Source organism: Sphaerodactylus townsendi, linkage group LG16 (genome assembly GCF_021028975.2).
Source record: "Sphaerodactylus townsendi isolate TG3544 linkage group LG16, MPM_Stown_v2.3, whole genome shotgun sequence".
Taxonomy (NCBI): domain Eukaryota; kingdom Metazoa; phylum Chordata; class Lepidosauria; order Squamata; family Sphaerodactylidae; genus Sphaerodactylus; species Sphaerodactylus townsendi.
The window spans coordinates 6,620,919-6,754,204 of NC_059440.1; the positions used below are offsets into that span (position 1 = coordinate 6,620,919).

Below are 133,286 nucleotides of genomic sequence, written 5' to 3' on the forward strand. Positions count from 1 at the left end.
CTGGGCACCACAATTTAAGAAAGATATTGACAAACTGGAACGGGTCCAGAGGAGGGTGACCAAAATGGTAAAAGATCTGGATTCCATACCCTGTGAGGAGAGACTTAGGGAGCTGAGTTTGTTTAGTCTGGAGAAGAGAAGGTTAAGGGGTGACATGATAGCCCTGTTTAAATATTTGAAGAGATGTCATGTCGAAGAGGGAGTCAGCTTGTTTTCTGCTGCCCTAGAGACTAGGACAAGGTGTAATGGATTCAAGGTACAGGAAAAGAGATTCCACCTAAACATTAGGAAGAACTTTCTGACAATAATCCCTTCAAATATTTAAACATAGCTATCATGTCCGTCCCCACCACCCCCCACTTAACCTTCGCTTCTCCAGACTAAACATCCCCAGCTCTCTAAGTTTGACAGTGGAATTCACTGCCTTGGAGGGTGATGGAGTCTCCTTCTTTGGAGGTTATTAAACAGAGGTTGGATAACCATCTATCAGGAGTACTTTGATTGTGAATTCCTGCATGGCAAGGGGTTGGACTTGATGGCCCTTGCGGTCTCTTCCAACTCTATGATTCTATATTTAAATACACAGCTTCAAAACTGCTCTCAACGATTAAAATCAAGCCAAAATAAGCATACAGCCCAAATAAATTACACATACATAAAAGCAAACAATCAAATGTAGGGCAGGAAGGAGAGATCATCACTGAGAAAATGTCAGGTGAAACAAAAAGTCTCAATCGGCTGACAGAAGACAGTGGCTGAAGGGGACAAGTGCATTTTCCTTGCTGTGTCATACTGACATTACAACACCACAGTTAATCTATCTTGGCAACCAGTATCCACAATCACACGCCCCATTTCTCTCAGCCTCCTTCAATGCACCTTGAGTAGAAACGCATCTTTAGTGCAATTTAATACATCGGCTGCGTCACAACCATGAGCCTTGCGGCACATTTGTAATGCAGGAAAAGCTTCTGTGAGTCAGAGCTTGCTTTATGGGAAGAGTTATGTTATAGCAGTATGACACACAGTACAATCCCAAAAAACACTTTCCCGGGAGAAAATCCCATGGGCCTGACTTGAGTCTGATTATGTGCGTAAACCTTAGATTGCTCTTGAAAACTTTCTGAATAATCTTGAGACCTGCCCAACAGGCACAAAAAACTTTTGCTTGTGGACAGTTTTAAAATAAAGGGGAAAAGTGTTCCAAGGAAATGTGCAGAATGAGCATTTAGACTTGGGAGGGAGAGTTCTTTTTTTAAAGTGCCCACAAGATTGTATATAGTAATGACCTTAACTTTTAGGGAAAACAGCAATATGCTACTTATTCTACAGCACCTCTCTAAAGAACTAAATAAAGTTAGACTAGATTAGGCAACTGAATACAATTATGATAGGTTTTCGTCCTCTTATTCTAGCACCAAAGTGGGTGAATGTCAGGTCATTGCCTACCAAATACTCAGTAATTACTGGCCTCCCAGCATCTGCTATTCAAAGTATTAAAGACTTGTTCTAGACTACGTGACCCAGAGGAAAAGAGCAGCAGTGTACATAGTGTTTTACTAAAAGGAGCAGCATGACATTAACACAGCATGAAAGACTAGCAACCTAACATGTATGCAATAATCTTCATTTTTGGGAGCCAGTATGGTGTAGTAGTTAAGGCAGTGGTGGTGAACCTATGGCACGGGTGCCAGAGGTGGCACTCAGAGCCCTCTCTGAGTGCCGCCCCCCCCCCATCTAGGCTGGCCTGGGCTGCTGGGCTTGATTATTAGCATTAAACTTAAGACCTAATTTTGCGGAAGCAGTGTGTAACCTTGCTAAGCGCTGTTAGACCCCACTGATTTTCATGCAAAGTACTAAAGCGCGATCCTTTACCTGGGAGTAAGCTCGGTTGCTGACAATGGAGCTTGCTTCTGAGTAAACCCTCCTAGGGTCGTGATTCACCCATTTGAAGTGTTGCACAGTTGCTTCACCAAGCTTACTCCCAAGTAATGCGCGCCTCGGAGCCAACCATTTTTTCGAAACGAAAACCTCAGTATTTAGGTTAAATTGCCGTGTTGGCACTTTGCGATAATTAAGTGGGTTTTGGTTTGCAATTTGGGCACTCAGTCTCAAAAAGGTTCGCCATCACTGAGTTAGGGTGTTGAACTAGGATCGGAGGAACCCAGGTTTGAATCCCCACTCTGCCATGGAAACTTGCTGGGTGACCTCGGGCCAGTCAAATACTCTCAGCCTCGACCCTGGCAAGTATTTGAATGGAAGATCTCCGAGGAATACCAGGGTCATGATGCAGAGAGGGGCAAAGGCAAACCACCTCTGAAAGTCTCTTGCCTTAAAAACCCTACAGGGATGCCATAAGTTAGCTTTGACTTGACAGCAAAAAAACCCCAACCCTTCATTTTCAGTGGGTTTCATTACAGTTCTTAGTATGACGTACAGATTTTTTTAAAAATCTATTAATTTAGAATAAATCATCACTATTATTGAGGCACACACAAGGCCAGTTAAGATAAAATAATCTAGAATAAAGCACAAATATAAACAAATATTATTGTCTTTGTATTTTTATAGATCCTGTAACAAGGATCTAAACTACAGGTGACCAACCTATGGTGCTCTAGATGTTCAAGGACTACAATTCCCATCAGCTCCTGCCAATGGGAACTGTAGTCCATGAACATTTGGAGCACCATAGGTTGGCCACCCCAATCTAAACATGGCAGTGTACAAAACTACTGCTGAACAATCATTCCTGTAGCTAGATGCAGTGATGTATTTATTTTAAACAAATCAATCAGGAAGAAGCTTTTTCTATAGAAACTAAGGCTGATTCCGCATGGGCCAAAAACAGCGATGTGAAAACGGTGTGAAAATAGTATAAACCCTTTTATACCATTTTAAACTCTTCTACACCATTTTAACACCGTTTTCATACTGCTGTTTTTGGCCCATGCGGAATCAGCCTAAGAAAATGTGCATCATTGTTTGACAAAAGGATAACTTTTCTTCCCAATAAAACTTTGATATATTTCGCCCAAATTTAAAATTATTCTGCCAGGAAAGTAGAGACCCAAGGAAATAGATTTCACTTGGGGTGACATCGCCCCCTAGCAGGCCATATGCCACAACTGCAACTGTGGGGATTTCTTCCACTCCAGGACTTCTACAGATAAATATCAGACATGAGTGGTAGATGACACACCATAGTATGAAATACATATTTCTGATGGCAGGCAATGCTTCAAACATGTTTTTAGCTCCCCACGCATCTCCCAGAGCACCGCCCCACCTTCAGAAAAAATGTAGGTGAACAGAAGACAAGGTTGAATGAGAGGAGTCAGAATTGCATCACAGCAGGCTGGTCAATTGCCATGTACCTTTTCATCTACGGCTGGCAACTGAGCATTACCTGCTCATGACCAGGCAAAGGAGTCAAGAATTGATCCCCTTTCAGGCTATCTGCCCTTCACAAACAATGATAGCCAATGTAGTACAGTGGTTAAGAACTAAAATTACAAGGAAGTCAGATTCAGGCATGACATTTGCTGGATGACCTATTTCACAGGGCTGTTGTGATTATATGAAGGTCGGGAGAACTGTGTATGCCATCTTGAGCTCTTGAAAGATGGGTGGAGTAATGAAGAAGAAGAGGAGGAGGAGGAGGAGGAGGAGGAGGAGGAAGAGGAGTTTGGATTTATATCCCCCCTTTCTCTCTTGTAGGAGACTCAAAGGGGCTGACAATCTCCTTGCCCTTCCCCACTCACAACAAACACCCTGTGAGGTGGGTGGGGCTGAGAGAGCTCCGGAAAGCTGTGACTAGCCCAAGGTCACCCAACTGGCATTTGTGGGAGTGCGCAGGCTAATCTGAATTCCCCAGATAAGCCTCCACAACTCAAGCAGCAGAGCTGGGAATAAAACCCGGTTCCTCCAGATCAGCGTGCACCTGCTCTTAGCCACTACGCCACTAAGAAGAATCTGGATTTATACCCTACCTTTCTCTCCTGTAAGGAGACTCAAGGTGGCTTACAAACTCCTTTCCCTTCCTCTCCCCACAACAGACACCTTGGAGGTTGGTGTGGCTGAGAGAGTTCTGAAGAACTGTGACTGGCCCAAGGTCCCCCAGCAGGAATGTAGGAGTGCAGAAATACATCTGGTTCACCAGATAAGCCTCCGCCACTTAAGTGGAGGAGTGGGGAATCAAATCCAGTTATCCAGATTAGAACCCACCTGCTCTTAACCACTACACCACGTATGAGATAGACGTGTGATTTTGTTCAAAAGGCTGTAGCAAAAACTTTGGCAGCTTGGCTCCCAATCCCCTTCCTCCAAAACCAACAGATGTAACATCCACAGAGAAATGGTGTGTGTGTGTGTGGGAAGGGGAATAACTTGAGGAATGATTTGGTAGAAAAGATTTTTTTAACGGTTAGAGTTCAAATTCTAGTATGTGTGTAAAAAATTAAAATAGACAGCTTAACCCAGGAAAAGTGCTTTTCCCACATACAGCTTGCAGACATCTCAGATGAAAGACTGCATCAAGGCAAGCTTAAAAAATGAAATAGAGCCAAACTTTCCAAGACTGATGACTCGTCTTCGTTCCAACGGACTCTAATCCCTCTCTGGAAGGTCAACAACTGAACAGCTGCTATAACCTTGACAGAACATATTAGCAGCAGGAATGAGTATAATTTTGTAAGAGAAATCACCACCCCACTGCTGTTCTTTCAATGACTATCCAAAGCTCCTGGGCCTCCTGAAAGCCCGGGATCGAGAAATGGCACTCTGGTTGCCGTACTCCACAGCAAAACCTGCTTTTTACAACTTCACAATTACATCATCTATTTTTAAAAGATTAGCCACCTAAATGACCTAATGGTTAAGTCTTGACCTTTGTTTCATTTCTGTCGGTACAAGCGACGGAGGTTTTGAAAATCACAACCAGCAGCATGTGTTTTCCTACACACGGCAATGAAAAATGTGGAGAAGTGGGCTTACCGATGTGAACTGTCCTCACGCCTCTCACCCTCCAATTGCCAAAAGAGAATGCTTAGTATCATGGGAACTTCCTCTGGACGGACAGAACAGAAGCTGGGAGACCCTGCAGCTTTCCAGGTGGCCCTCGGGTAGTTCCATCGCAGCGTTGGTCAAATGTCAAAACAAGGAATTGAGGTGGTTGGTCCGATACCTTCTCTTTAGGCATTCTTCTATGGAATTGAACTGTGCCAGGGAACGTACACGGCAACGAAGCAGCATCGATGATGGATGGCTACTTCATACATGGAAGAAGCAAATATTCACAAAAGACGACCATTCATCTTAAAGCTTACTCCACAGCAGTGAAAGGCAAAGGGGCACTCTCCTGCCACCACAACTGCTCTGACCTCTGTTAAAAAAGCAACGAGGAGCAGCAGTGGCACAGGAGGTTAAGAGCTCGTGTATCCAATCTGGAGGAACCGGGTTTGATTCCCAGCTCTGCCGCCTGAGCTGTGGAGGCTTATCTGGGGAATTCAGATTAGCCTGCGCACTCCCACACACGCCAGCTGGGTGACCTCGGGCTAGTGACAGCTTCTTGGAGCTCTCTCAGCCCCACCTACCTCACAGGGTGTTTGTTGTGAGGGGGGAAGGGAAAGGAGATTGTCAGCCCCTTTGAGACTCCTACAGGAGAGAAAGGGGGGTTATAAATCCAAACTCTTCTTCTTGTCGCATGTAGGACAGGATCACGGGCAGGCAGACCCCTCAGCAGAGCACTGTGACCTTACTGTGAAATGCTTTGTGGGTGGAACAGCTCGCTTATTCTAAAGCAGGCTCCACTATTGATAGCGGCCCCAAGCAATGTGACATTTTCTCTCTTGAGAGCATTTATAGGCCACCCTATTCGTGATTCTTTAATTAAAAATACAAGCATGAAAAAATCCATCCCACAACTTTGCCCATAACTCGGGTCCATATTGGCTTGTTATTATAGTATTTAACTGAGGAGTGACTAATTGCATCCAAGTTGGACATTTCCCCTTGAGAGAGAGTGTGGTCCCAATTACTTGAAGTTATGAGACTATTCTGACCGGATCCCTTATTTTTTCCAGCTTTGGTCATTTTGAGTTGTGGTGGCACAACTCCAGCATTTTTGGATGAAGCAAACCCATTTCAACTGGACTTCAGGCCTAGATTCTGCAATGAAGCCCCTGGATAGCTCCAATGGACAATATATACCAGGAGAGAGAAAAAAGGGACCGCTGCTCATCTGTTGATTCTCCTGGAATCGTCAACAGCTTTTGATACCATATTCACCATGAGTCTCTGTCAAGTTTGTCAAGAATAGAACATTCCTACTTGAAATAAGGTTTCCAGTAGTCTTTGAAGACCAGCTTTGTACCCTGAAAGTTGAGTTATGGGACTCTGCAGGGCTCTGTGTTGTGCCTATTCTGTTGAACATCTGTTATTAGCTACAGCTGTCTGACATTTGGAGTGAGGCATCACCATGATACTGTTGACACCTATAGCTGAACAGGTTCCAGGAGGAGCTGACCAGCTGGATGAGACTGAATAAACTGACGATGTCAGGAGAGCCGCAGGTTGCAGACCCCTGGAGAGCCGCAGGTTGCAGACCCCTGGGCTCTCTGGGTGCTGTCATCTTCTGAAGTGAAGCAAGCGATAACCAGGGTTAAGGGCCTTTTTAGCATCAGCTCTACAGTTAAGAATTTTCTCCCCCTTGAATTCACCTCACATTACCACTTTCCACATTCAGGCTTAACTAAGAGCGCACTAAACACTACCCTCCCATGCAGTGTATTCGTATGACGTCTTTTTGCATATAAATGCAAGAAAAGTTTTTGGTCTCTTTACAGACCCTATCTTGCATTTATATGCCACCTTGAGTTTGTAACTGGAAAGTCCCAGGTTTAAAATTTACTACTAAACCAAGTGTAAAACATGCCATAGTTCCTGAGAATTTCCTTCACCTTCAATATGTTTAGAACAGGGGTGGGCAATTATTTTTTCCATGGGGCCGCATAAGAAACAGAAAATATTGTGGAGGGCCGGGTCAAAAGGCTGAACTCAATTCTGCATAATAGGGGCTGATAAGTGACAGACAGGTGCACAGATCAACTTAGAATCAGTGGTAACAGTTCTGCATACAACACTATTTGGCACAAAGAATCACAGGCTTAACTTACCTGCATCGTTGTCCACTGTGACAATCAAGCAAGTGGGGAGACTTAAGTCCCTTGACCTAATTTTTCATCGACTGGTGCTTTTGAAAGCCCCGCAGAAGCTGGTTGCCTTGGCTGCCGGCTTCTGCGGGGCTTTCAAAAGCGCCTCGCTCCCCAGCAAGGCAGGGAGGGCGAGGCCCTTTTGAGAGGCGCTTTTGAAAGCCCCGCAGAAGCCGGCAACCAAGGCAACCGGCTTCTGCGGGGCTTTCAAAGGAGGGGAACGCCCCAGAAGCCACAGAGGCCCTTTCCGGCGCAGTGGCAAGGTGAGGGGGAAAGGGGGAGGGTTAGCAGAAGAATGAGCAGCGGAGTTCTAAACAGGTCCTCTTAGGCCAGGGCCAGGTCTGTCATACGGGCCAGTCAGGGTCATCCGGCGGGCCGGATGTGGCCCCCGGGCCGTATAATGCCCAGGTCTGGTTTAGAATAACTTTGTATCAAGGGCCCAGTTTGAAAATAAAACTGCAGAAACCAACAAGTTTAATATAAATAATTCCCAAGGCTCCGTTTCGGCAGTCATTTATTTATACACAAATGACTATCAGTTGTCCTCCTGCAAGGATGCAGAACCGATGTGGATGCTGCACTGAATAGCTGTTTTACAAATCATCTCTCTATCCCCATACATATTGTACACATTATATGGGACGGGAATGGATTAGCAGCAAAGGAACATCTCACAGTTTCTCCCCCTCCTTTTCCCTTCATTTTAATCCACAATTTTTAAAAGCCAGAACCTGCCTTTAGTATTACTATGCCGACCACACTCAGAATTCTTTTGGCACAGATACACTATTTCAGAATCGGGGCCTTCATATGCACTGGTTTCATGAAATCAAAGCAGTGATTATTTTCAAAACCCCAGCAGTGAGTAATCAAAACCCATCATACGTTTCAATGGAATGCTGGGAAGGGTGGGGAAAAGAAAAAAGAACTTCCAAAGTCAGTCCAGCCTTTGAGGTCCAACTGCTCCTATTGTACCACAGCCTTTAGTACTCCTCGAACAAGCTTGTAACTCATCAACTGCTGGTTTTCTTTTGGAGGAAAGCAGGGCCCCCGGTCTGTCACGTACGCATAAGGAAATCGCAGGACCCACAGTCCATCCGGAGGAAGAGTTATCTCCTGCTTCTCAGGGTAAAATGTAGGGCAAGGAGGTGGCCCCGGCTGGACCTGGAAGGGAGGAAGAGGAGAGAAAAGCAAGCAGAAAACGGCTTTCAGTGACTCCAGCAGGAGAATTCAACAAAGCGATTTCTTCCCCAACAACAGAAGCACAGGAGGAAAGCGGCACAGTGTAGCCTGAACTCCATCAGATCTCAAAAGCTGAGCAAGGCTGGAACTTGGGAGGAAGCCCACCAAGAAAGATTCTGCAGAGGAAAGCAATGGGAAACCACTCTACATTTCACTTGCCTTGAAAGCTCCTTGCTGAGGACACTGTAAGTTGACTGCAACTTGATGGAACTTGCGTACATTGACAGAAGCGTACAAACACAAGAAGCCACTGTACGCCAGGTCAGGCCATTTGAACCTCTAACTGAGCACCATCTGGGGTCTCAAGCCAAGAAAGCCTTTCCCTGGCATCTGTCATCTCGGATCCTTTAACTGGAGATGCTGGGATTGAACTGGGGACCTCTTGGCACAGCCCCTCCTGAAGAAAGGGCAAGGCCAAGCTTCAAAGCAGCCACTCTGTGTTGAGGCTCAGAATCATGAACGTAAACAGAACACGGCCATCTGTGAGTTCCACAGGGCCTGCAAGACCGAGCTCCTCTGCCAGGTTTTTATATTGTGCCAGCCAGCTTGACCGGAACATCACTGCCTCCCACGGGTGTCTGGTTAGGGTTTTATCGCCATCTGTCTTTTTTTTTTGTTATTGTGAATGTTTTTAAATAATACCATTGCATCGGTATTGGTTTTATACTGTATATTTGTGTGGTTTTATTGATGTTTGCCACCCTGAGCCCTATTGGGAAGGGTGGGATCAATCAATCAATCAATCAATCAATCAATCAATCAATCAATCAATCAATCACAAAGCTGCCTTATACTGAATTAATCCATCGGCCCATCAAGGTCAGGACTGCAGACTCGGGCCCCTTCCCCCCGGGCCAATGAACACGGGTATAGGACGCTAAAAAACCCGTTGGGGGGTACACTTTGCATAGATCCTACCTCCAAAACGAGTCTGCCCCGTGTTATTTCCCCCAAAACCAGTTGTTTTTTAAAATCGCTAAACAAGCAAGCCTTTTCAAAAATCCCAGGTTTCAACCACTCGCAAGTGAACGGCCAGGCAGTAGGCGCTTCATTCACCTTCATTTCCCTTTTTTTTCCAATTTCACGGCTTGCATCAGTGTAGCTATGTAACTATGCAGCTTCGTAACAGGTGCAGATGGTCATATCGTGGGACATCGGCATGGCTGCGGTGGTTCATTTGTGCATGCCTGCATAGCTACGCACGTGTAGGAAGTAATTTTTAAAAATAGATGCCTTTCTGTGGGAAGTTGCAACAGCAACCCAGATTGTTTCCGTGGGCTCCAATTGCTGCCTACACAGACGCATGCGAACGCGAAAACAGGAAAGCGGGGTACTTGATCCCAACTGCAACCCGTTACACATTTGCTGTGTAGAAAGGGCCTCAGACAGGCACCAGCTCTTCAGGGTCCCTCCCCTCCCTTGCATGCCACCCCTCCCTCCCTACCCTCCGGTAGGGTGGGTGGACCATGTCCAGATGCTGGCCCCCCTCCCTCCCCTTCCCTTGAATGCCACCCCTCCCGCCCTCCCCACCCTCCGCTAGGGTGGGTGGTCCATGTCCAGTTGCTGGGCCCCCTCTCTCCCCTCCCTTGCATGCCACCCCTCCCTCCCTCCCGCTTCCCTTGCATGCCACCCCTCCCCCTCACTCCCCTCCCCTTCCCTTGCATGCCACCTCCCCTCCCCCTCCCTCCACTAGAGGTCTTCCCCATCCCCTACTGGAGATACCAGAGATTCCACCTGGGACCTTCTGCATGCATAGCAGAGGATCTTCCACTGAGCCACATCCCCTCCCTAACAGATTCAACAGGAGATTCAAGCCCAGTCCAGACACCAATTTGCACGCTGCCAATAACATTGCTGACCCCCCACCCCCGGTCAGGTATTTTAGAGGTGTTGTCAGGTTGTGGAACATCCATCCCATGTTAGCCTTGTAAAATACTTTTTTTAAAAAAAAAACCCTCAAGCGTACACTAAATTGTTCCTCCCCACCAACAAAAATACCCACTTTTGCACCGGAAGAACAATTCTTCCCGAAAACCCTGGTCTCAGAGCAGAACACAGTATGGTGGCCAAGAAACTGAGATCAACTGTGAGCCGCTGAGTCCCCAGTACCAATCTAGAGTCAGCCACAGGCAAGTCATTTCTTAGCCTCAAGTCCGAATCTGATGAGGATAATGTCAGCCTTTTTTTCAAGGCTGTTGTATGGATTGCTGAGAGAACAGACGTGAATTGCAGAACACTACACAAAACGTGTGGCATATTTTATTATCACAAAACTGTGACCACGTCTGGGGGTTTTAGTCCAGGGCCCCTCAAGCTGCCTACCTTCAAGGATCCCTTTTCACACTGACTTGTTTGAGATATGGAAAAGCTTTCCAGATCTGCTGAAAAATCCCAGCACCTGGCAGAAGGTTCTGGGGGCAAATTCTAGGGGGCACCCATTCAAATCCTGCGCTGAATGCTTCCAATCTCATCTGATTTTGGAAGCTAAGCAGGGTCGACCCTGGTTAGCACTTGGATGGGGGACCACTAATGAATGCGCGAGTCGTTATGCAGAGACAGGCAATAACAAATCACCTCTGAAAGTCTCTTGCCTTGAAAACCCCATGGGGTCACATGTTTCTATCCCACCCTTTGTCCAGTGGTGGGATCCAAAAAATTTAGTAACAGGTTCCCATGGTGGTGGGATTCAAACTGTGGCGTAGCGCCAATGGGGCTGGGCGGGGCACGGCGGGGGCGTGACCGGGCATTCCAGGGGTGGGGCATTCCTGGGCGGGGCTGTGGCAAGGTCGCAGCCGCTGCACCGGTCCTTGGGCGGGAAACGAATGCACGCAGGCGCAGGCTGCCACGCACGCCGGTGCACCTCCTGCTAGATTGCTTCAAGTTCTGCAAGCTACTGCTGAGAGGAGGGGTGTAGCTAAGGCAAAAATCACCAATTAGTAACCCCCTCTTGGCACACACAAATAATTAGTAACCTACTCTCAGGAACTTGCTGGATCCCACCTCTGCCTTTGTCCAAGGAAATCAGGAAAGCCTGAGCATTTCTGTGGAACAGTTGCCAAACCAGTGACTTCCATGAGATCTCTTTTCTTGTGCCATGCGCCACAGTGAGGAAACCCTACTGGGAACACTCCAGCCTTTCCCCAGTAGCGCCAATCTTACCTGAGGCGTCAGTATTATCTGGAGAGGCGCATCAGGAACCACGACAAAAAGTCTCATCAGCTGAGCATAGTGCGGCTTCAGTCCTCGCCCCGGGTTGGACGACAAGATGTACAAAGGCATGTCGGAGTTGAGAGCTTTGATGGCTGATTCTTTGGGTCCCCCTCCCATCACCTTCATGACTTTCTCCGGCCCAGAACACATGAACCTTCGGCCGCGGGCGTCTTCATACTCGAACCCCACAAAGGCACGGGCCACGTCATCCCGGCGCCTTCCCCTCCCCATGACGACTGCGCTTCTCTTCCCGGGAATGGCCTTGTTCGGAGCCGGCCAGGAATTCGTATCCAGGTCTCCCTCCTCTTCAGTCCTTGTCCTGATAACAATGTCCCAAGGCATCAAATAGTTTGTCCCCAGAATGAAGCCCTGTTGGTCTAAGCCAGTGTGGAAGTTGTAAGACTTGGCAGGGCCGAGTTTCACCAGCGACCAGCTGGAAAATTTGGGCAGAAGACCCTTTGGGCAATTTGAATGGAGCATGCCGGGGAGATACTCGACCGTGGAGGCCTGACGGTCCACCAAACTGGGCCTCTTTTCACCTTTGGATTCTGTGACTTGCCCGTGGGCCTCTGTGGTGTCCCCTCCACCTTGTGGATCTGCAGGGTAGGTACCCAGACTATCTGTGGACTGACCCAAGCTGAGAGCTAAGCTCAAGCTAGTGCTTTCGCCCTGAGTTTGCGGCTCCTTCTCCTTCAGTTTCTCTGCTTCCCCTTCCGAAGGGCTGGCTGACGACTCGTTCTTGGCAGGTGCCGGGTCTGGCGTACTTGGCTGAAATATGGGGAAGTTGATATGATCCAGTTTCCCACAACATTTCTCCTCCAGGAGCTGAAAGAGGACGGGGGTGAGGGTGGAGAGAGAGGTAGTGATATGTTAAAAATTTCAATATAAAGATAGCTACCTTCCCAACAGTATGAAGTTCTCCAAGACACATCTGGATAATTTTTCCCCTTCTCTCTGTTTCCCCTTCTCTCCTCCAGATGATATTCTGCTTGCCATTAAAAAAGTTCCCAGAAGTTCCTTTCTTAGGTTTTTCATTCTCAGATAGATCTCTGCTTGGTAATCTGTCCTCTTTGCCCCTTTATCCCTACAATAGCACTGTGACCAAAGTCAGGCTGAGAGAGAGCAGTTCAGTCAAGATCGCTCAGTAGGTTCTGTGACTCAACAGGGATTTGAATCTGGTCTCAGTGCAAAACTGTCCACTAAAAAGACCCATCTCTCATGTGCATATCAAGCCAGGCATTGGACTTTTATTTTGTTTTATAGCTGCTAGCTTCTGCAAACCCTCTAGAACAAGGGTCTGCAACCCGTGGCTCCGGAGCCGCATGCGGCTCTTTCAACCTTATACTGCGGCTCCACATGGCCTGGAGGTCAGAGGGTATTATGGGCGTGTCCCTCCAGAGCAGCGCTGGAAGGAAAGGTGAATGGAGGGGCCGAACCGGAGGTGGCTCCATACAGAGTCGCCTCTCCGGCTCGGTAGATCTTTGGGGCCGTGGAAAACTGGTCCAAATGGCTCTTTGGGTGATAAAGGTTGCCGACCCCTGCTCTAGAAAATACACCACTTGGTTAAACAGAGCAGCCATAAATAAATAAATTCACATTTTTAGTTTGTTAGCCCCCCTGGTGGCCCTGATGAGGGGAAAAAAGCGGAGCACGCATTTTGTAAATAAATAAGCCACGTTTTCTTTGTCGAGGGACTGAATGCCAGTAAAGGAGCAGAGAAGCCAATGTGGAGGTTACCTGGTAGAAATCATAATTTGCTGCTTTGATGTCAAAGGGATCATCTCTGGGCGCCTGTTTCCTCCCACAATTGCACGCGCCAGTGGAGCGAGCACGGCTGTTGTGGTACAACACTGGTGGGTTCCGATCCGGTTCAGGTTTTTCCCCTTTGAAGAGAGGTCAAAGACAAAAACACAACTGTCACACCCCTTTGGAGAGGTCGGTTCACTGGCAGCTTCGCTCCAGTCTTACACTGTGTGGAATTCAACCGCCTGAGAAGCAAAACTCAAAAAGCAAGTTTCTAGTCCTTAGTGAACCCATGGCACTCTAACAAGACCAGAATATTTTTCTTCTGGACACAATGTCAAATTTTCTGGTGGGCATTTGTGGTCATAGCTTTCATTTCTGCCACTGTGTTACCCCAAATATTTTGTACTGATTGTTGAGTCATTAAGACAGGCCAGCTCAAGGTTCCAATTAAAAAAAAATTACCAGAGATAATGTGAGTTGGGAGAGCCAACAGAATGAAGAATTTTGCCATCTGCAACCTACTATGTAGTATGATGAGGTACGCACCTGGTGAAGGAGCTTGGACTTTCCAAACCTGAGGCTGGAATAAACTTTGTTCATTTTTACCTCTCTCTGACTGCTGTTTTAGTTTACTACAGATCAACATGACTATCCATCTTGATTTCTTTACGCTGCAAAACATTTAGCAGACATGGCTGTATAGGGGTCCCACACATGATACCCATGAGTACCATGGCACCAAAGACACCTTTCCTGGCGCCCAACAAGAATTTTTATAAAATGGGCGGGGCTAGGCGGGGCTTCGTTCAGCAAGGTTTCTGATTGGCAGTGCAGATATTCATAAGAACATAAGAACTAGCCTGCTGGATCAGACCAGAGTCCATCTAGTCCAGCACTCTGCTACTCGCAGTGGCCCACCAGGTGCCTTTGGGAGCTCACATGCAGGATGTGAAAACAATGGCCTTCTGCTGCTGCTGCTCCCAAGCACCTGGTCTGCTAAGACATTTGCAATCTCAGATCAAGGAGGATCAAGATTGGTAGCCATAGATCGACTTCTCCTCCATCAATCTGTCCAAGCCCTTTTTAAAGCTTTTCAAAACATTGTTTTAGCAGCAGTTTGTCAGGGAATAAACAAATATGTGGTGTGCATCTTGTGAGCAGACAGATCAATGGGATCTAGGTGACAGCACTCGTCAGACAGAAACACCTGTCAAAACCTGATGTAACTGTACAGAACCAGTTTAATCCTGATCACTGACCTTTACTGTGATTGGCTAACAGTTGTATATAGGTAGAGCATGTTCCACTGTACTGTGTCCAGGGATTTCTGAGTTGCTGCGGAGCATGCTGCCCGACTGTTTGCTGATACTGTCTACACTGTAAATAACCTGCACCTAAAGATAAAGTCTTCTTTGGAAGTGAAACTACTTTATGGCGTTGTGTTGTTTCTTCTGCCGTGCCAAGCCTGTTGCAGCCGCACTTATCCTACCTCGGTAACACAGCTTCCGCTTGTGAAAAGGTCTACTCTGTTACAGTTACCTCCACAGCAAACAGATCTTCACTATGCAACCGAAGGCAAGCCCCCCAACAGTTATTTTGTGCCTGGCTCCGATTTTGTAGCCGCCACTCGTGGCTGCACTCACCCCATGGAGTCAGAACTCCAAAGGCACCCATAGGCTTAAAAATGGTGAGGATGTAGGCCAGGGGTCCCCAAACTTTTTAAACAGGGGGCCAGTACACTGTCCCTCAGACTGTTGGAGGGCCAGACTAAAACAAACTATGAACAAATTCCTATGCACAAATGATTGTAAAATGTTTGATTTCACCTCCAAATATTGTTTGTTTATTTGGGCTCCAAATATTGTTGGGGAGGCTGTGGGATACCTTCCCCTGTAAAAAAAAAAAGCAGAACTTTCCCAATGAAACATTCCATCTAACCCAGGATCAGGTATCTTCCTGGGTTCTTTCCTCCCTAGCAGCCAGCGAGCGATTCGCCAGCCTGGCTGATGCCAATGGGAGTGAGGCGGAACAGAAAGCCTGAGAGCAACACATGGAGTAGCAGAGAGGGAAGGGTGGAGCAGGCATTGCCACCTGTAAGGTTTCCAACTCTGGGTCAGAAAATTCATGGAGATTTGGGGGTGCCATCATGTAATTGCAATCAACAGCCGTTGGGGCCGGTTCCTCCTCTCCCTCGAGCCCCCACTGCACATGAATGGAGCCATCACCGCCATGCCTGGCAGGCCGGATAAATGCCTTCAGGGGGCCACATTTGGCCCCCGGGCCGTAGTTTGGGGACCCCTGATGTAGGCCATAAATGTGTTGACAGAACCCCTTTGCAAAAATTTAACTGTCCAAAATTGGGACATTGATATAAAAAAAAGGGATAGGGGAGAGAGATGCAATTATGCCTCTAAGCTTACCCGATTTGGGGAGCAAGTGAAATTTATGCACGCAATGCTGGTCGGTCAGACTCCTCTCTTCGCAGAGCTGGTGGCCGTTGCTCCAAAACTTGTAGCAGTCTTCGTGCAGCTGTAGGGCATATTTGTGAAAAGCCGGTCCCCGGGCGTGCTGGCTGTACACCCGCAAGGCTTGAGCCAACTGGTTTTTATGCACCGTCATGGTGTAGTTGTGAGGCAGGTTGGACTGGTAAGCGCTGTGGGCCATCGGCAAGGCCTTCTGGCAGCGGTTCTCCGAGAACTTGGTGTCGATGTCCAGGTAGCCTTCCAGGACTTTGATGCTGCCCAAAATCTTGGAGGTCAGTTCCCCCGCAGCAGAAGAGGGGTCGCTGTCTTTGCCTTCAATGGCTACCTCATACAGCTTCAGGGCGGTGGCCACCCACTTCTGGTAAGTCGGGAGTTCAAAGTGGGACGGCTGGGGGTTCCTGCCCACGCTGTCGTCGAAGCCCTTCTTGCCGAGGACAAGCTCGACGTGCTGGAAGAGAAACTCCTTCAAGGTGCAGTCCACCAGCTGGCCCGAAGAGCCCGAGTTGCTACTCTCCACGTGGAACGACAGCTGCTGCCGCCCGTGCCGCATCATCTGGTACCTCCTGGGCCCAGCCAAGGCGGGCGTCAGCACGGACTCCGCCTCGCGGGTGGTGCAGTTGCCGCGGAGCTGGTCCAGCAAGACAGCGATGGGGTCGTCGCCCTCTTGCGAGCCGCCCGTCACAATGTAGACAAAGGCCTGGTTGGCCGGGACGGTGAAGAGGCAGTTGATGCTCTGGTTGGTCAGCACCCGGCTCTTGCGGAAGATGCGGTATATCTGGTCCTCCAGAGCGTGCTGGAGCCGCCGCTTGGGGGAGTGCTTCTTCGGGGGCGGCTTCTCCAGGTGCCCGCACAGATCCTGCCCCCGGCCCGGAGGGGGCTCCACCTTGAGGGCCCCGTTGAGCTGGAAGAGGAAGAGGAGGCGGGGCGGGCACGGCCGGCAGTTCAGCTTCCAGTCCTTGCCGACGGGACAGTCCTTGATGGCGGCCTTCAGCGACGGCAGCACCTTCTGCCGCAGCCCGTCCAGAGCCCGGAAGACCCGGTCGTAGGTGATGTCGAAGGAGCAGGTGGGGTGCACCATCAGCAGGATGTGGCAGACGGAGAAGAGGTAGAGCAAGCTGAGGCAGTGCAGCTTCTCCTGGTGCTTCCAGAACTCGTGGGCCTCCGCGTGGGGCAGCGGGGAGCCGCCCTGGCCTCCCAGGCCGCCGGGCACGCGGTCGTCGCCCATGGCATCCAGGTCCCGGCAGGCTTGCAGCAGCTGGCGGCTGTCACAGATGGAGGTGAGCACCAGGTACAGCACCTTGCCTTCCGGGCTGTAATAGGCCTGCAGGAGGTTGTAGTCCCCCTGCAAGGAGGAGGAGGAAGAGGAGGAGGCAGAGGAAGAGGAGGAGGAGGAAGAGGAGGAGGAGGAGGAGGAGGAGGAGGAGGAAGGCGGAGGGGAATCAGCGGCCAGCTCCACGCCTGCCCCGGCCGCGGCGCGGGGCTCGTTCTCCCGCTGGAAGAGGGGGAAGACTTGCCGGTCGCAGACCGTGTTCACCAAGGCCGCCTTCTCGGAGCACAGCTGCAAGGCGGTCTTGCCGAAGATGCCCACCACGCACACCTCCTCTTCCTCCGCCGGCGCCGCCGGCGCCGCCGCCGCCACCCCGGGCCCGTCCCCGCTGCCGGGCGTGGCGGAGGCATTGCCGCTGCTGGCGCTGCCCCCCTCGGGCCCGGCCCCCGGCCCGGCCAGCAGCAGCTCCCGCAGGTTCACGGGCCGGTGCGCGGTCGTGGCGCCCACCATCCTCGGGCGCTGCCAAGGCCGCCGCCGCCGCCGCCACGAGAAGCCGCCCCGGAAGGACCAGGTCCCAGGCTGGGCGTCGGAGGCAACGCGCACGCGCGGGAAAGAAGGCGGCAGCCAATCCGCTCCCGCGGAGTGGGAGAAAGGGCTACATTTTTTTTGCTCTGTCGCTTCCTGGGGCAGGTGTCGTGATCGCGCAGGCTCAGTTTGGCTCCATGGACTCGTCCGGGCTTTCCGTGCCCTTTCTGTTGCCAGCACTCCTTTGAATGAGCCCCATGTGCGGTTGCCAACCTTGGGTTCGGGAATTCCTGGGGATTTCGGGGTCGAGGCCGGGGAGGGTGGGGTTTGAGAAAGGGAGGGGCTTCAGTGGGGGATCACAGCACAGAGTCCATCATCCAAAGCAGCGGTTTGCTCTCGAGGAAGTGATCTCTGTATCCTGGAGACAGCCCTGGATTGACCATTAAGCATAACAGCACGTGCTCAGGGCACCAAGGGGAAAGGGGGCATCACCAGTGGTGGGATCCAAAAATTTTAGTAACAGGTTCCCATGGTGGTGGGATTCAAACTGTGGCGTAGTGCCAATGGAGCTGGGCGGGGCACGACGGGGGCGTGGCCGGGCATTCCGGGGGCGGGGCATTAATATTTCTCTGTTACTGTAAAACACTCTTACTGTAAAAAAAAAGTTCCTAATTTCCAGCTGGTATCTTTCTGTCCATAATATAACTCATTATAGCAAGTCCTATCGTCTACTGCCAACAGAAACAACTACTTCTCCTCTAATTGACTGCCTGTCATATACTTAATACTTTCAAATACTCAATTTTGTTTCTAGAAATCAAAAGAAGGATATTTTCCTTAAACAAGGAACTTTGCCATATTACTAAAACATGTTTTTAAAACAGCCCAACAGGGAGAATTATCCCGTTTTCTACCTTCGCTAACCAGCCACATAGGGAAACAACAGACTTTGGATGATTTTTGGGCCTAATGGAATTTCTAACGGAAAAGCAGACCCAATTAGTAACCCCCTCTCGGCACACACAAATAATTAGTAACCCACTCTCGGGAACTGGTGAGAACCTGCTGGATCCCACCTCTGGTTCAGACACAGCAGCAGGGACTTCTGAGGCCACCAGTTCCAAGGCAGCATCTTCAAGAGCAGAGGCAGGAGGAGATGATGAAGACGAAGAGGACTCTGCCGAGAAATCTGAAAACCCAACAACAGAAAGCGAGGAGATGGAAGCACAAGAGGAATAGGAAAAGAGTGAATTATCTCTGTTCGTGAGAAAAAAATAGAAATATTTATCATCTATCATCTATATTTTATCATCTATAGTAAAGTTTTACTGTTCTTTATACTGAATAAAATGTTATTAAAAACACTCCTGTAAAGTATTAAAAACCCTTACAGAATAGATGCTTTGCTTGGGTTTGGCCAAAAATTGCAATTCTATTTCTGTCAGTAGAGGGAGCAGTGATCAGTTGAAAAGAATGTTCCTGGCCACTGGATCTCTTCGTGAAACTAGTGAATTTATGGAATATGAGTTGTGATATTGATTAAGGCCACCTACCGGTAGATGCAATAGTTAATTGAAGTAATCACTCTTCTTTCCCGCTTTCCTTTCTTCCCTTTTGTCTCCCCCATTTTCCTCTCTCCCGATTGATTGTTTGATCGATCAATTGATTGATTGACAGCATTTATACCCCGCCAATTCCCCCAGGAAGACTCAGGGCAGCTAAAACATGGAGGAGGAGGAGGAGGAGGAGTTGGATTTATATCCCCCCTTTCTCTTCTATAGGAAACTCAAAGGGACTTACAAACTCCTTTCCCTTCCCTCCTCACAACAAACACCCAGTGAGGTGGATGGGGCCGAGAGAGCTCCAAAGAACTGTGACTAGCCCAAGGTCACCCAGCTGGCATGTGTGGGAGTGCACAGGCTAATCTAGTTCCCCAGATAAGCCTCCACAGCTCAAGCGGCAGGGCGGGGAATCAAACCCGGTTCTTCCAGATTAGAGTACACCTGTTATTGACCACTACGCCACTGCTGCTCCCTCAGCTAGATGCCAGCCCTTGCAACAGCCCCTGGTGCACGGGAAATCCTCAACTGCCGCATATCCCAACTAGCCAGCCAAGTCCAAAAGCTCCTCTCAGCCTCTGAAACCAGGGGGTGGGGGTGGGGATGAGACCATCTGATTAGTAAAATGCCATCTATTTCTGTGCATTATTTATTAATGTATTGTTTAAATAATGTTATAGGCATTTTGTAATTTTAATGGTAATGTGGCGTAGGAGGTTAAGAGCTCGTGTATCTAATCTGGAGGAAGCCGGTTTGATTCCCAGCTCTGCCGCCTGAGCTGTGGAGGCTTATCTGGGGAATTCAGATTAGCCTGTGCACTCCCACACACGCCAGCTGGGTGACCTTGGGCTAGTCACAGCTTCTCGGAGCTCTCTCAGCCCCACCCACCTCACAGGGTGTTTGTTGTGAGGGGGAAAGGGCAAGGAGATTGTACGCCCCTTTGAGTCTCCTGCAGGAGAGAAAGGGGGGATATGAATCCAAACTCCTCCTCCTCCTCCTCCTCTTCTTCTTCTAATGTTTTTAAATTTTTATGGTGTCTAATTGTTATAACCCACCCTGAGCCTTTCTGGATAGGGCGGGATAAAAATGTGAAATAATTAATTAATTAATTAATAAATAAATAAATAAATAAATAAATAATAATAATAATAATAATAATAATAATAAACAAATAATCACACGCACACGCACACACACAGAGATTCCACTGAGTGTCTCTTCCCCTGGCAGGCTATCCTTCCATGTACTCGGGCATTATTTGTAGAATCATAGACTTGGAAGAGACCCCAAGGGCCATCAAGTCCAACTCCCTGCAATTCAGGAACACATAATCAAAGCACTCCTGACAGATGGCCATCGAGCCTCTCTTTAAAAATCTCCAAAAAAGGAGACTCCACCACACTCCGAGGTATAGTGTGATTTCTTCTATTGGAACAGAAGTGTGAAAGGCCTACACTGAATCACTAGTCTCTGGAAGGTCTCCGGTAGGACAATTCAGTGATAACAGATCAGACATGGGGCAACTGGAAATGACATAATTGCCAAGAGATGTGGGTTTATCTTCCTCTGACTCATTCCAGGGTGCACAGCCACCTTGGAAAGAAAGATCTACAAAGCCCCAAAAATTATGTCAGACGTTCATCAGTTTTTGCAACTAAAAATAACTTACTGTTCTGAGTCATAGCAATTCATGTGTTTTCTTTTTCTTGTTATGAGTTGCCAGTCTGAAGGGTAGCGTTCCCAATGTTATCAGGCCTGATGCTATAGTCAGCACTTTGGCACCATGAATTGGGTCATAGTGACCTCTTCCTGTCTCGGGATGAAGCATGTTGGATTTATATCCAGGTTGGCAGGATCTCGGCCAGAGGTGGGATCCAGCAGGTTCTCACCAGTTCCCGAGAGTGGGTTACTAATTATTTGTGTGTGCTGAGAGGGGGTTACTAATTGGGTCCGCTTTCGCCCTTGCCTCCCTGAGAGGCATCCTGCCTTTGAACGTGAAGGTTCCATATAGCACTTGCGACTCATAATGTAACTCCCCTGAACTGGGTTAATCCCTTCCAGGTACTGCAATTCATGGATCTCCTCAGCCTTTCGTACCTTTTATCTCACCAGCCTCTATCAAAGAACCTGTGTGTTTCACCATTGCTGGGTTCAGATTTGTGAGTTGGGGCATTTTCTATAATGTGATGATGATTTAGAAATGACCTGGTGCAAAAAGAATTTTTGGGGTCGTGGTGGGGTGGCTGCCCATGTAAAGGACATCCAACTCAGGTTTTCCCCAGGGCTCAGGTTTGCCTAGGTACGCCTCTGCCCCCTTTGCTGAGGGGGGGCTGGCGAGGGAACCTGTTACTAAAAATTTTGGATCCCACCACTGATCTCGGCACACAATGTGTCGTAGCTACTATTGGTGGCCTGCATTTCCGAACTTTAGGCCAGAGAGGTGTCCAAGTGAGCTCTTATCTCTCAAAAGTGTTACCTTTTCTGGCTTCCGCGGTTGCAATTTCTGGTATTTTTACATGTGTATAGGTGTTACCAGAAGAGAATTTCATTTTGGGTGTCCAAATTAGTTTCCCTTTCTTTCTGAGACAGAGCAAATGTGCATCAATTCAATTCAATTCAAAGACCTTTGATAGGCATAAAAACCATCATGTGCCGAAAATTTCCAATTTACACTATTGCACATCTTGTAAAACACGCATTAAAAAATATGGCTACAGCTTCAGACCTCTCCACATTAGGACTGTTCAAAAGCTCAGACATTTTTGTTTTATCTGAAAGAATCACGAATCCTGTCGGTAGTAAAGCAGTCAGATCAGTGCTGAGGTTGTTGTATTTCAGGCCATGGAGCAAGACATGAAAAAGTGAATCAACTCTGTGAGGGCAAAACTGACGACGACGCTCAATATGTGGGCTATTAAGAAAGCGACCTTGAAGTGTGGCTGAGGGGAAAGAGTTACATCTTGCTCTAGTCAACCCCTCAGACCTGTTCTGGTCCCGCCAAAGGGCTACATCAGGTTTTCAGACCACACTCTGGGATCTATAGAGTGTTGGAGTGCTCAATGCACGTTGGGCATACATCAGAGAGGTATGGACTCCCCCGAATTTGTACAAAAGCCAACATGAAACCAAAAAGCGCATCCAAGCACGAACCTGCCCTGAACTCCTTGGAAAAAAGCCAGGATCAAAATGCAAATTTAATAATTTACCACTTTTTCATTCCCACTTAAAAACGTGGCCGCTTTACCTCTCCAATCCACATGGGTTAATGAACCAATGAGTGATAAATCTCGTTTACTGAAATAAGAAGACTCTGCTCCTAAGTATCTATTTGTTCCTCCCCAGAACCCCTAAGCCAGGGACGGCCAACCTATGGTGCTCCATTTAGTAGTAGTAGTAGTAGTAGTAGTAGTAGTAGTAGTAGTAGTAGTAGTAGTAGTAGAAGAAGAAGAAGAAGAAGAAGAAGAAGAAGAAGAAGAAGAAGAAGAGTTTGGATTTATATCCCCCCTTTCTCTCCTGCAGGAGACTCAAAGGGGCTGACAATCTCCTTGCCCTTCCCCCCTCACAACAAACACCCTGTGAGGTAGGTGCGGCTGAGAGAGCTCAGAAGAACTGTGACTAGCCCAAGGTCACCCAGCTGGCGTGTGTGGGAGTGCACAGGCTAATCGGAATTCCCCAGATAAGCCTCCACAGCTCAGGTGGCAGAGCTGGGAATCAAACCCGGTTCCTCCAGATTAGATACACAAGCTCTTAACTTCCTACGCCTCTGCTGCAAGAAGAAGAGGAGGAGGAGGAGTTTGGATTTATATCCCCCCTTTCTCTCCTGTAAGGAGAGACTCAAAGGGGCTTACAAATCCCCTCCCCCCCCCCCCCCCCCCCCACAACAAACACCCTGTGAGGTAGGTGGGGCTGAGAGAGCTCAGAAGAACTGTGACTAGAAGAAGAAGAGTTGGATTTATATCCCCCCTTTCTCTCCTGTAAGGAGACTCAAAGGGGCTTACAAACTCCTTTCCCTCCCCCCCCCAACAAACACCCTGTGAGGTAGGTGGGGCTGAGAGAGCTCAAAAGAACTGTGACTAGCCCAAGGTCACCCAGCTTGCATGTGTTGGAGTGCACAGGCTAATCCGAATTCCCCAGATAAGCCTCCACAGCTCAAGCGGCAGAGCTGGGAATCAAACCCGGTTCCTCCAGATTAGAGTGCACCTGCTCTTAACCACTACGCCACTGCTGCTAAGGCAGAGACATTGAAAGGGAAATTTACCGCAGGTTCCGACAAGGGTTCCCAATGATCCGCTCTAAATAAAATGGCTGGGGAGAGCATGAACTAACTCTGGGGGACACGTGTATTCCCCTCATTCCCCTCTGTTTATATTTCGGTTTCCTCACAAATTTCCTCATAACCCTGCCCTGAGATGTTCTCCCCTCTGACTGGCTATTATTGGTTTTAGGGCACCAGGAAACGGAAGGATTTTCAAAGTCGGGGCAAACCAGGCAGCAGATTTATTTAATTTTATGATTATAAACGGATGTTATGAGTCATCCTGAGCGTGTCTTGATGGGAAAGGGCGAGCTATAAATCTAATTACATTTTCTGCAGGGCTTGCAGGAAGGAGCTGTTCAGCCGGGCCTATGGTGGAGGCCTGCAACAGTATTCCAACTGGCTGGCCTCCGTTTCCGGGTCCCCTTCCCTGTTTATTTCCTTTCCTTTTCCGGTTTCCTTCTTGCAGTTTTCTATTTGCAGCAAATTCATCCCTCTGACTGAATTATAGTGGAAATTAAGGTGGCAGGACTTGGTAGGTAAGTGATATAAGCCCCCTTGCGCCCATTCGACAAGAAGAAGAAGAAGAAGAAGAAGAAGAAAAAGAAGAAGAAGAAGAAGAAGAAGAAGAGCAGGAGGAGGAGTTTGGATTTATATCCCCCCTTTCTGTCCTGCAGGAGACTCAAAGGGGCTGACAATCTCCTTGCCCTTCCCCCCTCACAACAGACACCCTGTGAGGTAGGTGGGGCTGAGAGAGCTCCAAGAAGCTGTGACTAGCCCAAGGTCACCCAGCTGGCGTGTGTGGGAGTGCACAGGCTAATCTGAAGTCCCCAGATAAGCCTCCACAGCTCAGGCGGCAGAGCTGGGAATCAAACCCGGTTCCTCCAGATTAGATACACGAGCTCTTAACCTCCTACGCCACTGCTGCTCCTATGGGCCCCTGAATAAATAAATAAAAAATAAAATAAATTCATAGGTTTTAAAAAGTACCCCTCTGGCGATGGGAAGCGGGGAGCTGATAGTGCTGATATGGCTGGGAACTACAAAAATTTGCTGGAAAAAAGCCTCTGGAGCAGCAGTGGCGTAGTGGTTAAGAGCAGGTGCATTCTAATCTGGAGGAACCGGGTTGGGTTCCCCGCTCTGCCACCTGAGCTGTGGAGGCTTATCTGGGGAATTCAGATTAGCCTGTACACGGATCTGTGGCCTGGTGAGTTTGGAAGGGTAGAAAAAGTGTCTGCAACCAAAACTCTGCCTCAAAGGGAATGAGCTCTTATTGTGGGGCAAACCAAAAGTGCATAATAGGCCTAAGACATTGTGGGGGTCATGTGTTGCCAAGCGGGAATGGTTCTTTTCCCTCTGCCAACCCTTGCACGATCCTGTGGGCACCTTCCAGGGAATTCCAACACCTAGTATAAAACTGCTCCACAAAACGGCTGCCGCAGCTTACTTCCTAAGCTCCCTCTGGAAACTATACCTTCCCCAAATCTCCAGGAATTTATTGGGCCAGAGTTGGCAACCCTGTACTATATGACCCCTTCTTTGTCCTTCCGGCGTAGCACCCATCATTTTCTCTCAGGGCTGCCGTACGAGAGCCATTCCCACCTCCAAGCTGAGTTCCCGCTTCTTCCTCTGTCTGAGGTTAATCACTAATCCAATGTCATCCTTGCAGCTGTGAAACCAATGGGAAGCTTTAATATTGACACCAGTCAGAGCTGGGTCTCACCATCCACGTCCCCGCACTTTGGATACCAGGTTCTTCAACATTCAGATGGGCGACGGAGCTGGTAAGGAGAAACTCTGCAGCAGGTGGGGAAGATGGACACACCCAGAGGTGGGATCCAGCAGGTTCTCACCAGTTCCCGAGAGTGGGTTACTAATTATTTGTGTGTGCCGAGAGGGGGTTACTCATTAGGTCAGCTTTTCCATTAGAAATTCAGGATTAGGTCCAAAAATCATAAAGTCCTGTTGTTTCCTATGTGGCTGGTTAGCGAAGGTAGAAAACGGGATAATTCTCCCTGTTGGGCTGTTTTAAAAACATGTTTTAGAAATATGGTCAAGTTCCTTGTGTAAGGAAAGTATCCTTCTTTTGATTTCAAGAAACAAAATTAAGTATTTGAAAGTATTAAGTATTTGACAGGCAGTCAATGAGAGGAGAAGTAGTTGTTTCTGTTGGCCGTAGACGATAGGACTTGCTATAATGAGTTTAAATTATGGACAGAAAGATACCAGCGGGAAATTAGGAACTTTTTTTTACAGTAAGAGTTTTTTAGAGTAACAGAGAAATTATTAATGCCCTGCCCCCGGAATGCCCGGCCACGCCCCCATCATGCCCTGCCCAGCCCCACTGGCACTATGCCACTGTTTTAATCCCACCACCATGGGAACCTGTTACTAAAATTTTTGGATCCCACCACTGAACACACCCAATGAAAAACAGCAGGTTTGGGGGCACTCTGGTCAAGATGCCCTCTGTGAAACCCCTCCCCTTCATCCTCCACCATTCGATTTTACTCCCTTTCTCACAAACATGCTATCCATGGGCCGTTTGGTCCAGAAGCATGGCCTGAAACACAAGGCTTCCTTTGCAGTCTCTCCAAACTTACCAAGTCCTATACATTTGCTACGCAGCAGTGGCGAAGTGGTTAATCTGGAGGAACCGGGTTTGATTCCCAGCTCTGCCGCTTGAGTTGTGGAGGCTTATCTGGGGAATTCAGATTAGCCTGTACACTCCAACAACCAACAGCTGGGTGACCTTGGGCTAGCCACAGCTTTCCGGAGCTCTCTCAGCCCCACCTACCTCCCAGGGTGTTTGTTGTGAGGGGGGAAGGGAAAGGAGATTGTCAGCCCCTTTGAGTCTCCTATAGGAGAGAAAAGGGGGGAATAAATCCAAACTCTTCTTCTTCTTCCTTTCCCTCAGACTTTTCTGTGATCCTTTCAGAGGGGAATGGGCAGCTTTCTCCCCGCCCCAAAATCTGGGCATTCCCAGATTTTATTCGCTCAACATACTTTGCAGTTGCTACAAAAACCCTACTGGGTGCACCATCAGAGAGCTTCTTCAGGCCTCCAAAATAAATCATAATTGACATATCACTACCGTAAAAATTCTGGTGATATCTGAATAGCTTGCAAATATTAATTGACATATTGCCATAGCTTAATTAATACTATAGCAATATATCAATTTTACTTTCTTATTTTTGCTGTCAAGTTGCATCTGACTTACAGCTGACAGGACCTCCCTCCCCCGGACAGTTCAGGGAAAACACTTCTCTTTTAGCAAAAGTCTTTATTCAGAAACAGCGGTTCAGGTAAATTAGGCCTTCAGACGTTTATTGATAGAACTGGAAAATCCCCGCCAAAACTTCTCTAGAAATACAGAAAGCAAATGACTAATCGCCCCACACCAAACCGCATACCCTCTTCCCACAGAAATCGAACTCGTCTCTCTCAGCTAGACAGGAACGTGGCTTGGCCTTCTTATCTTTATCCCAGATGTCGAAGAAGAAGAAGAAGAAGAAGAAGAAGAAGAAGAAGAAGAAGAACAAGAAGAAGAAGAAGAAGAACAAGAAGAAGAGTTTTGGATTTATATCCCCCCTTTCTCTCCTGTTGGAGACTCAAAGGGGCTGACAATCTCCTTGCCCTTTCCCCCTCACAACAAACACCCTGTGAGGTGGATGGGGCTGAGAGAGCTCTGAAAAGCTGTGACTACCCCAACGTCGCCCAGCTGGCGTGTGTGGGAGTGCCCAGGCTAATCTGAATTCCTCAGATAAGCCTCCACAACTCAAGCAGCAGAGCTGGGAATCAAACCCGGTTCCTCCAGATCAGAGTGCACCTGCTCTTAGCCACTGCTCTTAGCCACTACGCCACTGCTGCTCCAACAGGATGTGGATTCCCAGGATGTCTTGGGAAGGGAGGGGAGGGGGAAGAGACAAATGACCATACCCACCTCCCATCAGGAGGAGAATTATGGTCAGGCTCTGTGTAGGGCTGGCCATGACATTTGGCCTTTCCCAAGGAGACACACACACCCCTCACGCTGGTCTCCTGCGAAGAGGATAAGCTTGATGGAACTGGTAGACGAGACAGAGGGCCGGCACATGAGCAACGTCCAGCCACTCAGTCTCCCCCACAGAAAAACTTCCAGGCACTAAATATTGCATTTGACCCTGATGCCAGTGGGAGTGCAGAATTTGATCCACTTCATAATGCAGCTGCTGACCAAAAGCCAGGCTGCACGGAGCTGGCAAAGGTGGGTGGCCCAGGTGAGCCCCGCGATCAACTGTGGCTGAGCCCCGTCCGCTAAGGTGGCCTTCAGCGAGGCGGGCAGGCGGGACTTGGTGGCGTGCGGCTGGGGTGCACGTTAGGTCACAGGCAGTGGTGGGATCCAAAAATTTTAGCAACAGGTTCACTCGCCAGCCCCCCCCCCCCTCAGCAAAGGGGGCAGAGGCGTACCTAGGCAAACCTGAGCCCTGGGCAAAACCTGAGTTGGATGCCCCCCCTATGGGCAGCCACCCCACCACGACCCCCCCAATTTTTTTTGCACCAGGTCATTTCTAAATCATCATCACATTATAGAAAATGCCCCAACTCACAAATCTGAGCACAGCAATGGTGAAACACACAGGTTCTTTGATAGAGACTGGTGAGATAAAGGTACGAAAGGCTGAGAATCCATGAATTGCAGTACCTGAAAGGGATTAACCCAGTTCAGGGAGTTACATTATTAGTTGCAATTGCTATATGGAACCTTCACGTTCAAAGGCAGGATGCCTCTCGGGGAGGCGAGGGCGTGGAGACGGGAAAGCGGACCCAATTAGCAACCCCCTCTCGGCACACACAAATAATTAGTAACCCACTCTCGGGATCTGGTGAGAACCTGCTGGATCCCACCTCTGGTCACAGGCCGCCCCCCACATGACCAAAAGGCGTGCGCCCGGGGACATGGGGTGACCCCGTGTCCCTATAGTCCATACGCCTCTGGCTGGAACCACTGTTTCCACTGTTACAGCTCGAGGGCTTTTTGACTGAGTTGTATTTTTATCGTATTAGATAATGACTATTGTTGTCTGTTGCTTTATTTTAACAAAACGGTAAAACAGAAATGAGGATGAGGGCAGTAATAAAAGGAGCCGGAACTGATGGTTCACCTTGTGGGGAAATTCCATTGCTGCCGAAAATGCCTCTGCGTTCTCAGCTGCGAGGAGTCCACGACAGATTTCCCCCTGCAGGGAAGTAGCCCAGTTTAGAACCAGAACTGGAGCAAAACTCCCACGGGAGGCAGCTGAAAGGGACATGTCTTTTTGCCTGTCCAGGGCTAATCACTACATGGAGGTTGGTTAAAATTAGCAGAATTGCAGCAGTGGCAGGCAGGGGCGGAGCAAGGGGGAACTGTGCTCGGGGCATGTCCTCCATGCCCCGGCCACGCCCCTGCACAGGCGGGCGCCCAGGGCATCATGGCCCACCTTGCCACGTTGGCGGTACGCCACTGGTGGAAGGGTTACATCTGATGGTCTGGTTTCTTTTCTTTCCGTACCTGCTCTGTTTTATCCTCCTTTGACCAGCGTGGCCCAGGCTAGTCTGATGTCAGAAGCTAAGAGGGGTTGGCCCTAGTTAGTATTTGGATGGGAGACCACCAAGGAATACCAGGGTTGCTATGGAGAGGCAGGAAGTGGCAAACCACCTCTGAATATCTTGTCTTGAAAACTCTATGTGACTTGATGACACTTTACACACATAGAGGAGAAGAAGAAGAAGAAGAAGAAGAAGAGGAAGAGGAGGAGGAAGAAGAAGAAGAGGAGGAGGAGGAGGAGGAGGAGGAGGAGAGTTTGGATTTATATCCCCCCTTTCTCTCCTGTAGGAGACTCAAAGGGGCTTACAATCTCCTTGCCCTTCCCCCCTCACAACAAACACCCTGTGAGGTGGGTGGGGCTGAGAGAGCTCCGGGAAGCTGTGACTAGCCCAAGGTTACCCAGCTGGCGTGTGTGGGAGTGCACAGGCTAATCTGAATTCCCCAGATAAGCCTCCACAGCTCAGGTGGCAGAGCGGAGAATCAAACCCGGTTCCTCCAGATTAGATACACGAGCTCTTAACCTCCTACGCCACTGCTGTGGTGTAGGAGCCTGTGAGGAAAAGGAAGATGGGAGCCTGTGAGGAAGAGGAAGAAAAGATGGTTTTTATACCCACTTTTCTCTAGCTTTTAAGGCCTTCCCTTCTGCACCACAGACAACTTATGAGGTAGATGAAGCCAAGAGAGTTCTGAGAGAACTGGGGCTGGCCCAAGGTCACCCAGAAGGCTTCATGTGGAGGAATTGAATCTGGCTTTCCAGATTAGAGACTTCCTCTCCTAACCACTACATCACAATGAGTTAGGTTGGGCTGAAACCAAGAGTGGCCGGCCCAAGGTCAGCTGGATCCTCGTTCAGTATGCTACTTCTCTCATAAAACCTTTTCCCCTACTGTGGCCCTAATCCATGCAAACAGAGCCCTGTGCAACAGCTATTCACCTTTTAAAAACACTCTGAAAATCCCCTCACAGATCTCCTAGTCACGTGTCACATCTATTTCAAAGTTCCTAGCTTTGAAAGTGTTGTGGACAACACAGCCTTGACAGTGGCTTAATGTCAGGGGGATTGTATGTAATTGCTACAAGATATATGTAACCAGCCTGCTATATGTTATCACTGCCATTCTGGGACATTCTTTCCTTGATCTTTGCTTTATGGCTTCACATGCCGAGTAGATAACTAGGCTTTCCCCTGACACTTTGGTCTCATGGGATCGTTTCCAGGTGGCTCTATTTCTGTCTATCGCTGGCTGTAGCAGGCTGGTTACATTTATCTTGCAGCAATTGCATTGAGCTAGGAATGCATCTCAATCCACTAGTTACAATTCCCCTGAAACTTACACAAGTGTCACACCATCAGCAGTGTACCCCAGACGCCTCAGACTGCGTAGACTCTGACCACACCAAGAAGCAGAGCGGGCTGGTTTCCTGTTGCAGAATCTGTCAGAGGGTTGCGGTGACAGAAGGTCATCTGCCAAGCTTGCTTGCGCTTTCACAGGTGTGCAGGCGTATGAGACAGGCTTGTGGCGGGTAAGTCTGGAGACCGTTGACAAGCTGTGAGACCACAATAAAGGACAAGGAAAATGGCGGCGTTCTGTGTCATTATTGTGAGTCACCCAGGGATAAGAACACAAGGAGAGCCCTACTGGACCAGATCAGAGGTCCATCTAGTCCAGCCAGAGGCGTAGCTACAAGGGGGCCGGGGGGGGGGGCGTTGCACCGGGAGCGTGCCTGGGGGGAGCAAAATTTTCAGGGTTTTTTTTGGTATTTTTAATTTTTTTTTGGTTTTTGGCCTGCAGGGGACACAGTTTTTAGGCTAGCAGCACCAACATTTCAGGGTACCTTTAGGAGACTCTCCTGATGATAACACCAAGTTAGATGAGGTTTGGTTCATGGGGTCCAAAGTTATGGACTCCCAAAAGGGGGTTCCCCATCCCCCATTGTTTCCAATGGGAGCTAATAAGAGATGGGGGCTACACCATAACTTTGGACCCCCTGAACCAAATTTCACCAAACCAGACTGGTATTGTCAGGATAGTCTCCTAAAGATACCCTGAAATTTTGACGCTGCTAGCCTAAAAACTGCACCCCCTGCAGGCTAAAAATTGAAAAAACACTAAAAAAACAAAAAACACCAACAAACATGGGTGGGGGGGCGGGGGCAGCAAAACTCAGATTTTGCACCGGACTCAGAGGTGGGATCCAGCAGGTTCTCACAAGTTCCCGAGAGTAGGTTACTAATTGTTTGTGTGTGCCGAGAGGGGGTTACTAATTGGTGATTTCGCCACGTGATTTTTGCCTTAGTTACGCCCCTCCTCTCAGCAGTAGCACACAGAACTTGAAGCAGTCTAGCAGGAGGTTCACTGGCGTGCGTGGCAGCCTGTGCCTGCATGCATTCGTTTCCCGCCCAAGGACCGGCGCAGCGGCTGCGTCCTTGCCACAGCCCCGCCCAGGAATGCCCCGCCCCTGGAATGCCCAGCCATGCCCCCGTCGTGCCCCGCCCCGCCCCATTGGCGCTACGCCACAGTTTGAATCCCACCACCATGGGAACCTGTTACTAAAATTTTTGGATCCCACCACTGACCGGACACCATTTTCCCTAGCTATGCCTCTGAGTCCACAAGAGGGCAGTGAGGCTAAGGCCTTTCCCAAATGTTGCCTTCTGGCACTGGGGTTCAGAAGTTTCCTGCTTCTGACTGGAGAGGTTCCCTTTAGTCAGCTTGGCTAGTAGACATGGACAGACCTCTCCTCCGTGAATCCATCCAGGCAATTCCCCTTTAAAGCCACCTCTGCCTGTTCCCATCACTACACCCTCTGGCAGCAAATTCCACACTTTAATCATTTGGGTCTGGACCGTCCAGGGAAAGCACTTCCGTTTTTGCAAAAGTCTTTATTCAGAAACAGCCGTTCAGGTAAAATAGGCCGTCAGACGTTCATTGACAGAACTGGGGTGGGGGGGCACACCCCAAAATCCTTTTACAAATACAGAAAGCAATGACTAACCACCCCCTTGCCAGAGAAACCTGACTCTTCTCTCTCAGAAAGGAAATGCAACTGGGCCTCGTTGTCACGTATCCTCTAACTCAGCCAATACAGGAAACAACCCCAGGTGTTTAACAGTAACAATAGAATGTGGTTCCAAGACAGCTTTCAAAGGGGTTGGGGAGTAGTGGCGTAGCACCAATGGGGCAGGGGTGGCACGACGTCCCTGGTGCTGCTGGGGCGTTGCGTGGTGTTGCGGGGGCATTCCAGGACAGGGGCAGGTGGTACTGCAGCAGAGGAGCGGGGCGCCCACGTGCCCCGGGCGCAGCTCCCCCTTGGTCTGCCCCTGTTGGGGAGAGTCAGATGACGGTACCTACCTCCTGGCAGTAGGAGAATTATGGTCAGGCCCGGTATAAGATTGGTTATGACAATTTGTTCTGTAATTTTTTCTCCCTTTTCCTGAATCTGTGGGTGGCCACCATTGCCAATAGTATGGCGACCCGGTGAATTTCTGTCTGATCCACCAAGGTGATTCTTGGTAGGTTCATTGAGTCTTGTTTGTAAAGATCTTCCTTTTTTCCTCCTCCTTGTCTCTCTGTCTTTTCACCAAAGGATTCTAGCTACTTCCCTGGGGCCAGGTGATCCTGGCAGATTGTATAAATGCAGTTTGCAGGAGGACTTCCGCTGCGAGGAGGCCAACCTAGGAGGTATGTACTGGCCTGAAAAAATGTACTCAGGCTGTTGAAATAAGAAGCATCAAACATGCACAGTGATTTAATAATGAACAAAAAGTGCAAGGACAAATAGCCACGTAGCCACAAAAAGTGCAAGGACAAAAAGCCACGTAGCCACAAAAAGTGCAAGGACAAATAGCCACGTAGCCACAAAAAGTGCAAGGACAAATAGCCACGTAGCCACAAAAAGTGCAAGGACAAATAGCCACGTAGCCACAAAAAGTGCAAGGACAAATAGCCACGTAGCCACAAAAAGTGCAAGGACAAAAAGCCACGTAGCCACAAAAAGTGCAAGGACAAATAGCCACGTAGCCACAAAATGTGCAAGGACAAATAGCCACGTAGCCACAAAAAGTGCAAGGACCAATAGCCACGTAGCCACAAAAAGTGCAAGCACAAAGAGCCACGTAGCCACAAAAAGTGCAAGGACAAAGAGCCATGTAGCCACAAAAAGTGCAAGGACCAATAGCCGCGTAGCCACAAAAAGTGCAAGGACAAATAGCCACGTAGCCACAAAAAGTGCAAGGACAAAGAGCCACGTAGCCACAAAAAGTGCAAGGACCAATAGCCGCGTAGCCACAAAAAGTGCAAGCACAAAGAGCCACGTAGCCACAAAAAGTGCAAGGACAAAGAGCCACGTAGCCACAAAAAGTGCAAGGACCAATAGCCGCGTAGCCACAAAAAGTGCAAGGACAAAGAGCCACGTAGCCACAAAAAGTGCAAGGACAAAGAGCCGCGTAGCCACAAAAAGTGCAAGCACAAAGAGCCGCGTAGCCACAAAAAGTGCAAGGACAAATAGCCACGTAGCCACAAAAAGTGCAAGGACCAATAGCCGCGTAGCCACAAAAAGTGCAAGGACAAATAGCCACGTAGCCACAAAAAGTGCAAGGACAGATAACCACGTAATAGTAATGATGGGCCTGTTACCGACAGCCAGCTCTTCCCCACCTTTGCCTTGTTTTGGCATGAAAAGTCACTGGCATGAAAAGTGCTGTCACTTTCCCTCCAGAAAGCAAGAAGCGCGGCCAGGGTAAGAGGAAGCGCATTGGGACGAGAATGCCCCGATGCGCCTCACCTCTCAGCGCACCACAGAGAAGAGGCGCGTCAGGACAAGGTGGGCCTCAGGGCTTTAAAGGTCAATGCCAGGACTCCAAAGTGAACTGCAAAACAAAGTGCTAGCCCACGCCAGTGCTCTCAAACAGGCGTGATACGATGAAAGGTGGGGTGGCATCTTTTTCCTGCCCTGCAGGGCATTGCAGCTGAGGAAGGTGGACTACACTGGGGAAACGGTATCGTATCAAAACAGCAAGCACTGAAAACCCCTCTGCCTTTTTCTCCCCATCCTCTGCAGCTTGGCTGAGCCCAGCAATGAACAAAATTTAAAGCTGAACCCATCCAGGGTGGAGCAGAGTTCTTGGTGGGGAGGGGGCCCAGGAAGCCAGGGTGTCTTGTGGCCATGCACCCTGGCTACCCCACTCCAGATCTGCATCTGGAATACGTAGGAGGGAATAGACAAGCACAAGGCCACTTCCCGATCTTCAAAGCGGTCGGGTAGCATGAACGCCGTGCCCCGTCATAACACCCGCAGGACGCTGAGTCATGGATAGATCTGCCGGGGTTTCCCCCCATCTCTTCTCTGTCTGGGAAACTCAAGGCAGACAGAGAAGATGTGCCAGTGACTTAGTATGGAAATCCTCTGCACCTCTGGTTTGCATGTTTTCTATTTTCCAGACAGACCATATCTGCGGGGGAACCCTTTAGCATCTGCTAGGGTGACCAGCCTCCAGGTCCCTCCTTTGCATGCCACCCCTCCCTCTCTCCCCTCCCTTGCATGCCACCTGTCCTTCCCCTCCCCGTCCCTCTGCTAGGTTGGGTGGGCCAGGTTCAGATGCTGGGCCCCCTCCCCTTCCCTTGCATGCCACCCCTCACTCATTCCCCTCCCTTGCATGCCACCCCTCCCTCCCCTCGGGTGGGTGGGCCAGGTCCAGATACCGGGGGCCCTCCCACCCCTCCCTTGCATGCCACCCCTTCCCTCCCCTCCCTCCAGTAGGGTGGCTGGGCCATGTCCAGATGCCCCACCCCTCCCCTATCCTCCCTTGCATGCCACCCCTTCCTCCCCTCGGGTGGGTGGTCCAGGTCCAGATACCGGGACCCCTCCCACCCCTCCCTTGCATGCCATCCCTCCCCTCCCCTTCCCCTACCTCCAGTATGGTGGGTGGGCCATGTCCAGATGCCCCTCCCCTTCCCTCCCCTCCCTTGCATGCCACCCCTCCCTCCCCTCGGGTGGGTGGGCCTGGGCCAGGTCCAGATACCGGGGCCCCTCCCACTCCTCCCTTGCATGCCACCCCTCCCCTCTCCTTCCTCTCCCTCCAGTAGGGTGGGTGGGCCATGTCCAGATGCCCCTCCCCTCCCTTGCATGCCACCCCTCACTCCCTCCCCTCTCTTGCATGCTGATTTCACTCCCTTACAACTGATTTCCAGACTACAGAGATGAGTTTCCCTGGAGAAAATGGCAGCTCTCGGGGGTGAACTATGGTATGATATCCGGCAGAGTGCTCAACATGCCAACCGGTGCAAACCAAGGAAGAATATCCAGGGTTGCCTGTTCTGAGTGGGGAAATGCCTGGGGATTTTGGAGATGGAGCCTGGGGAGGCCAGAGTTGGGACCTCAACACGAGACAACGCTATAGAGTCCTCCAAAGCAGCCGTTTGCTCCCACTGAAATCCCCACTGGAAATTAAATGTAGATACGACCAAGTTTAAAAATGAACCGCACCTTTTTCAACCAGGTTCCAACCTCCTCAACGCAGCATGTTTCTAGCACAGACATTCCAGAAATGTCACAATCCCCACTACCATGCGATCCGCTTGGTGGGCCTATTCTGATTGGCTGTTATGCCGTGGTGGGGTGGGAACTTTTTTTTACTGTTAAAAACATGCTGACGTCAGCACAGCACGCTATGCCCACCCAAGCATCTCTCTTCTCATTGGTTATCACGCTGTCGCGAGAACTGCAATGCGGAGTCTCGCTAGCGCATTGTTTCCCAAATTTCCCGAATAATCACATATTTGCCTGTAGCTAGCAAACTTGGGGAAAGTTTGTTTGAGTGTTTCCCGCTCTCCCGTGCGCTCATTCTCTTGTTCTCTCGTTCCGTCGGGTGCACATCCAAAACAAAACGAAAACGGGGGAAAAAAGGCTGCATGCTCATCGCACACAGCCTGCCGCGCTCCTATTGGATGGAAGGCATCTGTGTCACTCTCCATGGCGGCAAATTAGAAACTAAAGCAGATCCCCGAACCTGCCCACTGATCTGGATCGAAGACGTGTTTCTAAAAAAGGTGCACTAACAAGCAGGTTCGGGAGAAACACGGGATAAGGGGTGTGGGGAGCGGCAGAACCGAGAAGAATCTGCGTTTGGCAGTTCGGCTGTGGGGAGATCTGGAGGAAACATGGATAATTCAGGAGACTGTCCCAGGATCAGCGATCAGTGGGGAATCAGCCCAGGAGAACTGATCTCTATTGTCCGGATATCAAATGTAAAAGCAGGAAATCGAGCTGTATTTGGAGGTTGGCCACCTAAGAAGATCTCTCTAGAGATGAATAAACATGTCAGTCAACCTTGATTAGGCATCAGTTATAAAGTTACATCACTCAGTTATAGGTCAGGAAACAACAACAAAACAAACAATGCCTTGTCGAAGGCTTTCACGGCCAGAATCACTGGGGTGTTGTGTGGTTTCCGGGCTGCATTTTCTCCTGACGCCTGCATCTGTGACTGGCATCTTCAGAGGATCCTCTTCAGAAACGTCAAGAGAAAATACTACTAGAACACAACCATACAGCCCGGAAACCACACAACATCCCAAGACAAACGATTGTAATAAACGTGAACGCCCCTGGAGAGCCCTGTTTTCCGAACGACCGTATTGGCTGATTGCCCCCACCTCACTGGAAGTATCAGGGTTAGAACTGCCAATGTAGGTGGGGCTTAAAGATTACCCAGAATAACAATTGCTCTCCAGACTACAGAGATCCGCTCCTCTGTGAAAAATGGCTGGTTTGAAGAGTGGACTGTATGAAATTATACCCCATTAAGGTCTCTCCTCCCCCTGCCCTGCTCCAAACCCCACAGCCTCCCAGGTTCCACTCCCTAATTCCATGAATTTTTCATCTCTGAGTTGGCAACAAGACAGGGGCATTTTTGGATTTCTTTCCAGCAGTCTTCTTTCTCAATAAAAAGGTAAAGTTTCCCCTTCAGTCGTGTCCGACCCTGGGGTACCACTGCAAGCAGTGATTTCATAAGCAAGCCTTTTTTTTTGTGGGGTAGTTTGCCATTGCTTTCCCCAGCTATTCTTTCCCTCCTAGCTATGTGCTAGGTGCTAATTTACCGACCAAGGAATGGATGGCTGGCTGAGTTGACCATGAGCCAGCTACCAGGATATCTGACCCACAGGAGGCTCGAACTCCTGACTGTGTGAGTGGCAGTGCAAGCACTTAACCACTACACCACGCAGCTCCTACCTTTTTCAATAGGTTGATTTAATTTGTTCTCCCTTTCTTCCTCCCCAGAAAACATTCAGAAGCTGAGAAAGATCCGGCCTGGTATTGCTTTAGCCCAAAATTCAGAACAGATTCTGGTGAGTCGTTGGCGTTTTCCGCCTGTTGTTCAGGTTGCCACCAGATAATGCCCTCCGTCAGTATGGCTATGAAGTGAGCAACCGAGAGCTTGTGACAGATGTCATTGACCAGTCTCAAGTTATTCTTAGCTGTGGTATTGGCATACGGATGGAAAGTACTTGTCCTGATGGAGAAATGCGGAAAGAGAAGATGACAGAATACACTACTAGTCTTGTAAACAGACACCCAAAACAGGAGTTTCATGAGAAACGGAAATTATATTTCTTGCATTGTACTGATACGTCTAAATAACGTTTTGGAAATGAAGAAAGGCAGCTAAAATAGGGTATTAATGTTCAAAAATAGATCCAGTGAGTATACTGTTATATCTCTAGATGGTTTTGAGAAGTAAGAAAGGCAACTGTTTGATTTGTAGTTACGGTAATATAATTAATGTGTAGCAGGTATTTCATCTATTCTGATCTTTAAAAGAAGTCTAATCTTAACAGAGATATATTACTGGAATAAGGATAGATAAGAACAGCTTTATGGAACTTAGAAAATGACAAAAGTCAAGACTTGCTATATATTTATGTGGGTTTTACCATTTTTATCCATCAAGATTTACCCAGTTATATATTATATTTACAATTATGTTATTTTTTTCTTTCTTAAATGTTATGTATATATAATGTATTATGTATAATGTGTTATATTATAATGTATTATATAATATTTAAACAAAGAGAGCTAGGTGAGAATGTGATAGGGTAGACTGTAGAGGTGGGGTCACATTTTCAAATGCTCCACTGTGTCAGTATTGCCTTGCACACAGAAAGCTAACAACAGGGGATACTAGAACATCTATCTATTGAAGAGATAGAAAAAGTGCAGAGAAGGGCAACGAGGATGATTGAGGGACTGGAGCACCTACCTTATGAGGAGAGGCTGCAGCGTTTGGGACTCTTTAATTTGGAGAGGAGACGTCTCAGGGGGGATATGATTGAAGTCTATAAAATTATGCATGGGGTAGAAAATGTTGACAGAGAGACATTTTCCTCTCTTTCTCACAATACTAGAACCAGGGGGCATTCATTGAAAATGCTGGGGGGAAGAAATAGGACTAATAAAAGGAAACACTTCTTCACGCAACGTGTGATTGGTATTTGGAATATGCTGCCACAGGAGGTGGTGATGGCCACTAACCTGGATAGCTTTAAAAGGGGCTTGGACAGATTGATGGAGAAGAAGTCGCTCTACAGCTACCAATCTTGATCCTCCTTGATCTGAGATTGCAAATGCCTTAGCAGACCAGGTGCTTGGGAGCAGCAGCAGCAGAAGGCCATTGCTTTCACATCCTGCATGTGAGCTCCCAAAGGCACCTGGTGGCCCACTGCGAGTAGCAGAGTGCTGGATTAGATGGACTCTGGTCTGATCCAGCAGGCTCTTTCTTATGTTCTTAGCATGCTAGAGATGTCTCTTCAAGTTCTATTTTTCTACTCGCACGGAGTTTTTATTTACACAGCACTGCACCTATATAGAAGTAAAATGCTGTTCTTCTCTGCCGCCGTGCTGCTCATTTCCCTCACCTCTGGTTCCCCTGCAGGCGTGTGTCCAGCAGAAGCGTCGCCAGCGTCGCAAAGCCATGGAAGAGCTGAACGGGCTTTGTGTTGTGCTGGCAAACGATTTTCAGGAGAAGGCATTCATCAACCTCACCGACATCAGTACGAAAGTCTCAGCAAGTGGCAGGGATTGGTTGTGGGATGGGAGCTTTGGACTCTTTACCTGGATTGCACGCAAATGCTCACAGTTGATGGGGTCATCTGAATCGTCACAACGAGCCCAACCTCATTTTTGGCCCTTTCCACACTGGGCAATAAGAACGGGGGAAGGGCGGGTTACATGAACCCGGCCTTGCCCCGGCCCCTTCGCACAGCTGGCTGTCCCATGAACATCTGGAGAGCCACAGGTTGCAGACCCCTGTTATAGAACATGTTATATATTAGATTATAGAACACATTGGATAGAACATATTAGACAGGATATTGAATCTCCAGAATCATGGTTTTTGTGCTGCATATTTATCCTGTTAGAGCAGTGATGGCGAACCTTTTCGAGACCGAGTGCCCAAACTGCAACCCAAAACCCACTTATTTATCGCAAAGTGCCAACATAGCAATTTAACCTGAATACTGAGGTTTTAGTATAGAAAAAACGGTTGGTTCCGAGGCACGCGTCACTTGGGAGTAAGCTTGGTGGTAGTCAGTGGCTTTGCTTTGAAGCAACTGTGCAATGCTTCAAACAGGTGAATCATGACCCTAGGAAGGTTTACTCAGAAGCAAACCCCACTGCCAGAAACCGAGCTTACTCCCAGGCAAAGGATCGCACTTTCGTTCTTCCCATGAAAATTAGTAGGGTTTAACAGCGCTTAACAGGGTTACCTACACTGCTTGCCCAAAACTAGGTCTTAGATTTAATGCTAATAATCTCCCTGAAATAATTACACTATTATCACATGACGAACTCTGTGCACGCGTGCCCACAGAGAGGGCTCTGAGTGCCACCTCTGGCACCTGTACCATAGGTTCACCACCACTGAGTTAGAGGGAGGCCCGGGGCGCCATGGTGCAGGCCAGTCCAGGAACCAGCCTGCTGCTGCGGTGTCCATCTGATTTGCTCTCCCCCAGCTTCCCTGCTGGCTCCCGTAAGCGCATTGGCAAAGGGTGTGCGTCGTCACACGGAGGCATGTTTTTTCCCTTTGTTTTTGTCTTGTTTTCCTGTTTGTCTGGACCATGATATGGCTTGTTTCCCCTGCGTGGCTTCACTAATGGTAGCCGGGGAAGGGATTTTTGAGAATCGCGTTATGTGCGATTCTTGTGATTTAATGCGGCTGACAGCTGCGGCTGTTTGCTTGGCTGTGGCTGTCAGGCGCATTAAAGCAAAAGAATCGCACACAACACAATTCTCGTTTAACTTTCTAATCTTATATGTAGTAAATCAGCACCTTTTAAACAGAGGACGCCACGGGTTCTTTAGACAGGATGTGGTTCTGACTTCATGTTTTGCCTTGTGTGTGTTACGTACAAAAACCACGCAAAGGAGAAAAGTGCTCTTATTCATATACAAAAATGCAACAGAAATATACAAGCTACAAAGGCTACACACACAGGTTGCTGTTAATGTGCTTCATATTATTATAGTTCAAACGCCTTTCCATGAAAATTTCTAAGCATATGACAGGGTTCCAGACCAGCCTCAAAGTCCATGAAAATTTCTCAGTATGTAACAATATTCCAGCCCCAAACCCTATCTGCAATAATATGGGGTTTTCATTCTTTTGTCAGTGGTGCTTTTTAACAATGAACACCCCGGGTTCTTTAGACAGAGTGTGGTTCCGGCGTCATGTTTTGCCTTGCATGTATACAAGTATGGGCTGAACCAAGTTCTCAGTCAGGCCTCTCCCCTTGATCTTTACAAATATCTGTTATGCATGCATGCATGCATGCATATCTATTCTATAATTTAGAAAAGAATTGCAAACACTTTAATTCTCGAAGGCTTTCACGGCCGGAATCACTGGGGCGCTGTGTGGTTTCCGGGCTGTACGGCCGTGTTCTAGCAGCATTCTCTCCTGACGTTTCGCCTGCATCTGTGGCTGGCATCTTCAGAAGAGATCAGGGCAGCAAAGACGCTTTCAGGCCCGTTTTCAGGGCAGCAAAGACGCTTTCAGGCTGTCTTCTTGTGATGATATTTCCTCTTTCTCTCCACCGTTCTGTCAACGGTTCTCGTCAAAACCATCCGCCGTCGGAGACTCCTCTGCTGTTCCTGTCAGAATTCCTTACACCCTCAAGCCCTTGATAGGTTTCTGCTTGTGTTCGTTTTTGCTGTTTTTCTAGTCGAGACCAAGTTAAACCAGAGCAGCCGGCTGCGGAGGAAAAGGAGCTGTGATGGAGACAGTCCCTGCCATGCTGATACGGATGCCTCGCGCCCTGCAGACCACGCTGGGGATTTCCCGGATGCAACCACAAGCGCTTGCCAGGATCCACATGTGCTCACATGCAGAGGTGAGATTTAGGGTTTCCAGCTCCAGGTTGGGAAATCCTGGAGATTTGTGGGGCAGAGCCTGAGGAGGGAAGTATTTGGAAAGGTGAGGAACTACAACGGGGCATAATGCCACTCAGTCCAACCTTCCAAAGCGGTCATTTTCTCCAGATGAACAACGCTTCCGGGCTTGAAGACAAAGGTATATCTAGGACAAAGGAGCAGCAGTGGCGTAGTGGCTAAGAGCAGTGGCTAAGAGCAGGTGCACTCTGATCTGGAGGAACCGGGTTTGATTCCCAGCTCTGCCGCTTGAGTTGTGGAGGCTTATCTGGGGAATTCAGATTGGCCTGTGCACTCCCACACACGCCAGCTGTTGTTCACCGCCCGAGCCCTTCAGGGGAGGGCGGTATACAAATCGAATGAATGGATGAAGGAGATTGTCAGCCCCATTGAGTCTCCTGTAGGAGAGAAAGGGGGGATATAAATCCAAACTCCTCCTCCTCCTCCTCCTCCTCCTCCTCTTCTTCTTCTTCTTCTTCTTCTTCTTCTTCTTCTTCTTCTTCTTCTTCTTCTTCTTCTTCTCCTTCTCCTTCTCCTTCTCCTTCTTCTTCTTCTAGGATGGGATCCCAAATATGCGGCGCACAAAACATGATTGGGGAGACCCCATGTCCCTATAGGCTGGTGGTTCTCAACCTTCCTAATGCTGTGACCCTTTAATACAGTTCCTCATGTTGTGGTGACCCCAACCATAAAATTGGTATATGTAAAATATTAAAAGACCGTTTTCCAACGGTCTTAGGCAACCCCTGTGAAAGGGTCGTTCGACCCCCAAAGGGGTTGCGACTCACAGGTTGAGAACCGATAGGCCATATGCAGTGGTGGGATTCAAATAGTTTAACAACCAGTTGTTTACAAATACCATTTTAACAACAGGTTCTGCCGACCTGGTGCGAGCCTGCTGAACCCCACCACTGGCCATATGCCTCTGCGGTCTTCTGCTTTCCACATATCGTTCTCCTTTCTGTTCTAAGGCTGTGGTAGGGAACCTTTGGTACTTCCAGATAAAGCGGGATTATTACTCCCTTATCAAGCCTTGACAGCATGGCCAATTGGCCATGCTCGCAGGGGCTGATGGGAATTGTAGTCCATAACATCTGGAGTGCCAAAGGTTCACCACCACTGCTCTAGGGCGTCCATAGATTCCTGGCTCGTCTCATTCCCATCTAGGAGTTTCAAAGACACAGCCGTGCACCAAGGCAAAATCGTCCACTTGTACACAGGCACATTAATCCCACACCGACTTTGGTCTTACAGCCAGACTTTGCCAGATACAGATGCGATCTGACCTCCAGGCAGAGGTGGGATCCAGCAGGTTCTCACCAGTTCCCGAGAGTGAGTTACTACTTATTTGTGTGTGCCGAGAGGGGGTTACTAGCTGGGTCCGCTTTTCCATCTCCACGCCCTCGCCTCCCCGAGAGGCACACTGCCTTTGAACGTGAAGGTTCCATATAGCAATTGCGACTCATAATGTAACTCCCTGAACTGGGTTGATCCCTTCCAGGTACTGAATTCATGGATTCTCAGCCTTTCGTACCTTTTATCTCACCAGTCTCTGTCAAAGAACCTGTGTGTTTCACCATTGCTGTGTTCAGATTTGTGAGTTGGGGCATTTTCTATAATGTGATGATGATTGAGAAATGACCTGGTGCAAAAAAAATTGGGGGGGTCGTGGTGGGGTGGCTGCCCATGGGGGGGGGCATCCAACTCAGGTTCTGCCCAGGGCTCAGGTTTGCCTAGGTACGCCTCTGCCCCCTTTGCTGAGGGGGGGGGGGGCTGGCGAGGGAACCTGTTACTAAAATTTTTGGATCCCACCACTGCCTCCAGGACTAGGTTTTTTTTGACAGGGATGGGGGCACAGCTGCACCTGCTTTTGACACAGAAGGGGACGGGTTTTGGGAGATGCCTGAGGTCCAGGAGCGTTGCTGCCGATCCTCCTGTGCTGGCTGCGCATGATTGGAGTGCTTCTATGGCAGCACCAGCACTGCAGAGGCTCAGGGGCCTAGGGTTGCAGCAGCTGCAGCAGGGCCCGAAACTAGGAGCAACCCCTTTGGCAGTCCAAGCTGATAAGCAGCAGATGGAGTTCAAACACAGGTGGGTCAGGCCAGTGTGAGAATCCAGGAAGCAAGGTCAAATAAAGCCAGAGAGTCATACTCTTAAGAACATAAGAAGAGAAGAAGAGTTTGGATTTATATCCCCCCTTTCTCTCCTGCAGGAGACTCAAAGGGGCTTACAATCGCCTTGCCCTTCCCCCCTCACAACAAACACCCTGTGAGGTAGGTGGGGCTGAGAGAGCTCCGAGAAGCTGTGACTAGCCCAAGGTCACCCAGCTGGCGTGTGTGGGAGTGCCCAGGCTAATCTGAATTCCCCAGATAAGCCTCCACAGCTCAGGCGGCAGAGCTGGGAATCAAACCCGGTTCCTCCAGATTAGATACAGGAGCTCTTAACCTCCCACGCCACTGCTGCTCCGGAGGGGAGTAGCTGAAGTCCAGGTTGTTACATGCCGGTCCAAGGTCAATGTGGAGTCTGGAAACAGAGTAGTGGTGCTCAGGCAGCATCAGGCAACAGCGCACTGCATCCACAGCTTCAGCCTTTACTGCTGTTCATTCAATCCATTTGGGCTGCCTGAATGGGAGAGCTCCTGCAAATATTTGGCACGCTCTGCTGCACAGTGTAGGCTCCGCAAACATATCGACAATCTTCTTTCCTTCAGAGCAGCCCTATTGTTCTGACTACGGATCTGTGTCGTATTGGGTAAATCTGAAGAACTGTCAGTATCCTCCCCAGTATTTTTAATAAACTCAAAGCCGAGTGGCTGCGATCATAAATCTTCCATATTTGTTGACATGGGTGGCTCGCTCCTCTGAGACTCAAATGCATCTTCCTCTGACAAATTCTCAGCCCTGGGGGTGGTGGCGGTGGGGGGATGAAACCTCCTGAGCTTGAAGCAGCAGTCAACAGAAGAAGAAGAAGAAGAAGAAGGAGAAGGAGGAGGAGGAGGAGGAGGAGGAGGAGGAAGAAGAGGAAGAAGAGGAAGAAGAAGAAGAAGAAGAAGAAGAAGAAGAAGAGGAAGAAGAGGAAGAAGAAGAAGAAGAAGAAGAAGAAGAAGAGTAGTTTTGGATTTATATCTCCCCTTTCTCTCCAAGGGGCTTACAATCTCCTTGCCCTTCCCCCCTCACAACAAACACCCTGTGAGGTAGGTGGGGCTGAGAGAGCTCCGAGAAGCTGTGACTAGCCCAAGGTCACCCAGCTGGCGTGTGTGGGAGTGCACAGGCTAATCTGAATTCCCCAGATAAGCCTCCACAGCTCAGGCGGCAGAGCGGGGAATCAAACCCAGTTCCTCCAGAATAGATACACAAGCTCTTAACCTCCTACGCCACTGCTGCTCCCCTGTCCCTGTCCACTGCTGCTCCTCCCTGTCCACAGCTTCACCTGTCCATTAATTTTTTCAAATCATTTTGTCTTGATTTTGTGTTTCCTAGAAGATCCCAGGCACAAAATCCGTAATGCCAACAATAACAACAATTATATGGTGGAAGAGGAAGAGGAAGATGATTCCGGTGAGTCATATTTCCAGGACTTTGTTGATCTCTCACTTAAATATTCACATTGTTTGGCACTTTGTACAAGGCTGCAGACCTAGCACAAAGAAATGATCCTCAAGCATCAGGAGAAGGCACTGCGGAGAGAGGAATCAAACCCAACCTGATACCGATTGCTTTGGCAGGGTCAATGCCCCGGCCCTCCTAACTTTTTGATAGCCTTCTGGAGCTTGTAAGCACGTTTGGAATTTGGACATGGCATAGTGGGCAGAGAAACAAAATGGCTGCCACAAAATGGCCGCCGTGGGAGGTGAAGCCAGCTCCAAAATGGCTGCTGCAGGAGGCAGAACCAGCTACGAAATGATTACCACAGGTTACTTTCAGTAACACAGTGTGGGTCCTTTTACTGTGCTGGCAGCTGCTGCCCAAAAGCAACGTTTTTAAAAGATCAATCAAACCTCCAATAGTCAGTCAGAAGCCTTGCTGGGCAAAAGCGCAATCTGGCCTCACCTACTTTGTAAAAAAAGTTGGTGGGTGCCATGGTAATCATAGGCACTACATTGGAGACTTCCTTGAGGGCCAGGCTTTACACACTCCTTGAGGGCCAGGCTTTAATTCTCAGTTTGCAATAGTCATGGACAAACACCTCCTATCAGCTCCTTATGGTCCAGTTTTCCATTCCCTCAACAGACCTGCAGACTGAAATTGCCATTGTCTTGGATGGGTCTGGGAGCATCGAGCCCGAGGACTTTGAACGAGCCAAGGATTTCATCCGTAACATCCTGAAAACCTTCTATGAAAAGTGTTTTGAGGTGACAAGCTCTGTTTTCATCACGGACTCTGGGAACCTCATGGCCCGAGGGTGGGGTAGATGCCCAGGACTGTGACGTGAGGAATATAGGCGGGCAACGTGAGCCACAAACCTTGGGATTGGCCGGGAGGATTCACTCCACCCTCTCCACTCTGAGCAGCAAAGCCAACGGCCGCCTGCTAAGGGCCCTCCGCCAATCAAAAGCTCCTCTGCAACCAAAGAGTCCTTTCATTCATTCATTCATTCATTCATTCATTCATTCATTCATTCATTCATTCATTCATTCATTCATTCATTCATTCATTCATTCGATTTGTATACCGCCCTCCCCCGAAGGGCTCAGGGGGGTGAACAACAGCTGCAGTATCAATACTATAAGCATAATAATAGACAACAAACATCAAGGAACATACTAACAACATGAATAAATATCAATCATATCACAATGAAACAATCTAACTACAATAAGCATAACCTTTAAACATAGGGTTATGACAAAAGCATCAACATCATGTAATCAAAACGTTACATTTATTTATTTATTTATTTATACATAAACCATATTTATTTATACATAACCAAGGCATCAATAATTATAACAGAACATCATGGGATAACAGAAGCAACAACATTTTAACATTTCAACATCATCAACATCATCACATCCCTAGCAACATAAACAAAATATAATAAACTAGCGGGCCTGGCCACGCATTGCTGTGGCTGAGTCTGGTGAAGTGGAAAAGAAAGAAAAGGGGAAGCGAACGGTTCGAACATGTGTCATTGCACAATGCTTGTAAGGGAGGGGAGGGGCAAGGGGCCCCTCACTCCCCTCCCTCTCTCCCGTTCCCTTGCATGGCACCCCGCCCCGGACCCTCCCTCACCTTCCCCTTCCTCCGCTAGGGTGGGTGGGCCATGTCCAGGTGGCGGGCCCCATCTTTTTTACTCCAGATGGCAGTTATTTTCAAGGAAGGCATGGTTGTTTCCCTTGTATCAGAGGGTGTTGCTTTGATGGCCAGCAGAGGGCGCTGTTGCGGAACAGAACTATGGTTTCAACTGTCACAGGTGTGGCATGTACACAATAACGGGCACAGTTGTGACATGTACACAACAGGAGGTGTGGAAACAGTATGGAAACCTGGCCGCATGTGAATGTGACGTTGTGTGAAAATTTCAAAGCAATCGGTCCAGTAGTTTGGGAGATTAACTGTCAGCAGAAAAACGCACTGATAGATTTTTATATATATAGATAGGTGGCGACTTTCTCTTTCCCAAATACTCTACAACTATCAACCTAGAAACTAACCCCCCTCCCCAGTCACTAAGTTGTGTTAGCACAGGAAGCCTAGCTTGCTAACAGAAACAAGCACATTCTACCAAGCTAACTTATACCCAAGCTAAACTAAACTTTCATGCATTATGATTGAGATAAGCGTCCTTTCATTTCAGTGCGCCTTTGCTTTGGTCCAGTATGGAGACGTCATCCAGACAGAATTTGACCTGCGGGTTGGCCGGGATGCCAATACAGCCCTGGCAAAAGTTCAGGATGTGACTCAAGTGGGCAAGGTGACCCGGACGGCATCTGCCATCCAACATGTCCTGTGAGTTATGAGATAAAAGAATGTGGAGGCTCTTGGAGAGGCATCCTGCAAAACTGTGGAGGCTGGATTGGGGCCATAGCCAGGATGGGATCACCTACAGCGCCCCATTTCCCCACTGAAGAGGGTTTTGTTTTTAATTTTAAAAAGCAGGGAAGCATGAGAGAAGGCAGGATGGTATACCCCAATCTCATCAGAGCTCAGAAGCTAAGAAGAAGAAGAAGAGTTTGGATTTATATCCCCCCTTTCTCTCCTGCAGGAGACTCAAAGGGGCTGACAATCTCCTTGCCCTTCCCCCCTCACAACAAACACCCTGTGAGGTAGGTGGGGCTGAGAGAGCTCCGAGAAGCTGTGACTAGCCCAAGGTCACCCAGCTGGCGTGTGTGGGAATGTACAGGCTAATCTGAATTCCCCAGATAAGCTTCCACAGCTCAGGCGGCAGAGCTGGGAATCAAACCCGGTTCCTCCAGATTAGATACACGAGCTCTTAACCTCCTATGCCACTGCTGTTCCTAAGCAGGGTCAGTCCTTGGGAAGGGAGACCACCAAGGAAGGCTCTGCAGAAGATGACCATGGCAAACCACCTCCGCATCTCACTTGCCTTGAAAGCTAACCTGCTGGGATCACCACAAGTCAGCTGTGAATTGATAGCACTGCACGCAGACCTGAATGCTTGACACATAATCCAATTCTATGTAAATAACGTTTCAAGGATATAAACATTTCTGGTTTAAAAAATAAGGGTGGACAACTAGTGTGTTACACTGTCCAGCTGTTGTTACCCAAATTCTGCCCATTTGATTTCCTCTACCAAGCACTTCCTAACCCCAGATTCCACACGACTTGTGGTAGATCATCTTTGTAATAATTTTTAAAAATCCATCACCCTTTTCAGGGATCACCAACCTGGTCAAGCTAATGGTCACCTTCGGAAGTCTGAAAGAGAGTAGAGGGGGTTATCATGAAAGGGCTGTCCCAAGGGTGAGCCAATCACAAAATGCTAGGAAGTTGCTCAGATCCTGGTATGTGGGCTTCCAGTGGTGGAATTCATGGCTTTGAAGCCTTTGCAAATCTTGAAGGATCCTCACAGCTGGAATACTGTCTGGTAGGTGTAAATCACTAGCTGTCAGACCCCAGGTCTGTAAATAAGAGAAACTGTAGATTCGTTCTGTAGTCTTTAGGCACCTGAAGTTGAGCATCCGCAAAGACGTTTCTGAGAAGCCCGTGCAAACACACTCAACAACAACAAGCCTTTATTGGCATACAAAACAGGGACAAAATTTCAAAGTAAAACAAGATTAAAAAACACAGTTAAAATTACTAACTTCCAATATAAAATTTGCAACAGTCTCACAAAATTGCACATCAGAGCTGTCCAGGAGGTTGGGTATCTTGTAACACTCTTGCCATGCAAACACACTCCCTATATCCAGTGGTGGGATTCAAATAATTTTACAATTGGTTCCGGTGGTCGGAATTCAAATAATTCAACAACTGATTGTTTACAAACATCAGTTTAACAACCGGTTCTGCCGAAATAGTTTCGAACCTGCTGAATCCCACCACTGCCTATATCCCCTGAAACTTCCCACCCTGCACCTGTAGCCAAACGGTTCTACTCTACCCATAGAACAGAGGTGTCAAACTCGTGGCCCTCCAGATGTTATGGACTACAGTCCCCATCATCCCCTGCAAGCATCATGCTGGCAGGGGATGGTGAGAACTGTAGTCCATAACATCTGGAGGGCTGCGAGTTTGACACCTGTGCCCTAGAACCATGGTGGTGAACCTATGGCACTCCAGATGTTCATGGACTACAATTCCCATCAGCCCCTGCCATAGGTTCACCACCAGTGCCCTAGAACGAAGCCACAGCAAAACTGAGAACAGTTCACACCTGATAAGAGACTGCGCTTCCCGGCTCCAAGACTGCGCCAGCGGAGCCAGCAATAACCGGACACCTGCAGAGAAGAAAGTCTTACAGATCTCTTACAAATGCCTGCCACCCCCAAATACCAGGCTCAGGCCTGACATTAGCTGAGTTGGCACTCTGGTTAGCATTATGCATTACCTGCTTACCCCGGGGAAAAACGTCCAGCAGAGTCATTTGGGCTGCCTGCAATTGCCTTTGCTTTTCCTGAGGTTTCCCTTTGCCCACTATCTCTGGTACTGTTTATAGTTGTTCTGGCAGTACTGACTAGAAACATACACCTTGATGAGTGGATTGAGGGTATAAGGAGTCTTATTTCATTCATTCATTCATTCATTCATTCATTCATTCATTCATTCATTCATTCATTCATTCATTCATTCATTCATTCATTCATTTATTTATTTATGGGATTTTTATACCGCCCAACCCTTGGAGGGCTCTGGGCGGTGCACAACACAGATTCCACATATAATATATACAAACAAAAAAAACCCATTAAATTAGAATTTAAAATTAAAAAATTAAAAATTTAAAACACAGCGGTAAATTTAATAAAAATGGCGTCAGCAATAACCCCAATTAAACCCTTCCAAGGAGGGGGGAACAGAACAAAAAGTGGGTCCCCTAGATGACAGGGGGACTCCAAAACCAGAGGAATAGAATAGAATAGAAGGGGCACCTTGTCATTTGTCTTGTCATTTAAGAGCATTTGCTGGTGATCTGGTATTAGAAAATCCACCCAAGGGAGCTGCATTTTAATGCATTTTTCTATTTGCAACAGAGACTCCATTTTTCACGAAAGCCACGGATCCCAGAAAAATGCTGCCAAAATTATAGTTGTGCTGACAGATGGGGACATTTTCCAGGACCCCATGAACTTAACCGCAGTAATTAATTCAAAGAACATGGAAGGAATCGATCGCTATGCCATTGGGGTAAGATGTGAATTCTGGGAGGGTCTTGTGTTTGGTATGTTCTGGATGTTTTAAATCACAGGTGTCAAACTCGTGGCCCTCCAGATGTTATGGACTACAGTTCCCATCATCCCCCACCAGCATACTGGCAGGGGATGATGGGAACTGTAGTCCATAACTTCTGGAGGGCCGCAAGTTTGACACCTACCGTAAATACTCATGTATAAGTCGAATTTTTCAGCACATTTTTAATGCTGAAAAAGCTCCCCTCGAATTATATGCGGGTCATTAAAAAAATTTTGTGTTTTTACTTTGCTGGCCAGCAGGGGACGCAGTTTTTATGCCAGAGGCACCAAAATTTCAGTTAACCCTCAGACGACTCTCCTGATGGTACCAGCCAAGTTTGGTAAAGTTTGGTTCAGGGGGTCCAAAGTTATGGGACCTCTCAAAGGAGGTGTCCTGGCATTCCCCATTGTTTTCAATGGGAGTTATTAGGTAGATGGGGTTACTCTTTTGTGTGGTTCATAACTTTGGACCATCTGATTCAAACTTGCCTCGAAAACCCTGGGCTGGTCTCACCAGGAGAGTCTCTTTTATGATACCTCAGCCAGGTTTGGTGAATTTTGGGTCAGGGGATCCAAAGTTATTGGACTTCAAAGGGGATGCTCCCATCCCCCCATTGTTTACAATGGAAGCTAATAGTAGATTTTTCATTTCTGATAATATCCCTCTTAAAATCTAAGTTGGGTTACATTTGGACATACAGATGATGATGAGGAATCAAGTTTTGAAGGATTTTAACTCTTGTGTTTTGGCTTGGTTGCTTGTTGCGGTACGGTTTTTGTACTTTTAAAGTTATTGTTGAGACCATATTGTTCTTGTTGACCCTCTTTTCCACTTACAGAGCCAGTTTACAGTTTTTCTTTGAAATAAATATTCAAAAACATTTAACCTACTGATGCCTCAATTGATGCTGCATTTCCCACCCTCGACTTATACACGAGTCAATAAGTTTTCCCAGTTTTTTGTGGAAAAATTAGGTGCCTCGACTTATATGCGGGTTGACTTATACACGAGTATATACGGTATGTTAAATCAATTAATTAATTGAAATTGTTTGTGCTGCCTTCCAGGGTCCACAAGGCAGATAACATTTAAAAAAATAGAACTGTTAAACAGTTAAAAATGTAGGTAAAATGATAAAATATTTCAATTAAAAACAGAGGTAGCCAACAGAGCATAGAAAGGAAGGATGTTTAGTATCCTGACCTATCTATTTCTGACTCTCTGGTGTCCCCATTGGAAACCTGGGGTTAAGAGGCAATGAAAACTCCTTTACTTCCAACATGTGTCTCATACAGTCATGGGGCTTACTCATTAATACATAAATTATCTTCTCTCTGGGCCAAATTGGACGTGATCACTGATGACTGTCAAAGACACCTTACAGCCCCCTCTGACCCTGCTTGGGATCATGAGTGTTGGGGGGGGGGGGAGATTTAAAACTTCTGTCCCAGCCTGGTTTTTCTAATCAAAGCTACTCTGTCCCTGCATACTGGCTTTATTTATTTTATTTATTTATTTTTTCGATTTATAGACCGCCCAATCCCCAAGGGGCTCTGGGCGGTGCACATCAATATATATATAATAAATAGAGGTTCACAATAGTGACCACATAACAATCAACACATTAGCTAAAATTCATTAAAATCTATTAAAACAGCGATCAACATAACAAAGGCAGGCGTCCCATACCCAGTTCATTAAAATCTCCCCAGAAAGGCCAGATCCCTCTATAGGAGGGTAACATAGATGGAACCAGAATTAAGATGGTAATAAATGCATAAAAGCATAAGGGGGGGGGGGCGCCACTCAGCGACTGGACACTCCAAAGGCCCGGCGGAACAACTCAGTCTTACAGGCCCTGTGGAACTCACCAAGGTCCCGCAGGGCCCGGACAGCTGGAGGAAGAGTGTTCCACCAGGCCGGGGCCAGGGCCAGGGCCATAAAGGTCCTGGCCTGTGTGGAGGCCAGCCGCATCATTGAGGGGCCAGGAATCTTTTACAATGACAAAGAGTGGCCAGCTGTTTTTTACCCCTCATTTCCCCTTAAAGAGCACAGTGGTTCCATTTTTCTTTTGGAAAACAGTGCAGGGGTGAAACACACCCCTCTTTCCTCTCCCCTGGGCTTCGCACCCAACTAGGAATCGGGGTCAGAACATACCGGTAATTAAAAGCTCAAGATTTGCTCACAGATCTCCCCATTTCATCTCTTGTTTGAGCCTCTGCTGTTGGGGCCCGGGGAACTCCTTGCAGGTCGGGAATGTGTTCAACAACAAAAAAAGTGCCCTCGACGAGCTGCGCCTGATCGCTTCCGATCCGGATGAAACACACCTTTTCCAAGTGACCAACTATTCAGCCTTAAATGGCCTCCTGTCAACCCTGCAACAGAAGATCATTGGCATAGAAGGTTAGGAGAAAGGGGCGGTACCGGGGGCGTCTTTCTTTCCTTCCAAGGAATCTCTCACTGGCTCTTCGCCTTATCTTCAGGTACAGCTGGAGACGTCTTGGAATTTGAGCTGGCGCAAAGCGGCTTCAGTGCCCACTTCCTGGACGAGGTGAGTGACCTTTGGTTACAAGACTGAGTGGTCATCTGGAGACCCCACCTCCAGAGGTGGGATCCAGCAGGTTCTCACAGGTTCCCGAGAGTAGGTTACTAATTATTTGTGTGTGCCGAGAAGGGATTACTAATTGGGGATTTTGCCACGTGATTTTTGCCTTAGTTATGCCCCTCCTCTGCTCCTCAGCAGTGGCTGGCGCCAGAACTCTGAAGCAGAAGTCCTAGCAGGGGAGGTGCACCGGTGTGATGCTGCAGCCTGGGCGCCATACGTGCATTACGTTTCCCGTAAGGACCCGGCGCAGCCGGCTGCGTCCGCTGCCACAGCCCCGCCCCAGGAATACACTCTGCCTCGAGATGCCCGTGCCCACGCTTCCCATCATGCCACGCAAGCCCCATTGGCGCTACGCCACAGTTTGAATCCCACCACCATGGGAACCTGTTACTAAAATTTTTGGATCCCACCACTGCCCACCTCCACTTTTGGAACGGAATGCCACAAAAACTCCATCCTCCATGGGGAGGGGATTGCATTCAAATAAGCCCTTGTAACAACTGAAATTAGAAACTCCAGAACCAGGACAAGTACACAGATCGGCCCAGTATGCCTTTCTGATCTCTCCTGTCAAAAGTGCTGATTTGGAGGCCACGTTCCATAAATTGTCCCATGCTCCTGGGTTTGCTGAATCTCTCTCCAACAATGGGGCAGGTGGAAATCTTTTACCTTTTCAGGATTAGCTCCGTTAGTTCAACAGTTGGCACATACGTCCCCTTTGGCTGGATCAGACCACATATGCGCAGAGTTCACTGAGACAGCCCAAAGTAGGTAGAGAAGTCCATGGATAGATCACCTTTTTAAAATTAGCCAGAGGGACGCCCAGTTTGGATTAGAATAGAAAGAGGGAGGAATGGTTACCCCATTTTCACGCCCGCCCACCCATTGAGAGCTAGCATGGTGGAGTAGTTAAGAGCAGGTGGATTCTAATATGGAGAAGTGGGTTTGATTCCCCACTCCTCCACATGAGTGGCAGAGGCTTATCTGGTGAACCAGATGTGTTTCCGCACTCCTATATTCCTGCTGGGTGACCTTGGGCTAGTCACAGTTCTTTGGACCTCTCTCAGCCCCACCTACCTCACAAGGTGTCTGTTGTGGGGAGAGGAAAGGAAAGGAACTTGTAAGCCACCTTGAGTCTCCTTACAGGAGAGAAAGGGGAGGTATAAATCCAAACTCCTCCTCCTCCTCTTCTTCTTCTTCTTCATCATCATCGTCATCATTATCATCATCATCATCATATGTGGCAAATAAAATTCCTAGAGGTGGGATGATCTCGGGGGGAATGTTGGAGAGGTGGAGGGGGTGCAGAGAGGGGCAGCGAGGATGATTGAAGGACTGGAGCACCTTCCTTATGAGGAGAGGCTGCAGCGTTTAGGACTCTTTAGTTTGGAGAGGAGACGTCTGAGGGGGGATATGATTGAAGTCTATAAAATTATGCATGGGGTAGAAAATGTCGACAGAGAGAAATTTTTCTCTCTTTCTCACAATACTAGAACCAGGGGGCATACATTAAAAATGCTGGGGAGAAGAATTAGGACTAATAAAAGGAAACATTTCTTCACGCAACGTGTGATTGGTGTTTGGACTATGCTGCCACAGGAGGTGGTGATGGCCACTAACCTGGATAGCTTTAAAAGGGGCTTGGACAGATTGATGGAGGATAAGTCGATTTATGGCTACCAATCTTGATCCTCTTTGATCTGAGATGCAAATGCCTTAACAGTCCAGGAGCAGCAGCAGCAGCAGCAGCAGGCCATTGCTTTCACATCCTGCATGTGAGCTCCCAAAGGCACCTGGTGGGCCACTGTGAGAAGCAGAGAGCTGGACTAGATGGACTCTGGTCTGATCCAGCTGGCTTGTTCTTATGTTCTTATGTTCTTATGATGATGAAGATCCTGAAAATCAGTTCATAGGAAAGGTCTGACCTACCCCACTGCTATGCCCACTATGTCATTTAGGGACCCCTCCTATGCTACTATTGGGAAGTTTTAAAGCAAGAGAAGACCCTAATCATCCATAGGTTATGAGTTGTATCTGACATGTGAGGTACATCCTTGTCTTGAGAATCTAGTGCTCTAAGGTAGAGTTCCTCTAAATGCAGAGGTTGTGTGCTTAGTTGTAAGGGCGAGCTGCCATTCATTGACCTCACCAACACTCCATTATTCCCTGTCTAGCGCCATATACTGTTCGGCACAGTTGGAGCTTTTGATTGGTCTGGAGGAATCCTGCTCTACGAAATTGCCAGCAAGACAGCAGTTTTCTTGAATGAATCCAAAAAGGCGACAGGTGGAAGAAACAACTATTTAGGTAAATACCCATCTGGGCAACAAAATGAGTCATCCTATGAATTAATGACTTCTGAGTATATCGCTGGCATCCAATCCGTGCCAGCAAATGTTTATCTGCTGGCATGAGAAGATGCAAATCAAAATGAATCTTGGCCAGCCGAAGAATGCTACAAACTTGTTTATTTGCCCAAAGTCTGCATCATAAGAACATAAGAACAAGCCAGCTGGATCAGACCAAAGTCCATCTAGTCCAGCTCTCTGCTACTCGCAGTGGCCCACCAGGTGCCTTTGGGAGCTCACATGTAGGATGTGAACGCAATGGCCTTCTGCGGCTGTTGCTCCCGATCACCTGGTCTGCATTTGCAATCTCAGATCAAGGAGTATCAAGATTGGTAACCATAAATCGACTTCTCCTCCATAAATCTGTCCAAGCCCCTTTTAAAGCTATCCAGGTTAGTGGCCATCACCACCTCCTGTGGCAGCATATTCCAAACACCAATCACACGTTGCGTGAAGAAGTGTTTCCTTTTATTAGTCCTAATTCTTTCCCCCCAGCACATTTTTCGCTAATGAATGCCCCCTGTTTCTAGTATAGTGAGAACTAGAGCACAATTTCTGTTTGTCAACATTTTCTACCCCATGCATAATTTTGTAGACTTCAATCATATCCCCCCTCAGCTGCCTCCTCTCCAAACTAAAGAGTCCCAAACGCTGCAGCCTCTCCTCATAGGGAAGGTGCTCCAGTCCCTCAATCATCCTTGTTGCCCTTCTCTGCACTTTTTCTATCTCCTCAATATCTTTTTTGAGATGCGGCGACCAGAACTGGACACAGTACTCCAAGTGCGGTCGCACCACTGCTTTATATAAGGGCATGACAATCTTTGCAGTTTTATTATTAATTCCTTTTCTAATGATCCCCAGCATCGATAAGGGAGTCCATCTATTCTCACACTGTGAGATTTTGTCTTAGGACAATTTCCACCCTTAAAAAATTCCGCTTTCAGGTGCACCATTAAGAACACCGCAGAAATATTGCCAGTCGTCAAAATCCTCTTTTGTTTCCCTTAGACATGTCTCTGCATTTTTAAGTGAGCAGGGATTTGGATTGAAATTTCAAATATAATTTAAGACAAAAGAGGAATATATAAGAGGAATATAAGACGAAAAGCAGAACATAGATTAACAACACACACACACAAAGACATACAGAAGAGCCAGTCATCAACAGCCACACAACTGAAGGTTAAAACCTTATTCAGAACATTATTGAAATCTGAATGAGAGGCTGATTATACACGGCTGCTTTGCCCTGCAGCGAGGGAATGTTTCCTTCAGGGCAGAGATTTCCTTGCCGATTATACACTGCAGATCCCGAAAGTCCAACTGTAGTGATACAACACAGAAATATTGAAATAAAAAATGTAAGGGCTTTAAAAACAAAGCCAGCAATCTTGTGACAATCAGGAGTGACCTGGAAGTGGGGGCAGGCAAGCTCCGCAGCATGCAGTGGGGTACCTCCTCACGTGTAAACAGAGAAATGTGAGGAGACCCCACTACAACCCCACTGCAGAGCAAAGAGCCCCAAGGAAAGTACTCCATGCATAATGGGACAGAGGTTTTTTGAAGAGTTTACATACACAGCAAACTGCTTTTGGTCTGCTTTTTGTGTGTGTGTTTGTGTGTGTGTGTGTGTGTGTGGTGTATAAATCCTACTTTTCTTATGTTCTGCAGGATACAGCGTGGTTGCTGTGAGCACAGGGCGGGGCCCTTTAATTGTGGCTGGGGCACCTCGGCACAGCATGACAGGAAGAGTGATGGTATTCGAAGGAGATCTGTTAAAGCAAACTCTACCCGGGGAACAGGTGCTATTTGAATTGGATTTAGCCTATTTGTTTAAAGTCTGCAACCTGCAGCTCTCCAGATGTTCATGAACTACAATTCCCATCAGCCCCTGCCAGCATGGCCAATTGGCCATGCTGACAGAGGCTGATGGGAATTGCAGTTCACGAACATCTGGAGAGCCACAGGTTGCAGACCCTACGTGAATCGGTGCTCTTCCAGATTCCGGTCCCTTAGCAGGCATCTGAAATTACAGAACTATGTTCATGTGTACACATGTTCATGTTTTAATCTTAGCCTGCCCTGCTTTTCTCTACAATGCTGACTCCAAGTGGCTTACGTCATTCTTATGTTCTCCATTTTATCCCACGACGGTCCTGTGAGGTAGGTCAGACTGAAAGTGACCTGCCCAGAGTCATCCAGCAAGCTTCCATGGAAGAGTGCGGATTTGAACCTCTGGTCTTCGAGATCTTAAGGCAATGCTCTAACCACTGTTCAGAGGGCCATGAGTCTGTTGCAGCAAAACTATGGAACTTTAAAGACTAACTTCCTGTTTATTCATATGGTGGTGGAAGAAAGTGCTGTTCCGCAGTGGTGGGATTCTAATAATTTAACAACTGGTCCCCTCCTGTAGTCATCCCCAGAGAGTGCATTACAGCCTAAGGAATAGCCGAGACGCGGAGGGAGGTTTCCTACATCTGGTTGGAGAGCGTCAACCCAACAGGAAGCGCTTGCAGGATTTCGTGGAGTCCCTGACAACAGCTCTACCTATGCTGGTCTCTGGCACCTTTTATTAGGGTTTCATTGTGGGCGTGTAAAGGAGGTGGGTAGGGAGATGAGCGGGAGACCGGGAGACCTGGAGATCATCATGTGATGCATGATCTCACCCTGCCCAGCCCTATCTGTCAAGGAGAGGAGAGGCGTAAAGCGTCTGGAGCCTAATCCTCACCTGGGGGCAAAGACCATTGTCCCTGCGCCCAGTGACTGAGCCAGACAGTTCAAGTGACCGGCGTGACTCATAGGGGGGGATGAGGAGAATTGGGGAATGCGGATGGCTGAAGCCAGCAAGGCCGTAGAGGTCCGTTGGCGTCCCAACGTTCTACCACAGTGCTGCTGGGTCAGCAGTGCATTACTACATCTCCTCCCCTTTTTTACATTTTAGAAAGAGGGACTGGCCGAAATGCTAAGGGGAAGCTGCATTTAAAGGGGCGCTTGTCTCCCTCCATGCCCGTCTGAAGTCAAGCTGAGCTCAAGCTGCTTGTGTAACATTAGGGCAACTTCTGGCTCTGCGCGGGTAAAAGAGGGAAATTCGAGGGGGCTTCTTACACGTTACAGGCAATATTAGACACGCATTGAAGGCTAAACAAACAGATCCGATAACGAGGCCACACAGATTAAACCAATGCAGAGCTGTACAATAGCATCTCAAGCCATCTCTCCCGGCAGCCAGCTCCAGAGTGGCTGACCACCAATGGGAGCAAAACATCATACTTCAGATTAGATACAACTTCCTTGCAGCTCACGTACTTACTCATATGAGAATCAATCGGGAATTATCAGAAAGATTAAAACAACACATATTATGTACATTCCCACAACCTTGGTGATGTAATAACAATAGGTAATCAATAGCGGCACGATTGTCTAGGGTAAACGCTGATCGAAGTTCCTGCTGCTTTCGGAAGCCAGAGCGTCCAGAGCAATGGAGGTGCAGAATTGATGGAGCCACTTCAAGCAAGGAGGCACAGGCCAGCCCATTGGCCAATGAGTCTTGGTGTTACAGGAAACAAGTCCGGGGGGGGCTGGGCCACAAGGGAAGTTAGGTGAGGGAGACAGGCTCCGCCTTTGGAGAGAGAGGGCGACCGTGTCGCTTGGAAACAGGGAGGGATCCCGAAAGGCAAATGCAGAGACGCGCGTGTGGCTGGCGTCCGAGAGCTCCCTGGGGTGGAGCCTGGGGGTAGCAGAGAGAGTCCCGGCCAGCCCAGACAGACAGGCGAGAAATGCAGCAATAACAAATAACATAACTTCAAAAAAATTAGGGCATGCAATAGAAAGTTCAAACAATAAGGCAAAACATGGCTAGAAGCTTGATACATGGAGGCTGGATGATGCCTTGGAAGGAAGGCAACCCGTGGTTGCATAATTGTCCAATGCATGGCTCTTGCTGTTTGACTACCAAAGCTACAGAGCCGATGGCATGTTAGGAGTCCATGGATTTCTCAAGAAAGGCATTAGGGAGAGCTACTGATAGTCTTTAGCATTGCAGGTTCAGCGTGGGGATTCCTCACGAGCAACAGGTTGTATTGAGAGAAGGCGTGGTTCCAACAATATTCAAGCTGACTGGAGAGAACAGCCGGATGAGTTCCAAGGAGTTAATCTATCAGGAATGCTCCCTTGGCTGCGGGAACTCCAAGAAACTTCCCAGCCAGGGGAGGCTGACAGAGAGGGAGAGAGAATAAGCGGTTGTAGATGAGGAGCATGCAACACGCCGCATCAACCCTCTGAGGCTACACAGCTGGCCCAGGCTGCCGTTCCCCCCAGGGGGGGGTGGCCCCAGCGGGGGCTGTGATCACTTGTGGAAGAATGGGTGTGCTGGCTCCAGAGAGATCCCTCCCATCTACGAAGCCCAGGCTGGGGAGCTAATCCCGGGCCCTCTCGACAGGGAATGGGCGTGGAATTGGCGGATCCTCCAGGGAGGCCCAGCTCCATCTCCGGGATGGAGGCTGGTCTGGCATGGCCGAAGCTGGACTCCTGTATGGAAGAGAAAAGACAAGCAACGCTTTTCCCCTATAGGGGTTTCGCGTGCACTGGCTGAGTTAGTCCTTATAGATGACAGTGGAGAGGGCTCGAGCCCTGAGTGGGGGCGGGCAATTTTTGATAGAGAATAGAGAAAGAGTACTTTGGATATGGTCTGCTGGATGAGACCTTTGATTGGTGTCAATAGGGGGAACTACTCCCCTTTCTTTCATTTGTTTTGGCCAAGCTTTAGATTTAGGCGCCAGTTGGCCCCACATTCAGACAGCGATCACTTGCAACTTATTCAAAGTTAAGAGATACAAGGCAAGGGAATTGCCCGAAGGCTTAGGAGAAGGAGAGAGGTCCATATCCAGGTCGGATGTTTGTTTGTAAAACAATCCCAATCACCGTCTAAGGTGTGGGTTTTGCAAAAGCAACTTGAACAATTCACAATTATAGTCATACTAAGTAATGCATAAGCGTCTATAGGAAAGATATATAGAAGATGCAAAGAAAACAGTTCCTGGGCTTGAGGTTTGATCCACAGAGGAGCAAATTGAGAGAGGGGTTTGCAAAAAACCCTTTATCAGATCCTCTAGATCTAGAGGTGGGAAAGTGCGTCAGCCCATTAGAAAGAGGGAGGGTGTGCAGAAAGGAGAGGGGGGAAGGGGTTTTGGAAGTCAGCTCTACCTTCCCCTCCCGTGAAGGGGACTTTGGCCGGTTTGAGCTCTCGCTTCCTACCTTCACAGGCCGGAGGCTTTGTGTAAGATAGGAATGTGGCTGAGAGACCCCCCCTGGCACTGTAGACTCATGCCAGGGAGCCCTCAGCCAGAGAATGTGGGGAGCATGAAAAAATGATTTTGGCTTCATATGTAAACTATGCGCCACGCCAATGTGGCAGTGTAAGGCTCAGATGGACCCGAAGGAAAAGGTTCTCAAGGAGAGGAGTTTGAAGAAAAGTTTTGAAGGAGTTTAAACTAAGATGGGAGGCGGCTTGAAGCTAAGGTCCCATGCGGGTATCCTGGGGAACTGCACCTTGCACGGAAGCTGCACATGTCCCGTTTAAGAGCGGATGCTGTAATGGGCTGAAGCCTTTCAAGGCATTGGCACACATACATAGTAGAAGGAGAAAAACTTTAATTGAAGCACAAGAGCATAGCTTAGAAGCTAATGGAAAAATCCCTATGAGGGGAAAACTTTAGGGGTCTCTCTTGAAAGGGGGCAAGAGCATACAGAAACATTACATGCAGGGCATACCAGAGCACATATAAAGTAGCAGGGAGGATTGGGTAACTCTGATTTGAGATTTTTGCTTCTCTCTGAGGTGCTGGACTTGATTTTGCTGCCACTGGGGAGCCTTGCTTGAGCTTAGGAGCTTTGCACAGGCTCAGAGGCTATGAGGATCTGGTTTGAACCTACAGCTGGAGAGGGGCCAAGGGGGCTTCTTCTTCTCACTGAGCGAGAGAAAGCGACTTTTGGCTTAAGGCCATTGTCACGCGAGCATCTTCCCCTTTCCATGCCTCATTGTCCTGTAGATTGGCTATGGGGCATTTCTGAGGAAGGAGCTCAAAAGCGAGCAGTCCCTCTTCCGTCAGCATTTGTTGTTCCCTTTTCTGCACTGCAATTCAGTGACTGTATGGACTCTGCAGAGATTTTTGAAACGCGTGCCAATTCTGGGGGCACTAGGGCGGAGAGCATGGTGACTTTTACTGGACTGATAGAAGGGGTTATCAGAGCAGGAAGTATAGGCGTAGGGGGGGAGGAGGCTGGCAAGACCAGCCCAATGGTCTCCGTGTGGGATGGGATCACTATACCTGAGCTGGGGACAGCGAAGATCTCATGGGGAGGAGCTCCGGGGAAGAGGGTTTGAGGTGCGGATCTTGGTTCCGGGCTGGGGAGATGCCCGGGCGCGGGCCTCCCCGCCGGGCATTGGGAGGCCGCCCGGTCTTAGAGCTTTCCTGGGGGTCTCCGCCCTCTGGGGAGAGACCCTCCCTCCCGTCAGGAGTTGTAGAGCCCCCCCGCCGGGCAGCCTACAATTCCTCCTGAAATGTCCCTGGCTTTGCCGCACTGGTGGAGACACTTCGTCTCGGGGCTGTCTCATGGCAGCTGAGAGAGGGCGGCGGACTAGAAGGCTGGCTTGATGGGCGAAAGACCCGATATCCTGGCAAGCTTTGAGCATGTCGCGGCCAGCTTCGGGGAGTTCCTTCCCTAGGCCCGTGATCGCTTTGCAGGCACTCAGCGGAGGCGTTCTGCCTTGGCAAAGCGCTTAAGGAGTTAGCCCTGGGCCTCCCTCGTTGTCAACTCCTGCCTCTTTGAGGGGCCTCCTGGAGCCTGTTCACAAAACTCAGCATAGGAGCTCTTGAGGCTTCTGCCGGGTGCTAGAAAAACTTTGGGTTGGCTGTCCGGCATTGGGGACTTTCAAAACCGCCTTGTAGAGAGCATTCAGAAGCGACCCGTGGGGTGTAAGGGCCACCGGCAGAACGATCCTGATTGTTGGGGTTACTGAAGGCATCAAAGCCGTAAAGCTGAGCCCGGACTGTGTAGAGCGCCCGCCCGAGGAGGCGGCTGCCCTGCTAAAAGAAACATTGCTGGCCGAGGAACTTCGCTCTCCCAAGATCACAAATTGTGCAGGGCTCAGGAGGGCATCTGCGGAAGGTGGTCTTCCAGTCCGAATCCGGAACCATTAAGTGATTCCTCGCGACCCGCCTCTAGCATGCACCTCTCACATAGGGGCTGGTGACTCCGTCCCGCACCGCTTCACGAGAGCTTCCAGTGAGGATGTTGTAGCTTGGCAAGAGGCGATGCACTTTCGAACTCAACCAGCTCGAATGAGACGCCACCCTCCCCCTCGGTATCTGTGAAATGGACCGAGGGCACTGTGAAATGCAAGTATATCGGCATCGTCTTCCGTCGGGGTTTCTTTCTTCTGCAGATCGTGGCTAATACGTTCTGGCGCAGTTTTGAAACCAGCGCCATTCACGCGGGCGCTGACGGAGGTGCAGTGGTTTCCGAGGAAAATGAAGGCGGAGCAGGAGGGGAGGCTGAGCCCAGCCAGAGAGTTTGAAATGGGGCCGAGAGAAGGAGACAAGGGGGGCAGAAGGGAGGGACGAAGCGTCCAATTTAGCGGATAGAGAAAATTCCGGGGTTAGAAATTGAAGGTGAAAGATGTCCCGAAGGAGGGCTGCCCTACAGCAAAGGGAGCCATAGGTCTGCAGGCTAGATGGCGACAAAACATTGTCTCCGACCGATCAGTAGCTAGTGACATCGGCGCGCGCAGGCTCTGTCGCTTGAAGGAAGTGCGCCCGATGTTTTCCCAGTCCTTAAGATTCAATGTCCCCCCCTCTACGGGTTACCATGGACACTGAGCTTCAATCTCTCTCAACCAATTTGCGCGGCTCCCTTCTCTTTACTGGGGACCCTGCAGCTATTTCATGCTAACGCTTTTCAGTTCGATCCAACGTGCTTGTCATTAAGCCCTGCTTTTGCAAGGCTCCCATACCTCACCAGTGTTCCGTCGGACGAGAGAGTGTCCCTAGGGCCGCTTGTGTCTCTGGACGCGCCTCGATCCAGAGGGACAGAAGGCTGATACCGGGGAAGCGGTGGTCCCTGGATGCGTACCCGATCCAGCCGGACTTCGGTATCGCGGCCCTTCCCCAGGCGACGGTGAGCAGGGTGGAGGTTTGAGGATTCCCGGGTTTGGCACCAGCTTGTAGTCATCCCCGCGGAGGTGGTAGCTAAGGAATAGGCTGAGACAGCGGAGGAGGTTTCATTTCATCTGGTGGAAGAGCCGTCAGCAACACAGGAAGCGCTGGATTTCCTCGCGGATCCCTGACAACTCTGCCCCAGCTGGTCTCCTGGCACCTTTATTAGGGTTTTCATTGTAGATGCGTGTAAAGGAGGTGGGTAGGGAGATGAGCGGGAGACCGGGAGACCTGGAGATCATCATGTGATGCATGATCTCACCTGGCTACGTGCGGAGAGGAGCGTAAGCGTCTGAGCCTAATCCTCACCTGGGGGCAAGACCATTGTCCCTATGCCTCGTGACTGAGGCCAGACAGTTCACATGACCCGCGGACTCATAGGGGATGATGAGGAGGGGGAGTGCGGTAAGCGACCAGCAGCAGGCCAGTGGAGTCCCGTTAAGGCGTCCCAAGCGTTCTACCACCCGTGCACTGCTGCTGGGTCAGCAGTGCATTACTACCCCCCCCCCCCCCCCCCCGCACCTGTAAGGCGACCCAAGGGGGCCTACAAGCTCCTTTCCCTTCTTCTCCCCACAACAGACACCTTGTGAGGTAGGTGAGGCTGAGAGAGTTCAGAAGAACTGTGACTAACCCAAGGACACACAGCAGGGATGTAGGAGTGTGGAAACACATCTGGTTCACCAGATAAGCCTCTGCCACTCAGGTGGAGGCGTGGGGAATCAAACCCGCTTCTCCAGATTAGAAATTAGAATCCATGCTTTTAACCACTACCCCACTACCCCACACAGGGTGTGAAGCACACAGCTGATAGACACAAAGCAGAAGCTCTGCCAAAGAGTAGAGCTCTGTCAGGTTTAAAGAAACCAGTTCCGAAAAGATTCCTCTGTTTCAAAGTTTCATTTGTTCAAAACTGCAGTTTCGGGAGATCTCCTGTGAGCTTCACGGAGGAGTCTCAGAGCTCTATTGTTTGCAAACATTACTTATACCAGTGACGCTTAACCCGCGAGAGAGACCGAAAAGCTATTCAAACCGCACCCAAAACCCCACTTATTTACTCCTTAAAAGTGCCAACACGGCAATTTAACCTGAATACTGAGGTTTTAGTTTAGAAAAAACAGTTGGCTCCGAGGCGTGCGTTACTCGAGAGTAAGCTTGGTGGTAGTCGGTGGCTTTGCTTTGAAGCAACCGTGCAACTCTTCCAATGGGTGAATCACAACCCTAGGAGGATTTACTCAGAAGCAAGCCCCATTGCCAGCAACCGTGCTTACTCACAGGTAAAGGATTGCACTTTAGTTCTTCCCATGAAAATCAGTGGGATTTAACAGCGCTTAACAAAGTTACCTACACTGCTTCCCCAAAACTACATCTTAAGTTTAATGCTAATATGGGTGCTCTATTTCTATGTTTTGTTCACCGCCCTGAGCCCTTCGGGGGAGGGCGGTTTACAAATACAATTAATCATCATCATCATCATCATCATCATCATCATCTATCAAAGCGGCCCAGGCCAGCCTAGATGTGTGGGGGGGGGACTCTGTTTGCGCGTGCCCACAGAGAGGGCTCTGAGTGCCACCTCTGGCACCCGTGCCATAGGTTCGCCACCACTGACTTATACCCTTCCTGAGCGAACACACCCTGTTTCTTTACTCATTGGCTGGGCTGCTCTTGACATTTTGCTTCCTTCTGCCTTCTCCCGTATTTGGACATGCTCTTCCTGTCATATCTCCCCTTGACCTTTACCAGGATTTGGGTTGCTATATCAACCAAGCCTGTCCCTGTTTTCTTTTTTTATCAGTGTTTCTTTGCCTCTTTTCTTATCAGCTACATTCCAATGTGGTTACAGTCTCAGGCAAGGCCAATTTGTGTCTGTGTTTTCCCCAAAAAGCCCTTTTCTAACTTTCCTGACTAATATATATGCTTCTTACATATCTGGTGAATTGTAAGTTACACTAATACACCTCTGAAGATGCCAGCCACAGATGCAGGCGAAACGTTAGGAACAAGATCTACCAAACCACGGCCACACAGCCCGGAAAACCCACCACAACCAGTACTCTAATATAGTTCTTATGACTTCATATGCATATATTTAGAACTGTGACTAACCCAAATATGCATATATGCAAATATGCATATGTATGACTAAATACGCATATATTTAATATAGTTGTTATGACTAAATATGCATATATTTAGAACTGTGACTAACCCAAATATGCATATACCGTGTTTTCCCAAAAATAAGACAGTGTCTTATATTAATTTTTGCTCCCCAAGATGCGCTATGTCTTATTTTCAGGGGATGTCTTATTTTTCCACTCCATAGCTGCATGCTCTGGTGTTCTGTTCAAAGGGCATTCTTCCAAAGAAAAACTTTGCTACGTCTTACTTTCGGGGAATGCTTTATATTTAGCACTTCAGCAAAACCTCTACTACGTCTTATTCTCAGGGCATGTCTTATTTTCGGGGAAACAGGGTATGCATATATGCAAATATGCATATATATATGACTAAATATGCATATATTTAATATAGTTCTTATGACTAAATATGCATATATTTAGAACTGTGACAAACCCAAATATGCATATATATGACTAAATATGCATATATTTAATATAGTTCTTATGACTAAATATGCATATATTTAGATCTGTGACTAATCCAAATATGCATATATATGACTAAATATGCATATATTTAATATAGTTCTTATGACTAAATATGCATATATTTAGAACTGTGACTAACCCAAGGTCACCCAGCAGGGATGTAGGAGTGCGGAAACACATCTGGTTCACCAGATAAGCCTCTGCCACTCAGGGGGAGGCGTGGGGAATCAAACCCGCTTCTCCAGATTAAAATCCATGCTTTTAACCACTACACCACTACCCCATACCCCATAGTGTTGCATATATAGTGTTGCACTACATAGTGTTGCACTACCCCACAACCCCATAGTGTTGCATATATATACAGCTGCACTGCAAACAGGTCACATATTTCCTTTGTCAGCTTGATTGATCCCGAGCAACTCTACTTGGAAGTAAATTTTCTTTTCAGCCAATGGGATTTACTCTCAAGAAAATGTTTTTTAGGATTGCAGCCTTAATCTGCACAGGCTTCAGATTTTCTGAGGAGGTTTTCACTGTTGTGGTCTGCCTGGATCAGGGGCTGATGGGATTTGTAGTCCATGAACATCTGGAGAGCCGCACGTTGCAGACCCCTGGCCTGGATGAACACCAGAGACCAGCTGTTTTCTGTAGTGGCATCAAAGCTCTGGACTCCCTCCCTAGATAAGCATGCCAGCTCATAGGTAGCGTTCGGAGATGTTCTTAATTCTACCAGGCCTTTTACCACCTTCTCCCCTCTGGAATTTTATTGAATGCCTCGTCAGATTTGCAGATGTGAATCCTCTGCTTCTTTTTGGAGTCTTTTTCCTGCCTTTGTGTTTGCCCTTGTCAGATTTCAAACCTTCCAAAGCTGACGTGCGATGTTGTTCTAAATTGCCTTATTGAATTTTATCTTCTGTTTTTCTTACAGTTTTACATCTTTTTATCCTGTCGTTTTATTGTTTCACTTATTAAAAAGAATTCTGGTTGATAAATAGAGAGACAGGGTATAAATGTTTTCAGCCAGTGGTGGTGAACCTATGGCACGGGTGCCAGAGGTGGCACTCAGAGCCCTCTCTGTGGGCACGTGCAAACAGCCCCCCCCCCCCCACATCTAGGCTGTCTGGGGCTGCTGGGCTCGATTATAAGCATTAAACTTCAGACCTAGTTGTGGGGAAGCAGTGTAGGTAACCCTGTTAAGCGCTGTTAAACCCCACTGATTTTCATGCGAAGAACTAAAGCACGATCCTTTAGCTGGGAGTAAGCTTGATTGCTGGCAATGGGGCTTGCTTCTGAGTAAACCCTCCTAGGGTCGTGATTCACCCGTTGGAAGAGTTGCACGGTTGCTTCAAAGCACAGCCACCGACTTCCACCAAGCTTACTCCCGAGTAACGTGCGCCTCGGAGCCAACCTTTTTTTCTAAACTAAAACCTCAGTATTCAGGTTAAATTGCCGTGTTGGCACTTTGCGATAAATAAGTGGGTTTTGGGTTGCAATTTGGGCACTCAGTCTCGAAAAGGTTCACCATCACTGTTTTAAGCTGCTAAATCAAAACAAGAGTTAAAGGCCCCACAGCATATCCAAGTTGCTACTGAGGAGAAAACACTTTTTAAAAATGCCCGTCTATCTTCAGGGGCAAAGGAACACTGATGGAATTATCAATATCGCCCCAAGGCTATAAATCATCTGAGTAAGTAAATGGAATTTGCGATACAATTACTTTTCTGTCTCCGCTGTGTGGTCTGTCAAGGTGACGCCATCGTTCTTCACTGCTTGTTTGATTCCTTTGAGGGAAAGGAGACTTTTCTCCATGGTGGGTTGAGCAAAATATTGACTGCTAAGCAGGTGTAAGCAAGAGGCTGAGAAGGTTCCAGGAAGTGTGGCTCAGCAGATATTTTGTTGTGGTAACAAGAGGACATTGTTGAGACATTGCTGCTTCTGGTGTTAACTGTAATATTTCTTTCCCTCACAGACTAGCACACCTGAATAATCTTCGAGGGATGTTTTAGCCTTTGTGGTCATGAAACACAGGCCATTTACGCATTTGTGGTCTGCCCCACAGTGAGCGTACATTCCCTTTGGGTCAGATTCTCAGTTGCGCACATGGTTTCCTGTACGGTTGTCCCAGGATGTTTGCTATGCAGGCTCTGATCTTGGGCACCTTTTCAGCTCAAAAGCATGAGCATAAGCATTTATTGTCGTTGTGCACGCACAACGAACATTTACAGCAGCATTCCTCGATGCACACAATTTCAGACTCATACCCCATCCTCACTTTCCCCTTCCTCCACCCATCCCTACACAGCCCCAAACACATCAACACGAAGCCACGGAGTTTAGCATAGCCACAGCTCTAGAGTAGAAGCTGTCTCTAAGCCTCTTTGTCCTAGTTTTGATAGACCTGTATCGTCTGCCGGATGGTAACAGTTCAAAAAGAGAGTGTGCTGGATGAGACGGGTCTCTCCGAATATTTTGGGCTTTCTTTAGGCTTTGGGAATTATCGAGTTCTTCCAAGGAGGGGAGAGGGCAGCCGATAATCCTCTGTGCAGTAGTGATCACCCTTTGGAGCGCCTTCCTATCTGCCACTGTGCAACTGGAGAACCATACACAGATGCAGCAGGTTAAGACACTCTCTATAGCACAGTGGTAAAAGGACACCAGGAGTTTTCCATTCAGTTGTGGTTTCCTTAACAGTCTCAAATAGTAGTCTTTGCTGGGCCTTCTTAATGTACATAGTTGTACTCAGCTCTTCCTGCCGATTCTGGCAATATACAGTTTTTCTCTCTCTTTTTTTTGGAGGAGGCTAGTCAATCCTACCATGTTGTTTCCAAGTGTTCCTTGCTTTCGGTAATACGTAAATCCGCCTTAATACAAGAATCTGACTTATCTGCAGAACTGACCTCTAGAAGGGGACAGCGACCTTCGCAGAAGTTCATTGTCACTTATTGGAGGATTCATTGCTTTTCTGTTCTGGGTCACAGATTGGGTCTTACTTTGGAGCTGAGCTCTGCTCCCTGGACGTCGACCAGGACGGATTGACGGATTATCTACTTGTCGGAGCTCCGTTTTTTCACGTTCTTGGGGAAGAAGGAAAGGTTTACATTTATCGCTTTGATGGCAAGGTACAGCCTTAGGGCTTACATACGATTTCTGGCTATTCCTGGGAAGGGTGGATGATGGGAAATGCTGTCCATTTGCAGTCAACTTATGCAGAGTTTTCTAGGCAAGATAAATTCAGAGGGGGTTTGCTGCTGCCTGCCTCTGCATCACGACCCTGGACTTCCTTGGTGGTCTCCCATCCAGAGGAGTACCGGGGGAAATGGAGCCCAGGGCAACACCTGCTCTGAGCGCCACCCCACCCCACCCCTGCGCCCCACTTACCTTAGGTGGGGGAAGCAGTCCTGGGCAGCCTAGTGGGGCCAGGCCTAGCAGGGCTGAGGGGCAGCCTACAGCAGGCTCCTGGCCTGGCTGCTTAACTTGTGTAGCCCTGAGGCAAGGTGAAAACTGCTCAGATTGACACTCCTGTCTCCCTTCTTCCCAGTCAAACCTCTTTACTCTGAAGGGGCACGTAAGTGGCCAACCATCATTGGCCTTTGCCAGCTTTGGGTTTGCCATGGCCAGCATAGGAGACGTGGACCAGGACGGCTACGGGGACGTTGCGATTGGTGCACCCCTTGAGAACCACAACGCAGCCGGCAGCTCCTTTGGCAGCGTTTACATATACAACGGCAGGAAGGACGGGATCCAGGCTTCCTTCTCCCAGGCAAGGGAGTCTCCTGACTTCGTAGTAGAGGGGTGACGGGGGGAGGGGATCTCCCTCTTTTCCTTGACTCTTGTGTTGGCGCTTTGCCCTTTTAGGCCTTTTCATTCTGCCCGTTTTTAGTGCCGGGGTTCCGGGTTCATTTGTTTCTTTTGTGCCATTTGCATGTCCGAGGCCTTTCATATGCCGTTGCTGTGAAAACCATCACGCGAACGGGTGTCCCTTCGATGAGATTAATTTGGCACAAGGAAATTGGCCATGCTGGCAGGGGGCTGATGGGAATTGTAGTCCATGAACATCTGGAGTGCCATAGGTTGGCCGCTCCTGGTCTAATTCATTGCTTTCCGTCTCCCTGCAGAGGATAACAGCTGCTCAGGTTGGTCCAGGACTGATGCATTTTGGAAGGTCCGTGGCTGGTGGCTTGGACTTCACGCAGGACAGTCTTCCAGACATCGCTGTGGGGTCGCTGGGCAGAGTCACCTTGCTTCGGTAGGCATGAGCACTGCAGTTTCTTCTCAAGTCCACTATAGATGAAATTCCTGAGCTATCATCTGAACTGAACGTTTCCATTATTGCTGAACACAAAAAGGTGCCAGCAGCTGACACGGCGACTCCTAACATTCAGATAAGTATGTGAACTTAGGAACATCTGTAGTGCAGGGGCGTAATGCCCATTGGGCAAGGTGGGCATCTGCCCAGGGCACCACCTTTTGGGGGGCATCAAAAAGCAGGATTAGTTTTGGGGTATTTTTAGTGGTTTTCCATTTGTGGCCTGCAGGTGGCGTAGTTTTTAGGCTAGCAGCACCAAAATTTCAGCGTATCATCAGGAGACTGTCCTTGTGCTACCCTCCAAGTCTGGTGAGGTTTGGTTTGGGGAGTCCAAAATTATGGACTCCCAAAAGGGGTGCCCCATCCCCCATTGTTTCCAATAGGAGCTAATAGGAGATGGGGGCTACAGTTTTGAGGGTCCATAACTTTGGCCCCCCTGAACCAAACTGCACCAAACCTCGGGGGGTGTCATTAGGGCAGTCTCCTGATGAGACCCTGAAAGTTTTGAGACTGTGTCTTCAGAAATGTGCCCCCCCCCCAGCCTGCAACCCCCATTGACAGCAATGCAGAAAACTCAATGCAGAACAAAGATTCTTGGGCAAATTTCTGGGATGTTCCTGCAGGGGGTGCATTTTTGGACGTGGTTACCACATCTGCTCTACACGCAGAAGGTCCTCTGTCAAGGGGATCCATCATTTTCCCGTCATATCCCTCCGCCCTGGCCTCTCTTCCTGCTTGGCTTGGCTGCAACAGACAAGAGGCAGCCCCTCCAAAGTTCCTCAGAGGTGGTTTCCCTGAAAAGCTTCTTCATAACCGGTGACTGTGCTTCCTTCTCCTCTGTCTAGCTCGAGGCCAGTTCTCCGGTTGGCTCCCGCCATGCAATTTACCCCGGAGAGAATATCCAATTTCCGCAACAGCAGCACTGTCGATGCGGAATTATGCTTCCATAGAGACTTCTCTCTTGAGATGGCCCGGCCAGGTAATGAAAACGCAGGTGACAAATTAATCAAGCCACTTGCCAGCTCTTGTTTACATCAAGGGATCCAGAGACCAAACCGCGGAGAGATGTAATTATCCTGTGCTGGCATACAGAGGAGGTAATTTGTTTTTAGCTGGAAGAAGAGAGCCTTAGAGTTGCTAGTGCTTAAGTAACTCCTGCAGTTGGGCGAAGTCATGCTTGTTTATTTTACAGTGGGACCTCGGTTTTCATTGCCTTCGGTTTTCATCGGTTTCGGTTTTCATCGATTTTTTCACAGCGAAAAATTTGTCTCGGTTTTCATCGATTCGCCTCGGTTTTCATCGATTTGCAGTAAAGTGCAGGGGTTTGCGGAGAAAAATCACCCGGACAAAGCTGTTGCAGGCCATGTCTCTGCAACTTGTTTAATGACAATGTCTTGCCCCATTTCAGACAAATCCTAAAGAGGCGTCAGAAACAGACCTCTTTGGACAGCTTTCTGGGGCGACATTGGTCCACTGGCTCTGAAGCTGGTCCTAGTGTTATTGTTTGTGACTGTTTTCAGCATTAGACACTATGTTTACTCACCAAAAATGTGTTTTTGGTATGTTTTTTTGGAGTGCCTAGAACGGATTAATTGGATTCACATGGATTCCTATGGAAAAGTTTGCCTCAGTTTTCATCGGTTTTGGTTTTCATCGATTCTTTTCGGACGGATCGCCAACGAAAACCGAGGTTCCACTGTGTTTCTTTATTGACAACATTTATATCCCTCCTTTCTGCCCTTGAAGGGGCCGCCAAGACCCCAGATCCCTCCGCTACCATATACAATTCCTGTTTTTCTTCCTGATTGGTTAGCCCTTGCCACTGGAAATACGGCATGAGTTTTTTGTGGGGTTGGCAGCCTCCAGGGGCCAAAGGAGATCCCCTGGAATTACAACAGGTCTCCAGGTTACAGAGATCAGTGGCCCTGGAGCAGGGGTCTGCAACCTGCGGCTCTCCAGATGTTCATGGACTACAATTCCCATCAGCCCCTGCCAGCACGGCCATACTGGCAGGGGCTGATGGGAATTGTAGTCCATGAGCACCTGGAGAGCCGCAGGTTGCAGACCCCTGCCCTGGAGAACGTGGCTGCTATGGAGGATGCACTGTCTGCCAATATACTCCACTGTGGACTCTCCCCAAACTCCAGTCTGCTCAAGCTCCATCCCCCAAATCTACAGGTCTTACCCAACCCACAGCTCGCCCCCCAGGGACAGAGGGAGAGGAAACTGCGCCCAAGGCACGACGCGCCCCCACGCGCCCCCCACCCTCACCCCACTTTTTATTTTGTCATTTCCTACATTTAAAGGAGAAATAAAAGGGGTCCCACCAGTCACAGGAGATTCAAAAATAAGGCCAAGGCCGATGGTGCAAAATAAAGTAAAATATATATTTTATTACTCGATTGATATTCCCCAAATTCGCTATGCATTTTGCCAAGGGGCTTCTTTAGGAGAATGTGTTCATCTTGTGGTGATTCTCCAAAAAGAGAATAAGACTAACAGTTCCCTTGAAGAACCCCCAGGTCAAAAGGTGCAGGGAATTCTGGGAATTTTAACCGAGTAATAAAATGTATTTTTACTTTATTTTGCACCATCGGTGTTGGCCTTTCTTGTTATCTCCTAAGTTTAAAGAAGAAAGCTCTGAACTTCTGGCCTTTTCGAGATATTCCTGGCTACACTGCAAGGTTGTTTTTTCCCCCTCTGCAACTGGTCTGTTCTCCTAGGAATGCAGAATCTAATCATACGCTTCACAGTGGATTTGGATGTTGAGATGGAAAAGAAGAGGGCACACTTTGAAGACCACACTGCCAGCTACAGCAGCGAGATTTACTTCACTGAGCGTCCATGCACTAAACTGCAGTTGTATATTTTGGTGAGTGCAAACAGGAGTGCCTGCTGTGGTGAAGGATCCCATGGGAAAGATTTCCTAGGGAGTGAGTAGCGCCTGTGCTCAGTCTTTGCACAATTGATTGAGGGACTGGAGCACCTTCCTTATGAGGAGAGGCTGCAGCGTTTGGAACTCTTTAGTTTGGAGAGGAGACGTCTGAGGGGGGATAGGATTGAAGTCTATAAAATTATGCATGGGGTAGAAAATGTTGACAGAGAGAAATTTTTCTCTCTTTCTCACAATACTAGGGGGCATACATTGAAAATACTGGGGGGGGGAGAGAATTAGGACTAATAAAAGGAAACACTTCTTCACACAGCGTGTGATTGGTGTTTGGAATATGCTGCCACAGGAGGTGGTGATGGCCACTAACCTGGATAGCTTTAAAAGGGGCTTGGACAGATTTATGGAGGGGAAGTCGATCTATGGCTACCAATCTTGATCCTCTTTGATCTGAGATTGCAAATGCCTTAACAGTCCAGGTGCTCGGGAGCAACAGCTGCAGAAGGCCATTGCTTTCACATCCTGCACGTGAGCTCCCAAAGGCACCTGGTGGGCCACTGCGAGTAGCAGAGTGCTGGACTAGATGGACTCTGGTCTGATCCAGCTGGCTTGTTCTTATGTTCACAAAGACAAATTCCTGGAGTATAAGAAGCAGGAGGAATTTGGATTCATACCCTGCCTTTCTCTCCTATAAGGAGTCTTGGAGTGACTTACAAATTCCTTTCCCTTCCTCTCTCCACAACAGACACCTTGTCAGTCAGGTGCAGCTGAGAGTTGCTTGTGAAATTGTGTATTATATATTGAGGGGAAAATTACCCACGTTCTCCGGGCTTAAGCCATTGGATATAGATCTATGTTAGGAGCGGCATTGTTTGAGTGGCATTGATCATAACAATCTATATGGTTGCCATATCTCTGGTGCATCCATCCCCCTGCCTTTTCTTACAAGATGAACCTCCAGGTGGTGACTGGCGATGTCTTGTCATCACAACTGATCTCCAGGCAACAGGGATCACTTCCCCTAGAGAAAATGGCCGCTTTGGAAAGGGACCCCTATGTAGTGGTGGGATCCAAAAATTTTAGTAACAGGTTCCCATGGTGGTGGGATTCAAACTGTTGCGTAGCGCCAGTGGGGCTGGGCAGGGCATGACGGGGGCATGGCCAGGCATTCATGGGCGGGCCATTCCTGGGTGGGGCTATGGCAAGGACGCAGCCACTGCGCCGGTCCTTGGGCGGGAAACGAATGCACGCAGGCGCAGGCTGCCACGCATGCCGGTGCACCTCCTGCTAAACTGCTTCAAGTTCTGGGCGCTACTGCTGAGAGGAGGGGCATCACTAAGGCAAAAATCACATGGCAAAATCACACATTAGTAACCCCCTCTCGGCACACACAAATAATCAGTAACCTACTCTCAGGAACCTGTGAGAACCTGCTGGATCCCACCTCTGGTCCTGGGCTTCCCTCTTTACACACTGTCCGTTTGTGACTGCAATTTATTTTTTTTACCATTTCATATTCCAGCCATGCAACGATAACTGCTTCTCCAGCATCGCTGTCAGACTCCACTATCAGCTTTCCAGTTCCAGAGAAGACCGGAAAGATCCCATGCCTATCCTTGATATTAATCAGCCATCGGTGATGTACTTCCAGGTACATATGCAACAAATGGGTCTTTTAAAAAATTTCAAAGCGTTGATTCAGATTAGAATATCTTTGTGGCGTGCACAGTGCGCCTCAGCCTGACTCTTTTTCTGGCTGTCGTCGGTACACTCTGAGCCCTGTTTGGGAAATCCAAACAACTGCTACAGTGCTGAGTTTGGGGGGGGGGGGCATGTTAGCATCATTTTTCTTTCCCTTCCATCTATCCTACCTTCTCTGCCGAGAGAAAACAAGAGGCTAACTTATTGTGCTGAGCACTGAGCAGGATTGGGCCGCCCATCACTTTTCTTCTCCTCCAAGGCTCCTCCAGACATGAGTCGGAGGAGGCACAGAATCCAGAGCTAGAGGAGAAAGATTCTTCCTTTGCAGAGCTCTGCAGAAGAGGGGTTTTTGGGAAGCGCAGTTTCGTGCGTAGGAGGGGGTGGGGATCTGAAGGCGCCCAAATCTTCTCTGTTGTGCACTTTATTAAAAGCTCAGCAGCCCAGTCCTTCATCAGAGGAAAGGATAAGAACATAAGAACTAGCCTGCTGGATCAGACCAGAGTCCATCTAGTCCAGCACTCTGCTACTCACAGTGGCCCACCTTTGGGAGCTCACATGCAGGATGTGAAAGCAGTGGCCTTCTGCTGCTGCTGCTCCCGAGCACCTGGTCTGCTAAGGCATTTGCAATCTGAGATCAAGGAGGATTGAGATTGGTAGCCATAGATCGACTTCTCCTCCATAAATCTGTCCAAGCCCTTTTTAAAGCTATCCAGGTTAGTGGCCATCACCACCTCCTGTGGCAGCATATTCCAAACACCAATCACACGTTGTGTGAAGAAGTGTTTCCTTTTATTAGTCCTAATTCTCCCCCCCCCCCCCCAGCATTTTCAATGAATGCCCCCTGGTTCTAGTATTCTGAGAAAGAGAGAAAGATTTCTCTCTGTCAACATTTTCTACCCCATGCATAATTTTATAGACTTCAATCATATCCCCCCCCCCCCAGACGTCTCCTCTCCAAACTAAAGAGTCCCGAACGCTGCAGCCTTTCCTCATAAGGAAGGTGCTCCAATCCTTCAATCATCCTCGTTGCCCTTCTCTGCTTTGAACCCTCCTCTCTATCTTGTCTTGGAGTAAAGAAAAGACACCCATTCTAGCTTCTCTCCCACACTCAGCAGAGATAAATCTTCCCTCTCTCTCTCTCCCACCCGATCCTTGTCAAAATTTCAGTTGCCTTATAAGGAGGACTGCAATAACAAGACCGTCTGCTCTCCACGCTTGACCTTGGCTGTTCATACCAAGTGAGTCTATGAACGTGTTTGTTGTGGGGGTGAGAAAAGGCAAACTTGAAGACCAAAATATGAAGAGTTTTAGTTCTATGTGTTGTCGAAGGCTTTCACGGCCGGATTCAACTGGTTCTGGTGGGTTTTCCGGGCTGCGTGGCCGTGGTCTGGTGGATCTTGTTCCTAACGTTTTGCCCGCATCTGTGGCCGGCATCTTCAGAGGTGTATCACAGAGGGAAGTCTGTTGCACACAGCTTTAGTTCTGTTCCCCTGCCACATATAGAAGCGTTATCTGGTGTTCAGTTGATTAGCTGGAGCAGCTGGATTCCCCTATGGAGACCGTACAGGGGAGGATGCAGTATAAAAATGTTTTTAAAGGGGGGAGGGGGAAGAATTGCAAGCAAGGGTCACGTAAGTGCCACAGTCTGGGAAATGACACGAAGCTTACACATTATATCTAAGCTCAAGACACGCAGTTCCTTCTGTTCTTGTTAACTTCAAATAACCTTGTGGTAGCAGTGGGATCCAAAAATTTTAGTAACAGGTTCCCTCCCCAGCCCCCCCTCAGCAAAGGGGGCAGATGCGTACCTAGGCAAACCTGAGCCCTGGGCAAAACCTGAGTTGGATGCCCCCCCTATGGGCAGCCACCCCACCATGACCCCCCCCCCCAATTTTTTTTGCACCAGGTCATTTCTAAATCATCATCACATTATAGAAAATGCCCCACCTCACAAATCTGAACACAGCAATGGTGAAACACACAGGTTCTTTGATAGAGACTGGTGAGATAAAAGGCACGAAAGGCTGAGAATCCATGAATTGCAGTACCTGAAAGGGATTAACCCAGTTCAGGGAGTTACATTATTAGTCGCAATTGCCATATGGAACCTTCACGTTCAAAGGCCTCTCGGGGAGGCGAGGGCGTGGAGACGGGAAAGCGGACCCAATTAGTAACCCCCTCTCGGCACACACAAATAATTAGCAACCCACTCTCGGGAACTGGTGAGAACCTGCTGGATCCCACCTCTGCCTTGTGGGGTAGGCAAGTCAGATTTGCATGTCCCCATGCTATCGTGTTTGCAATTTGAATACCACGTTTGGAACTCCATTCTCAGGTGCGCAGAGGACCAGTTTGAATGGGGACCCTGGTATATACAGGGTTAAACCTTTCCTCCTGATCTATTTTCGCAACTTCTTGGGCAACTGTTGCTTCCGCTTAAAAAACGCATACATAAAAAGAACAGGCTTCTAGGCCACTGGATTAAAGACAAATTTTGCTCCTTTTTATAGCGTTATCCTCGACCTCCTAAGTTTCCAGTTCAGTTTTGGGTTGAATTTCCTCCAGTTCACCTACTGTTTGCTCCATATTCTGGGAAATGTACATGGCCTGTTGGCTGCATGCAAATTTCCCTGGTGGATCAAATAGGGGACCATTTCAAATCAGGAACATGCCCTCTGCCAGTGTACCATGTTCCCAAACCAGCTGGGGCTCCCACACAGAGGCGTAGCTAGGGGAAATGGAGCCCGGTGCAAAATTGGAGTTTTGCTGCCGCCCCCCCATGTTCATTTGTGTTTTTTGTATTTTTTAGTGTTTTTTTAGTTTTTGGCCTGCAGGGGGCGCAGTTTTTAGGCTAGCAGCATCAAACGTTCAGGGTATCTTTAGGAGAGTCTCTTAATGATACCTCCCATGTTTGGTGAAGTTTGGTTCAGGGGGTCCAAAGTTATGGACCCCCCCAAGAAGGTGCCCCATCCCCCATTGTTTCCAATGGGAGCTAATAGTAGATGGGGTCCATAACTTTGGACCCCATCTACTTTGGACCCCATCTAACTTTGGACCCACTCAAAAGGTCCAAAGTTATGGACCTTTTGAGGGTCCATAACTTTGGACCCCCCAAACCAAACCTCACCAAACCTGGCTGGTATCAGCAGGAGACTATCCTGATGATACCACCTAAGTTTAGTGAAGTTTGGTTCAGGCGGGTCCAAAGTTATGGACCCTCAAAAGGGTAGCCCCATCTACTATTAGCTCCCATTGGAAACAATGGGGGATGGGGGCACCATAACTTTGGACAGAGGCAAGCCCCCGAGGAGTGCAGTGAGCCATCAATGCAAAAATGACTGTGCTCAGGGATCCTTTCGGGAGGCACCTGGCCAGTGGCGTAGCGCCAAGGGAGCAGGAGTGCACGCAATGCACCGGGCGCGTGCCAGTGCAGGGGCGTGGTGGGGGTGTGGCAGGGGCACAGGGCGCACGCGTGCCCCAGGCGCAGTTCCCCCTAGCTCCGGCCCCTACTCCTGGCACTCAAATGCCTTTCTTTTTGCTGGTTTTCCTGCCTTCACAAGCATCCTGGCACACTTGGCCTGCCAAGGAGGTGAAAAACAAGCAGCTCTGTGTGTGTGTGCCAGCCAAGGGCAGGAGTGAAAGGCCCGGCCTAAGCGCAGAGTCTGCAGTGGTTCCTGTTCTCTTTCCACACCCTCCTAGGAAGGAGCTGGTGGTTGGCGTCACCAAAGATCTGACCATGACTCTCCACCTGGCAAACACCGGTGACAATTCCTACATGACATCTGTGCTTTTGGAGTACCCAGCCAACCTGGGCTTTAAAAAGGTCCAAGAGGTAAGTCAGAGAGCCAGCATGGTGTAATGCAGGACTGGCCAACCTATGGTGCTCCAGATGTTCATGGATTACAATTCCCACAGGCAGAGACAGAGTAGGGACCATCTTGGCTTGATCCAGCAAGGTAGTTCAATTCAGTTTCAATTTCAAAAACCTTTCCTGGCATACAATGACAGTGAGTTACAGTAATCTATCAGATGTCATAGAGTAAAATAAATAAGTATTTGGGTTAAAACAATCACTTCAAACTTCAATTTAAAATATAAAATCGATATGAATGTAAAACTAGCTCTGCTGCTTTAAAATCAAGACTCTGGGCTGTTATTTGACTTTATCCTGGAAATTTTCAAGGCGTCAGTTAAGAACTTGGCCACATTCTGTGGTTTTTTTTGACTACTTGTCTGACAAAAGATGGTGAACTGACTCTTCATCCCAAAGTAGGGAAGGCTGTTTGAGATGTGGTTCAATATATATAGATCTTATCCGATCCAGATTCTCGCAGCACGGCAAAACATGTATTACTGATGCTGGCAGATTCTTAGAGCATGAACAAGTCGCAAGGTAGTTTTAAAACAGTGTGGGCTGATTCTTGCTCTCAGTGCTGGGCTCAGATGGGGGTCTCATCTATAGGAATAGGTTATCTTGATGCCCTGCATTATATTTTTACACCATCTCCGGTATTGCCCCTGTATTGTATCTTTGTTATTTTTGCCATTGCTGTCCCCCTCCTGGCCTTTGGATCAGATGCCATCAATCAATCAATCAATGCAGGTTTTATGGTAATGCCGCTACTGTGATTTTAAGGGATTTTAATGTTTATATTTGTATTTTATTTTATTGCTGCTATTGTACACCGCCCAGAGCCCCTTGGGGGATTGGGCGGTCTATGAATCTAAATAATAATAATAGTAATAATAATATCTCAGCCCACCAGCAACTTTGCCAACTGGCAAGTCTGAAAAATGGGGATGCAAGAGGGTGCTAGCGGCAGGAGTTTTTGTGGGATTCTGGTTTGAATCTTCCTGTCCATATCTCAGCAGTTTTCTTCGGCGGCAATCGACTGTGACGCCCCTCGACCCACCAAACCTCAGTTCTCCTCTCTCAACTGTAAGATTGGACATCCCGTGTTCAGAACGACAGTAAGTCACCAGCAGAGATTAAAAGGCATGGTGTTTATTTGTGCAGCAGCACCTGTCCTGTTCAAAACACTTCTTGGGCTGCTGGCTGGTACATAACACCACAGCTTTCCCCTTGTAAGGCAATGTCACGGAATGTTCACAAATACTCCAACTTCTGGGAAGGGAACAGAAGAACCAACAGCAGGGTGTCTGAGGAGAAGCGAAAGCCCAGTTTGGATGGGAAAACCACCTTAAGGAGCGGCAGTGGCGTAGTGGTTAAGAGCAGGTGCATTCTAATCTGGAGGAACCGAGTTTGATTCCCCGCTCTGCCACTTGAGCTATGGAGGCTTATCTGGGAAATTGAGATTAGCCTGGGCACTCCCACACATGCCAGCTGGGTGACCTTGGGCTAGTCACAGCTTCTCGGAGCTCTCTCAGCCCCACCCACCTCACAGGGTGTCTGTTGTGAGGGGGGAAGGGCAAGGAGATTGTAAGCCCCTTTGAGTCTCCTACAGGAGAGAAAGGGGGGACATAAATCCAAACGCTTCTTCTTCAACTCTTCTTAAGGGAGCCTGAAGGGCAGGACACACTGTGTGTGTTGCTGCAGAAACAACAGCCGAGAAATAAAACATGATTTTATGTTTTATTATTATGTATGCAAGAGGGACAGGAGAGAAAGAGCTGCAGTAAAAGGAGAAAAGCAATATCCCGAAGGAAGGATGTAGAGCAGGGGTGTCCCTAATGATACCCCCCAGGTTTGATGCAGTTTGGTCCGGGGGGGCAAAGTTATGGACCCTCAAAACTGTAGCCCCCATTTCTTATTAGCTCCTATTGGAAACAATGGGGGATGGGGGCACCCCCTTTGGGAGTCCATAACTTTGGACTCCCTGAACCAAACCTCACCAAACTTGGAGGGTAGCACAAGGACAGTCTCCTGATGATACGCTGAAAGTTTTGAGACTGTGCCTTTAGAAATGGTGCCGCTAGCCTAAAAACTGCGCTCCCTACAGGCCAAAAATGGAAAACCACTAAAAATACCCAAAAACGAACCTTGCATTTTGATGCCCCCTACAAGGTGGTGTCCTGGGCAGCTGCCCACCTTGCCCAATGGGCATTACGCCCCTGGGCCGGAGGGGCCGTGTTTTTCACAGAAATCAGAATTTGAACATCCAGTGATGATACATCAGTTTCAAAGAGAAGATGCCGGGTCTTAAATGTTCATATTGGTTTGAATCCAGCAGACCCCTCTTGACTGCAGAACGCCAACGGACAGCTAAATACTTGCCTCAAAGACTGCCTGGCAGAGTTTTAAAACGCAACCGCTTCGGTGAGCATTTCTACGGACATTCAACTGATCTCTGATCTTTCACATCACAGGCAGATTTTTCCGTGACCTGGCAAGTGGAGGAAAAAAAGTTCCCCGACGACTCTCCGAGCATCACCGTTAACCTCAGCAAGTAAGCAAAACCTCGCTCTTGACTAGTGGAGCAAACCACTCCGATTAACCGAAACATCTTTCATTACGAATCTGCCTACCTTAGCCAGGCGCTCTGGTTATCTGTCTCTTATACAGTTTTAAAAATGATCTGTTAAAATTGCACTTTGGAGTAATTCTGGTAGATTTTAGAGCCAAAAAAAAGGACAGCCCCCTGAAAGTCATGCTCAGTAATCTCACTCCACAGGAAGGGCAGGTAAATGGCAGGCCAGAGTAGTACTAGCCAATTCCACTGCCACAACTCACTCCTTTACCCCTCAAGTTGGTACATGGAGACTCCAACAAGAAGAGGTGTGATTTGCTTAGAATGATAGAACCATAGAATTAGAGGGGACCCCAAGGGCCATCAAGTCCAACCCCCTGTGATGCAGGGACACACAACCAAAGCACTCCTGACATATGATCATCCAGCCTTTGTTTAAAAACTTCCAAAGGAGACTCCACCACTCTCTCAGGCAGTGAATTCCACTGTTGAACAGCCCTGACAGTCAGGAAGTTCTTCCTAATGTTTAGGTGGAATCTCTTTTCCTGCACCTTGAATCCATTACTCCATGCTGACTCATGTTCAGTTTGTGGTCTACTAAGAACTCCCAGATCCCTTTCACGTGTAGTTGTCAAGCCAAACGTCACCCATCCTATATCTGTGCATTTCATTTCTTCTGCATTAGTGTACAATCTTATTTATCTCTGGCCCCTTCCGCATGCAAAAGAATGCGTTTTCAAATCACTTTCACAACTGTTTGCAAGTGGATTTTGCTATTCCGCACAGCTTTAAAGAGCACTGAAAGCAGTTTGAAAGTGCATTATTCTGCATGTGCGGAATAATAATAATAAGAGTTTGGATTTACATCCCCTTCTCTCCTGCAGGAGACTCAAAGGGGCTGACAATCTCCTTGCCATTCCCCCCTCACCACAAACACCCTGTGAGGTAGGTGGGGCTGAGAGAGCTCCGTAGAGCTGTGACTAGCCCAAGGTCACCCAGCTGGCGTGTGTGGGAGTGTACAGGCTAATCTGAATTCCCCAGATAAGCCTCCACAGGTCAGGCGGCAGAGCTGGGAATCAAACCCGGTTCCTCCAGATTAGATACACGAGCTCTTAACCTCCTACGCCACTGCTGCTCCTCTGTTGTGTCTTAGTATTTGGGTACAAGACCCAAAGGGAGGGTTCCTATGCAGAGGAAGGCAATGACAAACCACCTCTGAATGTCTTTTATCTCAAAAACCGCACGAGGAGTTGGCATAAAGCAGCCTGTGACCTGACAGGACTTTTCACCACCAAGAGATTTCAAGAGACATCCTGCTAACCCTTTGTTTGTTGTGACAGCATCAACCCAAACAGCCCAGCCCTGCTTGAAGAACATTTCTTCAATGTGAAATATGCTTTCACAGCTTTCCTCAGCAGGTAAGTGGTCCCAAACGCTCCACCCTCTTCAGCTGCAAGACAAGACAGGTCAATAAACACAACCTTTCAGAATAAACTGGGGGGGGGGGAGGGGGGTAACCCTCCGTTTATTAGTAATAATTAATTTTATTAGTAGTAATAAAACCGATTTTATTTTATTGTTTAATCAGGTTAAGCATGTGGCACAGCTGTTTCCTTTAAACATCTCTGCATATGAAAACAATAATTAAATGTGTGCAGAAGTAGCACTTTGCAAGTGTTCAAAGCGCTTACCACGAGTCAACAACCCTATAATAATAGGGAAGTATTAATTGAATACTGAAGGGGAGACACTTGGCATACATTTTCGCACTGAAATGAAAACAGACTTCCAATATGTGACACTCTCTCTCAAAAAGAAATGTGTGACTCTCTGTCAAGCCTTTCCTACCCACCCTGATGCAGGCATCGCTTGTACCATAAAGACAACATTATTATCTTTTCTGTTTTTGCCTGCAGGACAGATCATTCCTTGTATGTGAGCATGAGTGAAACAGCCTCCCGGACCATCCGCTTGGAATTTAATGTAGGTCTGAGGCCACCACCCTTCACCTAGGTGCCCGTTTGTGGGCAAACAGTGCCATTTGCTGACTTTTGATACTGCCTTGCAGATAACCGGAAAAAACCCATACGGGGCGCCGCTCGAGTTGCAGGTCTGGGTCCCAGCCCTCGTCACTAACCACCAGATCATCCATGTGAAGGACGCAACTGGAACTCAGGTAACGCTTTCCATCTTGCGTAGGCTCCTTCTGGCTTTGAATAGAAGAAATTGCTGCAGTAGTTGGGTGATTGCTACCTATGGGCCAGGGAATGCCTTTGTACTGACATACCTGGGCTCTTCAGCCGCGGTCTGCTCTAACCGGTGTCCCTTTGGGCAGGTAGAAGAAGAGTTGGATTTATATCCCCACTTTCTCTCCTGTAAGGAGACTCAAAGGGGCTTACAAACTCCTTTCCCTTCCCCCCCCTCACAACAACCACCCTGTGAGGTAGGTGGGACTGAGAGAGCTTAGAAGAACTGTGACTAGCCCAAGGTCACCCAACTGAGGTGTGTTGGGAGTGCACAGGCTAATCTGAATTCCCCAGATAAGCCTCCACAGCTCAAATGGCAGAACAGGGAATCAAACCCGGTTCCTCCAGATTAGAGTACACCTGCTCTTAACCACTGCGCCACTGGGGTATCTTTCTGAATGCCCCCTCTTCCTGTCATCCCATGGCTCTCTCCTCCTGCTTTCACCTAGGAATGGGCTTTACAGCTCTTGCTCATGGGCAACAGTGTTACTTCACAGGGTTTTTAAACATGAAAAACAAAACACAGGCCTTAGAGACATGGGACTCCGGTCACAACCACACAATCTGCCCGCAGATGTCACTCACATGTTGCATGAAATCAGCATTGCAAATAAATCTACAAGGTTAGTAGTTCAGAAAATTGCTTGACAGGAAATCTGTGACCTTAAAACTCTCCACTTTTGGCAGACGTATCCCCTCCCTGAAGGAAATTATTGGCAAGGTAAGAGAAGACCTCCTTCCTTCTGCAGCTTTCACTGAAACGCTTGCTGGCCCATGCTAGTTCAGGGAATTGCCACAACCCCACCTTACCCCTGGAGTTGTGGCTTTTAAAATCCTTGATGGCCACAGCAGCTTAGAAGGACACAGTGACATGGGGCAGGGAGGCTGTCTGACCTCTTGTCCAAAAGTACATGCTATAGCAGGCATACACCAATTGAAGGAAACACAGCCACCAAATGTCCACGTGCATTGTGACAGCACAAGCCCAGGCTAGTGTGATCCGTCCTTGCTACCACATTTAGTTAACACTATTTCCCCATAGTGGGCCTTATAAGACATACTGCAATGTGCCCAGGAAAGATAACAAAACCAGTAAAAAAAAATTAACACACCTGCAGAGCACACAGAAGGATCCCTGAGTCTTAAAACTCTAACTAGTGCAGTACTGAGCAGCAGTAACAACGTTATTTGTATAAACCAAATATTTGGTATAAATCAAAATAGATTATCTAGTTTTTTTTAAGATAGGTTAAGCATCAAACAAATCATGATTTGTCACGTTTAATGCTCTAAGATTTGAAGCGATAGATACTTTAGTAAGTTGCAATAGTATTTTATTATGAGATAAACCTTTGACTAGAAAACAAAACATATTTTTTCAGTTAATTGAACGCAAAGTTACCTTCGTAAGCACACAGGCTGAAATCAAACAATAACCTGAACCAATCAAACTAGGAAATAAAAAAGTTCCTTTCCTGCTGTTTATTCAGTATATCCTCTACTACTTTATACATAAAAATATAATTGCTGTATTTGCTATTGTGGGTTTACAAAACACTTCCTGTGGTGCTGTGTTTCCTCCAGCCCACCTCAACTCAGCGGAAGAAGGTGCTTGAGTTTAACAGCTCTGTGGCAGAGCAGAAGCTGAGAACCCCTTTAGAGAACAACTCCAGCTGTTTCTGCACCTGCCTCATGGAGGAAGATGTGGGCTTCTTCCTGTAAGACACCTCTTTCAAAAGCTTATCTGTCAGGTAGTGAAGCCACAGGATATTGCTGTGGGGAAAATAATCAGCCCAACCGTTCAAGTTCTCCTCTCTCATTTGCCTGTAAATGTCAAACTGGTAGTCCCCTCTCCCTTGGAAGACCTCTTCGTCAGCGGAGAGGTCGCAGTACACCGTGAGGCCATCTTTCTCCAGCCGGGAGAAGGTATAGTCGATAATGTTCACAAGGACTCCGTGAGTGGGAAGGGTGCGGCTTTCCCCTTTCAGCTTGAAACTCAGCTCCCGCAAGGTGGTTCTCTTGATCAGCACGTTCCCCCAGTGCAGATCCCGGTGCTCAAATTGCAACGCTTCCTCTGCCACCGCCAAAGAAGCAGTGACCTGGTGCAAAATGCTTTTAGCGACTAACACAGAGTTCAGCTGCCGGTTCCTCATGTTCTCCAGGTCGGTGCCGCCAAACTCAAACTCCAGGACCATGAAGAGTTGCTGGTCTCCAAAGAAATCTGGCCTGTCGTTTTCAGACTGTCTCCGCCTGTCGTAGTCATCCCAGGCTTTCAGGAGACGCTCGGGGTAGGCTCCTCGCACGCAGTGCGCAGAATGCAAGCTGATAAACCCAGCCGTTTGGTTCTCCTCCTCTTCAGCCAAAAGACTGAGTTCTTTTGAAATGATGATCTCTGGCAAGATCTCGCTGAAAGTCTTCTGAGCTTCTCCGTTGACTTTGGCGCTCCCTTCGATGGGAATGATTTTCAAAGCCACGGCTCCCTTCTCGCCATCTGTTTTGAAAACTTCCCCAAAGACCCCCTCGCCAATTTTCTCACATTTTCGCATTCTGTCCTGGGGGATACACTCCTCAAAGGAGACGGGGGCTTCCTGTTGGCACTCCCCATACACTTTTTCCGCATCAGTCAGCATCACCTCTGCGACAGAAGAGGAGTTCATGGACGACAGCAGAACCATGGAAGAGGAAGGGCAAATCGAATAGCCAAGTTTTCGAGTGAAAGGGGTGTTGGGTGGCCCCGCAGGGAGGGATCTGGCTGAGGAAGTGCTCAGCTTGCTGCTGTTCAAACTTTCGGCTTCGGACAGAATTTTCTTTTTCTTGTGGAGGGAAAGAGAGGCTCGGATCCTGCGCCACAAGGTGCAGTTTGTTACCGGGGAGCCATCCAAAAACGAAGAGGGAACAAGGTCGTCTTCCGTCTCGTTCCATTTCGGACGATCCTGAAGGAGGGGGATGTCGGCCTGTTTTTTCCACCCCGTGTTTTTCTTGCGCCGGCCCTGCCCGGGTTTTCCTCGTTGGCCCCACCTTCTGGAACTGAATCCGCTGATACAGGCTTTCTTCCCAGTGGTTCCCCCACCACAGGTGGGGATCACTTGATTGCTGGGGTCAGACAGTCCAGGAATGGCACAGGGGGACTCTGACTCCAAGGCACAGTCTTTTTCCTGCGAACGACCCACTGCTTGTTTTCCAGAGCTCTTAGCAGCCAACCAGTTGGGCACCACTCGATTGTCGAGAATCACAACAGGCTGCAGGCGAGGGCTGTTTTCGGGCAGGCTGAAGTCACTCCCGTCGTCTGAGAGAACCCCATTGATTTCATCTGCTCTTTTATATGGTGTCGCGTCCACTTGAACGGACATCCTCTGCCTCTTGTGCTCAAGAGGCTCTGTGCCCTTTGGCAAAGAGAGGGCAACCTTTCCATCACACACGTGAACCTGTAACTGGAAAGCTCCCTGGAGAGATCTCTGGGGTGGCGTGTGGGTCTTTGGCGTCACCGGCAGCTTTGGGGAATGGTCCCCATCGACATCTCGAAGACGCCCACTTGGAGGAGACACAGCGTTATTGGAAGGCACTGCGAGGCCTCCCCAGTCCCTGAGCGGAGGTGCTGCGCTGTCACAGAGGCCACCTGACGGCAAGGCAAACTGGCTTCGAAAGGGCAGGCAAGAAGATGGTGGGCGATCCGCCTCGGAAGTTGGCATGGCCGCAGCTCGCACTTGAGGACTCAGATAAGGGGGCTCGTGGAGCAGGCTCCCGGCGTCTCCGTGCGAGAAGAGCTCCAAGCTGCCTGCGGTGGCCTGCATGTGCGCATCGCTGTCCATAGTCACCAAGCTCAGGTTGGGCAGCCCATGGCCAGGGGTGCCGCGGTTCTCCCTGAGGACGTCTGGTGGGCTAGAAGGGCTGCAGCAGAGGCAGGAGGAGGACGCAGAGCTCCCCTCCACCACCTCCAGGGGTCTCTGCGGGGTGCTGCACCCTAAGGGAGGCCGCAGCCGAAGGCCAGCTCGCCGGGGGCGCCGGGTGACGTTCTTGCACAGCGGGGTGGAGGGCAGGCGGCAGGCCCGGCCCCCCCTCCTCTTGGCCGGGGCGCGGTTCTCCTTGGCCCCCTGCTGGGCCCTCCTGCGGGGCGGGCTGCGAACCTCGTCGAGGGAGGAGGCCGAGGAGCTGCTGAAGAAGTGCCGCGGGTCGACCAGGGGCGAGATCCAGGGCGGGGCGGGGCACACGCGCCTCAGTCCGGCCTGGCCGCCGCCCGCCTTCCGCCCGAGGCCCCGCTGCCCGGCGTAGGTCCTCAGCAGCCGCGGCCGGCGCCTCTCCATCCGGAGGGGACGGGGGCGCGGGCCGGAAGCGGACAGGCGGGCGGGCGGGCCTCACTTCTCCTTTCCTCAACCGCTCGAAGCCCGCGCGCGTTGCCTCCACCGGCGGGCCGCCGCCATTTCAAACACGGCTCTCGCGAGAACAGGCTCGTTGAGCGAGACTTAGCGGGAGCGGCGGCGAGAGGGGACTTGTTGGCGCGCGGGGGTGGGGGGTGGGGGTGGGGTCTCGACCCGTCAGTCAGCCACCGCGTTCAGCCAATTGCAGGCGACGGGAGGAGGGACGGGGGAGGAGGCGTTTGATCTTTGCGTCACCGTTATAGAGTTAAGCATGAAAAAGGGAAGAGAGCCTCTTGACTTCCGGTTGGAGTGGGAGGGCGTCCCCTCAGAGCCTCTCGGCCGCCATCTTAGGGGCTAGAGAAGAATGTCCAAAGGAAGAGAGAGAAATTGGAATGCCTGGAAGGAATATAAGAAGGGCAGACTGTTCACCTCCTCTTCCTTGTTTTTTTTTTATTTGCAGCATTTAGCCTAATCACTTCACACATTGTAATACTCCTTACAGTGAAATGATCCCTGCAAGGTAGGCCAGTATTTCGGCACTATAAGACTGGATTGTTTTTCCCCATGGCCTTTCTAATGCATTGTGGGTGAAATAGATGTTCTAATCTGAAATAGATGTTCTAATTCAGTGTTACGAATGCCAGTTATCCTGGACACTGAAGAGTGTTTGGAATATCTAAACACAGAAGAGTGTTCACATTACTGTGGTGGGGTTGCTTTTCCCTCACCTGTATTAGACAGGAGATATAAGAAAATCCCTTTAGTTCGGTGCTGTGTGGTTTCCGGGCTGTATGGCCGTGTTCTAGCAGCATTCTCTCCTGACGTTTCGCCTGCATCTGTGGCTGGCATCTTCAGAGGATCTGATGTTGGGAAAGCAAGTAGAGTATATATAAAGTGGATGCTTTCCCAACATCGTCTCTGAAGATACCAACCACAGGCTCTGGCAATCAGGAAAAAATACTACTAAACAATTTGCTCCAATCTGAAGATGCCAGCCACAGATGCAGAGCGAAGCGTCAGAAGGAGAGGAAATATACTGCTAGAACCAAGCCAGACAGCCGGAAACCACAGCTCAAATCCTCTGAAGATGCCAGCCACAGATGCAGGCGAAGCGTCAGGAGAGAATGCTGCCAGGCTGACCAGACAGCCCGAAACCACACGGCCGTCCTCTGAGATTACCCAGCCACAGATGCAGGCGAAGCGTCAGGAGAGGAATGCTGCTGGAACCACCTGACCAGACAGCCCGGGAAACCCACACAGCTCAGATCCTCTGAAGATACCAACCAGTCTGGCAACGTCTGCTAATTCTGGCTTCGAGCTCTATCAAATCTGAAGATGCCAGCCACAGATGCAGGCAGAGCGATCAGGAGAGAATGCTGCTAGAACACGGCCAGACAGCCCGGAAACCACACAGCTCAAATCCTCTGAAGATGCCAGCCACAGATGCAGGCGAAACGTCAGGAGAGAATGCTGCTAGAACACGGCCAGACAGCCCGGAAACCACACAGCTCAAATCCTCTGAAGATGCCAGCCACAGATGCAGGCGAAACGTCAGGAGAGAATGCTGCTAGAACACGGCCAGACAGCCCGGAAACCACACAGCTCATCCTCACAGAAGATGCCAGCCACAGATGCAGAGCGTCAGGAAGAACTGCTAGAACAAACCCGAACAGCCGGGCTCACACAGCTCAAATCCTCTGAAGGGCCAGCCACAGATGCAGGCCCGAAGCGTCGGGAGAGAATGCTGCTAGGGCTGCAACCAGACAGCCCGAGAGCCACACAGCTCAAATCCTCTGAAGATGCCAGCCACAGATGCGAGTGGCGTCGGGAGAATGCTGCTAGAACTACCCGACCACATACAGCCCGGAAACCACACAGCTCAAATCCTCTGAAGATGCCAGCCACAGATGCAGGCGAAACGTCAGGAGAGAATGCTGCTAGAACACGGCCAGACAGCCCGGAAACCACACAGCTCAAATCCTCTGAAGATGCCAGCCACAGATGCAGGCCAGCGTCAGGAGAATGCTGCTAAGAACCGCGGCCAGACAGCCCGGAAACCACACAGCTCAAATCCTCTGAAGATGCCAGCCACAGATGCGAAGCGAAGCGTCAGGAGAGAATGCTGCTAGAACCATGACAGACAGCCCGAAACCACACAGCTCAAATGCCTCACAGAGATGCCAGCCACCCAGATGCGAAGCGAGAAGCGTCAGGAGAGAGTGCTGCTAGAACATGACCAGACAGCCGAGCCACACAGCTCAAGTCACTCTGAAGATGCCAGCCACAGATGCAGGCGAAGCGTCCGGAGAGAGAATGCTGCTGGGGAACATGACCGAACAGCCGGAGCCACACAGCTCAAATCCTCACCAGAGATGCCAGCCACAGATGCAGAAGCGGCGTCAGGGAGAATGCTGCTAGAACCTGACCAGACGGCCGAACCACACAGCTCAAATCCTCTGGAGATGCAGCCACAGTGCAGGCTGAAGCGTCAGGAGAGAATGCTGCTAGAACTCTGACCAGACAGCCGAACCACACACAGCTCAAATCCTCTGAAGGGCCAGCCACAGATGCAGTGAAGCGTCAGGAGAATGCTGCTAGAGGCTTACAACCAGACAGCCGGAAACCACAGCTCAAATCCTCTGAAGAGGCCAGCCACAGATGCAAGCGAAGCGTCAGGAGGGAATGCTGCTAGGAGTCTGTGTGAACGGCCAGGCTCCACACAGCTCAAATCCCTCTAGAGATACCAGCCACAGATGCAGGCCCCGAAGCGTCAGGAGAATGCTGCTGAGAACCATGACCCTTACAGCCAGAGCACACAGCTCAAATCCTCTGAAGATACCAGCCACAGATGCAGAGGCGAAAGCGTCAGGAGAAGATACTGCTAGAACAACCAGACAGCCGGAGCACAGCTCAAATCCTCTGAGATGCAGCCACAGATGCAGTGAAGCGTCAGGAGAGAATGCTGCTAGAACACTATTGAACAGCCGGAAACCACACAGGCTCAAAATCCCTCTGAAGATGCAAGCCACAGATGCAGAAGTGAGAAGCGTCAGGAGAGAATGCTAGAACAAGCCAGACAGCCCGGAGCACACAGCTCAAATCCTCCACCAGAGATGCAGCCACAGATGCAGAGTGAGAACGTCCAGGAGAGAGTGCTGCTAAGAGTGACTGAACAGCCGGAAACCACATCGTCCTCTGAAGATGCCAGCCACAGATGCAGGCGAAGCGATCCAGGAGGGAATGCTGCTAGAACACTGACCAGACAGCCCGGAAACCACACGGCTCGTCACTCTGAAGATGCCAGCCACAGATGCAGGCGAAACGTCAGGAGAGAATGCTGCTAGAACACGGCCAGACAGCCCGGAAACCACACAGCTCAAATCCTCTGGAGATGCCAGCCACAGATGCAGGCGAAACGTCAGGAGAGAATGCTGCTAGAACACGGCCAGACAGCCCGGAAACCACACAGCTCAAATCCTCTGAAGAGGCCAGCCACAGATGCAGGCGAAACGTCAGGAGAGAATGCTGCTAGAACACGGCCAGACAGCCCGGAAACCACACAGCGCCCCAGTGATCCCGGCCGTGAGAGCCTTCGACAATACAAAATCCCTTTAGCTGATTGTTTTTGCCCAAGTGGGGATGGCAGCGTTGAAACTGTAGAGCAGGCGTCGATGGAGAGTGCCTTTTATACGCAGATCTGTGGTGCCTTGATATCACTATTACTTATGAAACATGCACGATGAAGCAAGCAGTTCTATTTGGCACTCTTACTTTCTGATAAAAAGGCTGATGTAACACACAAGCTGGCTAAATTTGGAACGGCAGCTTCCGAGATAGGACAAAGGATTCTGGCTAAGACTGCAGGATTGATTTAACTGTATGATAGGAATTAATTAAGCTGTTTCTTTTGGTTGTAATGCTCCTTCATATATAGTTTGGAATGTGCTGCCACAGGAGGTGGTGATGGCCACTAACCTGGATCGCTTTCAGAGGGGCTTGGACAGATTTATGGAGGAGAAGTCGATCGATGGCTACCAATCTTGATCCTCTTTGATCTCAGATTGCAGATGCCTTAGGAGACCAGGTGCTCGGGAGCAACAGCCGCAGAAGGCCATTGCTTTCACATCCTGCCTGTGAGCTCCCGAAGGCACCTGGTGGGCCACTGCGAGTAGCAGAGAGCTGGACTAGATGGACTCTGGGCTGATCCAGCAGGCTCTTTCTTATGTTCTTAAGGCCCTTGCTTTCACATCCTGCTCGTGAGCTCCCAAAGAGGCACTGGCAGGCTCACGAGGTAGCAGAGAGCTGGACTAGATGGACTCTGGAGAAACGATCAAGCAGGCTTATGTTCTTAAAGACCACATTGCTTTCACATCCTGCCTGTGAGCTCCCGAAGGCACCTGGTGGGCCACTGCGAGTAGCAGAGAGCTGGACTAGATGGACTCTGGGCTGATCCAGCAGGCTCTTTCTTATGTTCTTAAGGCCCTTGCTTTCACATCCTGCTCGTGAGCTCCCAAAGGCACCTGGTGGGCCACTCTTGAGTAGCAGAGAGCTGGACTAGATGGACTTTCTGGGCTGATCAGCAGGCTCTTTCTTATGTTCTTAAGGCCATTGCTTTCACATCCTGCCTGTGAGCTCCCGAGAAGGCACCCTGGTGGGCCACTGCGAGTAGCAGAGAGCTGGACTAGATGGACTCTGGGCTGATCCAGCAGGCTCTTTCTTATGTTCTTAAGGCCCTTGCTTTCACATCCTGCTCGTGAGCTCCCAAAGGCACCTGGTGGGCCACTGCGAGTAGCAGAGAGCTGGACTAGATGGACTCTGGAGGCTGATCCAGCCGAGGAGCTCTTTCTTCATGTTCTTAAAGGCCCTTGCTTTCACATCCTGCTGCGTGCCCAGGCTCCCAAAGGCACCTGGTGGGCCACTGCGAGTAGCAGAGAGCTGGACTAGATGGACTCTGGTCTGATCCAGCTGGCTTGTTCTTATGTTCTTAAGGCCCTTGCTTTCACATCCTGCTCGTGAGCTCCCAAAGGCACCTGGTGGGCCACTGCGAGTAGCAGAGAGCTGGACTAGATGGACTCTGGGCTGATCCAGCAGGCTCTTTCTTATGTTCTTAAGGCCATTGCTTTCACATCCTGCTGGTAAGGCTCCAAAGGCACCCTGGTGGGCCCAGCCCTCACGAGTACTTGAGAGCTGGACTAGATGGACTCTGGTCTGATCCAGCTGGCTTGTTCTTATGTTCTTAAGGCCTGCTTTTCACATCCTGCTTTCATTGAGCTCCCAAAGGCACCCTGGTGGGCCACTGCAGTGGCAGAGGCTGGACTAGATGGATCTGGGCTGATCCAGGCTCTTTCTTATGTGTTCTGCAGGCCATTGCTTTCCACATCCTGCTGCATTGTTAGGCTCCCAAAGGCACCTGGTGGGCCACTGCGAGCAGCAGAGTGCTGGACTAGATGGACTCTGGTCTGATCCAGCTGGCTTGTTCTTATGTTCTTATAGTTCTTTTATTACATGCTGGTCTCTGGCAGTAAATAGCCTGACGGACTGGCTGACAGTGTTGAGTACAGATCTGGATGGAAGGCTGCAATTTTTCAACTGTGCCAGGTTGACGGACTTGTCAGGGCCAGTGGCAGAAATGCCTCTCAGGAGCAAAGCGGTTGGTTGTGTCAGCAAACCAAGAAAGCACACGACAACAGATGTCTCTTCCAGAAGAAGGGCTTTTTTAAATTTTGCGATTCTCTCTGACAAAGAGCTTCGCCAGCCACGGAGTGTCACAAGTCCACGCAGTATGCTGCGCTATGTCCAACTGTATATACAAATGTACACCTGTTCTTATCAGCTTGTCAATGCACATGGAGCTGAGTCCGCCTTTTTCAAGGCTGTACAAACTGTCAAATAGATCTTGCCCTGTACAAACCGTCAAATAGATCTACCATGATGCTAGTGCCTTGTTGTGGATCAGGGAATGGATCCTATTAGAAGAAGAACAAATTCTTAACTTATATTCCCCCACAATATGACGACAGCAAGACTGACCTCCAGTGTGGTCATAACTTTGTTCCTGGGGGAGGGGGGTTGAGAGGGGGTCTGGAAAAGGGGACTCCCCCCCCTGTATTCCTGCATGTGTCCCATTAGCCACTAATATATGATACAAACCTTGCAACTTAAGAACTATATCACTGATTTTTCTCGACTCCCCCTAGAATACCACGATATGCAGAACTGCGAGTGATTTCAGGAGGAGAGATTTTGGACACGTCGGCTCAGAGGTAAAAGGGGTTCTGGCTCTTGTTGGGTCTGCATAAATCTTTTGTGGAATCCTGGCTGTTGTTATGTGATCAAGTGATGGAGAAATCAAACGAACACGCGGATTAAAAAAACCTCTGCAGCACCTTAAAAGATTCTCAGGTGTTTTTTTTAATTCCAGTGTTAGTTTTCCTTGGACTACAGCCCACTTCCTCTGATGCAAGCGTTGGCTGTTCGGTGGGCAGGCTGTCTGAATGCTAGATTTGGATCTGGGAAACCCAGGGTCAAATCCTCATTCTGCCGTGAAATACACTGCATAATTTTAGGACAGTCACTCCGAAGGGTGTTAAAGGTGATACATTCAAAGAGATTCTTAAAAAGATGCACAATGGCAAAATAAGATATGCAGGAATGCTGAGTTACGTTTGTATAAAAATATACTTTACTAGATTAAAAGGGAAGGGTTACATGGAGATAAAACAATAGCAGGCTACTCTGCTCTGCTGCATATTTACCTCAGAAGACTATATCCTTACAGCTAATTTGCTAACTAGCCTCCTGTTCTATACACACACTAAGAAGAAGAAGAGTTTGGATTTATATCCCCCCTTTCTCTCCTGTAGGAGACTCAAAGGGGTTTACAATCTCTTTGCCCTTCTCCCCTCACAACAAACACCCTGTGAGGTGGGTGGGGCTGAGAGAGCTCCAAGAAGCTGTGACTAGCCCAAGGTCACCCAGCTGGCATGTGTTGGAGTGCACAGGCTAATCTGAATTCCCCAGATAAGCCTCCACAGCTCAGGCGGCAGAGTGGGGAATCAAACCCGGTTCCTCCAGATTAGATACACGAGCTCTTAACCTCCTACGCCACTGCTGCTCCTACACAAAGAAATTAGAGTTGACTTTATTACCTCCGACTATGTGACCACTTGCATGTCTTAACTAACTAACTGCAAGTCTGACAAACTGACCAATAGCTAACCAGTAGGGCAGGTCATAAAACAGTGATCTACAGAACAGTTAACCCTTTAGTAGCTGGATTGTGACAGACACTTGCAAATACCAACACACTCTCTGTCAGCATATGCAGCCTTGCAGGGTTGCTGTGCGGATTACAAGAGGAGAAGAAACACTATGTGCCTTATCTCCTTAGAAAAAGAACTGGATAAAAATGTGCTGGAGAGATATCTTGTCCAAGTCAAACCGTTTCCTGTCCTGGTGGAAAGCAACAGTTGCTGCCTTCTAAACAGGAACAATTTTCAAAGATTTTGCACACGTGGTATTGCTAAATGTGTGCTTTGTGACAGAAACACGCTGCCTATTTTGAGCCCCAGTTCCTGCCAACAGCATCTTGCGTTCCCTCTCTGGCTTTCATACCCTGCGAAGAAATCTAATCCGGCCCTCTTTGTTTTTCAGAGCAGCGAGACAATCCAGTACCAGCTTGTGAATTGTTTTATCATGTCGGAGAAAGAGAATGTCACTGTGACTGCCGAGCTGGCTTTAGTCAATGCCTTGCAGGTATATTCCACACTGTATTAGCTGCGCCGACCTGGACTGGAAAATCAAATTAAGTTAATATCATTCCCTTTCTTCTGTAGGTCTTTAAAACTACAACTGCCTTGTGGGTCACTGGAGAAATAATTTTCGACAGAAACCTTTATGTGGGCTTGAATGAAAAACACCATGAAACACAGGTATGGGGGAGGCAGGATTCTGGGCTCTTTTTCCCATGGAGGAGAAAAGATAGAATTGAAGTTGGATGTGAGGTTAGGGTTTCTCTTTTTCTTGGTTTGGGTCCAGCCCAGGCATGAATTGAGTCCCATTGGGGTCAGGAGCACAGAAGGAACCAGAGAAAGTGGGGAAACTGCTCTTTGCTCTGCCGAGAGATAATATCACTGGCCTACCTTAAAGAGTTGTTGTAAGTGTGTGTAAATGAAGCACTTAGGCTGGAAGCAGTAAAGAAGGAAAAGGCAAAGGTGTAGCAAGGGGGAAAAGCGCCCGGTACACCGATGCGTCCTCCACCCCTGTCCCGCCCCGGAACGCCCCCGTCCTGCCCCGGAACGCCCGCACCACATCCCCACAGGGGTGCATGCCTGGTGCATCGTATGCACCCCCATCCCGATGGAGCTACGCCTCTGGGAAAAGGAACACAAGGTAGCCCAAATAAAGCCCTTAATTAATTAGAACATGTTATTTGGACAAATACTTAATTAGCAGAGTTCATTCAATAATGAGGCAGAGACCAGTTGCTTTACTGAAATAAAGTTTACTTACTACAGGGAAGGGAAACTTGGAAGAAAAACAATAAACATCTTTCTTATTAGCTAGCACCAACAGCCAGCTTGCTGCTTAGACTATTACATGGCTACTACTATGGATAGACTGAACTGAACTGAACACGTGCAGAGTGCAACACAAAGAAGATATATCTAAAGCCTACGTGTAGACCTGCATGTAACCCACCCGAACAATAGGTATCAATTACCTGGTCACTGACTTCTGACCTCACTAACTAATTAGCATGCAACAATTAACTCCTTCATTACTGGATTGTGTTACTGGCACTTGCCAAATCCCCTCAGAACACCATTCATTTCAGTGGCAAATTGCACTGAATAGCATTACGTTGTGCTTATTATGCACATGTAAGCTCCATTCCGATGGGATTTACCTCTTAGTAAACATGCCGAGGATCTGGTTGCAAATTTCTTCCTCTGAAATACGTTCAAATTACTTAGCTTTTGGCTGTGTTCAAGAATCTAAAGCAGCTTTCGTAAGTGGGTGGGATTGAGAAGAGTCCTGAAGTGTGGGAAATCCTAATATTTAAACCAGTTTATGATGTAAATTGAAATATCAGGTTCTGATTTAGCAAAATACCTAAGAGAATAAAATCTATTCCCTGCCTGGGGTCTTGCGGGGGGGGGGGGGGCACACACTTTGGTTTCAATTTCCCACCTGCCAAGGGCAGATAGTCTTTCAACTTTAGTATAATATTGTATCTACCTTATTGGTCTACCTTATAAATTTATTTGTAAGGATTACAACAAGAAGGCAGGTGCAGTGTGATTTTAGTTGTAGAATTTCTCCCCCTGGAAAATGTATAATCTAACCCCCACCTTTTCAAAACAAATAGATTGATGTTGTCTTGCTGAAAGAGAAAGATTTTGATTATCTTCCTGTCATCATGGCAAGTTCTGCTGTTGGGATTTTGCTCTTGGCTTTGATTGTTGTTATCCTTTATAAGGTAAGTGTTAATGTCTTGTCGAAGGCTTTCACGGCCGGAATCACTGGGGTGTTACGTGGCTTCCGGGCTGTATGGCCGTGTTCTAGTAGCATTTTCTCCTGACATTTCACCTACATCTGTGGCTGGCATCTTCAGAGGATGCTCTGAAGATGCTAGCCACAGATGCAGGCAAAACATCAGGAGAAAATGCTGCCTAAAGCTACTAACCATACAGAGCCCGGAGTGAACTAACAATTTCTTTACCAGTAGAGTCGTTAATCTTTCCTCATATACCAAGCCTTTAATTCTCTTTCAACCGCATATATTTTAAAACTATTTTACATTGTTATTGGCAATAAGCTGATTTTTTTTTGTCTGGGAATTTTAAAAAATAGTAATGGAATTTGGTACAGATAGTGATCCTTAAGAAGAACAAGCCAGCTGAATCAGACCAGAGTCCATCTAGTCCAGCTCTCTGCTACTAGCAGTGGCCCACCAGGTGCCTTTGGGAGCTCACATGCAGGATGTGAAAGCAATGGCCTTTTGCTGCTGCTGCTGCTCCTGGTCTGCTAAGGCATTTGCAATCTGAGATCAAGGAGGATCAAGACTGGTAGCCATAGATCGACTTCTCCTCCATAAATCTATCCAAGCCCCTTTTAAAGCTATCCAGGTTAGTGGCCATCACCACCTCCTGTGGCAGCTATTCCAAACATCAATCACATCTTGCGTGAAGAAGTGTTTCCTTTTATTAGTCCTAATTCTTTCCCCCAGCATTTTCAATGAATGCCCCCTGGTTCTAGTATTGTGAGAAAGAGAGAAAAAATTCTCTCTGTCGACATTTTCTACCCCATGCATAATTTTATAGACTTCAATCATATCCCCCCTCAGACGTCTCCTCTCCAAACTAAAGAGTCCCAAATGCTGCAGCCTCTCCTCATAAGGAAGGTGCTCCAGTCCCTCAATCATCCTTTTTGCCCTTCTCTGCACTTTTTCTATCTCTGCAATATCCTTAAGACTGGGAAGTGCAAAATGGCAACTGTGATGATTTGTTTGGAGCTAACTTCTCACAACCGTAGACGTAAACAAAGGTCAGAGCTCTTTAGCTATCTTGAAAGTGTCCCGATCCTTACCCTCAATAAAAGAGATTATTTCATCTTTTTTTTTAAAAAAAAAATCAGAATTGCCGATATCGTGACTCAAATGCAGTTCATATGTCTGTTTCCTTTGGTTCCTAGGGTGGTTTTTTCAAAAAGAATCACAGAAAGATGTTAGAAGAACAGAACAATTCCAATGTGGAGGAAGATTCTAATTCCGAGTGAACACCCCCACCCCCCGGACTCTCTCAGACTGCATAGAAAGAAGAGACAATCAAGTTCACGTTTCTTGTTTGAACTCCCCACCATATAAATTGAGAGAGTCCCAAACCCGACTTGGCGTAATTTAGAAGAGAAAAAGAAGAGTTTGGATTTATATCCCCCCTTTCTCTCCTGCAGGAGACTCAATGGGGCTGACAATCTCCTTGCCCTTCCCCCCTCACAACAAACACCCTGTGAGGTAGGCGGGGCTGAGAGAGCTCCGAGAAGCTGTGACTAGCCCAAGGTCACCCAGCTGGCATGTGTGGGAGTGTACTGGCTAATCTGAATTCCCCAGATAAGCCTCCACAGCTCAGGCGGCAGAGCGGGGAATCAAACCCGGTTCCTCCAGATTAGATACATGAGCTCTTAACCTCCTACGCCACGGCTGCTCCTTTACTTTCACATCCGGTCTGGAAATCTTACTGGTGGGAAGCTGGGGGCTGGATACCTACAGTTTGCCGATGTCTTTGCTCCCCCAGACCAGGAGGAACGTGGCTTCCAGCACAAGCTGATGAAATGGCCCTGTCCCTGGAGCAATGTCACTGGAGGCATAGCCTGTTATCACCAATAATTGGCTTCTAATTAGACCGGTGTGTGTCAGGGGAGGGGGGCTTTACCATCCTCCCCAGAGTGTATCTGCTGACAAAACAGTCACACATTAAGGGGCACTTAAGGGAGGCCGAGCCATTCTAGAGCTCTCCTGGGTGCGGTTCGATTAATAAATCCTGATTTACAGAAATCCTTTTTAAGCTTTTAACCTATTCTAAACAGAGCAGAAATGGAAACCTTGCCCAAGGGTTATGACGTTACAAAAGGCCATTTGACACTCCCCCCCACACACACACAACATACACACAATGTTAGTGTCTTCTCTTGGCTTCAGGATCGGGGCCTCCTTCCCTCTTCCTGTAAATTTGTTTTTTTATTGTATAGCTTCAATTTTCCATTGTATATATGCAGTGGTGGGATCCAAAAAATTTAGTAACAGGTTCCCATGGTGGTGGGATTCAAACTGTGGCGTAGTGCCAATGGGGATGGGCGGGGCACGATGGGGGTGGGGGTGGGCATTCCGGGGGCGGGGCATTCCTGGAGCAGGAGACTATAGCTGTAAGAGGGCCGGGGGGCATTCCTTGGGCGGGAAACAAATGCACGCAGGTGCAGGCTGCCACTCATGCCGGTGCACCTCCTGCTAGACTGCTTCAAGTTCTGCGCGCTACTGCTGAGAGGAGGGGCATAACTAAGGCAAAAATCACGTGGCAAAATCACCAATTAATAACCCCCTCTCGGCACACACAAATAATTAGTAACCTACTCTCGGGAACCTGTGAGAACCTGCTGGATCCCACCTCTGTATATATGTATACATCATCTTGCATTTCAGTCAATACATTTTTCCCCTTTTGCTCCCTCCCCCCTGTAATATTTCTTTACAATATAGGTTTAATCCAACAGCAGTAAGTTCATTCTTTGTTGCCTCTTCTCCCATATTTCTTCACTGACTTCGGCTTCTTTCATCGAGTCCACGTATATTGTCCCTATCTTCAAAATTTTGCTCTGTTTATCTTGCCACAGTTTATTTTTTGATATTATATCAAAAATATCCAGTGCCAGCCACTTGTTCCCAAATATATTCCAGCCGTTTCTGGATTGTCCATTTTTTCTTTTCTTTCCAGCCCAAGGCTATTGTTGCATGTGCTGCTCTAATCATTATTTCATACATACGGCTGTATTTTTGGTCCACCCTTCCATCATCCATTACGCCCATGAATATTAAATCATTGTTTAAAGCAATATTAATCAGTTTCTCCATATATTCCTTCCCTCTTCCTGGTCGGCCTTCACCATGAAATCAGCGCAAAGCTCTCACTTCAAGCCACAGGTTTCAGAGGTGTCCTTTTTCCATTTGTCTCTTTGTTTCTTTTAATAAAATGAGGCCACAGTCCAGACGGGTTGGGCATCTTTTTGTCCTTCCGTTTCAGAAGTAGAAATATTTAGGATTGATAGGCACAGGGCAAAGGCCCTGTCCGCAGAGCAAAAGCTCTGACCGGTTACAAAAATAACCATCCAAAAGCTTCTTCAGTGCTCAGAGATTTATTGTTTTCTTTTAATTTCCCGACAGAAGAGGGAACTCTCCTCTGTTAGCAACAGGGAGGAGGTTCAAGGGGCTGTTGCTTGCGTAACATAATTTATACCCTCTTACAAACATCCCTCCTTGTCTTCTGACCATTGGTTTGAGTCAAGAAGACGTACAGACCTGGTCATCTCATCCCACCTTTTACCACCCCTTGCCCATTCCCATTTTTGGTGAAACTTAAGTCACAAACACCTTGCGTAAAAGGTTTCTATAACAACTACTGGTTTCTATTTTACCTTTATCTGTATTTGTGAGCTTCTGCTAATTCCTTCTCTCCTTGGTGGGGCCCTGTTTTCCCAAACCACCTGAAAAACTCAGTGTCAGGCTCCCCCATGAGTTTCGTTTCTTCCAACGAAAGTAAGCTTCTGAAGTGCTTGGTGCCCAGTGAATCACTCTCATATAACTTGTATGATTAAATACAATGGCTTAAAACATCATAAACTATATGTCCATATCAGGACCACAAATTCCCTCCCCTCGCATGCTTGCCAGTCTCTTCCCCAAGACAGTATGATTGACGTCCCTCCCACCCCGCTGCCTCAGTCTTTTATTTATCGCCCTTTCATTGCTGAAGGAAATACTGAGTGAGAAGAGAGAAACCACTTTTCTCTTTTTGCGGGGGAGATGGTGAGGGAAGAAGAGTTCGGATTTAACCCCTTTCACTCCTGTAAGGAGACTCAAAGAACTGCCAAATTGTCGATTTTTGAGTGCCGCGGAGCAACGGCAATGCGGTGAGGCAGGAGCAAGCCAACCACGTGGCAGGCAGGCAGCAGCAACAATGGGGACAGTGCAGAACTGTCCAATGCACCAAGGCACTGCCCGTGCTAACAGAGAAGCAATTTTGCTGTGCAAAAACAGCCAAAGGGGCTTAGAAACTCCTTCCCTTCCTCTCCCCACAACAAACACCTTGTGAGGTAGGTGGGGCAGTGAGAGTTCTGAGTCTGGCCCAAGGTCACCCAGAAGGCTTCATGTGGAGGAACAGGGAAACAAATTCCATTCACCAGAAAAGAGTCCACCACTCATGTGTAGGAGAGGAGAACTGAACCAGATTTTCCAGATTAGAGTCCACCTACACCACGCTGGCTCTCAGTTGCGTTGCTAACTGCCAGGTGGGTCTATAAATTCTCCCAGGATAATATCTAATTTCTGGGCCGCAAAGAACTTAAATTGCCCTCTTTGTTGCCCTATGTGCCATCGGCTTATCTGAACAGCTGCCAGTCCCCTCCCGGGGTTTAGTACCAGACGTCATCTGTTTTAATTGTTTAACTGTCTAACTACGGACAGGTTATTGTTGCTACTGCTACTGTTTTATCATATTTATTGTTTTAATTGGGGTTATTCGATTTTTAACTTGTATTATGTTTGATTGGTGTGTGAACCACCCTGAGTCCTTCGGAGGTAGGGCCGTCTATTAAATCGAATTAATAATAATAATAATAATAATAATAATAATAATAATAATAATAATAATAATAATAATAATAATAATAATAATAATAAAAAATAGGCCTCTGGGTGAGGCTCAAATTGTAATGAAGGCCAACAACCAGCTAAAGATCTGGCAGCTGTGAAATCTACAACAACAATAATAATAATAATAATATGTAATGAAATCAGGCGTCTATGGCTGCAAAACCAGCTGGGAGTCGTCCCAGTGGTGGCTCGGCACACTGGAGCCATCCAAAGCACTAGGACGGCACTTGAAACATCTTTGAATTGACAAATTAGCATCTGTCAAATTCAGAGGCCAGCCCTGGGATCCATACAAATATACACCGTGCATTCACAACTTCCTGGGCCTCTGGGTGAGGCTCGAGATTGTAATGAGAATGGCACTCAGCTCAGCTAAAGATCAGCGGCTGTGAAATCTACCATAACAACAACAACAACAACAGCAACGAAAGCAATGATCAGTCACATGGCACAAATAGCTGGGGTCGTCCCAGTGTGTCGGCGCACTTTAAGGCATCCCAAAAGCACTAGGGCAGCACTTGAAACATCTTTGAATTGACAAAATTAACATCTGTCAAATTCAGAAGGCAGCCCTGCTGGGATCCGCACAAATATTACACCGATACATTACAACTTCCTAGGCCTCTGGGTGAGGCTCGAATTGTAATGAAGGCCAACAACCAGCTAAAGATCAGGCAGCTGTGAAATCTACAATAATAATAATAAAAGTGTTGATTCTCTGCCATCCCTGCTTGACCTCCCTCCATACCCCAAACTCCATCCTCTCTTGGCCCTGTGACCAATTCCCCAGGAATTTCTGGTGCCAATGTGAAGAGGCCAGGCCAGGGCCGTTCAACTCTGGCCCTCCAGATGTTCATGGACTACGATTTATATGGAGGAGGAAGAAGAAGAGTTTGGATTTATATCCCCCCTTTCTCTCCTGTAGGAGATTCAAAAGGGCTGACAATCTCCTTGCCCTTGCTCCCTCACAACAAGCACCCTGTGAGGTGGGTGGGGCTGAGAGAGCTCCGAAAAGCTGTGAGGAGTTCGTGAACATCTGGAGGGCCAGACAGCCCTGCTCTCGGCAAAAGTATCTCATGTCACCAGCATCTTCTGCAGCTTGTTGAGGGCCTTCCTGGCTTGTCGGTCTCTTGTTTCACACCCGAGTCGCAGCCAAAACCGCCGACGAGAGCAACATCTGCAGTCAAATCACTCTCACAAGTCTGGGCGCAGAACGAATGATGGTGGGGTTTTGGCCCTCTGCCCAGCCCAAGGAAGATATTTGTGGAAACATGTCTCAGACGTGGGAGAAGGGACAGTCCAAGGGCAGCCTGGCCCTGAAGATCCCTTCCCAGTATGCTAATCTAGCTGGGCACCTTAGCATTCCTAAGCAGAGCCTCTTTCGAGCTGTTCTTTCTTGCCGACAACATCTCTTCCATCAGAGATGCTGTGGCACGAAGCAGCTGGCCAATCCAGCTGGCCGTTGCTCCTTTTAAGTGGTTCATTTATACAGCTCTTTCAGAAGAAGAAGAAGAGTTTGGATTTATATCCCCCCTTTCTCTCCTGCAGGAGACTCAAAGGGGCTTACAATCTCCTTGCCCTTCCCCCCTCACAACAAACACCCTGTGAGGTAGGTGGGGCTGAGAGAGCTCCGAGAAGCTGTGACTAGCCCAAGGTCACCCAGCTGGCGTGTGTGGGAGTGTACAGGCTAATCTGAATTCCCCCGATAAGCCTCCACAGCTCAGTCGGCAGAGCGGGGAATCAAACCCGGTTCCTCCAGATTAGATACATGAGCTCTTAACCTCCTACGCCACTGCTGCTCCTATTTTTTTATTTATTTCTTTGTATCTCAGACTATATGGTATTGTATCTTTGTATTTTATTTCTTTGTATCTCAGACTATATGGCAGTTAACACGTGCAAAATATAAACCAATTAAAAGGGCTGAATTCTTACCTTTTAAGTTCAAAGGTGGCTATTTAGCAGATGTAGTAAACTGTGGCAACAGACCGTTATACATTTATTACTGTTAAGCTGGAGCAATAGAGCTTTTTCGTGGTGTTAAGCTGTAGAACTTTTTATCAGTTCCCACACTCCTATGTGACCCCGGGACAGATTTGATGGGTCTATTTCCTTTTCCCCCAGCATGGTGTAGTGGTTAAGAGCAGGTGGACTCTAATCTGGAGAACCGGGTTTGATTCTCCACTCCTCCACCTGAGTGGCAGAGGCTTCTCTGGTGAACCAGATGTGTTTCCGCACTCCTACATTCCTGCTGGGTGATCTTGGGGTAGTCACAGTTCTTCAGAATTCTTTCAGCCCCCACCTACCTCACAAGGTGTCCGTTGTGGGGAGAGGAAGGGAAAGGAGCTTGTAAGCCACCCTGAGTCTCCTTACAGGATAGGGGTGTGTGTGTAAATCCAAACTCCTTGCTCCTCCTCCTCCTCCTCTTCTTCTGTATCTGAGAGAGATGGGCGGAAACCATTAACAAAAGGAAGAGGAGAGAATGAATAAACGGGGAACAAATAAGTACAACCTGTCAGGATTGACGGGATTGATTTGCTGGCAAAGCAAATGAAAAAGTGCGCAGCGTAGCAAGCCGGAATGCGGCAGCTAACCGAAGGGCCGGTGCTTGTATCCCCAGAGCCGTATTTCAACCCTTTTGTGGCTCTAAATCACAGCCCCAAAGATCTTGGTTACAAGGCAGCAGAGGAGGGCTAAATCAACGGACATCCCACCTCCGAAAGAGCTTAACCGCATGCATTGTTCAGCGAGAACGAAGATAATATTTTTTGTGCCGTGGAGGCGGCTTCAAAGCTTTATGGGGCGCTTTTCCCCCTCCTAAACCGTGCCAGGGAAAACAGCCTGTGCCAAAATTCCAGTAGGGTCTACCTGAATCAGGGAAAAGCCACCAACACGGAGATGGGCTTGTGAAAACGAATGGGGGCTATCATGTGGGTATTCTGTGTGGTTGATTTTAAAGGTTAGTTTATTGTTGTACAAGGCTCCGGGCCTGTTTTATGAGGAGAATGGTTTCTGATTACTAATGATGATGACGAGCCAGTCTCTGGAGTAGATATGCAGTCTTTTTCTCAATGCTAAAACGAATAATTCTGCAGCAATAATTTGAAACGAACGCCAGCGTGGCGCAGTGCTTACGGCAGGGGTGTCCAACTCTGGTGCTTCAGATGTTCATGTTGGCCATGCCAGCAGGAGCTGGTGTGCATTGTAGTCCATGAACATCTGAAGCGCCTGAGTTGGACACCCCTGGCTTAAGGTGTTGGACTAAGATCTGTGAAACTCAAGTTCAAATCCCCACTCTGCGATGGAAACTTGCTGGGTGGTCTTGGGCCCGTCACAAACTCTCATGCAAGGGGAGTGAGTGAGGGGTGGCATGCAAGGGAGGGGAGGGAGGGGGGGGGGGGGGGGGGGGGGGGTGGGGGGGGGGGGGGGGGGGGGGGGGGGGGGGGGGGGGGGGGGGGGGGGGGGGGGGGGGGGGGGGGGGGGGGGGGGGGGGTGGGGGGGAGGGGTGGGTGGGGGGGGGGGTGGGTGGGGGGGGGGGGGGGGGGGGGGGGGGGGGGGTTGGGGGGGGGGGGGGGGGGGGGGGGGGGGGGGGGGGGGGGGGGGGGGGGGGGGGGGGCGGGTTTGGGGGGGGGGGGGGGTGGGGGGGGGGGGGGGTGGGGGGGGGGGGGGGTGGGGGGGGGGGGGGGTGGGGGGGGGGGGGGGTGGGGGGGGGGGGGGGTGGGGGGGGGGGGGGGTGGGGGGGGGGGGGGGTGGGGGGGGGGGGGGGTGGGGGGGGGGGGGGGTGGGGGGGGGGGGGGGTGGGGGGGGGGGGGGGTGGGGGGGGGGGGGGGTGGGGGGGGGGGGGGGTGGGGGGGGGGGGGGGTGGGGGGGGGGGGGGGTGGGGGGGGGGGGGGGTGGGGGGGGGGGGGGGTGGGGGGGGGGGGGGGTGGGGGGGGGGGGGGGTGGGGGGGGGGGGGGGTGGGGGGGGGGGGGGGTGGGGGGGGGGGGGGGTGGGGGGGGGGGGGGGTGGGGGGGGGGGGGGGTGGGGGGGGGGGGGGGTGGGGGGGGGGGGGGGTGGGGGGGGGGGGGGGTGGGGGGGGGGGGGGGTGGGGGGGGGGGGGGGTGGGGGGGGGGGGGGGTGGGGGGGGGGGGGGGTGGGGGGGGGGGGGGGTGGGGGGGGGGGGGGGTGGGGGGGGGGGGGGGTGGGGGGGGGGGGGGGTGGGGGGGGGGGGGGGTGGGGGGGGGGGGGGGTGGGGGGGGGGGGGGGTGGGGGGGGGGGGGGGTGGGGGGGGGGGGGGGTGGGGGGGGGGGGGGGTGGGGGGGGGGGGGGGTGGGGGGGGGGGGGGGTGGGGGGGGGGGGGGGTGGGGGGGGGGGGGGGTGGGGGGGGGGGGGGGTGGGGGGGGGGGGGGGTGGGGGGGGGGGGGGGTGGGGGGGGGGGGGGGTGGGGGGGGGGGGGGGTGGGGGGGGGGGGGGGTGGGGGGGGGGGGGGGTGGGGGGGGGGGGGGGTGGGGGGGGGGGGGGGTGGGGGGGGGGGGGGGTGGGGGGGGGGGGGGGTGGGGGGGGGGGGGGGTGGGGGGGGGGGGGGGTGGGGGGGGGGGGGGGTGGGGGGGGGGGGGGGTGGGGGGGGGGGGGGGTGGGGGGGGGGGGGGGTGGGGGGGGGGGGGGGTGGGGGGGGGGGGGGGTGGGGGGGGGGGGGGGTGGGGGGGGGGGGGGGTGGGGGGGGGGGGGGGTGGGGGGGGGGGGGGGTGGGGGGGGGGGGGGGTGGGGGGGGGGGGGGGTGGGGGGGGGGGGGGGTGGGGGGGGGGGGGGGTGGGGGGGGGGGGGGGTGGGGGGGGGGGGGGGTGGGGGGGGGGGGGGGTGGGGGGGGGGGGGGGTGGGGGGGGGGGGGGGTGGGGGGGGGGGGGGGTGGGGGGGGGGGGGGGTGGGGGGGGGGGGGGGTGGGGGGGGGGGGGGGTGGGGGGGGGGGGGGGTGGGGGGGGGGGGGGGTGGGGGGGGGGGGGGGTGGGGGGGGGGGGGGGTGGGGGGGGGGGGGGGTGGGGGGGGGGGGGGGTGGGGGGGGGGGGGGGTGGGGGGGGGGGGGGGTGGGGGGGGGGGGGGGTGGGGGGGGGGGGGGGTGGGGGGGGGGGGGGGTGGGGGGGGGGGGGGGTGGGGGGGGGGGGGGGTGGGGGGGGGGGGGGGTGGGGGGGGGGGGGGGTGGGGGGGGGGGGGGGTGGGGGGGGGGGGGGGTGGGGGGGGGGGGGGGTGGGGGGGGGGGGGGGTGGGGGGGGGGGGGGGTGGGGGGGGGGGGGGGTGGGGGGGGGGGGGGGTGGGGGGGGGGGGGGGTGGGGGGGGGGGGGGGTGGGGGGGGGGGGGGGTGGGGGGGGGGGGGGGTGGGGGGGGGGGGGGGTGGGGGGGGGGGGGGGTGGGGGGGGGGGGGGGTGGGGGGGGGGGGGGGTGGGGGGGGGGGGGGGTGGGGGGGGGGGGGGGTGGGGGGGGGGGGGGGTGGGGGGGGGGGGGGGTGGGGGGGGGGGGGGGTGGGGGGGGGGGGGGGTGGGGGGGGGGGGGGGTGGGGGGGGGGGGGGGTGGGGGGGGGGGGGGGTGGGGGGGGGGGGGGGTGGGGGGGGGGGGGGGTGGGGGGGGGGGGGGGTGGGGGGGGGGGGGGGTGGGGGGGGGGGGGGGTGGGGGGGGGGGGGGGTGGGGGGGGGGGGGGGTGGGGGGGGGGGGGGGTGGGGGGGGGGGGGGGTGGGGGGGGGGGGGGGTGGGGGGGGGGGGGGGTGGGGGGGGGGGGGGGTGGGGGGGGGGGGGGGTGGGGGGGGGGGGGGGTGGGGGGGGGGGGGGGTGGGGGGGGGGGGGGGTGGGGGGGGGGGGGGGTGGGGGGGGGGGGGGGTGGGGGGGGGGGGGGGTGGGGGGGGGGGGGGGTGGGGGGGGGGGGGGGTGGGGGGGGGGGGGGGTGGGGGGGGGGGGGGGTGGGGGGGGGGGGGGGTGGGGGGGGGGGGGGGTGGGGGGGGGGGGGGGTGGGGGGGGGGGGGGGTGGGGGGGGGGGGGGGTGGGGGGGGGGGGGGGTGGGGGGGGGGGGGGGTGGGGGGGGGGGGGGGTGGGGGGGGGGGGGGGTGGGGGGGGGGGGGGGTGGGGGGGGGGGGGGGTGGGGGGGGGGGGGGGTGGGGGGGGGGGGGGGTGGGGGGGGGGGGGGGTGGGGGGGGGGGGGGGTGGGGGGGGGGGGGGGTGGGGGGGGGGGGGGGTGGGGGGGGGGGGGGGTGGGGGGGGGGGGGGGTGGGGGGGGGGGGGGGTGGGGGGGGGGGGGGGTGGGGGGGGGGGGGGGTGGGGGGGGGGGGGGGTGGGGGGGGGGGGGGGTGGGGGGGGGGGGGGGTGGGGGGGGGGGGGGGTGGGGGGGGGGGGGGGTGGGGGGGGGGGGGGGTGGGGGGGGGGGGGGGTGGGGGGGGGGGGGGGTGGGGGGGGGGGGGGGTGGGGGGGGGGGGGGGTGGGGGGGGGGGGGGGTGGGGGGGGGGGGGGGTGGGGGGGGGGGGGGGTGGGGGGGGGGGGGGGTGGGGGGGGGGGGGGGTGGGGGGGGGGGGGGGTGGGGGGGGGGGGGGGTGGGGGGGGGGGGGGGTGGGGGGGGGGGGGGGTGGGGGGGGGGGGGGGTGGGGGGGGGGGGGGGTGGGGGGGGGGGGGGGTGGGGGGGGGGGGGGGTGGGGGGGGGGGGGGGTGGGGGGGGGGGGGGGTGGGGGGGGGGGGGGGTGGGGGGGGGGGGGGGTGGGGGGGGGGGGGGGTGGGGGGGGGGGGGGGTGGGGGGGGGGGGGGGTGGGGGGGGGGGGGGGTGGGGGGGGGGGGGGGTGGGGGGGGGGGGGGGTGGGGGGGGGGGGGGGTGGGGGGGGGGGGGGGTGGGGGGGGGGGGGGGTGGGGGGGGGGGGGGGTGGGGGGGGGGGGGGGTGGGGGGGGGGGGGGGTGGGGGGGGGGGGGGGTGGGGGGGGGGGGGGGTGGGGGGGGGGGGGGGTGGGGGGGGGGGGGGGTGGGGGGGGGGGGGGGTGGGGGGGGGGGGGGGTGGGGGGGGGGGGGGGTGGGGGGGGGGGGGGGTGGGGGGGGGGGGGGGTGGGGGGGGGGGGGGGTGGGGGGGGGGGGGGGTGGGGGGGGGGGGGGGTGGGGGGGGGGGGGGGTGGGGGGGGGGGGGGGTGGGGGGGGGGGGGGGTGGGGGGGGGGGGGGGTGGGGGGGGGGGGGGGTGGGGGGGGGGGGGGGTGGGGGGGGGGGGGGGTGGGGGGGGGGGGGGGTGGGGGGGGGGGGGGGTGGGGGGGGGGGGGGGTGGGGGGGGGGGGGGGTGGGGGGGGGGGGGGGTGGGGGGGGGGGGGGGTGGGGGGGGGGGGGGGTGGGGGGGGGGGGGGGTGGGGGGGGGGGGGGGTGGGGGGGGGGGGGGGTGGGGGGGGGGGGGGGTGGGGGGGGGGGGGGGTGGGGGGGGGGGGGGGTGGGGGGGGGGGGGGGTGGGGGGGGGGGGGGGTGGGGGGGGGGGGGGGTGGGGGGGGGGGGGGGTGGGGGGGGGGGGGGGTGGGGGGGGGGGGGGGTGGGGGGGGGGGGGGGTGGGGGGGGGGGGGGGTGGGGGGGGGGGGGGGTGGGGGGGGGGGGGGGTGGGGGGGGGGGGGGGTGGGGGGGGGGGGGGGTGGGGGGGGGGGGGGGTGGGGGGGGGGGGGGGTGGGGGGGGGGGGGGGTGGGGGGGGGGGGGGGTGGGGGGGGGGGGGGGTGGGGGGGGGGGGGGGTGGGGGGGGGGGGGGGTGGGGGGGGGGGGGGGTGGGGGGGGGGGGGGGTGGGGGGGGGGGGGGGTGGGGGGGGGGGGGGGTGGGGGGGGGGGGGGGTGGGGGGGGGGGGGGGTGGGGGGGGGGGGGGGTGGGGGGGGGGGGGGGTGGGGGGGGGGGGGGGTGGGGGGGGGGGGGGGTGGGGGGGGGGGGGGGTGGGGGGGGGGGGGGGTGGGGGGGGGGGGGGGTGGGGGGGGGGGGGGGTGGGGGGGGGGGGGGGTGGGGGGGGGGGGGGGTGGGGGGGGGGGGGGGTGGGGGGGGGGGGGGGTGGGGGGGGGGGGGGGTGGGGGGGGGGGGGGGTGGGGGGGGGGGGGGGTGGGGGGGGGGGGGGGTGGGGGGGGGGGGGGGTGGGGGGGGGGGGGGGTGGGGGGGGGGGGGGGTGGGGGGGGGGGGGGGTGGGGGGGGGGGGGGGTGGGGGGGGGGGGGGGTGGGGGGGGGGGGGGGTGGGGGGGGGGGGGGGTGGGGGGGGGGGGGGGTGGGGGGGGGGGGGGGTGGGGGGGGGGGGGGGTGGGGGGGGGGGGGGGTGGGGGGGGGGGGGGGTGGGGGGGGGGGGGGGTGGGGGGGGGGGGGGGTGGGGGGGGGGGGGGGTGGGGGGGGGGGGGGGTGGGGGGGGGGGGGGGTGGGGGGGGGGGGGGGTGGGGGGGGGGGGGGGTGGGGGGGGGGGGGGGTGGGGGGGGGGGGGGGTGGGGGGGGGGGGGGGTGGGGGGGGGGGGGGGTGGGGGGGGGGGGGGGTGGGGGGGGGGGGGGGTGGGGGGGGGGGGGGGTGGGGGGGGGGGGGGGTGGGGGGGGGGGGGGGTGGGGGGGGGGGGGGGTGGGGGGGGGGGGGGGTGGGGGGGGGGGGGGGTGGGGGGGGGGGGGGGTGGGGGGGGGGGGGGGTGGGGGGGGGGGGGGGTGGGGGGGGGGGGGGGTGGGGGGGGGGGGGGGTGGGGGGGGGGGGGGGTGGGGGGGGGGGGGGGTGGGGGGGGGGGGGGGTGGGGGGGGGGGGGGGTGGGGGGGGGGGGGGGTGGGGGGGGGGGGGGGTGGGGGGGGGGGGGGGTGGGGGGGGGGGGGGGTGGGGGGGGGGGGGGGTGGGGGGGGGGGGGGGTGGGGGGGGGGGGGGGTGGGGGGGGGGGGGGGTGGGGGGGGGGGGGGGTGGGGGGGGGGGGGGGTGGGGGGGGGGGGGGGTGGGGGGGGGGGGGGGTGGGGGGGGGGGGGGGTGGGGGGGGGGGGGGGTGGGGGGGGGGGGGGGTGGGGGGGGGGGGGGGTGGGGGGGGGGGGGGGTGGGGGGGGGGGGGGGTGGGGGGGGGGGGGGGTGGGGGGGGGGGGGGGTGGGGGGGGGGGGGGGTGGGGGGGGGGGGGGGTGGGGGGGGGGGGGGGTGGGGGGGGGGGGGGGTGGGGGGGGGGGGGGGTGGGGGGGGGGGGGGGTGGGGGGGGGGGGGGGTGGGGGGGGGGGGGGGTGGGGGGGGGGGGGGGTGGGGGGGGGGGGGGGTGGGGGGGGGGGGGGGTGGGGGGGGGGGGGGGTGGGGGGGGGGGGGGGTGGGGGGGGGGGGGGGTGGGGGGGGGGGGGGGTGGGGGGGGGGGGGGGTGGGGGGGGGGGGGGGTGGGGGGGGGGGGGGGTGGGGGGGGGGGGGGGTGGGGGGGGGGGGGGGTGGGGGGGGGGGGGGGTGGGGGGGGGGGGGGGTGGGGGGGGGGGGGGGTGGGGGGGGGGGGGGGTGGGGGGGGGGGGGGGTGGGGGGGGGGGGGGGTGGGGGGGGGGGGGGGTGGGGGGGGGGGGGGGTGGGGGGGGGGGGGGGTGGGGGGGGGGGGGGGTGGGGGGGGGGGGGGGTGGGGGGGGGGGGGGGTGGGGGGGGGGGGGGGTGGGGGGGGGGGGGGGTGGGGGGGGGGGGGGGTGGGGGGGGGGGGGGGTGGGGGGGGGGGGGGGTGGGGGGGGGGGGGGGTGGGGGGGGGGGGGGGTGGGGGGGGGGGGGGGTGGGGGGGGGGGGGGGTGGGGGGGGGGGGGGGTGGGGGGGGGGGGGGGTGGGGGGGGGGGGGGGTGGGGGGGGGGGGGGGTGGGGGGGGGGGGGGGTGGGGGGGGGGGGGGGTGGGGGGGGGGGGGGGTGGGGGGGGGGGGGGGTGGGGGGGGGGGGGGGTGGGGGGGGGGGGGGGTGGGGGGGGGGGGGGGTGGGGGGGGGGGGGGGTGGGGGGGGGGGGGGGTGGGGGGGGGGGGGGGTGGGGGGGGGGGGGGGTGGGGGGGGGGGGGGGTGGGGGGGGGGGGGGGTGGGGGGGGGGGGGGGTGGGGGGGGGGGGGGGTGGGGGGGGGGGGGGGTGGGGGGGGGGGGGGGTGGGGGGGGGGGGGGGTGGGGGGGGGGGGGGGTGGGGGGGGGGGGGGGTGGGGGGGGGGGGGGGTGGGGGGGGGGGGGGGTGGGGGGGGGGGGGGGTGGGGGGGGGGGGGGGTGGGGGGGGGGGGGGGTGGGGGGGGGGGGGGGTGGGGGGGGGGGGGGGTGGGGGGGGGGGGGGGTGGGGGGGGGGGGGGGTGGGGGGGGGGGGGGGTGGGGGGGGGGGGGGGTGGGGGGGGGGGGGGGTGGGGGGGGGGGGGGGTGGGGGGGGGGGGGGGTGGGGGGGGGGGGGGGTGGGGGGGGGGGGGGGTGGGGGGGGGGGGGGGTGGGGGGGGGGGGGGGTGGGGGGGGGGGGGGGTGGGGGGGGGGGGGGGTGGGGGGGGGGGGGGGTGGGGGGGGGGGGGGGTGGGGGGGGGGGGGGGTGGGGGGGGGGGGGGGTGGGGGGGGGGGGGGGTGGGGGGGGGGGGGGGTGGGGGGGGGGGGGGGTGGGGGGGGGGGGGGGTGGGGGGGGGGGGGGGTGGGGGGGGGGGGGGGTGGGGGGGGGGGGGGGTGGGGGGGGGGGGGGGTGGGGGGGGGGGGGGGTGGGGGGGGGGGGGGGTGGGGGGGGGGGGGGGTGGGGGGGGGGGGGGGTGGGGGGGGGGGGGGGTGGGGGGGGGGGGGGGTGGGGGGGGGGGGGGGTGGGGGGGGGGGGGGGTGGGGGGGGGGGGGGGTGGGGGGGGGGGGGGGTGGGGGGGGGGGGGGGTGGGGGGGGGGGGGGGTGGGGGGGGGGGGGGGTGGGGGGGGGGGGGGGTGGGGGGGGGGGGGGGTGGGGGGGGGGGGGGGTGGGGGGGGGGGGGGGTGGGGGGGGGGGGGGGTGGGGGGGGGGGGGGGTGGGGGGGGGGGGGGGTGGGGGGGGGGGGGGGTGGGGGGGGGGGGGGGTGGGGGGGGGGGGGGGTGGGGGGGGGGGGGGGTGGGGGGGGGGGGGGGTGGGGGGGGGGGGGGGTGGGGGGGGGGGGGGGTGGGGGGGGGGGGGGGTGGGGGGGGGGGGGGGTGGGGGGGGGGGGGGGTGGGGGGGGGGGGGGGTGGGGGGGGGGGGGGGTGGGGGGGGGGGGGGGTGGGGGGGGGGGGGGGTGGGGGGGGGGGGGGGTGGGGGGGGGGGGGGGTGGGGGGGGGGGGGGGTGGGGGGGGGGGGGGGTGGGGGGGGGGGGGGGTGGGGGGGGGGGGGGGTGGGGGGGGGGGGGGGTGGGGGGGGGGGGGGGTGGGGGGGGGGGGGGGTGGGGGGGGGGGGGGGTGGGGGGGGGGGGGGGTGGGGGGGGGGGGGGGTGGGGGGGGGGGGGGGTGGGGGGGGGGGGGGGTGGGGGGGGGGGGGGGTGGGGGGGGGGGGGGGTGGGGGGGGGGGGGGGTGGGGGGGGGGGGGGGTGGGGGGGGGGGGGGGTGGGGGGGGGGGGGGGTGGGGGGGGGGGGGGGTGGGGGGGGGGGGGGGTGGGGGGGGGGGGGGGTGGGGGGGGGGGGGGGTGGGGGGGGGGGGGGGTGGGGGGGGGGGGGGGTGGGGGGGGGGGGGGGTGGGGGGGGGGGGGGGTGGGGGGGGGGGGGGGTGGGGGGGGGGGGGGGTGGGGGGGGGGGGGGGTGGGGGGGGGGGGGGGTGGGGGGGGGGGGGGGTGGGGGGGGGGGGGGGTGGGGGGGGGGGGGGGTGGGGGGGGGGGGGGGTGGGGGGGGGGGGGGGTGGGGGGGGGGGGGGGTGGGGGGGGGGGGGGGTGGGGGGGGGGGGGGGTGGGGGGGGGGGGGGGTGGGGGGGGGGGGGGGTGGGGGGGGGGGGGGGTGGGGGGGGGGGGGGGTGGGGGGGGGGGGGGGTGGGGGGGGGGGGGGGTGGGGGGGGGGGGGGGTGGGGGGGGGGGGGGGTGGGGGGGGGGGGGGGTGGGGGGGGGGGGGGGTGGGGGGGGGGGGGGGTGGGGGGGGGGGGGGGTGGGGGGGGGGGGGGGTGGGGGGGGGGGGGGGTGGGGGGGGGGGGGGGTGGGGGGGGGGGGGGGTGGGGGGGGGGGGGGGTGGGGGGGGGGGGGGGTGGGGGGGGGGGGGGGTGGGGGGGGGGGGGGGTGGGGGGGGGGGGGGGTGGGGGGGGGGGGGGGTGGGGGGGGGGGGGGGTGGGGGGGGGGGGGGGTGGGGGGGGGGGGGGGTGGGGGGGGGGGGGGGTGGGGGGGGGGGGGGGTGGGGGGGGGGGGGGGTGGGGGGGGGGGGGGGTGGGGGGGGGGGGGGGTGGGGGGGGGGGGGGGTGGGGGGGGGGGGGGGTGGGGGGGGGGGGGGGTGGGGGGGGGGGGGGGTGGGGGGGGGGGGGGGTGGGGGGGGGGGGGGGTGGGGGGGGGGGGGGGTGGGGGGGGGGGGGGGTGGGGGGGGGGGGGGGTGGGGGGGGGGGGGGGTGGGGGGGGGGGGGGGTGGGGGGGGGGGGGGGTGGGGGGGGGGGGGGGTGGGGGGGGGGGGGGGTGGGGGGGGGGGGGGGTGGGGGGGGGGGGGGGTGGGGGGGGGGGGGGGTGGGGGGGGGGGGGGGTGGGGGGGGGGGGGGGTGGGGGGGGGGGGGGGTGGGGGGGGGGGGGGGTGGGGGGGGGGGGGGGTGGGGGGGGGGGGGGGTGGGGGGGGGGGGGGGTGGGGGGGGGGGGGGGTGGGGGGGGGGGGGGGTGGGGGGGGGGGGGGGTGGGGGGGGGGGGGGGTGGGGGGGGGGGGGGGTGGGGGGGGGGGGGGGTGGGGGGGGGGGGGGGTGGGGGGGGGGGGGGGTGGGGGGGGGGGGGGGTGGGGGGGGGGGGGGGTGGGGGGGGGGGGGGGTGGGGGGGGGGGGGGGTGGGGGGGGGGGGGGGTGGGGGGGGGGGGGGGTGGGGGGGGGGGGGGGTGGGGGGGGGGGGGGGTGGGGGGGGGGGGGGGTGGGGGGGGGGGGGGGTGGGGGGGGGGGGGGGTGGGGGGGGGGGGGGGTGGGGGGGGGGGGGGGTGGGGGGGGGGGGGGGTGGGGGGGGGGGGGGGTGGGGGGGGGGGGGGGTGGGGGGGGGGGGGGGTGGGGGGGGGGGGGGGTGGGGGGGGGGGGGGGTGGGGGGGGGGGGGGGTGGGGGGGGGGGGGGGTGGGGGGGGGGGGGGGTGGGGGGGGGGGGGGGTGGGGGGGGGGGGGGGTGGGGGGGGGGGGGGGTGGGGGGGGGGGGGGGTGGGGGGGGGGGGGGGTGGGGGGGGGGGGGGGTGGGGGGGGGGGGGGGTGGGGGGGGGGGGGGGTGGGGGGGGGGGGGGGTGGGGGGGGGGGGGGGTGGGGGGGGGGGGGGGTGGGGGGGGGGGGGGGTGGGGGGGGGGGGGGGTGGGGGGGGGGGGGGGTGGGGGGGGGGGGGGGTGGGGGGGGGGGGGGGTGGGGGGGGGGGGGGGTGGGGGGGGGGGGGGGTGGGGGGGGGGGGGGGTGGGGGGGGGGGGGGGTGGGGGGGGGGGGGGGTGGGGGGGGGGGGGGGTGGGGGGGGGGGGGGGTGGGGGGGGGGGGGGGTGGGGGGGGGGGGGGGTGGGGGGGGGGGGGGGTGGGGGGGGGGGGGGGTGGGGGGGGGGGGGGGTGGGGGGGGGGGGGGGTGGGGGGGGGGGGGGGTGGGGGGGGGGGGGGGTGGGGGGGGGGGGGGGTGGGGGGGGGGGGGGGTGGGGGGGGGGGGGGGTGGGGGGGGGGGGGGGTGGGGGGGGGGGGGGGTGGGGGGGGGGGGGGGTGGGGGGGGGGGGGGGTGGGGGGGGGGGGGGGTGGGGGGGGGGGGGGGTGGGGGGGGGGGGGGGTGGGGGGGGGGGGGGGTGGGGGGGGGGGGGGGTGGGGGGGGGGGGGGGTGGGGGGGGGGGGGGGTGGGGGGGGGGGGGGGTGGGGGGGGGGGGGGGTGGGGGGGGGGGGGGGTGGGGGGGGGGGGGGGTGGGGGGGGGGGGGGGTGGGGGGGGGGGGGGGTGGGGGGGGGGGGGGGTGGGGGGGGGGGGGGGTGGGGGGGGGGGGGGGTGGGGGGGGGGGGGGGTGGGGGGGGGGGGGGGTGGGGGGGGGGGGGGGTGGGGGGGGGGGGGGGTGGGGGGGGGGGGGGGTGGGGGGGGGGGGGGGTGGGGGGGGGGGGGGGTGGGGGGGGGGGGGGGTGGGGGGGGGGGGGGGTGGGGGGGGGGGGGGGTGGGGGGGGGGGGGGGTGGGGGGGGGGGGGGGTGGGGGGGGGGGGGGGTGGGGGGGGGGGGGGGTGGGGGGGGGGGGGGGTGGGGGGGGGGGGGGGTGGGGGGGGGGGGGGGTGGGGGGGGGGGGGGGTGGGGGGGGGGGGGGGTGGGGGGGGGGGGGGGTGGGGGGGGGGGGGGGTGGGGGGGGGGGGGGGTGGGGGGGGGGGGGGGTGGGGGGGGGGGGGGGTGGGGGGGGGGGGGGGTGGGGGGGGGGGGGGGTGGGGGGGGGGGGGGGTGGGGGGGGGGGGGGGTGGGGGGGGGGGGGGGTGGGGGGGGGGGGGGGTGGGGGGGGGGGGGGGTGGGGGGGGGGGGGGGTGGGGGGGGGGGGGGGTGGGGGGGGGGGGGGGTGGGGGGGGGGGGGGGTGGGGGGGGGGGGGGGTGGGGGGGGGGGGGGGTGGGGGGGGGGGGGGGTGGGGGGGGGGGGGGGTGGGGGGGGGGGGGGGTGGGGGGGGGGGGGGGTGGGGGGGGGGGGGGGTGGGGGGGGGGGGGGGTGGGGGGGGGGGGGGGTGGGGGGGGGGGGGGGTGGGGGGGGGGGGGGGTGGGGGGGGGGGGGGGTGGGGGGGGGGGGGGGTGGGGGGGGGGGGGGGTGGGGGGGGGGGGGGGTGGGGGGGGGGGGGGGTGGGGGGGGGGGGGGGTGGGGGGGGGGGGGGGTGGGGGGGGGGGGGGGTGGGGGGGGGGGGGGGTGGGGGGGGGGGGGGGTGGGGGGGGGGGGGGGTGGGGGGGGGGGGGGGTGGGGGGGGGGGGGGGTGGGGGGGGGGGGGGGTGGGGGGGGGGGGGGGTGGGGGGGGGGGGGGGTGGGGGGGGGGGGGGGTGGGGGGGGGGGGGGGTGGGGGGGGGGGGGGGTGGGGGGGGGGGGGGGTGGGGGGGGGGGGGGGTGGGGGGGGGGGGGGGTGGGGGGGGGGGGGGGTGGGGGGGGGGGGGGGTGGGGGGGGGGGGGGGTGGGGGGGGGGGGGGGTGGGGGGGGGGGGGGGTGGGGGGGGGGGGGGGTGGGGGGGGGGGGGGGTGGGGGGGGGGGGGGGTGGGGGGGGGGGGGGGTGGGGGGGGGGGGGGGTGGGGGGGGGGGGGGGTGGGGGGGGGGGGGGGTGGGGGGGGGGGGGGGTGGGGGGGGGGGGGGGTGGGGGGGGGGGGGGGTGGGGGGGGGGGGGGGTGGGGGGGGGGGGGGGTGGGGGGGGGGGGGGGTGGGGGGGGGGGGGGGTGGGGGGGGGGGGGGGTGGGGGGGGGGGGGGGTGGGGGGGGGGGGGGGTGGGGGGGGGGGGGGGTGGGGGGGGGGGGGGGTGGGGGGGGGGGGGGGTGGGGGGGGGGGGGGGTGGGGGGGGGGGGGGGTGGGGGGGGGGGGGGGTGGGGGGGGGGGGGGGTGGGGGGGGGGGGGGGTGGGGGGGGGGGGGGGTGGGGGGGGGGGGGGGTGGGGGGGGGGGGGGGTGGGGGGGGGGGGGGGTGGGGGGGGGGGGGGGTGGGGGGGGGGGGGGGTGGGGGGGGGGGGGGGTGGGGGGGGGGGGGGGTGGGGGGGGGGGGGGGTGGGGGGGGGGGGGGGTGGGGGGGGGGGGGGGTGGGGGGGGGGGGGGGTGGGGGGGGGGGGGGGTGGGGGGGGGGGGGGGTGGGGGGGGGGGGGGGTGGGGGGGGGGGGGGGTGGGGGGGGGGGGGGGTGGGGGGGGGGGGGGGTGGGGGGGGGGGGGGGTGGGGGGGGGGGGGGGTGGGGGGGGGGGGGGGTGGGGGGGGGGGGGGGTGGGGGGGGGGGGGGGTGGGGGGGGGGGGGGGTGGGGGGGGGGGGGGGTGGGGGGGGGGGGGGGTGGGGGGGGGGGGGGGTGGGGGGGGGGGGGGGTGGGGGGGGGGGGGGGTGGGGGGGGGGGGGGGTGGGGGGGGGGGGGGGTGGGGGGGGGGGGGGGTGGGGGGGGGGGGGGGTGGGGGGGGGGGGGGGTGGGGGGGGGGGGGGGTGGGGGGGGGGGGGGGTGGGGGGGGGGGGGGGTGGGGGGGGGGGGGGGTGGGGGGGGGGGGGGGTGGGGGGGGGGGGGGGTGGGGGGGGGGGGGGGTGGGGGGGGGGGGGGGTGGGGGGGGGGGGGGGTGGGGGGGGGGGGGGGTGGGGGGGGGGGGGGGTGGGGGGGGGGGGGGGTGGGGGGGGGGGGGGGTGGGGGGGGGGGGGGGTGGGGGGGGGGGGGGGTGGGGGGGGGGGGGGGTGGGGGGGGGGGGGGGTGGGGGGGGGGGGGGGTGGGGGGGGGGGGGGGTGGGGGGGGGGGGGGGTGGGGGGGGGGGGGGGTGGGGGGGGGGGGGGGTGGGGGGGGGGGGGGGTGGGGGGGGGGGGGGGTGGGGGGGGGGGGGGGTGGGGGGGGGGGGGGGTGGGGGGGGGGGGGGGTGGGGGGGGGGGGGGGTGGGGGGGGGGGGGGGTGGGGGGGGGGGGGGGTGGGGGGGGGGGGGGGTGGGGGGGGGGGGGGGTGGGGGGGGGGGGGGGTGGGGGGGGGGGGGGGTGGGGGGGGGGGGGGGTGGGGGGGGGGGGGGGTGGGGGGGGGGGGGGGTGGGGGGGGGGGGGGGTGGGGGGGGGGGGGGGTGGGGGGGGGGGGGGGTGGGGGGGGGGGGGGGTGGGGGGGGGGGGGGGTGGGGGGGGGGGGGGGTGGGGGGGGGGGGGGGTGGGGGGGGGGGGGGGTGGGGGGGGGGGGGGGTGGGGGGGGGGGGGGGTGGGGGGGGGGGGGGGTGGGGGGGGGGGGGGGTGGGGGGGGGGGGGGGTGGGGGGGGGGGGGGGTGGGGGGGGGGGGGGGTGGGGGGGGGGGGGGGTGGGGGGGGGGGGGGGTGGGGGGGGGGGGGGGTGGGGGGGGGGGGGGGTGGGGGGGGGGGGGGGTGGGGGGGGGGGGGGGTGGGGGGGGGGGGGGGTGGGGGGGGGGGGGGGTGGGGGGGGGGGGGGGTGGGGGGGGGGGGGGGTGGGGGGGGGGGGGGGTGGGGGGGGGGGGGGGTGGGGGGGGGGGGGGGTGGGGGGGGGGGGGGGTGGGGGGGGGGGGGGGTGGGGGGGGGGGGGGGTGGGGGGGGGGGGGGGTGGGGGGGGGGGGGGGTGGGGGGGGGGGGGGGTGGGGGGGGGGGGGGGTGGGGGGGGGGGGGGGTGGGGGGGGGGGGGGGTGGGGGGGGGGGGGGGTGGGGGGGGGGGGGGGTGGGGGGGGGGGGGGGTGGGGGGGGGGGGGGGTGGGGGGGGGGGGGGGTGGGGGGGGGGGGGGGTGGGGGGGGGGGGGGGTGGGGGGGGGGGGGGGTGGGGGGGGGGGGGGGTGGGGGGGGGGGGGGGTGGGGGGGGGGGGGGGTGGGGGGGGGGGGGGGTGGGGGGGGGGGGGGGTGGGGGGGGGGGGGGGTGGGGGGGGGGGGGGGTGGGGGGGGGGGGGGGTGGGGGGGGGGGGGGGTGGGGGGGGGGGGGGGTGGGGGGGGGGGGGGGTGGGGGGGGGGGGGGGTGGGGGGGGGGGGGGGTGGGGGGGGGGGGGGGTGGGGGGGGGGGGGGGTGGGGGGGGGGGGGGGTGGGGGGGGGGGGGGGTGGGGGGGGGGGGGGGTGGGGGGGGGGGGGGGTGGGGGGGGGGGGGGGTGGGGGGGGGGGGGGGTGGGGGGGGGGGGGGGTGGGGGGGGGGGGGGGTGGGGGGGGGGGGGGGTGGGGGGGGGGGGGGGTGGGGGGGGGGGGGGGTGGGGGGGGGGGGGGGTGGGGGGGGGGGGGGGTGGGGGGGGGGGGGGGTGGGGGGGGGGGGGGGTGGGGGGGGGGGGGGGTGGGGGGGGGGGGGGGTGGGGGGGGGGGGGGGTGGGGGGGGGGGGGGGTGGGGGGGGGGGGGGGTGGGGGGGGGGGGGGGTGGGGGGGGGGGGGGGTGGGGGGGGGGGGGGGTGGGGGGGGGGGGGGGTGGGGGGGGGGGGGGGTGGGGGGGGGGGGGGGTGGGGGGGGGGGGGGGTGGGGGGGGGGGGGGGTGGGGGGGGGGGGGGGTGGGGGGGGGGGGGGGTGGGGGGGGGGGGGGGTGGGGGGGGGGGGGGGTGGGGGGGGGGGGGGGTGGGGGGGGGGGGGGGTGGGGGGGGGGGGGGGTGGGGGGGGGGGGGGGTGGGGGGGGGGGGGGGTGGGGGGGGGGGGGGGTGGGGGGGGGGGGGGGTGGGGGGGGGGGGGGGTGGGGGGGGGGGGGGGTGGGGGGGGGGGGGGGTGGGGGGGGGGGGGGGTGGGGGGGGGGGGGGGTGGGGGGGGGGGGGGGTGGGGGGGGGGGGGGGTGGGGGGGGGGGGGGGTGGGGGGGGGGGGGGGTGGGGGGGGGGGGGGGTGGGGGGGGGGGGGGGTGGGGGGGGGGGGGGGTGGGGGGGGGGGGGGGTGGGGGGGGGGGGGGGTGGGGGGGGGGGGGGGTGGGGGGGGGGGGGGGTGGGGGGGGGGGGGGGTGGGGGGGGGGGGGGGTGGGGGGGGGGGGGGGTGGGGGGGGGGGGGGGTGGGGGGGGGGGGGGGTGGGGGGGGGGGGGGGTGGGGGGGGGGGGGGGTGGGGGGGGGGGGGGGTGGGGGGGGGGGGGGGTGGGGGGGGGGGGGGGTGGGGGGGGGGGGGGGTGGGGGGGGGGGGGGGTGGGGGGGGGGGGGGGTGGGGGGGGGGGGGGGTGGGGGGGGGGGGGGGTGGGGGGGGGGGGGGGTGGGGGGGGGGGGGGGTGGGGGGGGGGGGGGGTGGGGGGGGGGGGGGGTGGGGGGGGGGGGGGGTGGGGGGGGGGGGGGGTGGGGGGGGGGGGGGGTGGGGGGGGGGGGGGGTGGGGGGGGGGGGGGGTGGGGGGGGGGGGGGGTGGGGGGGGGGGGGGGTGGGGGGGGGGGGGGGTGGGGGGGGGGGGGGGTGGGGGGGGGGGGGGGTGGGGGGGGGGGGGGGTGGGGGGGGGGGGGGGTGGGGGGGGGGGGGGGTGGGGGGGGGGGGGGGTGGGGGGGGGGGGGGGTGGGGGGGGGGGGGGGTGGGGGGGGGGGGGGGTGGGGGGGGGGGGGGGTGGGGGGGGGGGGGGGTGGGGGGGGGGGGGGGTGGGGGGGGGGGGGGGTGGGGGGGGGGGGGGGTGGGGGGGGGGGGGGGTGGGGGGGGGGGGGGGTGGGGGGGGGGGGGGGTGGGGGGGGGGGGGGGTGGGGGGGGGGGGGGGTGGGGGGGGGGGGGGGTGGGGGGGGGGGGGGGTGGGGGGGGGGGGGGGTGGGGGGGGGGGGGGGTGGGGGGGGGGGGGGGTGGGGGGGGGGGGGGGTGGGGGGGGGGGGGGGTGGGGGGGGGGGGGGGTGGGGGGGGGGGGGGGTGGGGGGGGGGGGGGGTGGGGGGGGGGGGGGGTGGGGGGGGGGGGGGGTGGGGGGGGGGGGGGGTGGGGGGGGGGGGGGGTGGGGGGGGGGGGGGGTGGGGGGGGGGGGGGGTGGGGGGGGGGGGGGGTGGGGGGGGGGGGGGGTGGGGGGGGGGGGGGGTGGGGGGGGGGGGGGGTGGGGGGGGGGGGGGGTGGGGGGGGGGGGGGGTGGGGGGGGGGGGGGGTGGGGGGGGGGGGGGGTGGGGGGGGGGGGGGGTGGGGGGGGGGGGGGGTGGGGGGGGGGGGGGGTGGGGGGGGGGGGGGGTGGGGGGGGGGGGGGGTGGGGGGGGGGGGGGGTGGGGGGGGGGGGGGGTGGGGGGGGGGGGGGGTGGGGGGGGGGGGGGGTGGGGGGGGGGGGGGGTGGGGGGGGGGGGGGGTGGGGGGGGGGGGGGGTGGGGGGGGGGGGGGGTGGGGGGGGGGGGGGGTGGGGGGGGGGGGGGGTGGGGGGGGGGGGGGGTGGGGGGGGGGGGGGGTGGGGGGGGGGGGGGGTGGGGGGGGGGGGGGGTGGGGGGGGGGGGGGGTGGGGGGGGGGGGGGGTGGGGGGGGGGGGGGGTGGGGGGGGGGGGGGGTGGGGGGGGGGGGGGGTGGGGGGGGGGGGGGGTGGGGGGGGGGGGGGGTGGGGGGGGGGGGGGGTGGGGGGGGGGGGGGGTGGGGGGGGGGGGGGGTGGGGGGGGGGGGGGGTGGGGGGGGGGGGGGGTGGGGGGGGGGGGGGGTGGGGGGGGGGGGGGGTGGGGGGGGGGGGGGGTGGGGGGGGGGGGGGGTGGGGGGGGGGGGGGGTGGGGGGGGGGGGGGGTGGGGGGGGGGGGGGGTGGGGGGGGGGGGGGGTGGGGGGGGGGGGGGGTGGGGGGGGGGGGGGGTGGGGGGGGGGGGGGGTGGGGGGGGGGGGGGGTGGGGGGGGGGGGGGGTGGGGGGGGGGGGGGGTGGGGGGGGGGGGGGGTGGGGGGGGGGGGGGGTGGGGGGGGGGGGGGGTGGGGGGGGGGGGGGGTGGGGGGGGGGGGGGGTGGGGGGGGGGGGGGGTGGGGGGGGGGGGGGGTGGGGGGGGGGGGGGGTGGGGGGGGGGGGGGGTGGGGGGGGGGGGGGGTGGGGGGGGGGGGGGGTGGGGGGGGGGGGGGGTGGGGGGGGGGGGGGGTGGGGGGGGGGGGGGGTGGGGGGGGGGGGGGGTGGGGGGGGGGGGGGGTGGGGGGGGGGGGGGGTGGGGGGGGGGGGGGGTGGGGGGGGGGGGGGGTGGGGGGGGGGGGGGGTGGGGGGGGGGGGGGGTGGGGGGGGGGGGGGGTGGGGGGGGGGGGGGGTGGGGGGGGGGGGGGGTGGGGGGGGGGGGGGGTGGGGGGGGGGGGGGGTGGGGGGGGGGGGGGGTGGGGGGGGGGGGGGGTGGGGGGGGGGGGGGGTGGGGGGGGGGGGGGGTGGGGGGGGGGGGGGGTGGGGGGGGGGGGGGGTGGGGGGGGGGGGGGGTGGGGGGGGGGGGGGGTGGGGGGGGGGGGGGGTGGGGGGGGGGGGGGGTGGGGGGGGGGGGGGGTGGGGGGGGGGGGGGGTGGGGGGGGGGGGGGGTGGGGGGGGGGGGGGGTGGGGGGGGGGGGGGGTGGGGGGGGGGGGGGGTGGGGGGGGGGGGGGGTGGGGGGGGGGGGGGGTGGGGGGGGGGGGGGGTGGGGGGGGGGGGGGGTGGGGGGGGGGGGGGGTGGGGGGGGGGGGGGGTGGGGGGGGGGGGGGGTGGGGGGGGGGGGGGGTGGGGGGGGGGGGGGGTGGGGGGGGGGGGGGGTGGGGGGGGGGGGGGGTGGGGGGGGGGGGGGGTGGGGGGGGGGGGGGGTGGGGGGGGGGGGGGGTGGGGGGGGGGGGGGGTGGGGGGGGGGGGGGGTGGGGGGGGGGGGGGGTGGGGGGGGGGGGGGGTGGGGGGGGGGGGGGGTGGGGGGGGGGGGGGGTGGGGGGGGGGGGGGGTGGGGGGGGGGGGGGGTGGGGGGGGGGGGGGGTGGGGGGGGGGGGGGGTGGGGGGGGGGGGGGGTGGGGGGGGGGGGGGGTGGGGGGGGGGGGGGGTGGGGGGGGGGGGGGGTGGGGGGGGGGGGGGGTGGGGGGGGGGGGGGGTGGGGGGGGGGGGGGGTGGGGGGGGGGGGGGGTGGGGGGGGGGGGGGGTGGGGGGGGGGGGGGGTGGGGGGGGGGGGGGGTGGGGGGGGGGGGGGGTGGGGGGGGGGGGGGGTGGGGGGGGGGGGGGGTGGGGGGGGGGGGGGGTGGGGGGGGGGGGGGGTGGGGGGGGGGGGGGGTGGGGGGGGGGGGGGGTGGGGGGGGGGGGGGGTGGGGGGGGGGGGGGGTGGGGGGGGGGGGGGGTGGGGGGGGGGGGGGGTGGGGGGGGGGGGGGGTGGGGGGGGGGGGGGGTGGGGGGGGGGGGGGGTGGGGGGGGGGGGGGGTGGGGGGGGGGGGGGGTGGGGGGGGGGGGGGGTGGGGGGGGGGGGGGGTGGGGGGGGGGGGGGGTGGGGGGGGGGGGGGGTGGGGGGGGGGGGGGGTGGGGGGGGGGGGGGGTGGGGGGGGGGGGGGGTGGGGGGGGGGGGGGGTGGGGGGGGGGGGGGGTGGGGGGGGGGGGGGGTGGGGGGGGGGGGGGGTGGGGGGGGGGGGGGGTGGGGGGGGGGGGGGGTGGGGGGGGGGGGGGGTGGGGGGGGGGGGGGGTGGGGGGGGGGGGGGGTGGGGGGGGGGGGGGGTGGGGGGGGGGGGGGGTGGGGGGGGGGGGGGGTGGGGGGGGGGGGGGGTGGGGGGGGGGGGGGGTGGGGGGGGGGGGGGGTGGGGGGGGGGGGGGGTGGGGGGGGGGGGGGGTGGGGGGGGGGGGGGGTGGGGGGGGGGGGGGGTGGGGGGGGGGGGGGGTGGGGGGGGGGGGGGGTGGGGGGGGGGGGGGGTGGGGGGGGGGGGGGGTGGGGGGGGGGGGGGGTGGGGGGGGGGGGGGGTGGGGGGGGGGGGGGGTGGGGGGGGGGGGGGGTGGGGGGGGGGGGGGGTGGGGGGGGGGGGGGGTGGGGGGGGGGGGGGGTGGGGGGGGGGGGGGGTGGGGGGGGGGGGGGGTGGGGGGGGGGGGGGGTGGGGGGGGGGGGGGGTGGGGGGGGGGGGGGGTGGGGGGGGGGGGGGGTGGGGGGGGGGGGGGGTGGGGGGGGGGGGGGGTGGGGGGGGGGGGGGGTGGGGGGGGGGGGGGGTGGGGGGGGGGGGGGGTGGGGGGGGGGGGGGGTGGGGGGGGGGGGGGGTGGGGGGGGGGGGGGGTGGGGGGGGGGGGGGGTGGGGGGGGGGGGGGGTGGGGGGGGGGGGGGGTGGGGGGGGGGGGGGGTGGGGGGGGGGGGGGGTGGGGGGGGGGGGGGGTGGGGGGGGGGGGGGGTGGGGGGGGGGGGGGGTGGGGGGGGGGGGGGGTGGGGGGGGGGGGGGGTGGGGGGGGGGGGGGGTGGGGGGGGGGGGGGGTGGGGGGGGGGGGGGGTGGGGGGGGGGGGGGGTGGGGGGGGGGGGGGGTGGGGGGGGGGGGGGGTGGGGGGGGGGGGGGGTGGGGGGGGGGGGGGGTGGGGGGGGGGGGGGGTGGGGGGGGGGGGGGGTGGGGGGGGGGGGGGGTGGGGGGGGGGGGGGGTGGGGGGGGGGGGGGGTGGGGGGGGGGGGGGGTGGGGGGGGGGGGGGGTGGGGGGGGGGGGGGGTGGGGGGGGGGGGGGGTGGGGGGGGGGGGGGGTGGGGGGGGGGGGGGGTGGGGGGGGGGGGGGGTGGGGGGGGGGGGGGGTGGGGGGGGGGGGGGGTGGGGGGGGGGGGGGGTGGGGGGGGGGGGGGGTGGGGGGGGGGGGGGGTGGGGGGGGGGGGGGGTGGGGGGGGGGGGGGGTGGGGGGGGGGGGGGGTGGGGGGGGGGGGGGGTGGGGGGGGGGGGGGGTGGGGGGGGGGGGGGGTGGGGGGGGGGGGGGGTGGGGGGGGGGGGGGGTGGGGGGGGGGGGGGGTGGGGGGGGGGGGGGGTGGGGGGGGGGGGGGGTGGGGGGGGGGGGGGGTGGGGGGGGGGGGGGGTGGGGGGGGGGGGGGGTGGGGGGGGGGGGGGGTGGGGGGGGGGGGGGGTGGGGGGGGGGGGGGGTGGGGGGGGGGGGGGGTGGGGGGGGGGGGGGGTGGGGGGGGGGGGGGGTGGGGGGGGGGGGGGGTGGGGGGGGGGGGGGGTGGGGGGGGGGGGGGGTGGGGGGGGGGGGGGGTGGGGGGGGGGGGGGGTGGGGGGGGGGGGGGGTGGGGGGGGGGGGGGGTGGGGGGGGGGGGGGGTGGGGGGGGGGGGGGGTGGGGGGGGGGGGGGGTGGGGGGGGGGGGGGGTGGGGGGGGGGGGGGGTGGGGGGGGGGGGGGGTGGGGGGGGGGGGGGGTGGGGGGGGGGGGGGGTGGGGGGGGGGGGGGGTGGGGGGGGGGGGGGGTGGGGGGGGGGGGGGGTGGGGGGGGGGGGGGGTGGGGGGGGGGGGGGGTGGGGGGGGGGGGGGGTGGGGGGGGGGGGGGGTGGGGGGGGGGGGGGGTGGGGGGGGGGGGGGGTGGGGGGGGGGGGGGGTGGGGGGGGGGGGGGGTGGGGGGGGGGGGGGGTGGGGGGGGGGGGGGGTGGGGGGGGGGGGGGGTGGGGGGGGGGGGGGGTGGGGGGGGGGGGGGGTGGGGGGGGGGGGGGGTGGGGGGGGGGGGGGGTGGGGGGGGGGGGGGGTGGGGGGGGGGGGGGGTGGGGGGGGGGGGGGGTGGGGGGGGGGGGGGGTGGGGGGGGGGGGGGGTGGGGGGGGGGGGGGGTGGGGGGGGGGGGGGGTGGGGGGGGGGGGGGGTGGGGGGGGGGGGGGGTGGGGGGGGGGGGGGGTGGGGGGGGGGGGGGGTGGGGGGGGGGGGGGGTGGGGGGGGGGGGGGGTGGGGGGGGGGGGGGGTGGGGGGGGGGGGGGGTGGGGGGGGGGGGGGGTGGGGGGGGGGGGGGGTGGGGGGGGGGGGGGGTGGGGGGGGGGGGGGGTGGGGGGGGGGGGGGGTGGGGGGGGGGGGGGGTGGGGGGGGGGGGGGGTGGGGGGGGGGGGGGGTGGGGGGGGGGGGGGGTGGGGGGGGGGGGGGGTGGGGGGGGGGGGGGGTGGGGGGGGGGGGGGGTGGGGGGGGGGGGGGGTGGGGGGGGGGGGGGGTGGGGGGGGGGGGGGGTGGGGGGGGGGGGGGGTGGGGGGGGGGGGGGGTGGGGGGGGGGGGGGGTGGGGGGGGGGGGGGGTGGGGGGGGGGGGGGGTGGGGGGGGGGGGGGGTGGGGGGGGGGGGGGGTGGGGGGGGGGGGGGGTGGGGGGGGGGGGGGGTGGGGGGGGGGGGGGGTGGGGGGGGGGGGGGGTGGGGGGGGGGGGGGGTGGGGGGGGGGGGGGGTGGGGGGGGGGGGGGGTGGGGGGGGGGGGGGGTGGGGGGGGGGGGGGGTGGGGGGGGGGGGGGGTGGGGGGGGGGGGGGGTGGGGGGGGGGGGGGGTGGGGGGGGGGGGGGGTGGGGGGGGGGGGGGGTGGGGGGGGGGGGGGGTGGGGGGGGGGGGGGGTGGGGGGGGGGGGGGGTGGGGGGGGGGGGGGGTGGGGGGGGGGGGGGGTGGGGGGGGGGGGGGGTGGGGGGGGGGGGGGGTGGGGGGGGGGGGGGGTGGGGGGGGGGGGGGGTGGGGGGGGGGGGGGGTGGGGGGGGGGGGGGGTGGGGGGGGGGGGGGGTGGGGGGGGGGGGGGGTGGGGGGGGGGGGGGGTGGGGGGGGGGGGGGGTGGGGGGGGGGGGGGGTGGGGGGGGGGGGGGGTGGGGGGGGGGGGGGGTGGGGGGGGGGGGGGGTGGGGGGGGGGGGGGGTGGGGGGGGGGGGGGGTGGGGGGGGGGGGGGGTGGGGGGGGGGGGGGGTGGGGGGGGGGGGGGGTGGGGGGGGGGGGGGGTGGGGGGGGGGGGGGGTGGGGGGGGGGGGGGGTGGGGGGGGGGGGGGGTGGGGGGGGGGGGGGGTGGGGGGGGGGGGGGGTGGGGGGGGGGGGGGGTGGGGGGGGGGGGGGGTGGGGGGGGGGGGGGGTGGGGGGGGGGGGGGGTGGGGGGGGGGGGGGGTGGGGGGGGGGGGGGGTGGGGGGGGGGGGGGGTGGGGGGGGGGGGGGGTGGGGGGGGGGGGGGGTGGGGGGGGGGGGGGGTGGGGGGGGGGGGGGGTGGGGGGGGGGGGGGGTGGGGGGGGGGGGGGGTGGGGGGGGGGGGGGGTGGGGGGGGGGGGGGGTGGGGGGGGGGGGGGGTGGGGGGGGGGGGGGGTGGGGGGGGGGGGGGGTGGGGGGGGGGGGGGGTGGGGGGGGGGGGGGGTGGGGGGGGGGGGGGGTGGGGGGGGGGGGGGGTGGGGGGGGGGGGGGGTGGGGGGGGGGGGGGGTGGGGGGGGGGGGGGGTGGGGGGGGGGGGGGGTGGGGGGGGGGGGGGGTGGGGGGGGGGGGGGGTGGGGGGGGGGGGGGGTGGGGGGGGGGGGGGGTGGGGGGGGGGGGGGGTGGGGGGGGGGGGGGGTGGGGGGGGGGGGGGGTGGGGGGGGGGGGGGGTGGGGGGGGGGGGGGGTGGGGGGGGGGGGGGGTGGGGGGGGGGGGGGGTGGGGGGGGGGGGGGGTGGGGGGGGGGGGGGGTGGGGGGGGGGGGGGGTGGGGGGGGGGGGGGGTGGGGGGGGGGGGGGGTGGGGGGGGGGGGGGGTGGGGGGGGGGGGGGGTGGGGGGGGGGGGGGGTGGGGGGGGGGGGGGGTGGGGGGGGGGGGGGGTGGGGGGGGGGGGGGGTGGGGGGGGGGGGGGGTGGGGGGGGGGGGGGGTGGGGGGGGGGGGGGGTGGGGGGGGGGGGGGGTGGGGGGGGGGGGGGGTGGGGGGGGGGGGGGGTGGGGGGGGGGGGGGGTGGGGGGGGGGGGGGGTGGGGGGGGGGGGGGGTGGGGGGGGGGGGGGGTGGGGGGGGGGGGGGGTGGGGGGGGGGGGGGGTGGGGGGGGGGGGGGGTGGGGGGGGGGGGGGGTGGGGGGGGGGGGGGGTGGGGGGGGGGGGGGGTGGGGGGGGGGGGGGGTGGGGGGGGGGGGGGGTGGGGGGGGGGGGGGGTGGGGGGGGGGGGGGGTGGGGGGGGGGGGGGGTGGGGGGGGGGGGGGGTGGGGGGGGGGGGGGGTGGGGGGGGGGGGGGGTGGGGGGGGGGGGGGGTGGGGGGGGGGGGGGGTGGGGGGGGGGGGGGGTGGGGGGGGGGGGGGGTGGGGGGGGGGGGGGGTGGGGGGGGGGGGGGGTGGGGGGGGGGGGGGGTGGGGGGGGGGGGGGGTGGGGGGGGGGGGGGGTGGGGGGGGGGGGGGGTGGGGGGGGGGGGGGGTGGGGGGGGGGGGGGGTGGGGGGGGGGGGGGGTGGGGGGGGGGGGGGGTGGGGGGGGGGGGGGGTGGGGGGGGGGGGGGGTGGGGGGGGGGGGGGGTGGGGGGGGGGGGGGGTGGGGGGGGGGGGGGGTGGGGGGGGGGGGGGGTGGGGGGGGGGGGGGGTGGGGGGGGGGGGGGGTGGGGGGGGGGGGGGGTGGGGGGGGGGGGGGGTGGGGGGGGGGGGGGGTGGGGGGGGGGGGGGGTGGGGGGGGGGGGGGGTGGGGGGGGGGGGGGGTGGGGGGGGGGGGGGGTGGGGGGGGGGGGGGGTGGGGGGGGGGGGGGGTGGGGGGGGGGGGGGGTGGGGGGGGGGGGGGGTGGGGGGGGGGGGGGGTGGGGGGGGGGGGGGGTGGGGGGGGGGGGGGGTGGGGGGGGGGGGGGGTGGGGGGGGGGGGGGGTGGGGGGGGGGGGGGGTGGGGGGGGGGGGGGGTGGGGGGGGGGGGGGGTGGGGGGGGGGGGGGGTGGGGGGGGGGGGGGGTGGGGGGGGGGGGGGGTGGGGGGGGGGGGGGGTGGGGGGGGGGGGGGGTGGGGGGGGGGGGGGGTGGGGGGGGGGGGGGGTGGGGGGGGGGGGGGGTGGGGGGGGGGGGGGGTGGGGGGGGGGGGGGGTGGGGGGGGGGGGGGGTGGGGGGGGGGGGGGGTGGGGGGGGGGGGGGGTGGGGGGGGGGGGGGGTGGGGGGGGGGGGGGGTGGGGGGGGGGGGGGGTGGGGGGGGGGGGGGGTGGGGGGGGGGGGGGGTGGGGGGGGGGGGGGGTGGGGGGGGGGGGGGGTGGGGGGGGGGGGGGGTGGGGGGGGGGGGGGGTGGGGGGGGGGGGGGGTGGGGGGGGGGGGGGGTGGGGGGGGGGGGGGGTGGGGGGGGGGGGGGGTGGGGGGGGGGGGGGGTGGGGGGGGGGGGGGGTGGGGGGGGGGGGGGGTGGGGGGGGGGGGGGGTGGGGGGGGGGGGGGGTGGGGGGGGGGGGGGGTGGGGGGGGGGGGGGGTGGGGGGGGGGGGGGGTGGGGGGGGGGGGGGGTGGGGGGGGGGGGGGGTGGGGGGGGGGGGGGGTGGGGGGGGGGGGGGGTGGGGGGGGGGGGGGGTGGGGGGGGGGGGGGGTGGGGGGGGGGGGGGGTGGGGGGGGGGGGGGGTGGGGGGGGGGGGGGGTGGGGGGGGGGGGGGGTGGGGGGGGGGGGGGGTGGGGGGGGGGGGGGGTGGGGGGGGGGGGGGGTGGGGGGGGGGGGGGGTGGGGGGGGGGGGGGGTGGGGGGGGGGGGGGGTGGGGGGGGGGGGGGGTGGGGGGGGGGGGGGGTGGGGGGGGGGGGGGGTGGGGGGGGGGGGGGGTGGGGGGGGGGGGGGGTGGGGGGGGGGGGGGGTGGGGGGGGGGGGGGGTGGGGGGGGGGGGGGGTGGGGGGGGGGGGGGGTGGGGGGGGGGGGGGGTGGGGGGGGGGGGGGGTGGGGGGGGGGGGGGGTGGGGGGGGGGGGGGGTGGGGGGGGGGGGGGGTGGGGGGGGGGGGGGGTGGGGGGGGGGGGGGGTGGGGGGGGGGGGGGGTGGGGGGGGGGGGGGGTGGGGGGGGGGGGGGGTGGGGGGGGGGGGGGGTGGGGGGGGGGGGGGGTGGGGGGGGGGGGGGGTGGGGGGGGGGGGGGGTGGGGGGGGGGGGGGGTGGGGGGGGGGGGGGGTGGGGGGGGGGGGGGGTGGGGGGGGGGGGGGGTGGGGGGGGGGGGGGGTGGGGGGGGGGGGGGGTGGGGGGGGGGGGGGGTGGGGGGGGGGGGGGGTGGGGGGGGGGGGGGGTGGGGGGGGGGGGGGGTGGGGGGGGGGGGGGGTGGGGGGGGGGGGGGGTGGGGGGGGGGGGGGGTGGGGGGGGGGGGGGGTGGGGGGGGGGGGGGGTGGGGGGGGGGGGGGGTGGGGGGGGGGGGGGGTGGGGGGGGGGGGGGGTGGGGGGGGGGGGGGGTGGGGGGGGGGGGGGGTGGGGGGGGGGGGGGGTGGGGGGGGGGGGGGGTGGGGGGGGGGGGGGGTGGGGGGGGGGGGGGGTGGGGGGGGGGGGGGGTGGGGGGGGGGGGGGGTGGGGGGGGGGGGGGGTGGGGGGGGGGGGGGGTGGGGGGGGGGGGGGGTGGGGGGGGGGGGGGGTGGGGGGGGGGGGGGGTGGGGGGGGGGGGGGGTGGGGGGGGGGGGGGGTGGGGGGGGGGGGGGGTGGGGGGGGGGGGGGGTGGGGGGGGGGGGGGGTGGGGGGGGGGGGGGGTGGGGGGGGGGGGGGGTGGGGGGGGGGGGGGGTGGGGGGGGGGGGGGGTGGGGGGGGGGGGGGGTGGGGGGGGGGGGGGGTGGGGGGGGGGGGGGGTGGGGGGGGGGGGGGGTGGGGGGGGGGGGGGGTGGGGGGGGGGGGGGGTGGGGGGGGGGGGGGGTGGGGGGGGGGGGGGGTGGGGGGGGGGGGGGGTGGGGGGGGGGGGGGGTGGGGGGGGGGGGGGGTGGGGGGGGGGGGGGGTGGGGGGGGGGGGGGGTGGGGGGGGGGGGGGGTGGGGGGGGGGGGGGGTGGGGGGGGGGGGGGGTGGGGGGGGGGGGGGGTGGGGGGGGGGGGGGGTGGGGGGGGGGGGGGGTGGGGGGGGGGGGGGGTGGGGGGGGGGGGGGGTGGGGGGGGGGGGGGGTGGGGGGGGGGGGGGGTGGGGGGGGGGGGGGGTGGGGGGGGGGGGGGGTGGGGGGGGGGGGGGGTGGGGGGGGGGGGGGGTGGGGGGGGGGGGGGGTGGGGGGGGGGGGGGGTGGGGGGGGGGGGGGGTGGGGGGGGGGGGGGGTGGGGGGGGGGGGGGGTGGGGGGGGGGGGGGGTGGGGGGGGGGGGGGGTGGGGGGGGGGGGGGGTGGGGGGGGGGGGGGGTGGGGGGGGGGGGGGGTGGGGGGGGGGGGGGGTGGGGGGGGGGGGGGGTGGGGGGGGGGGGGGGTGGGGGGGGGGGGGGGTGGGGGGGGGGGGGGGTGGGGGGGGGGGGGGGTGGGGGGGGGGGGGGGTGGGGGGGGGGGGGGGTGGGGGGGGGGGGGGGTGGGGGGGGGGGGGGGTGGGGGGGGGGGGGGGTGGGGGGGGGGGGGGGTGGGGGGGGGGGGGGGTGGGGGGGGGGGGGGGTGGGGGGGGGGGGGGGTGGGGGGGGGGGGGGGTGGGGGGGGGGGGGGGTGGGGGGGGGGGGGGGTGGGGGGGGGGGGGGGTGGGGGGGGGGGGGGGTGGGGGGGGGGGGGGGTGGGGGGGGGGGGGGGTGGGGGGGGGGGGGGGTGGGGGGGGGGGGGGGTGGGGGGGGGGGGGGGTGGGGGGGGGGGGGGGTGGGGGGGGGGGGGGGTGGGGGGGGGGGGGGGTGGGGGGGGGGGGGGGTGGGGGGGGGGGGGGGTGGGGGGGGGGGGGGGTGGGGGGGGGGGGGGGTGGGGGGGGGGGGGGGTGGGGGGGGGGGGGGGTGGGGGGGGGGGGGGGTGGGGGGGGGGGGGGGTGGGGGGGGGGGGGGGTGGGGGGGGGGGGGGGTGGGGGGGGGGGGGGGTGGGGGGGGGGGGGGGTGGGGGGGGGGGGGGGTGGGGGGGGGGGGGGGTGGGGGGGGGGGGGGGTGGGGGGGGGGGGGGGTGGGGGGGGGGGGGGGTGGGGGGGGGGGGGGGTGGGGGGGGGGGGGGGTGGGGGGGGGGGGGGGTGGGGGGGGGGGGGGGTGGGGGGGGGGGGGGGTGGGGGGGGGGGGGGGTGGGGGGGGGGGGGGGTGGGGGGGGGGGGGGGTGGGGGGGGGGGGGGGTGGGGGGGGGGGGGGGTGGGGGGGGGGGGGGGTGGGGGGGGGGGGGGGTGGGGGGGGGGGGGGGTGGGGGGGGGGGGGGGTGGGGGGGGGGGGGGGTGGGGGGGGGGGGGGGTGGGGGGGGGGGGGGGTGGGGGGGGGGGGGGGTGGGGGGGGGGGGGGGTGGGGGGGGGGGGGGGTGGGGGGGGGGGGGGGTGGGGGGGGGGGGGGGTGGGGGGGGGGGGGGGTGGGGGGGGGGGGGGGTGGGGGGGGGGGGGGGTGGGGGGGGGGGGGGGTGGGGGGGGGGGGGGGTGGGGGGGGGGGGGGGTGGGGGGGGGGGGGGGTGGGGGGGGGGGGGGGTGGGGGG

The 133,286-nt window shown here is 57.8% G+C and overlaps 3 protein-coding genes across 3 annotated transcripts; 1 reads left to right on the forward strand and 2 right to left on the reverse strand.

Moving 5' to 3' along the window:
• Positions 1–7,708: 7,708 nt before the first annotated feature.
• Positions 7,709–17,750, reverse strand: SMG8 (SMG8 nonsense mediated mRNA decay factor). The gene is made up of 4 exons (XM_048519419.1): positions 15,830–17,750; positions 13,401–13,546; positions 11,613–12,488; positions 7,709–8,375 (listed from the first exon to the last, which is right to left on the reverse strand). Exons 1-4 carry the CDS (start codon positions 17,667–17,669, stop codon positions 8,178–8,180), a joined length of 3,060 nt encoding a protein of 1,019 aa, XP_048375376.1. The 5' UTR covers positions 17,670–17,750; the 3' UTR covers positions 7,709–8,177.
• Positions 17,751–25,178: 7,428 nt separating this feature from the next.
• On the forward strand, positions 25,179–99,027 carry ITGAE (integrin subunit alpha E). Its single transcript, XM_048519379.1, has 33 exons — positions 25,179–25,282; positions 32,656–32,750; positions 37,348–37,415; positions 39,002–39,119; positions 41,292–41,459; positions 44,976–45,053; positions 45,726–45,847; positions 47,296–47,447; positions 50,159–50,312; positions 52,607–52,760; positions 52,841–52,908; positions 55,137–55,269; positions 56,982–57,112; positions 61,361–61,459; positions 62,261–62,452; positions 69,120–69,260; positions 69,680–69,901; positions 70,257–70,387; positions 71,293–71,426; positions 73,171–73,319; positions 74,860–74,988; positions 76,206–76,276; positions 78,738–78,870; positions 79,908–80,009; positions 81,366–81,445; positions 82,807–82,884; positions 83,383–83,449; positions 83,535–83,642; positions 94,265–94,330; positions 95,721–95,822; positions 95,903–95,998; positions 97,438–97,548; positions 98,763–99,027. Exons 1-33 carry the CDS (start codon positions 25,179–25,181, stop codon positions 98,844–98,846), a joined length of 3,840 nt encoding a protein of 1,279 aa, XP_048375336.1. The 3' UTR covers positions 98,847–99,027.
• On the reverse strand, positions 85,030–88,171 carry HASPIN (histone H3 associated protein kinase). Its single transcript, XM_048519329.1, has one exon. It carries the CDS (start codon positions 88,011–88,013, stop codon positions 85,308–85,310), a length of 2,706 nt encoding a protein of 901 aa, XP_048375286.1. The 5' UTR covers positions 88,014–88,171; the 3' UTR covers positions 85,030–85,307.
• Positions 99,028–133,286: the final 34,259 nt, after the last annotated feature.

Coding starts and splice junctions, on each gene's coding strand:
- HASPIN (XM_048519329.1), bottom strand. CDS start 88,013: ATGGAGAGGCGCCGGCCGCGGCTGCTGAGGACCTACGCCGGGCAGCGG.
- ITGAE (XM_048519379.1), top strand. CDS start 25,179: ATGGGAAGCTTTAATATTGACACCAGTCAGAGCTGGGTCTCACCATCC. Junction 69,902..70,256: donor TCCAGGCTTCCTTCTCCCAG/GCAAGGGAGTCT, acceptor GTCTCCCTGCAG/AGGATAACAGCTGCTCAGGT. Junction 83,450..83,534: donor CCATCCGCTTGGAATTTAAT/GTAGGTCTGAGG, acceptor ACTGCCTTGCAG/ATAACCGGAAAAAACCCATA.
- SMG8 (XM_048519419.1), bottom strand. CDS start 17,669: ATGGTGGGCGCCACGACCGCGCACCGGCCCGTGAACCTGCGGGAGCTG. Junction 12,489..13,400: donor CAAATTATGATTTCTACCAG/GTAACCTCCACA, acceptor GTCCTCTTTCAG/CTCCTGGAGGAGAAATGTTG. Junction 8,376..11,612: donor AGATAATACTGACGCCTCAG/GTAAGATTGGCG, acceptor CCTCCCTTCCAG/GTCCAGCCGGGGCCACCTCC.